The 132,423-nt window shown below is 41.2% G+C and overlaps 3 protein-coding genes and 2 long non-coding RNA genes across 14 annotated transcripts; 3 read left to right on the top strand and 2 right to left on the bottom strand.

The window, feature by feature from the left end:
- Window positions 1-6,107: 6,107 nt before the first annotated feature.
- Window positions 6,108-7,167, top strand: LOC120441291. The gene is made up of 3 exons (XR_005613961.1): window positions 6,108-6,571; window positions 6,688-6,790; window positions 6,895-7,167. It is a non-coding gene; the product is annotated as an uncharacterized LOC120441291 (long non-coding RNA).
- A 12,232-nt stretch (window positions 7,168-19,399) lies between these two features.
- On the top strand, window positions 19,400-21,773 carry LOC120441292. Of its 3 annotated transcripts, XR_005613963.1 has the most exons (5): window positions 19,400-19,734; window positions 19,927-20,034; window positions 21,301-21,417; window positions 21,534-21,637; window positions 21,735-21,773. It is a non-coding gene; the product is annotated as an uncharacterized LOC120441292 (long non-coding RNA). The 3 variants fall into 3 exon arrangements; XR_005613962.1 differs by lacking the exon at window positions 19,400-19,734 and having other exon boundaries at window positions 19,787-20,034; XR_005613964.1 differs by lacking the exons at window positions 19,400-19,734; window positions 19,927-20,034 and adding an exon at window positions 21,069-21,135.
- A 12,918-nt stretch (window positions 21,774-34,691) lies between these two features.
- Window positions 34,692-49,547, bottom strand: LOC116324942 (solute carrier family 13 member 1-like). 6 transcript variants are annotated; one of them, XM_039614382.1, is made up of 16 exons: window positions 49,444-49,547; window positions 46,467-46,610; window positions 43,449-43,577; window positions 41,807-41,943; window positions 41,532-41,698; window positions 41,365-41,404; window positions 41,159-41,240; window positions 40,872-41,029; window positions 40,583-40,702; window positions 39,193-39,291; window positions 38,318-38,419; window positions 38,047-38,138; window positions 37,441-37,535; window positions 36,646-36,807; window positions 35,683-35,820; window positions 34,692-35,556 (listed from the first exon to the last, which is right to left on the bottom strand). In XM_039614382.1, the coding sequence occupies exons 2-16, from the start codon at window positions 46,584-46,586 to the stop codon at window positions 35,422-35,424; spliced, it is 1,776 nt and encodes a 591-aa protein (XP_039470316.1). In that variant the 5' UTR covers window positions 46,587-46,610; window positions 49,444-49,547; the 3' UTR covers window positions 34,692-35,421. The 6 variants fall into 6 exon arrangements, with proteins under 6 accessions (XP_039470316.1, XP_039470313.1, XP_031601594.2 ...); XM_039614379.1 differs by having other exon boundaries at window positions 46,467-46,613; window positions 49,444-49,543; XM_031745734.2 differs by having other exon boundaries at window positions 46,467-46,718; window positions 49,444-49,542.
- Window positions 49,548-59,478: 9,931 nt separating this feature from the next.
- Window positions 59,479-87,567, bottom strand: LOC116324943 (solute carrier family 13 member 1-like). Of its 3 annotated transcripts, none has more exons than XM_039614372.1 (16): window positions 86,758-87,567; window positions 82,600-82,768; window positions 79,857-79,985; window positions 79,291-79,427; window positions 79,016-79,182; window positions 78,722-78,761; window positions 78,524-78,605; window positions 78,240-78,406; window positions 77,461-77,580; window positions 70,017-70,115; window positions 69,010-69,111; window positions 65,547-65,638; window positions 63,350-63,444; window positions 62,346-62,507; window positions 60,297-60,434; window positions 59,479-60,193 (listed from the first exon to the last, which is right to left on the bottom strand). In XM_039614372.1, exons 2-16 carry the CDS (start codon window positions 82,717-82,719, stop codon window positions 60,059-60,061), a joined length of 1,785 nt encoding a protein of 594 aa, XP_039470306.1. In that variant the 5' UTR covers window positions 82,720-82,768; window positions 86,758-87,567; the 3' UTR covers window positions 59,479-60,058. The 3 variants fall into 3 exon arrangements, with proteins under 3 accessions (XP_039470306.1, XP_039470307.1, XP_039470305.1); XM_039614373.1 differs by having other exon boundaries at window positions 82,600-82,754; XM_039614371.1 differs by lacking the exon at window positions 86,758-87,567 and having other exon boundaries at window positions 82,600-85,949.
- A 4,968-nt stretch (window positions 87,568-92,535) lies between these two features.
- LOC120440913 (putative nuclease HARBI1) lies at window positions 92,536-98,383 on the top strand. Its single transcript, XM_039614431.1, has 2 exons — window positions 92,536-93,402; window positions 98,180-98,383. The coding sequence occupies exon 1, from the start codon at window positions 92,573-92,575 to the stop codon at window positions 93,317-93,319; it is 747 nt and encodes a 248-aa protein (XP_039470365.1). The 5' UTR covers window positions 92,536-92,572; the 3' UTR covers window positions 93,320-93,402; window positions 98,180-98,383.
- The last annotated feature ends 34,040 nt before the right edge of the window (window positions 98,384-132,423 follow it).

Here is a 132,423-nt window from a genome sequence, read left to right as displayed (position 1 = left end):
ATGATTAAGAGGCTCCAAGATTCTTATGAATGGATGGAGATATCACCCTCTTGTACCTATGAACTGAAGCCTGTGCAGTTCTACAGTATGAGCACAGTCAACCTGAGTGATACTATCACAGACACAGTCTGCAGACCAACAGCTGCCGCTGCTGTGGCACCTACTCACTCTGATACAACTGTTGATGAAGCAAATTCCTCTACTCCAAGGAGAAACACAACCAGTGGTCTGACTGAGAACATCTTTTGTCAAATGTCCATTTGTATGTTACCGGTGAAACAAAAAGAAGTCCACATGACTCAGTTCACATCATATGAAGATCAGAATGAACCTCCTAATATACCAACTGAAGAACTATGCAGTGAATTAAGTTTCCTTCCATTGAATGATGCTTTTTCATGTCAATCAAATGCTGCAATAAAAATTGTTGCTGCCTGTGATGTTTCTGATATAATTTTACAAAAACTGAAAAAAGTTAATAAACAACAAAGGCAAAAAATGAGAAGAAGATTAATGGCATCAGAGAAACCCAGAAATCAGAGAAAAGAAAACCAAAAAAGGAAAGAACAACAAAAGTATGCTTCAAATAAAGAGTACAAAGAAAAGAAAAAATCTTGCACAAGCGAGGCATATAAAAACAATCCTGAAGTCAGACAGAAAAAACAACAGTATATGAAAAGACGTTACTGTGAAAATGATGAATTCAGACAGAAACAACAGAGATATATTAGAAGACGTTACTGTGAAAATGATGAATTCAGAAAGAAACAAAAACAATATGTTAAAAGACGTTTTTCTGAGAATGCTACAGTTACAAAGAAACAACAACAATATATTAAAAGACGCTATTGTGATGATGCTGAATTTAGAAAAAAACAAAAAAACTACATCACTAAAAGGTATCAAGAAAGCTCAGAATTCAGAGAGAGACAGAGATCTCAAGTTACTCAGCGGTATGCAGAGTAAGACACAAACAACTGATGAAACAACTAATGCGAGACAGGTATCAAAGTAATCTTGCATTCAGGATTATGCACAACATGAGATGTGCAATGAAAATAAAAAGGAAATACAGATGGGTGAACAGACAAACCCAAGAGAGTGACAACAGTGTGATCAACGAGGCCATATCTGTGTTCAATTCACAAATCAAAGCTGGACCATCATACCCATGTACTGTGTGTTTTAAGGCTTCATTTCCAAACCAAGTGCGACCCTGCACAAGGTCAAATTATGTGAAAAACCCACATGTGGTTGCAACATGTTTGACAGGAAGGTTTGTTCATGTTTGTGATGAAAACTGCAGAAATGAGCAGTGCAAAGTGCCTGATGAGAGAAAGAGAGTGGATTTGTCACACCTGCCACGATCATCTTAAACATGGATCCATGCCAGCACTTGCTGTTGCCAATAAACTGGATCTTGCTGATATTCCACCTGAACTGTCTGATCTTAACATACTGGAGAGACATCTCATAGCCAAGTGCATACCATTTGCCAAGATTATTCCTCTTCCCAAAGGCAGACAGAGAGCAATTAGAGGAAATGTGGTCTGTGTCCCATCAGAGGTACAGGAAACTGTTGAAGCACTACCTCGATTGAGAATTAATTCTCAGGTGATGAGAGTAAAACTGAAGAGACGCTTGTCTTACAAAGGTCACCAGCTGTTTCAGACTGTAAGCTGGTCTAAACTTGTGCAAGCACTGCATAAACTCAAGCAGATTCATCCACAGTATAAGGATGTGAGCATCAGAGATGATGCTGAGCTATGTGATCCAACACTTCCTTATGAAGATGAGGAGGATGATGATGATGAAAACATGAATGAGGACGATTATGATGAGGCTGATTTAATGGAAATTGACAGCTGTGAGAAAAATGCACTGAGTGAAGCACAAAATAAAATGAACAGGATATTGACTTGTTACCCTCTGATGGTGAACAACCACACGAACAGATGAGAGATGATTCAGAGCAAGCAGATGGACTGACTAATGGTGGTTTTGCACTTGAGTCCTGTTTGCAGCCCCTGATGTGGCTGAGGAGATATTATGTTTCAGTGAAGGAATCTACTCTGTTGCTCCTGCAGAGAAAACAATCCAATAAGTTTTTCAAAACACCTAAACTGGAGGCCATGGCCTTCCTGTGCAGTTTCCTACAGGCCAAAACACACTTGATGAAAGGCGGCTGATCAAAGTATCCCCAGTGGGTATTTCAAATCAAGACTTTTCTGCATTGATGATCGTTTTTTGCCAGAGACACAAACTATTTGTTCTTTGCACAGTTTGTGACTGAAATACACTTGGCTACTTCCAGCATGACGATACAGTTAAGAAAGGCAAAGCCTTTGACCAGAGATGGACGAAAAATAACCTCAGGCATGTTACAAGATAAACATGAGGTGGAGAAACTGGTGAGAAATAAAGATGCAGTGAGATTTATGCAGCCTCTGAGAGGAACCCCAGCCTACTGGGAGAAAACAACAAGAGATCTTTTGCCATGATCAGACAGTTGGGAACTCCCACGTTCTTTTGCACATTTTCAGCTGCTGAAATGCGCTGGCCTGAAGTGATTGAGGCAATAACAAGGCAGCAAGGTGAACAAGTCAATTTTGAAGGACTCGACTGGTCAGCAAAGTGTGACATCCTGAGAAGCAATCCTGTCACAACAATGCGCATGTTTGACAAGAGAGTTGAAGCATTATTCAGAGATTTACTCTTATCTCCTGCAGAGCCACTTGGCAAAGTCATTGACTACTTTTACAGAGTTGAGTTTCAGCACAGAGGAAGCCCACACATACACTGCCTCCTGTGGGTAGAAGGTGCTCCTGTGTTTGAGGAGGATGATGAGCAAACTGTTGTTGATTTTATAAACAAATACATCACAGCTCAGCTGCCTGATCCACATAAACAACCTGAACTGTACAAGAAAGTAACAGAAGTGCAAAAACACAGTAAGAACCACACAAAGACGTGCTTTAGGAGTTTAAGCTCTGGGTGCCGTTTTGGTTTCCTAAACCACCCTGCAATGAGACGATGATCACAAGACCCAGTCAGGATGATGAACTGGAGGTAGAAACAGCAAAGAACAAGCTCAGACCACTGAACCAGCTGCTGAATGAACCTGAAACTGCTTCCATGAGTTTAGAGCAGCTCTTGGCAAGATGCAAGTTGACACATGCAGAATATGAGCGATACCTGAATAAAATGAACACAAGGAGTACGATCATACTAAAGCGTGATCCAAAAGACTCTTGGATAAATGGCTATAATCCACATCTGCTTGAAGCCTGGAACAGTAATATCGACATAAGCTTTGTTTTAGATGCTTTCGGCGCTGCAAATTATTTAATGAAATATATATCAAAAAAGAGGCGGGCTATCTGAGTACCTGAAAACTGTCATTGATAACTCCCATAAGGACAGTGTAAATGAGTGCGATGAAATGAGAGCCGTCATGCAGGCATATTCAAAGAAGCGAGAGATCAGTGCACAGGAGTGTGTTGCTCGTGCATGTGGTCTTCACATGAAGCAATGTTCACGTGCTGTAATATTCATACCAACTGATGATAATCCTGTGAAAATGAGTCGTCCCCTGTCAGTTCTGGACAACACAACACCTGAGTCTTCCAATGTTTGGATGACATCTTTGAATGACAAATACAAAGCCAGACCTGAAACACCAGAGTATGAGGAGATGTGCATGGCAGACTTTGCTGCTACTTGCAGGATTGTCTATGGCCAACAGACAAAAGGTAAAGATGTTTTGCCCCTTCTCAATGAGATGGGATTTGTGCAAAGGCGCAAAAACAATAAGCCTGCTATCATCAGATTTCACCGCTGCTCACAAGAAAAACATCCAGAGCAATATTATGGAAGACTGCTTAAACTGTACCTTCCTCATCATTCAGACCATGAACTGAAAACACCATCGTTGCCAACCTATCAGGCTTTCTATGGTGCTGGTTGTGTACACAGCTACCAGGTACTGACCGTCTTGAGTACGTGCAACACATTGTCAAAAGAAACAGAGAAAAATATGAGAAAAACAGTGAGGAGATCGAGGCGCTGTTGAGGAATATGAGCAGAACAGAGGTGTGACTGACGAATGGTGTAATCTGGCACCTGAATCAGATCTCGTAAGGTTGCCACTTGTTGAACAAGAAAGAGAGCGAGACAATGAAAATGAACAGGAAGATGTGCCCGACTACAGCCGTCAGGCTGATGCTTCAACAGAAGTCAGAGCCATCAGGAACCCCCTGCTATTGATCCCACATTGTTCGTCAGATGTTTCAGAATCTGAATAAGAAGCAAGCCTGCATATTTTATGCAGTTAGAGACTGGTGCATTAAAAGAGTCTGTGCTCTAAATCCGAGCAGTTTTTCTTTTATATTAATGGTGGTGCTGGAACAGGAAAATCACATCTTATCAAATGCATCTACTCAGAAGCATCTAAGATACTGAGCAAAGTGCCCAGATATGCAGACGACGTTGACATATCAAAACCCACTGTCCTGTTAACTGCTTTCACTGGGACTGCAGCTTTTAACATTTCTGGAACAACACTGCATTCTCTTCTCAAGCTCCCTAGAAGCTTAAAACCTCCCATTCAGGGACTTGGCAATCAGCTGGATGAAGTCAGATCAGAACTTCCTACACAAACTTTCCCCAGATGGCAAACAGAAGTGGTGGTGGAGTTGCTGTTTATGTGAAAAGTGACATTCAAGTGCATGAAAAACAGTACATCCATAATGTAACTGACCTTGAATTTCTGGCTTTAAAGGTTGAAGCACCAGTCAGTGCTCTGATTGCAGTTGTGTACAGACCTCCAGACTACACTTTGAGGCCATTCCTGAAAAACCTGGTAAGCCTATTAGACTCATTAGAGATCATGGACTGTCATCCCATCATAGTGTGTGGTGATTTTAATGAGAATGTTTTATCCAGTGCAAACAAACCAATCCTGGAGCTGTTTGAGTCTAGGGGATACGCACAGGTCATCACTGCCCCTACCACAGAGAAGAACACACTGCTTGACCTTATTTTCATTTCTCAGCCAGAGCGATGTCTCCATTCTGGAGTCATGAAGACCTACCATAGTTACCATGACCCTGTATACTGTGTATTGTCCTGTGATGATTCATGATCTAGATCTTTGAATACAGTAAGTAATTTTTATATTTCTGAATGACTTAAGAAAGTAGAGCGATATTTAAAAATTCACTTAAGAAAAAATGCCCTGCATTGCAGTATAATGTTTGAATTTTTTAACCTAAAAATACAATTAAATGAATTAAGTAATGATATCAGTAAAATATGACAATTTTATGTATTACAGAAAATCTAAAAATCAATAATCTATGAATGTCAGAAAAATCAAATATAGCAGTTTAAAACGAACAGTGTAGGCATATCCTCTCTGCAGCCAGGCTTCAAAATCCTGCCAGGCTGCCCCAGTCTCACTGTGGCTGGGAGGGAGGGAGGGAGGGAGGGAGGAGGGAGGAGGGTGGACCAGAGGATTGCCCACACAACACATAAATGTTCAACAGCTTCTTCATTGTTTCTGAGAGAACAACACAGACTAACGGTTGCTTTTTAAAAAAAAAAAAAAAAAAAAAAAAAAAAGAAGACAAACCTAATTACAGCAATAATGACAGTTAAGCCAGTTTATCTGTGCCTCTATTTTGAAATACTATTTACAAAAATGTTATTGATTTCAGTTTGTTATAATCTTTAAACTTTTTCAAAAGTATATTATTATATTTTTGGACAAATCATTCGATGAAACATACATTTTTATGAGCTTTTATCATGTTTCAGCCGGTGCATTTATCAGGGTGGGTCTGGGTCTGGGTTGATAAATGCACTGGCTGATAACTTCACATTTCTGGCCAGAAATGTTTCAGCAGTGTCACATATGTACTACATATGTTACACTTGCTTTTTGTTACCAGCTGATACCCTACATTTGTATAGACATTGGATGGTGTGAGGCTGGGGAGTTGAGGGGAGGGGGGGTGGTTGAGTGGGCAGGTAGGGTGGGAGGTTGTTAGGTTTTTCTTTCTTTTTTTTTGTTAAGAGACACAGTCCTCCTGTGTCTTCTCCAAGCTTCACATGTAAAATCCAACAGTGTGAAGCACATAGCAGCCAGAAACTGTAATGCCACGGATCACAGAGGCTTCATCATCACCATCTTCGCCGTACGATCAGAGAGTGAGACTTCACATCTGGAGCACAGGAGAGATTCTGTGATAAGTCCTCCATCTAGGTTGTCCCACAAGCAGTCGGTGAGATTTACTCACAACAAAAAGGGTTAATGACATTATTTTCATGAAAACATGTATTAATTCTTTGTAAAGTGTTTTAATTGTGTTTTCACTTGACCTTAGGAGTGTTATTTTGAGTGTATTGTAATGTCTGTACTCAGGTGTTTCCCTCTGTTATCCATCCCCTTCAGAGCTGAGACACTCAGGACTGAACAGACTGCACAGTTTCTGTGACTGAGCCTTCAAAACACCTTCTTTGAAACCACACATGATAGAAGGGCTTTATATTTGCAGCAGCACTACTAAAGGTATTCAGTTTATTACAGGATGTGTTTGTTTCTTAGGACCAGCTCTAAGTGCACACTACCTAACATATACACCTTTCTGTTCATTACAAACCAACTACTCTGGATCATATGGCCAGTTGGCAGGACTGTTGCTGCAGGAAACATCCCTGGAGATCACCATCATTGTCAGACTGACTGTGCCTCCTCTGTGCAGTGTCAAGATCCTCCCTAAATGAGTGTGTAAGTTAACATTTTCATCATTTTATTCCCTTTGACAAGACAAGTATCACTGATATTTACATTTACAACTACATATGTTCGTGTTTTCTGCTCTTCTTTTAAAGTCCTCAGCTATTCTGCTTCTGTGCTGCTTGCCACACATCAAACACTGGCCGGATAACAGGGAGGATCCACTCTGAAGTCACTGGACATGATGAGGATCATATGGGACTTTATAGTTTCATTGTACTCTTTGATTACAGGTTTCAAATGGACATAATGACTGCCTCTCTCTGATCAACAGGCTAAAGGATTGTTTTCATTGTTAGTGCTCTGTACAGTGTATGCTTATTTAATATTTCATCACAGAGCAAACCTTTATTTATTTAACATATTTTTATTTTGTTTAAATGTTGAATTAACTGTGGGGATTTTTTTAACTGGGCACTCAGGATGTCATATGACCAGAAATGTGTAACTGGAATTCTACAGTGTGTAAAAAAAAATCTGCTAAGAACAAAACACACACAAAAACTCAAATTCATTCCATGTAATCCAATCTAAAACATTTTAAACTGCTGAACAGCAACACAAACAGTGTTAAAAAAACAGTGTTAACAGAATGATTATGATGAGTTTGTACCAAAGTTTCAGGTCACATGGCACACCTAGTGTGTAACGTGGGGTATCAGCTGGTAAGTATAGGTTTTTCATATTTGTGTCCTTAGAGTTCAGATAGATAAAGCCTTGTGTATAATAATTAGTCATAACCACAACTCAAAGTCAGGGACTAACTAAATTTGGGACTTTGTGCCTGAGCCCAGGTTAAAACACTGTGTAAAAAAGCATTTAGTGGCATGGCTGAACAATGCTGTAAACTAATGATACTTATTTATCAATGTTCACAAAAAGGACTAATGTGTTTATTTGATTATTTTGCATGTGTTAAACTGTGTCACCACCTTAGGCTTTCGTTTGAGTTTACTCAAAATCTCTATACAGTTCTCTTTTTACCACTGTGTGGACTCTGTTTACATTAAAACACAAAAAGAATGAGTAATAAAAGATGTGTAGACAGATCAGTAGATTAAGTAGACCGATAGAAACAGCTGTTCAGCCATGTTCTAAGAAACCAACACAATTTAAAGGTTCAGGATTGTGGTTTTAAAAGATGAATTTTCATGTATTTCATATGTTGCTTATTATTTTTATTTGGTTATTTAATTTAGTTATTTTTATTTATTCTCCTGTGAAGTGTTTAACAAAAAAAGGCTACTTTAATTTCAATTTTATTTGTTTATTATTTTGTAATGTGTTCTTTAAGAATGGAGTCTGTGCCAAAAACTAAAGTTGAACAGACACATGACAGGATCAGATTATTAACACCTTAAAACATTGCAACATCTCTTTTTAAAATGATTATTATTCTATTTTGAAAAAAAAAACATTTGTTGAATTAATTTAAGTCTTTTTCAGAAAGAATCTGTAAAATATGACTTAAGATTTTTATGTTATTTTCTATGACATACAAACCAAATTGATGTATCTAATACCATTAAACATGATATACACATGTGTATATGTCTGAAAAACATTATGCTGTATATTAAAGTTTGTATTTTCTCAGAATATTTGTTCATCTTTTCAGTTCAATTCAACAAATTTGTTTTTACATTTATTTTTATTATTTTTTTATGAATTAGAGATTTATAATACATAATTCCACTCTTTTAAGTGATGAGAAGAATATGAACTTTTAAAATTCATTCAGATGTTTTCTGACTCTAAAATGTATTTTCTCATTACTCAGATTTTTCTGATTTAAATTTAAAACTTTTCAGCTATTTTCCAACTTCTTCTGTGTGAGCATCAGCTTTCAAAAGTTCAGCACTTTTGTTTTCAGGTTAAAAATTCTGTATTTTCCAGCTCATTCAACATTTTTAGCTTAATATTCAGTAATTAATTCATTTCAGTGCATACATTCAGATTCAACCATTCACACTGCAGTTTCTTCAGAAAATGCACTTTCTAGTTATTCTATTTTATTCTTCCGTACGTTTTTTGTACTCTATCTCCTTCAAAACCGTTTAACTTAGAAAAACCATTCAAACACCGTTAGATTCCTCTTCTTTTGGACATGACTGCTTCTATTTTTCTCATTTCTAACATTTATATTTTTAATTTTATTCAACTTTTTCAACAAAAATTTCCCATGTATTTCAATGGAGAGACCCTTCAAATTCTCCTTCAAATTACTCCTCTTTAAACTGTATCTAATTTTACATACATTGACGTAGAACCACCATTCAAACTTTAAAACGAAGACAAGACATTCAACTATTCAACTTGTATTTATCTTTTCAATATCTATTATACTTTTTCTTCAGTTCCAGTTTAAGTTTCATGATGTTTTTTCACCCGTTTCAGAGTTTATAATGGGTGTGTATGGGACGGAATGTTGGGGCTAGAGTGAGACAGCTCAACTGCTAGAGTGAGAGGAGCAAAAAAATTAATCTTAAAATATTTTTTAAAACTGCTGCTGTGTCCGCAGCGTTTGCTCTACAAGTATGATTTTACCCTCAAAACGTAGCCATCGCTGTCCTCTTTCATCCAATGTGTTTACTATTGTACTAGGTGTTATGGTTCTTTCAGAAATGTCACCAATGCACAGCCTCCTCCTCCAACTCCTCCATAGACTCTAATGTTAAAATGGCTCAGAAGGTTCGTTTAATCAGAAGAGCATGGTGTCTTTCCACTGTCACCACGTCCATATAATAAACTCCACAAGCATGAAAATTGAGAATTCAGTAGACTGGACCTTGCTGCCACTCACGGTGAAAGAATTTTGTCAGTGCGACTTGTACTTTTTATTTGGGAAGGATTTGTTTCGGCCTGACTTTTCTGTTCATTTTAAGCAGCAAAAGTGAGGTGCATGTCTGTGTGTGTGTATGGAGCCATTGGGTGCAGTCACTATAGCAACCAGGCTCACACCTGCCTGCTTAACGAGCTCTGTCTCACTCTGCCAAGGTTAATTGTAAAAATGTCTGTTGATTCATCTTAAAAATTTCTGTTACAACAAAGCGGTTGGAGTTAGATTAAGTCAACAGGTTCAACAAGTCAGATTTGACAGGGTTTTGCCACAGATTAAAAGTATGTCAGCAGTTAGTATAAGCCGACTGAATAGAGCATTCTCCTTGGCCTTTTAAATTCAAGCTTATTGTGTATTGGTGGACTTGTCTTCTGCACACAGGTTTTTCAGATCTGGGCAGTTGGAGTCAGTTGATGACTTTTAAATACTCCTTTCTGTCTGGATAATTAAAGCTCACAGCATCTACCTGTCTGTAGTGGATTTTCCCACATTTTAAATGATGTAATCTCATTTAATGTCTCTGTTTTTAGTCTGTATAGTTTTTCTCCCTACGAATACACTCAAAGTAGTCTTAAAATAAAACCCACAAAACAATTCAAGATGAAATACTTTTTATTTTCTCGTTTAATGCCCGTTGCCCTCTTTCTCTGTATGTCACTCATTTGCTAATACTCAGGCAAAAAGTACCAATTTGTATGCTGATGTGTCTTGTGTATTTTTTTTTACCTCTGTCTCTCTATGACAGAGAAATGTATATGCTCAATATTGCTGTTCAAACTGATGCTCAAATTACCAAGCACTACCTGAACGCCTCATCGGTCTTTAACGAATCACTGCACCAACTGTCGTCATTCCGCTTTGCTCTCTGCTGTGGTAAGTACAATACGGTACTGCACTGTTTTATTTTTATGATGGTAAAAATACATGTTTGACATTTAAACTCACATATCAAGTCTTTTTAAAGTTCAATAGAGTTCAAAGAATAAAGAAAGCAAAAAAAGAATAACCTTCGCTATCATTTATATCGGTTTATGACGTTTTGCTGTTAGCAGCAGTGCTAATGCTAGCTTCAATGCTAATGCTAGCAACAATGCTAACGCTAGCGATAGTGCTAACACTAGCCTTAGCAGTTGTTAACTGACAAAAAGAATATTCCTGTGATATTTATTGGTGATCAGTGAGACAAAAGTAACGAATGAGCTTTATTATTACCATTGTGGCTCAGTTTTAACAGTAAGAGTACTAGCACTACCAGCAGTTCTAACACTAGCTGCAATGCTGACGCTAGCTGCAATGCTAACGCTAGCTGCAATGCTAACGCTAGCTGCAGTGCTAACACTAACTGAAGTGTTTATGCTAGCAGGAATGCTAGCGCTAGCAGCAATGCTAATGCTAGTAACAGTCTAACAGTAGCCTTACATAAGTGGAAATACTTCAGTTAATTAGTTTGAATTACAAAATGGTTGCTGTGTCAGCTGGTGTGCTATATTACTCTATAATTACCCTGCTGACTATAAGTTCAGTATATCATGTCGTGTGGGCTTTGTATTTCTGTAAGTCTGATAACACTGTACAGACAACTAACATATTATTTCTCGTCTTACACTTTCAGGAACTTGACTGACATCTGTGCTTTGCCTGGTAGGTGTGCACATACTGTAAGAGAAGTATACCAAAATAAAAAAATAATCTGACTTATATAAGCTGTAAAGTGATGGGTTCAATCTTTCATTCAAACTAGACCTTTTAAACACAATTTTATAATAAATACACATAAGTGCAGCTTAACAATTGGGCTAAAATATTTTTTTTCAGTACATTTTGTAGTCACACTACATGTGATTAGTTAATGATTCACTCAATCATATTTGTATTAAAAATATTATTGCTGAATTTAAATAAATATTTCTTATTTTAAAAAGTGCCCAATTATGCAACTTTTTGCACATGGCAGCCAACAACAGTTTAGCTTCAATATTTGTTTTGTCCTTTTCAGTAGTCACAATTAGTTCATACAATTACCATGTGATATAATTTTAATAAAATTATTATTTTTTTTCTTCTTTTTTTGTTCACAGTGTGCAGAAGAACAAGGACCAGATCTCCAGTCTTCTCTGTCACATCCCAACCCCACATCCCTCTATCCTCTGTCCTGCTCCACCTGTTGTCTCTGCCTTCTTTCCATCTGTATTTCACCCTGTGGTTTGTGAGAAATTTTGCCAAACCAAGAATCTTATTGCGGTTTGATTTCAAAGCCGTGTCTCTCCTGCTCTGTCTGTTCTCTCTGCTAAATTTTCTCTACCTGTTTTTCACTCTTTGGCTTGCTGCTGAGAAATGCACAAGCCAATAAAGCAATAAAGAGTGCATATTTTGCCTCAACCTTTGAACAAACTGAACAAACAAAGAAAACTCTACGGTTTGATTTCAAAACCGTGTCTTTCCTGCTCTCTCTGTTCTCTCTGCTAAATTTTCTCTCTACCTGTTTTTTCACTCTTTGGCTTGCTGCTGAGAAATGCACAAGCCAATAAAGCAATAAAGAGTGCATATTTTGCCTCAACCTTTGAACAAACTGAACAAAGAAAACTCTGCGGTTTGATTTCCAAGCCGTGTCTCTCCTGCTCTGCCTGTTCTCTCTCTGCTAAATTTTCTCTCTACCTGTTTTTCACTCTTGGCTTGCTGCTGAAAAATGCCAAGCCATTAAAGCAATAAAGAGTGCATATTGCCTCTACCTGAGAACAAACTGAACAAATAAAGAAAACTCTAATTCACGGTTTGATTGTCATTTCCCAGCCGCGTCTCTCCTGCTCTGTCTATTCTCTCTTCTAAATTTTCTCTCTACCTGTTTTTCATTCTGGGCTTGCTGCTAAGTTGTGCCAAGCCAATAAAGAGAGTACATAATATTCTCTCGACTGACAAACTGTCAAACAAACAAAGACATTGTTTCTGAGAAATAAAAGCTGAAATATAAAGACAAAGAAAACATCTCCTGCTGTGTGCCACTCTTGTTTTTTGAATACATTTTCTAAAGACTAACAGAAACACTTAAAGGTGTGTAAAATGCCAAAAAGCAGAAAAAGTCACAAGCTGCAAAACAACGCTGGAAGAAGTTCCATGAGTTTCACAAAGTACCAACATGTGAACAAACTGAGTGTGATTTTCCTCAGAGCTCTGCAGAAGACCGTGTGTCTGGAAAGACCAATGCTGATGGTGTCAAACAGGCAGGTCGACATGTTCCTGCACATGTACAACAGGTATCCTATGCAGATGCTGTAAAGACTGGATTGCAGCATGCATTTAATGAACATCAGGTAAACCATAGAGACCAACCTGAGGTGTCAAGTGCCCCACAGGTGGGTTATGCTGATATTGTGAAAAGAGGCCATCACAGTGATGTGGCAGGGCCATCTCATGCAGAAAGAGTGAACCTTGAAAACCAGCCCTCTGTAACACATGTCTGTGCATCTCACAGCCAGGCACATCCTAAATATGGAGACTCCAGAAACAGTCAGTGCACATGTAACTCACTCACATTTCTTGCTTTCCTTCATGAGAATGAAAACATGTCTACAGTTGACCTTAATCTGGTCTTGGATAAAGGTGATGTGATGTACAAAGAGGCCAAGAAAAGATTCCCCAAGAGTATTCATTTGGCAACCGATGAGCTGCCAGACAAAGTTGATGCTCACAGGTCTATGTATCATGTCGACATGACACAGCCTTCCCGGTATGGGACATTTGAAGAACCTCCAGAGGAAGCAGTAGATACCTTTCTCAGCTTAGAAGCAGGACTGAGCTGCCTGTTGTCAGATGTGCAGTATGCCTTACTGATTATGAGTGGATTGTGTATCGCAGTGTTCAGATCCACATCAGGAAAATATGGGTTCTTTGACCCACACCCCAGAACACCCAGTGGTCTTCCTCTAGCACTATGGTCACGTAATCGTGGTACAGCTGTGATGCTGAAATTCACACTCCTCAGTGACATGATTAAGAGGCTCCAAGATTCTTATGAAGAGATGGAGATATCACCCTCTTGTACCTATGAGCTGAAGCCTGTGCAGTTTTACAGTATGAGCACAATCAACCTGAGTGATACTATCACAGACACAGTCTGCAGACCAACAGCTGCCACTGCTGTGGCACCTACTCACTCTGATACAACTGTTGATGAAGCAAACCCCTTTACTCCAAGGAGAAACACAACCACTGATCTGACTGAGAACATCTTTTGTCAAATGTCCATTTGTACACCACTGGTGAAACAAAAAGAAGTCCACATGACTCAGTTCACATCACATGAAGATCAGAATGAACCTCCTAATATACCAACTGAAGAACTATGCAGTGAATTAAGTTTCCTTCCATCAAGGGATGGTTTTTCATGTCAATCAAATGCTGCAATAAAAAATGTTGCTGCCTGTGACCTTTCTGATATAGTTTTACAAAACTGAAAAAGTTAATAAACAACAAAGGCACAAAATGAAAAGAAGATTAATGGCATCAGAGAAACCCAGAAATCAGAGAAAAGAAAACCAAAAAAGGAAAGAACGACAAAAGTATGCTTCAAATAAAGAGTACAAAGAAAAGAAAAAATCTTGCACAAGCGAGGTATATAAAAACAATCCTGAAGTTAGACAGAAAAAACAACAGTATATTAAAAGAAACAACAGTATGTTACTGTGAGAATGCTGAATTCAGAAATAAACAACAACAGTATGTTAAAAGACGTTACTGTGAGAATGCTAAAGTTAGACAAAATCAAAAACAATATATTAAAAGACGTTACTATGAGAATACTGATTTCAGAGAGGAGAAAAAAAAAAAGCTATCACTAAAAGGTATCGAGAAAACTTAGAATTCAGAGAGAGACAGAGATGTCGAGTTACTCAGCGGTATGCAAATGACAACACCTTCAGAGTAAGACACAGACAACTGATGAAACAACTAATGCGAGACAGGTATCAAAGTAATCTTGCATTTAGGATTATGCACAACATGAGATGTGCCATGAAAATAAAAAGGAAATACAGATGGGTGAACAGACAAACCCAAGAGAGTGACAACAGTGTGATCAACGAGGCCATATCGGTGTTCAAATCACAAATCAAAGTTGGACCATCATACCCATGTACTGTATGTTTCAAGGCTTCATTTCCAAACCAAGTACGACCCTGCAGAAGGTCAAATTATGTCAAAAACCCACATGTGGTTGCAACATGTTTGACAGGAAAGTTTGTTCATGTTTGTGATGAAAACTGCAGAAATGAGCAGTGCAATGTGCCTGATGAGAGAAAGAGAGAGTGGATTTGTCACACCTGCCACAATCATCTTAAAAATGGATCCATGCCAGCACTTGCTGTTGCCAATAAACTGGATCTTGCTGATATTCCACCTGAATTGTCAGATCTCAACATACTGGAGAGACATCTCGTAGCCAAGTGCATACCATTTGCCAAGATTATTCCTCTTCCCAAAGGCAGACAAAGAGCAATTAGAGGAAATGTGGTCTGTGTCCCATCAGAGGTACAGGAAACTGTTGAAGCATTGCCTCGATTGAGAATTAATTCTCAGGTGATGAGAGTAAAACTGAAGAGACGCTTGTCTTACAAAGGTCATCAGCTGTTTCAGACTGTAAGCTGGTCTAAACTTGTGCAAGCACTGCATAAACTCAAGCAGATTCATCCACAGTATAAGGATGTGAGCATCAGAGATGATGCTGAGCTGTGTGATCCAACACTTCCTGATGAAGATGAGGAGGATGATGATGAAAACATGAATGAGGACGATTATGATGAGGCTGATTTAATGGAAATTGACAGCTGTGAGAAAAATGCACTGAGTGAAGCACAAAATAAAAATGAACAGGATATTGACATGTTACCCTGTGATGGTGAACAACCACATGAGCAGATGAGAGATGATTCAGAGCAAGCAGATGGACTGACTAATGGTGGTTTTGCACTCGAGTCCTGTTTGCAGCCCCTGATGTGGCTGAGGAAATATTATGTTTCAGTGAAGGAATCTACTCTGTTGCTCCTGCAGAGAGAAACAATCCAATAAGTTTTTCAAAACACCTAAACTGGAGGCCATGGCCTTCCTGTGCAGTTTCCTACAGGCCAAAACACACTGGATGAAAGAAGGCTGATCAAAGTATCCCCAGTGGGTATTTCAAATCAAGACTTTTCTGCATTGATGATCGTTTTGCCAAAGACACAAACTATTTGTTCTTTGCACAGTTTGTGACTGAAATACACTTGGCTACTTCCAGCATGACAATCCAGTTAAGGAAGGCAAAGCCTTTGACCAGAGATGGGAGAAAAATAACCTCAGGCATGTTACAAGATAAGCATGAGGTTGAGAAACTGGTGCGAAATAAAGATGCAGTGAGATTCATGCAGCCTCTGAGAGGAACCCCAGCCTATTGGGAGAAAACAACAAGAGATCTTTTGCCATGATCAGACAGTTGGGAACTCCCACGTTCTTTTTTTACATTTTCAGCTGCTGAAATGCGCTGGCCTGAAGTGATTGAAGCAATAACAAGGCAGCAAGGTGAACAAGTCAATTTTGAAGGACTCGACTGGTCAGCAAAGTGTGACATCCTGAGAAGCAATCCTGTCACAACAATGCGCATGTTTGACAAGAGAGTTGAAGCATTATTCAGAGATTTACTCTTATCTCCTGCAGAGCCACTTGGCAAAGTCATTGACTACTTTTACAGAGTTGAGTTTCAGCACAGAGGAAGCCCACACATACACTGTCTCCTGTGGGTAGAAGGTGCTCCTGTGTTTGAGGAGGATGATGAGCAAACTGTTGTTGATTTTATAAACAAATACATCACAGCTCAGCTGCCTGATCCACATAAACAACCTGAACTGTACAAGAAAGTAACAGAAGTGCAAAAACACAGTAAGAACCACACAAAGACGTGCTTTAGGAGTTTAAGCTCCGGGTGCCGTTTTGGTTTTCCCAAACCACCCTGCAATGAGACAATGATCACAAGACCCAGTGAGGATGATGAACTGGAAGTAGAAACAGCAAAGAACAAGCTCAGACCACTGAACCAGCTGCTGAATGAACCTGAAACTGCTTCCATGAGTTTAAGGCAGCTCTTGGCTCGATGCAAGTTGACACATGCAGAATATGAGAGATACCTGAATAAAATGAACACAAGGAGTACGATCATACTAAAGCGTGATCCAAAAGACTCTTGGATAAATGGCTATAATCCACATCTGCTTGAAGCCTGGAACAGTAATATCGACATAAGCTTTGTTTTAGATGCTTTCGGTAGCTGCAAACTATTTAATGAAATATATATCAAAAAAGAGGCGGGCTATCTGAGTACCTGAAAACTGTCATTGAAAACTCCCATAAAGACAGTGTAAATGAGTGCGATGAAATGAGAGCCGTCATGCAGGCATATTCAAAGAAGCGAGAGATCAGTGCACAGGAGTGTGTTGCTCGTGCATGTGTGTCTTCACATGAAGCAATGTTCACGTGCTGTAATATTCATACCAACTGATGATAATCCTGTGAAAATGAGTCGTCCCCTGTCAGTTCTGGACAACACAACACCTGAGTCTTCCAATGTTTGGATGACATCTTTGAATGACAAATACAAAGCCAGACCTGAAACACCAGAGTATGAGGAGATGTGCATGGCAGACTTTGCTGCTACTTGCAGGATTGTCTATGGCCAACAGACAAAAGGTAAAGATGTTTTGCCCTTCTCAATGAGATGGGATTTGTGCAAAGGCGCAAAAACGATAAGCCTGCTATCATCAGATTTCACCGCTGCTCACAAGAAAAACATCCAGAGCAATATTACGGAAGACTGCTTAAACTGTACCTTCCTCATCGTTCAGACCACGAACTGAAAACACCATCGTTGCCAACCTATCAGGCTTTCTATGGTGCTGGCTGTGTACAGCTACCAGGTACTGACTGTCTTGAGTACGTGCAACACATTGTCAAAAGAAACAGAGAAAATATGAGAAAAAAACAGCGAGGAGATTGAGAGCGCTGTTGAGGAATATGAGCAGAACAGAGGTGTGACTGACGAATGGTGTAATCTGGCACCTGAATCAGATCTCGTAAGGTTGCCACTTGTTGAACAAGAAAGAGAGCAAGACAATGAAAATGAACAGGAAGATGTGCCCGACTACAGCCGTCAGGCTGATGCTTCAACAGAAGTCAGAGCCATCAGGGAACCCCTGCTATTGATCCCACATTGTTACGTCAGATGTTTCAGAATCTGAATAAGAAGCAAGCCTGCATATTTTATGCAGTTAGAGACTGGTGCATTAAAAGAGTCTGTGCTCTAAATCCGGAGCAGTTTTTCTTTTATATTAATGGTGGTGCTGGAACAGGAAAATCACATCTTATCAAATGCATCTACTCAGAAGCATCTAAGATACTGAGCAAAGTGCCCAGATATGCAGACGACGTTGACATATCAAAACCCACTGTCCTGTTAACTGCTTTCACTGGGACTGCAGCATTTAACATTTCTGGAACAACTCTGCATTCTCTTCTCAAGCTCCCTAGAAGCTTAAAACCTCCCATTCAGGGACTTGGCAATCAGCTGGATGAAGTCAGATCAGAACTTTTGAATGCTGAAATAATCGTCATTGACGAAGTGTCTATGGTGTCAAGACATCTCTTTGCATATGTAGATGCAAGACTCAAACAGATCAAAGGGACTCGGAGACCCTTTGGAGGCATGTCAGTCATTGCTGTTGGAGACTTCTATCAGCTACCCCCAGTGCGACAGTCGAAACCTCTCTGTGTGCACGACCCGTCCGAGATCGACCTGTGGCGGGAGCATTTTCAGATGATCACTCTGACTGAGATTATCGTCAGGAAAGATGATGTTGTCTTTGCTGAGATGCTGAACAGAATCCGTGTGAAAGGAAAGTTGGATGTGCTTTGTGAAGCAGATAGAAATTTGTTGTCACAGGCCATAACTGAACCAGCCCATTGTCCGACTGATGCGTTGCACATTTTTGCAACTAACAAAGAAGTGGATGCACACAACTCTGCAACACTGGGTCTGCTCCATACTCATATCATTGACATCCATGCAGATGATTATAGAAAGGATCCTAGAACTGGCAGAATGGCATTACAAGACAGACCATTCAAAGGAGGTAAAAACGAGTTACCAGACACACTGAAAGTTGCAGAAGGAGCTCGTGTCATGCTCACCAGAAACATTGACATACAAAATGGTTTGGTTAATGGAGCTTTTGGAAAACTACTTAGAGTAGTTTACTCTGAAAATGACCAACACATCATCAAGCTTGGACTTAAAATGGATAATGAGACATCTGGAAAGAATAACCGCACACCAGCAGACGACATGGTGTACATTGAGAGAGCAGAGGAGAATCTGAAGCAGAAAGGAGTGGTACGAAGACAGTTCCCAGTGAAGCTGGCCTTTGCATGTACAATACATAAGGTACAGGGAATGACAACCACATCAGCTGTTGTCTCTCTTAAGAGCATTTTTGAGCCCGGCATGGCCTACGTAGCTGTCAGTAGAGTGACGTCTCTCAATGGACTCTATCTTCTTGATATGGAGGAGAAAAAAATATTCACCAATCCAGAAATCACTGCAGCACTTGAGAACATGAGACAAGCCAACCTTGATGACATGATGCCTCTTCTACATGTGAGACAAACACTGAGCAGGTCAGAGGTTTTCACCATTGTTCATCATAATACAGAGGGACTGCCAGCTCACATTAATGACATCAAGAGTCACCATGAATTGTGTCTAGCAGATGTTTTGTGCCTAACAGAAACACACCTGCGGGGCTCTTTTGTCGCAGAGAGTCTCCATTTGGAAAATTACAATTTGTTCAAACGCAACAGACACCTGTCCTACACAAACTTTCCCCAGATGGCAAACAGAAATGGTGGTGGAGTTGCTGTTTATGTGAAAAGTGACATTCAAGTGCATGAAAAACAGTACATCCATAATGTAACTGACCTTGAATTTCTGGCTTTAAAGGTTGAAGCACCAGTCAGTGCTCTAATTGCAGTTGTGTACAGACCTCCAGACTACACTCTGAGGCCATTCCTGAAAAACCTGGTAAGCCTATTAGACTCATTAGAGATCATGGACTGTCATCCCATCATAGTGTGTGGTGATTTTAATGAGAATGTTTTATCTATTGCAAACAAACCAATCCTGGAGCTGTTTGAGTCTAGGGGATACGCACAGGTCATCACTGCCCCTACCACAGAGAAGAACACACTGCTTGACCTTATTTTCATTTCTCAGCCAGAGCGATGTCTCCATTCTGGAGTCATGAAGACCTACTATAGTTACCATGACCCTGTATACTGTGTATTGTCCTGTGATGATTCATGATCTAGATCTTTGACTACAGTAAGTAATTTCTATATTTTTGAATGACTTAAGAAAGTAGAGCGATATTTAAAAGTTGACTTAAGAAAAAGCCCCTGCATTGCAATATAATGTTTCAATTGTCTACATAAAATACAATTAAATGAATTAAGTAATGATATCAGTAAAAGATGACAATTTTATGTATTACAGAAAATCTAAAAATCAGAAATCTATGAATGTCAGAAAAATCAAATATAGCAGTTTAAAACGAACAGTGTAGGCATATCCTCTCTGCAGCCAGGCTTCAAAATCCTGCCAGGCTGCCCCAGTCTCACTGTGGCTGGGAGGGAGGGAGGGTGGACCAGAGGATTGCCCACACAACACATAAATGTTCAACAGCTTCTTCATTGTTTCTGAGAGAACAACACAGACTAAAGGTTGCTTTTTTTAAAAAAAAAAAAAAAAAAAAAAAAAAATCTAATTACAGCAATAATGACAGTTAAGCCAGTTTATCTGTGCCTCTATTTTGAAATACTATTTACTAAAATGTTATTGATTTTGGTTTGTTATAATCTTTAAACTTTTTCAAAAGTATATTATTATATTTTTGGACAAATCTTTCAATGAAACATACATTTTTATGAGCTTTTATCATGTTTCAGCCAGTGCATTTATCAGGGTGGGTCTGGGATGATAAATGCACTGGCTGATAACTGCACATTTCTGGCCAGAAATGTTTCAGCAGTGTTACATATGCACTACATATGTTAAACTTGCTTTTTGTTACCAGTTGATACCCTACATTTGTATAGACATTGGGTGGTGTGAGGCTGGGGAGTTGAGTGGAGTGGGTAGGTGGGAGTTGAATGTGGGGGGTACGGTGGAGGAGGTTGTTAGGTTTCTTTTTTTTTTTTTTTTTTTTTTGTAAAGAGAGACACAGTCCTCCTGTGTCTTCTCCAAGCTTCACATGGTAAATCCAACAGTGTGAAGCACATAGCAGCCAGAAACTGTAATGCCACAGATCAGAGAGGCTTCATCATCACCATCTTCGCCGTGCGATCAGAGCATGAGACTTCACATCTGGAGCACAGGAGAGATTCTGTGATAAGTCCTCCTTCTAGCTTGTCCCACAAGCAGTCGGTGAGATTTACTCACAACAAAAGGGTTAATGACATTATTTTCATGGAAACGTATTAATTCTTTGTAAAGTGTTTAAATTGTGTTTTCACTTGACCTTAGGAGTGTTATTTTGAGTGTATTTTAATATCTGTACTCAGGTGTTTCCTCTGTGATCCATCCCTTCAGAGCTGAGACACTCAGGACTGAACAGACTGCACAGTTTCTGTGACCGAGCCTCCAAAACACCTTCTTTGAAACCACACATGATAGAAGGGCTTTATATTTGCAGCAGCACTACTAAAGGTATTCAGTTTATTACAGGATGTGTTTGTTTCTTAGGACCAGCTCTAAGTGCACACTACCTAACATATACACCTTTCTGTTCATTACAAACCAACTACTCTGGATCATATGGCCAGTCGGCAGGAATGTTGCTGCAGGAAAACATCCCTGAAGATCACCATCATTGTCAGACTGACTGTGCCTCCTCTGTGCAGTGTCAAGATCCTCCCTAAATGAGTGTGTTAAGTTCATTATTTTATTCCCTATGACAAGACAAGTATCACTGATATTTACATTTACAACTACATATGTTCCTGTTTTCTGCTCTTCTTTTAAAGTCCTCAGCTATCCTGCTTCTGTGCTGCTTGCCACACATCAAACACTGGCCGGATGACAGGGAGGATCCACTCTGAAGTCACTGGACATGATGAGGATCATATGGGACTTTATAGTTTCACAGAAATGTTGTGCTCTTTGATTACAGGTTTTAAATGGACATAATGACTGCCTCTCTCTGATCTGACAGGCTAAAGGATTGTTTTCATTGTTAGTGCTCTGTACAGTGTATGCTTATTTAATATTTCATCACAGAGCAAACCTTTATTTATTTAACATATTTTTATTTTGTTTTAATGTTGAATTAACTGTGGGGATTTTTTTAAGTGGGCACTCGGGATGTCATATGACCAGAAATGTGGTAACTGGAATTCAACAGTATGTAAAGAAAGAATCTGCTAAGAACATAACACACACAAAAACCCCCAAGAGAACTCAAATTCGTTCCATGTAATCCAATCTAAAACATTTTAAACTGCTGAACAGCAACACAAACAGTGTTAAAGAAACAGTGTTAACAGAATAATTATGATGAGTTTGTACCAAAGTTTCAGGTCACATGGCACACCTAGTGTGTAGTGTGGGGTATCAGCTGGTAAGTATAGGTTTTTTCATATTTGTGTCCTTAGAGTTTAGATAGATAAAGCCTTGTGTATAATAATTAGTCATAACCACAACTCAAAGTCAGGGATTAACTAAATTTGGGACTTTGTGTCTGAGCCCAGGTTAAAACACAGTGTAAAAAAGCATTTAGTGGCATGGCTGAACAATGCTGTAAACTAATGATACTTATTTATCCATGTTCACAAAAAGGACTAATGTGTTCATTTGATTATTTGTATGTGTTAAACTGTGTCACCACCTTAGGCTTTCGTTTGAGTTCACTCAAAAATCTCTATACAGTTCTCTTTTACCACTGTGTGGACACTGTTTACAATAAAACATAAAAAAGAATGAGTAATAAAAAGATGTGTAGACAGATCAGTAGATTCAGTAGACCAATATTAGCAGCTGTTCAGCCATGTTCTACGAAACAAACACAATTTAAAGGTTCAGGATTGTGGTTTTAAAAGTTGAATTTTCATGTATTTCATATGTTGCTTATTATTTTTATTTGGTTATTTAATTTAGTTATTTTTATTTATTCTCCTGTGAAGTGTTTAACAAAAAAAAGCAACTTTAATTTCAATTTTATTTGTTTATTATTTGGTAATTTGTTCTTTAAGAATCGAGTCTGTGCCAAAAACTAAAGTTGAACAGACACATGACAGGATCAGATTATTAACACCTTAAAACATTGCAAACGTCTCTTTTTAAAATGATTTTTATTTTTATTCTATTTCGAAAAAAAAAAAACATTTGTTGAATTAATTTAAGTCCTTTTCAGAAAGAAGCTGTACAATATGACTTAAGATTTTTATGTTATTTTCTATGATATACAAAACAAATTGATGTATGTAATACCATTAAACATGATATACACATATGTATATGTCTGAAAAACATTATGCTGTATATTAAAGCTTGTATTTTCTCCAGCATGTTTGTTCATCTTTTCAGTTCAATTCAACAAATTTGTTTTTACATTTATTTTTATTATTTTTTTATGAATTAGAGATTTATAATACATAATTCCACTCTTTAAGTGATTAGAAGAATATGAACTTTTGTTATTCATTCAGAGGTTTTCTGACTAAATTTTCTTTTGTCATTACTCATCTTTTTCTAATTTATATTTTAAACATGTTCAGCTGTTTTCCAACTTCTTCTGTGTGAAAATCAGCTTTCAAAAGTTCTGCACTTTTGTTTTCAGGTTAAAAATTCTGTATTTTCCAGCTAATTCAGCATTTTTAGCTTAATATTCAGTAATGATTTCATTTCAGTGCATACATTCAGATTCAAGCATTCACACTGCAGTTTCTTCAGAAAATGCACTTTCTAGTTATTATATCATATTCCGTACGTTTTTTGGCATCTATCTCCTTCAAAACCGTTCAACTTAGAAAAACCATTCAAACACCATTAGATTCCTCTTCTTTTGGACATGACTGCTTCTACTTTTCTCATTTATAACATTTATATTTTTAAAATTATTCAACTTTTTTCAACAAAAATTTCCCATGTATTTCAATGGGGAGACCCTTCAAATCCTCATTCAACTTACTCATTTTTCAAACTGTATCTACTTCAACATACGTTGACATAGAGCCACCATTCAAACTTTAAAACGAAGACAAGACATTCAACTATTCAACTTGTATTTATCTTTTCAATATCTGTTATTCTTTTTCTTCAGTTCCAGTTTAAGTTTCATGATGTTTTTCAGCCGTTTCAGAGTTTATAATGGGTGTGTATGGGACGGAATGTTGGGGCTAGAGTGAGACAGCTGAACTGCTAGAGTGAGAGGAGCGAAAAAATTAATCTTAAAATCTTTTTTAAAACTGCTGCTGTGTCCGCAGCGTTTGCTCTACAGGTATGATTTTACCCTCAAAACGTAGCCATCGCTGTCCTCTTTCATCCAATGTGTTTACTATTGTACTAGGTGTTATGGTTCTTTCATAAATGTCACCAAAGCACAGCCTCCTCCTCCAACTCCTCCATAGACTCTAATGTTAAAATGGCTCAGAAGGTTCGTTTGAAAATCAGAAGAGCATGGTGTTTTTACACTGTCACCACGTCCATATAATAAACTCCACAGGCATGAAAACTGAGAATTAGGTAGACTGGACATTGCTGCCGCTCACGGTGAAAGAATTTTGTCAATAGGACCTGTACTTTTCATTTGGGAGCGATTTGTTTCGGCCTGACTTTTCTGTTCATTTTAAGCAGCAAAAGTGAGGTGCATGTCTGTGTGCGTGTGTACTGAGCCATTGGGTGCAGTTACTATAGCAACCAGGCTCACACCTGCCTGCCTAACTAGCTCTCTCTCTCACTGTGCCAAGATTCATCTTAAACACTTCTCTTTCAACTGCTGCTGTGTCCACAGTGTTTGCTCTACAGCCATCATTTTACCCTCAAAAAGAAGCCATCGTTCTTCTCTTTCCAACAGCATGTCTTTCAAAGCTCAGAGATGTAAACCTTTAAAAGTGTGTGGATCCAAGTGTAGGGATTACACTTTACTCATTCAGTGATTCAAAGAATATGAACTTTTAATATTCATTCAGGTGTTTTCTGACTCTAAATTTTCTGTTCTCATTTCTTAGGTTTTCCAAATTTTAATTTAAAAACTTTTCAGCTATTTTCCAACTTCTTCTGTGTGTGAACATCAGCTTTCAAAAGTTCTGCACTTTTGTTTTCAGTTTAATAAATCTGCATTTTCCAGCTCATTCAACATTTTATTTTTAACTCAAAATTCAGCAATTAATTCATTTCAGTGCATACATTCAGATTCAAGCATTCACACTGCAGTTTCTTCAGAAAATGCACTTTCTAGTTCTATTTTATTATTATAGATTCCGTACGTTTTTTGTACTCTATCTCCTTCAAAACCGTTCAACTTAGAAAAACCATTCAAACACCGTTACATTCCTCTTCTTTTGGACATGACTGCTTCTATTTTTTTCATTTATAACATTTATATTTTTAAAATTATTCAACTTTTTTCAACAAAAATTTCCCATGTATTTCAATGGGGAGACCCTTCAAATTCTCCTTCAACTTACTCCTCTTTAAACTGTATCTACTTCCACATACATTGACGTAGAGCCACCATTCGAACTTTAAAACGAAGACAAGACATTCAACTATTCAACTTGTATTTATCTTTTCAATATCTATTATACTTTTCTTCAGCTCCAGTTTAAGTTTCATGATGATTTTTCAGCAGTTTCAGAGTTTATAATGGGTGTGTATGGGACGGAATGTTGGGGCTAGAGTGAGACAGCTCAACTGCCAGAGTGAGAGGAGCGAAAAAATTAATCTTAAAATATTTTTTAAAACTGCTGCTGTGTCCGCAGCGTTTGCTCTACAGGTCTGATTTTACCCTCAAAACGTAGCCATCGCTGTCCTGTTTCATCCAATGTGTTTACTATTGTACTAGGTGTTATGGTTCTTTCATAAATGTCACCAAAGCACAGCCTCCTCCTCCAACTCCTCCATAGACTCTAATGTTAAAATGGCTCAGAAGGTTCGTTTGAAAATCAGAAGAGCATGGTGTTTTACACTGTCACCACGTCCATATAATAAACTCCACAGGCATGAAAACTGAGAATTAGGTAGACTAGACATTGCTGCCACTCACGGTGAAAGAATTTCGTCAATAGGACCTGTACTTTTCATTTGGGAGCGATTTGTTTCGACGTGACTTTTCTGTTCATTTTAAGCAGCAAAAGTGAGGTGCATGTCTGTGAGCGTGTGTACTGAGCCATTGGGTGCAGTCACTATAGCAACCAGGCTCACACCTGCCTGCCTAACGAGCTCTGTCTCTCACTGTGCCAAGATTCATCTTAAACACTTCTCTTTAAACTGCTGCTGTGTCCACAGTGTTTGCTCTACAGCCATCATTTTACCCTCAAAATGTCGCCATCGTTGTTCTCTTTCCAACACCGTGTCTTTGAAAGCTCAGAGATGTAAACCTTTAAAAGTGTGTGGATCCAAGTGGAGGGATCACACTTTAGTCATTCAGTGATTCAAAGAATATGAACTTTTAATATTCATTCAGATGTTTTCTGACTCTAAATTTTCTGTTCTCATTTCTTAGGTTTTCCAAATTTTAATTTAAAAACTTTTCAGCTATTTTCCAACTTCTTCTGTGTGAACATCAGCTTTCAAAAGTTCTGCACTTTTGTTTTCAGGTTAAAAACTCTGTATTTTCAGGCTCATTCAACATTTTTATTTTTAACTTAAAATTCAGCAATTAATTCATTTCAGTGCATACATTCAGATTCAAGCATTCACACTGCAGTTTCTTCAGAAAATGCACTTTCTAGTTTATTATATATTCCGTACGTTTTTTGTACTGTATCTCCTTCAAAACCGTTCAACTTAGAAAAACCATTCAAACACCGTTAGATTCCACTTCTTTTGGACATGACTGCTTCTATTTTTCTCATTTTTAACATTTATATTTTTAATTTTATTCAACTTTTTCAACAAAATTTCCCATGTATTTCAATGGGGAGACCCTTCAAATCCTCATTCAACTTACTCCTCTTTAAACTGTATCTACTTCCACATACATTGACATAGAGCCACCATTCAAACTTTAAAACGAAGACAAGACATTCAACTATTCAACTTCTATTTATCTTTTCAATATCTATTATACTTTTTCTTCAGTTCCAGTTTAAGTTTCATGATGTTTTTTCAGCCGTTTCAGAGTTTATAATGGGTGCGTATGGGACGGAATGTTGGGGCTAGAGTGAGACAGCTCAACTGCTAGAGTGAGAGGAGCAAAAAAATTAATCTTAAAATATTTTTTAAAACTGCTGCTGTGTCCACGGTGTTTGGTCTACAGGTATGATTTTACCCTCAAAACGTAGCCATCGCTGTCCTCTTTCATCCAATGTGTTTACTATTGTACTAGGTGTTATGGTTCTTTCATAAATGTCACCAATGCACAGCCTCCTCCTCCAACTCCTCCATAGACTCTAATGTTAAAATGGCTCAGAAGGTTCGTTTGAAAACCAGAAGTACAGGCTGTCTTTACACTGTCACCACGTCCATATAATAAACTCCACAAGCATGAAAACTGAGAATTAGGTAGACTGGACATTGCTGCCGCTCACGGTGAAAGAATTTTGTCAATACGACCTGTACTTTTCATTTGGGAGCAATTTGTTTCGACCTGACTTTTCTATTCATTTTAAGCAGCAAAAGTGAGGTGCATGTCTGTGCGCGTGTGTATGGAGCCAGTGGGTGCAGTCACTATAGCAACCAGGCTCACACCTGCCTGCCTAATGAGCTCTGTCTCTCACTCTGCCAAGATTCATCTTAAACACTTCTCTTTCAACTGCTGCTGTGTCCACAGTGTTTGCTCTACAGCCATCATTTTACCCTCAAAATGTCACCATCGTTGTTCTCTTTCCAACAGAGTGTCTTTGAAAGCTCAGATATGTAAAGTTTTTAAACTGTGTGGATCCAAGTGGAGGGATCACATTTCAGTCATTCAGTGATTCAAAGAATATGAACTTTTAATATTCATTCAGATGTTTTCTGACTCTAAATAGTCTTTTGTCATTTCTTATGTTTTTCTAATTTACATTTAAAACATTTTCAGCTCTTTTCCAACTTCTTCTCTGTGGTTGTCAGCTTTTAGCAGTTCAGCTTTTTTGTTTTCAGGTACAAATTTCTGTATTTTTCATCTCATTCAACATTTTTAACTTAAATTCAGCAATTAATTCATTTCAGTGCATACATTCAAATTGAAGCATTCACACTGCAGTTTCTTCAGAAAATGCACTTTCTAGTTATCTATTATTCCATATTCCGTACGTTTTTTGGCATCTAACTCCTTCAAAACCGTTCAACTTAGAAAAACCATTCAAACACCGTTAGATTCCTCTTCTTTAGGACATGACTGCTTCTACTTTTCTCATTTATAACATTTATATTTTTAATTTTATTCAACTTTTTTCAACAAAAATTTCCCATGTATTTCAATGGGGAGAACCTTCAAATTCTCATTCAACTTACTCCTCTTCAAACTGTATCTACTTCCACATACGTTAACATAGAACCACCATTCAAACTTTAAAACGAAGACAAGACTTTCAATTATTCAACTTGTATTTATCTTTTCAATATCTGTTATACTTTTTCTTCAGTTCCAGTTTAAGTTTCATGATGTTTTTTAAGCCATTTCAGAGTTTATAATGGGTGTGTATGGGACGGAATGTTGGGGCTAGAGTGAGACAGCTCAACTGCTAGAGTGAGAGGAGAGAAAAAATTAATCTTAAAATATTTTTTAAAACTGCTGCTGTGTCCACGGTGTTTGCTCTACAGGTATGATTTTACCCTCAAAACGTAGCCATCGCTGTCCTCTTTCATCCAATGTGTTTACTATTGTACTAGGTGTTATGGTTCTTTCATAAATGTCACCAAAGCACAGCCTCCTCCCTCCAACTCCTCCATAGACTCTAATGTTAAAATGGCTCAGAAGGTTCGTTTGAAAATCAGAAGAGCATGGTGTTTTTACACTGTCACCACGTCCATATAATAAACTCCACAGGCATGAAAACTGAGAATTAGGTAGACTGGACATTGCTGCCACTCACGGTGAAAGAATTTCGTCAATAGGACATGTACTTTTCATTTGGGAAGGATTTGTTTGGGCCTGACTTTTCTGTTCATTTTAAGCAGCAAAAGTGAGGTGCATGTCTGTGCGTGTGTATGGAGCCACTGGGTGCAGTCACTATAGCAACCAGGCTCACAGCTACCTGCCTAACGAGCTCCGTCTCTCACTGTGCCAAGATTCATCTTAAACACTTCTCTTTCAACTGCTGCTGTGTCCACAGTGTTTGCTCTACAGCCATCATTTTACCCTCAAAACAAAGCCATCGTTGTTCTCTTTCCAACAGCGTGTCTTTCAAAGCTCATAGATACAAATGTTTTAAACTGTGTGCATCCAAGTGGAGGGATCACATTTTAGTCATTCAGTGATTCAAAGAATATGAACTTTTAATATTCATTCAGATGTTTTCTGACTCTAAATTTTCTGTTCTCATTTCTTAGGTTTTCCAAATTTTAATTTAAAAACTTTTCAGCTATTTTCCAACTTCTTCTTTGTGAACATCAGCTTTCAGGAGTTCTGCACTTTTGTTTTCAGGTTAAAAACTCTGTATTTTCCAGCTCATTCAACATTTTTAACTTATAATTCAGCAATTAATTCATTTCAGTGCATACATTCAGATTCAAGCATTCACACTGCAGTTTCTTCAGAAAATGCACTTTCTAGTTAGTGTGAATGCTTGTAAAAGCATTCACAGTATTGTTGTTGTAATCTTTATTATTATTATATATTCCGTACGTTTTTTGGCATCTATCTCCTTCAAAACCGTTCAACTTAGAAAAACCATTCAAACACCGTTAGATTCCTCTTCTTTTGGACATGACTGCTTCTACTTTTCTCATTTATAACATTTATATTTTTAAAATTATTCAACTTTTTTCAACAAAAATTTCCCATGTATTTCAATGGGGAGACCCTTCAAATTCTCCTTCAACTTACTCATTTTTAAACTCTTATTACTTCCACATACGTTGACATAGAGCCACCATTCAAACTTTAAAACGAAGACAAGACATTCAACTATTCAACTTGTATTTATCTTTTCAATATCTGTTATACTTTTTCTTCAGTTCCAGTTTAAGTTTCATGATGTTTTTTCAGCTGTTTCAGAGTTTATAATGGGTGTGTATGGGACGGAATGTTGGGGCTAGAGTGAGACAGCTGAACTGCTAGAGTGAGAGGAGCAAAAAATAAATCTTAAAATATTTTTAAAACTGCTGCTGTGTCCACGGTGTTTGGTCTACAGGTATGATTTTACCCTCAAAACGTAGCCATCGCTGTCCTCTTTCATCCAATGTGTTTACTATTGTACTAGGTGTTATGGTTCTTTCATAAATGTCACCAAAGCACAGCCTCCTTCCTCCAACTCCTCCATAGACTCTAATGTTAAAATGGCTCAGAAGGTTCGTTTGAAAACCAGAAGAGCATGGTGTTTTTACACTGTCACCACGTCCATATAATAAACTCCACAGGCATGAAAACTGAGAATTAGGTAGACTGGACATTGCTGCCGCTCACGGTGAAAGAATTTCGTCAATAGGACCTGTACTTTTCATTTGGGAAGGATTTGTTTGGGCCTGACTTTTCTGTTCATTTTAAGCAGCAAAAGTGAGGTGCATGTCTGTGCGTGTGTATGGAGCCATTGGGTGCAGTCACTATAGCAACCAGGCTCACACCTGCCTGCCTAACGAGCTCTCTCTCTCACTGTGCCAAGATTCATCTTAAACACTTCTCTTTGAACTGCTGCTGTGTCCACAGTGTTTGCTCTACAGCCATCATTTTACCCTCAAAACGTCGCCATCGTTCTTCTCTTTCCAACAGCGTGTCTTTCCAAGCTCAGAGATGTAAACCTTTAAAACTGTGTGGATCCAAGTGGAGGGATCACATTTTAGTCATTCAGTGATTCAAAGAATATGAACTTTTAATATTCATTCAGATGTTTTCTGACTCTAATTTTCTTTTCTCATTTCTTAGGTTTTTCTAATATACATTTAAAACATTTTCAGCTATTTTCCAGCTTCTTCTGTGTGAACATAAGCTTTCAAAAGTTCTGCACTTTTGTTTTCAGGTTAAAAACTCTGTATTTTCCAGCTCATTCAATATTTTTGGCTTAATATTCAGCAATTAATTCATTTCAGTGCATACATTCAGATTCAAGCATTCACACTGCAGTTTCTTCAGAAAATGCACTTTCTAGTTATTATATCATATTCCGTACGTTTTTGTGCATCTATCTCCTTCAAAACCGTTCAACTTAGAAAAACCATTCAAACACCATTAGATTCCTCTTCTTTTGGACATGACTGCTTGTATTTTTCTCATTTATAACATTTATATTTTTAATTTTATTCAACTTTTTTCAACAAAAATTTCCCATGTATTTCAATGGGGAGACCCTTCAAATTCTCATTCAACTCACTCCTCTTTAAACTGTATCTACTTCCACATACATTGACGTAGAGCCATCATTCAAACTTTAAAACGAAGACATGACATTCAACTATTCAACTTGTATTTATCTTTTCAATATCTATTATACTTTTTCTTCAGTTCCAGTTTAAGTTTCATGATGTTTTTTCAGCCGTTTCAGAGTTTATAATGGGTGTGTATGGGACGGAATGTTGGGGCTAGAGTGAGACAGCTCAACTGCTAGAGTGAGAGGAGCAAAAAAATTAATCTTAAAATCTTTTTTAAAACTGCTGCTGTGTCCACAGCATTTGGTCTACAGGTATGATTTTACCCTCAAAACGTAGCCATCGCTGTCCTCTTTCATCCAATGTGTTTACTATTGTCCTAGGTGTTATGGTTCTTTCATAAATGTCACCAATGCACAGCCTCCCCCCTCCAACTCTTCCATAGACTCTAATGTTAAAATGGCTCAGAAGGTTCGTTTGAAAATCAGAAGAGCATGGTGTCTTTCCACTGTCACCACGTCCATATAATAAACTCCACAGGCATGAAAACTGAGAATTATGTAGACTAGACATTGCTGCCGCTCACGGTGAAAGAATTTTGTCAATACGACTTGTACTTTTCATTTGGGAAGGATTTGTTTCGGCCTGACTTTTCTGTTCATTTTAAGCAGCTAAAGTGAGGTGCATGTCTGTGCGTGTGTATGGAGCCATTGGGTGCAGTCACTATAGCAACCAGGCTCACACCTGCCTGCTTAACGAGCTCTCTCTCTCTCACTGTGCCAAGATTCATCTTAAACACTTCTCTTTCAACTGCTGCTGTGTCCACAGTGTTTGCTCTACAGCCATCATTTTACCCTCAAAACGAAGCCATCGTTCTTCTCTTTCCAACAGCTTGTCTTTCAAAGCTCATAGATACAAATGTTTTAAACTGTGTGCATCCAAGTGGAGGGATCACATTTTAGTCATTCAGTTATTCAAAGAATATGAACTTTTAATATTCATTCAGATGTTTTCTGACACTAAATTTTCTTTTCTCATTTCTTATGTTTTTCTAATTTTAATTTAAAAACTTTTCAGCTATTTTCCAACTTCTTCTGTGTGAACATCAGCTTTCAAAAGTTCTGCACTTTTGTTTTCAGGTTAAAAACTCTGTATTTTCCAGCTCATTCAACATTTTTAACTTATAATTCAGCAATTAATTCATTTCAGTGCATACATTCAGATTCAAGCATTCACACTGCAGTTTCTTCAGAAAATGCACTTTCTAGTTTTTCTATTTTATTATTATATATTCCGTACGTTTTTTGTACTGCTTCTCCTTCAAAACCGTTCAACTTAGAAAAACCATTCAAACACCGTTAGATTCCTCTTCTTTTGGACATGACTGCTTGTATTTTTCTCATTTATAACATTTATATTTTTAATTTTATTCAACTTTTTTCAACAAAAATTTCCCATGTATTTCAATGGAGAGACCCTTCAAATTCTCATTCAACTCACTCCTCTTTAAACTGTATCTACTTCCACATACATTGACGTAGAGCCATCATTCAAACTTTAAAACGAAGACAAGACATTCAACTATTCAACTTGTATTTATCTTTTCAATATCTATTATACTTTTTCTTCAGTTCCAGTTTAAGTTTCATGATGATTTTTCAGCCGTTTCAGAGTTTATAATGGGTGTGTATGGGACGGAATGTTGGGGCTAGAGTGAGACAGCTCAACTGCCAGAGTGAGAGGAGCGGAAAAATTAATCTTAAAATATTTTTTAAAACTGCTGCTGTGTCCGCAGCGTTTGCTCTACAGGTCTGATTTTACCATCAAAACGTAGCCATCGCTGTCCTCTTTCATCCAATGTGTTTACTATTGTACTAGGTGTTATGGTTCTTTCATAAATGTCACCAAAGCACAGCCTCCTCCTCCAACTCCTCCATAGACTCTAATGTTAAAATGGCTCAGAAGGTTCGTTTGAAAATCAGAAGAGCATGGTGTTTTTACACTGTCACCACGTCCATATAATAAACTCCACAGGCATGAAAAATGAGAATTAGGTAGACTGGACATTGCTGGCGCTCACGGTGAAAGAATTTCGTCAATAGGACCTGTACTTTTCATTTGGGAGCGATTTGTTTCGACCTGACTTTTCTGTTCATTTTAAGCAGCAAAAGTGAGGTGCATGTCTGTGAGCGTGTGTACTGAGCCATTGGGTGCAGTCACTATAGCAACCAGGCTCACACCTGCCTGCCTAACGAGCTCTCTCTCTCACTGTGCCAAGATTCATCTTAAACACTTCTCTTTCAACTGCTGCTGTGTCCACAGTGTTTGCTCTACAGCCATCATTTTACCCTCAAAATGTCGCCATCGTTGTTCCCTTTCCAACACCGTGTCTTTCAAAGCTTAGAGATGTAAACCTTTAAAAGTGCGTGGATCCAAGTGGAGGGATCACATTTTAGTCATTCAGTGATTCAAAGAATTTGAACTTTTAATATTCATTCAGATGTTTTCTGACTCTAAATTTTCTGTTCTCATTTCTTAGGTTTTCCAAATTTTAATTTAAAAACTTTTCAGCTATTTTCCAACTTCTTCTGTGTGAACATCAGCTTTCAAAAGTTCTGCACTTTTGTTTTCAGTTTAAAAACTCTGTATTTTCCAGCTCATTCAATATTTTTATTTTTAACTTAAAATTCAGCAATTAATTCATTTCAGTGCATACATTCAGATTCAAGCATTCACACTGCAGTTTCTTCAGAAAATGCACTTTCTAGTTTTGATAGTCCTTGTCCTGTGTGCAGTGTATCTACTTTTGCTTCCCCTTGTCTCATTATGTCTGATTAGCCACAGCTGTGTTTCCCTCCTGTTTCCCATTCCCTCGTTACTCCCTTATTTAAGCCCTGTGTTATGTTGTACCACTCGATGTGCTATGTGTTACGTCCTGTAACTCCCCAGCTCTGTATTTACCAGTGTTCTAGTTTCCAGTTTAGGTTTTGTTTTTCCATTGTTTGTAATGTCCAAGTTTTTGCTACAGCGCAATAAAAGTTTTTTCTTTGAGTTCATCCTTCTGTGTCCATGAGTTTGGGTCCTCATCCTGCCTGCCACAGCACCAAACCTTGACATTATTAAGCTCTATCTTGGAGAAACACACTATTTGATTAACCTTTCATATGTGTTGGTGGAGGAGATATTTTGTTATCCCAGAGAGACTGACTTTTGCAAGCAGAGGAAGGGCACGAGACTTTTCCCTAGCTGTGTGTTTCCATATGAAGGCCATCCAAAAACAGTTCACTGAGGATCTCACAGGACAATCAAACTAGAAGTCAGAGAAACACAGTTTATTTAAAACATTAAAAAACTAAACACACACGCATATCCAAACTTCTCATGTTGGGTTTACACAAATCCCTGAGCCAGTCAAAAATGTGCCACTTCCAGTGTGGTGTCCCAGCTTTTGCCAGAGACAGGATTTAAGAACACAGAATTAAACCCTGAGTAGAAATCTATAGAAAAGGGTCGAACAGCAGAGACCCAATTAACAGCTAAAAGTGGAAACATATTAAGTAATCTAATTGCATAGATGCACGCTGAGTGGCATCAACCTTTTCTCCCTTCTGATGGGTTATGGCATTAGTGAAATGGGGTTGCTATACAAATTTTCCAGTGTGCAGATTTACTGTTGTGGAAATCATTATTAGAGTCTAACAATAAGTGTATACTAATATATACTAATATATACTGTATACTAATGCAAAACGACACCTTATGAGTAACTGGGAGAATCTGGTGGCATCTGACAAAACTGCATTACACTCCAGGATGACGTTTACCTTCTAGAAAAGCACGACTTTCCTCAGTGGTTTGCAGCTCCTGGCCCATTAACTCAAACTTAAGAGATAAATCTTTTAAACTAAACAAACATAAAGATCAATAATTTATTTTTAACAGCTTTTAACTTTAGTTTTTAGCCTGGCTAACATCACTCTAGCAAGAATCTCCTTGGAGTCTCTTTAAGGATTCTGACCACTGAAAACTACGTCCGGGGTCCACTCATCAAGGCGTTGTGGAGTTGAAGGTCGGTGCCCACTCAGGGTACGTATCCAGCGAGAACAAAGGAATTCCCCAAGTTGCTATGGCCAGCAGGAGGGCGAGGACTCCGATCATGTTGACGCCAAGCCCCGCCTTCACCTACAGCAGACATGATAAGACATGAGGCTTGCAGTCGAGGATGAATGTTATACAGATGTTTTTGTGAATTATGGCCAGCATACATTTAGTGAAAGAGTTATTCTCTTTTCTTATCACAGAACTCACCATATCCATGATAGTGATATGTCCATAGGCATACACCACAGCATTGGGCGGGTTGGACACTGGCAGGAGGAAGGAGAAGGATGTGCACAGGGTGGCGGGGATCAGGATATACAAAGGGTTGACATGTATGGCCTCGGCCTGAAACGAGAACAATCTCTCATAATATTTCATAAACTAGTGAAATAACAGTCTCTAGTGTTCCATACACAGTAGTGTCATTGATGGAAGTAAACCACTTGTTTTGTGGCAGGTCAGTGTGAGTACAAGAAAATAATTATTATAATATGATGTGTTAAATTTGTTTAGATCACAGGAATAAGGAAGGAGTTGTCTGTGTGTTTTAGTTTGGCTTAGCTGTAGGCTTGAGAGTGTGTAATTGTTTAGAGAGAAAGGAATTTGTGGACACTGGGGGTCTGCTGTCATAGAAGGAGACAGGAAGCTACAGTTGGGGGATGCTGATGCTTGTACCTTTAATAAAAACTCATAATTGTTATAACTTAGAAGTAGGTTTGCAGGAGACTCTCCACCTTAAATGTAAATGTAAGACAACAAGAGTCCAATGGCCCAGTGGATGCAGAGTGGGGTCTCAGTGCCTGTAATGTTTTGTATGTTGTCTAAAGGAATTTGGTGTAGCTTGGATGAGGAGATTACTTTTATGACCGGCAGGAAGTCACAGACACAGAGACACACACACACACACAGTGCTTTGACTGTTACGATGCAAAGTTTCAGTCAACAGGTCTGTACGATCGCAACGATGCTGCTTATCCCTCACGTGGTTTGTTTGTTAGCTGCAGTCAGTCAGAAGAAATTAGGCTTGAAGGGAGGGACCGTGAACTGAGGGACTCCTCAGTGTAAGATAAACAAAGATTATTTTCAACTGTGAATCATGCAAAGCTACTCTAGTAGACTCCAAGAATCAAATTTTCAGCAGATCTGTACAGTATAAAACACTGAACTAACCAGTGGGGAGAGAATGGGGAGGAAGATGGTGATAGTGGCAGCATTGCTGGTCACTTCTGTTAGCGTGGTGACAATGAGGCAGGCAATTGTGACTGTTGCTAAGACCGGGAGGTCGCCCAGAGGTGTCATCAGCCTGGCCACCCACAAAGAGAGACCTGACTCCTGCACACAAACAAACACACACATTAAGTGCACAGCAGATTTTATACCAGCTTTAATAAAACTAACAGTTTTTCTTTTTTGTAAAATGGAGGGTCAGGTCAGTTCTTTCAAGTTCTGAAGAGACAAGTTTCTTTGGTTCACTTTTCTATCCATCATGTTGGTGTAGACGCTATAAAAGATGGATGTAGGTACCTGTGGTGTGACTGAGACACGGTGGGTCCAGAGGTTGTTGTTTAGAGCCATCTTTATTATACACGTCTGCAGCTCTTGGCTCTCAGCCGCACATTCATCACACCACACTTACAACAACTTAAGGCCCATTTTGAAGGTTTGAGATGATGTTTGTGGACACATGACCAGATGCGATGAGGACGTGCTGGTCTGACAGTGAAACCATTTGCTCATTAGTTAATGATTTCAACTTTAGACAAATCATAGCCAATTAATTTCAAAAGGCTGATTCTGTTGATCTGGACGTGGCGTTTTCAGTGGGAGAAACATTTCATCACTCAGGGAGGACCTGAGATTTTTCTGTGTTAGCTGTGAAAACCTTGCAAGCATTTGCACTGAATTTCTTCTTGCTCTGTACAAGGAAACTGTTCTGGATGTACTGTGATTTGTATTTCAGCCTACCTCTGCACCTTTAGCCAGTGCAAAGCCTCCACCAACCAGCAGGGCAACTTGCCACGGCATGGAGGCCTGAAACTCTTTCCAGGAAATCATCGCCTCTGAATTGAGAGAAAAAAACATATTTACTGGGACTGATGGGACAGATGCTGAAAAACAGATGTGTTAAAAAAGTTAAATAATTGTTAAAACTTCACTGATTGTTGGTATTCACACATGTCTGTGCAGCCTCAAGTTTTTATATCTCTTTTATGTAAAAGCTTGATATGCATAGGAAGCAATAACCAAAGAAGTGAGATTAATGTAGTGTAGGAAAACTGCATGAAGAAGAATTAAGTACAAACAACCTGAGTAAATCTACAGTACTTAAACTCAACCCATTATGCTAATTTCCTGCTCCTTATTCTTGGAGCAGTTTTGCATGACTCACAGTTAATAATAATTCTTATTTATCTCATAGTGGTCTGTGGTGTAGCCCCTTGGTTTAAGGTTTGCCTGAAACAAGGTTTCAAATATAACTGATTGGTTGCCCTTCATAAACAAAAAGGTTGAGAGTACTTGTGTTAGCCTTCAACATCCGACTAAACAACAAGCCACATTTCATACATTTACCATATTTTCTGGAAGGTCCGTGAGCAGGTACAAAGAAGAGAAGGACGCCCAGCACCAGAGCCACAGTGGCATCTGTGATGTAGTTGGATTTACTGAAAAACAGAAAAAATGATCAGGTGGGTCATGGTTCATTGCTGCTGCGAAAAATCATAAAAATGCATGTTTCCCAAAGAATCTGGCCTGGTCTTTGTCATTGTATCATTTGTATCTTATTTTTTGTGGGAATAATTTTGAATAATTTCCAAGGCAATAAAAAAAGGTTGTGACTCACTGAGGGAAGAGGGAACCCCAGCCGGGTATAAAACCTGGAGATCTGGTCAACCACAACAAAATCATCACCACAAAAACCACCCCAGTGAAGATCTCCTGAGAACTGGGGAGAGGGAATGAATGAATGGGTGAATGCATAAATTATCATAGGAATGTTTTTCTGTCAATAACTGATCAACAAGTAAAATGAATGACAGCATTGGCATGACAACTGACCATCTAAGGTACTGTAAAACACTGTGGATAGTTAAATAAATGCATGAATAAAAATATAGCTCTTTAAATCAGTTATATTTTAACAGTTAGGTATATATATATGAGCTCCTCTGCTCTCGTGGCCATTGATCAATGGTCAAACAATTTGCATATTAATGGTCATGAAGCTGACCTCACAGCCCACTGTCAGTCCGTGGTGGCAGTTTTGATCATTATGCAAATGTATTGTTTATAAGGTTGGGGAAACCTGCAGTCAGCTGAAACTGAAGAATTCACTTGGATGACACTGAAAATGCTACGTCCAGATTCTGGGATTTCTTAGCTGGATGAGAGAGCATGCATTAAGATCCACTGTAAATCCCTAACCAACATCCTGTGTCACCAACACTGCATACATCACACCACAATTTAAATATTCATCCCAACAAGAAAGATGGAGAATAGGAGAAGTGGATTTTGGGGTAAACTTTGAAATATTAACGAACTGAATGAGAACACAGGGAAGATATTGTTTGTTTCTCAAAAGGAAATGAGCAAATGAATGGATGAATGGACATCTTAATGCCTGACAGCAGTAATGATCACACATGAATGAAAAAATGATCAAACTGATTACTTTGATGAATAAATGAGTGTGTAAATAAACAAATGAGAGATCACCTAATGGCTCCCAGCTTCTTGTACTCATCTTCCAGCACCTTTTTCACTGCCCTCTCTCTCTCAGACTGCTCTCCCCGACACTGCCACAGGAACTTGAAGCTGCATGAGACAGTTTGTGTGTGTGTGTGTGTGTGTGTGTGTGTGTGTGTGTGTGTGTGTGTGAGAGAGAGAGAGACAGATACATTTTATTTTAATCTTGGAAAATTTACTATTTAAGTCAAACTGATGATAAAATTCAGTCTTTGCTCTAAAATAATCTGGAGTAAGAGAAGCACTTTGTATGCAGGAGTTTTCCTGGATCTTCTTGGATTCTGGATACAGACACTGTGTCTACTTAAAGAGAGGCTTAAAAATGTTGTTTTTGTTAAATCTCTAGTTAGATCTTGACCAGGTGACCATGAACCAAGCTTTAGTTATGCTGCCAACTACTTCCCATACTTCCCATCATGCACTGAGGATTGTAGTTTGTGTTTGTCTATGTTCTCCAGTTTAGCCTTCTCCTCTCTTTTATCCTCACTTCCTAACCAGTCACAATAAATGGCTGCCCCTCCCTGAGTTCTTCCTGTTGTTAGTGATGCCTGCTCTGTAATGTCCTGAAGTCATACTACCAAGATTTTTGGAAAATGCTTTAGCATTGTTCTTTTTGGTGAGGATTGGACTTTTAAAATAAAAATCGTACCTTTAACCTATTTTAAATGGGGTAGCAAAACATAGTAAAAACTGTCAAACAGCATGTATATGTTCTTTTTTTTTTTCTTTTTTCTTTTTTTTTGCCTGTCCCATTTGGTTCTTTAGCGGTCAGAATTGTTGTCTGAAGACCAACAAGGATACCCAATGGATTTACAGTAGGCACCCCCGTCCTTCGGCACCCACCAAGGCAAGGGAGCCCAGGCCCATCCAGATCGGGGCCTACGGCAGCAGGACTGCCCAGCCCCACAGGACCCGGGGCAGCCCACCCGACCCCACCGCAGAGGAAACTGTACCCACCCTAACATTCAATCATCTCCCAGACTACACAAGACAGTAGACACCCAGGTTAAGTTTATTCTCCACCTCTCCTATGTCTCTCCTCCATGTATATGTTCTTTAGTTTTCTCTGAAAAGCTGCTGGCAACTTCTGTAAGTTTAAAACTAGTCAGACATTTCTGTTAAAGATGCCAACAACTGATTCATCATTAGAGCTTTGAACTATAATAAATCTTCACAACAATAAAACACATATATAATACATGTGATGATGCTTCCACTAATTGATTAATGCAAAGAAATCAGAATAGGATGATGAAACTGACAAAATAAAATAACTAATGGAGTGTGCACAAAGAGTAGTCGGAATAGAACAGCACTGATAGCAGGTGATTGGCTCTGCAGATGGTATGCTGACACTCACTCTGAGCCAATGAAGAGCCAGTACAGCCAGAACCATGTCAGCAGCAGCATGATAACACTGATGGGCAGGCACAACAGGAGCCAGTTCCCAAAATTGATGCTGTTGCAGTCTGGGTAAACCCTGAATGTAAAGACAGTGGATTCAAAAACATTATTTTTTAATGGAGTCTTTGAATCATTTAGTTCATTCTGGCTGTGCAGCAGACTGAATTAACCAAACACTGAAGGCAACATTAATCCCACCACTGCCAATATGTCTCATTAACATACACCTGATTCGAGACACTTACTGGTTGAGGTACTCAGAGAATATGAGGTTAGCAGAGGTTCCCGGCAGCGTTGTGATGCCGCCAATGCTGGAGGAGTAGGCGATGCCGATGCACATGGCTTTGCATAGCATCTGGCCCTGCCGACGCCTGCAGGAGGCCGTGGGTACATTTTCTGCAGCCTGTAAGACAAAATGCGGAGAAATCAAGACAGAGAAGCAGAAATAGTGGGAGTAGCAGAACATGTATGAGCACTGGAAAAATATCAAAAGAATAATTTTATTCTGTGTTTGTTTGGTGCTTTTTTGCACCTCGTCTGCTGCAGGCTGTGACTCTGCTGGTATTTGAACAGAAGTGAAGGTTTCTGTGGGGACATCTGGCTGTGTGCTGTCACTGAGAGAGGAATAAGGGATTCAATTGCTCTTCAAGCACGTCAGAAACAAGAACTAAGAACACCCTGAGGTACAGAACACAGAGGTACAGAGAGGGCAGCAGTGAATCCCCATGCTTCACATACCTCAGAGTTTCTTTATTTTTTGCAGTACAGTTGTTGATTTCTGGAAAAATGACAGATTATAGTCAGGGTCACAAGTTCCATCCTACTATAAGCTCAAAAACACACAGCTATCTCACACTTTTAATTATATTTTGTGCTTTTATAAAGTATACTGTCTGTGCAGGTACCGTCCAGCTCCAGGGTAGGGTTGTCTTCGCCAGAGTATCCCTCTTCATGCGCCTTTAGAATCTGTTGGAGAACAGCATCTACGATGGGCATCACCATGGTAACCGCTGATGTGTTTTGGACCCACATTGAGAGGAAGGCACAGCCGGACATGAAGCCAAGCAACAACCTGAAGGAGACAGCAGTGTTTTCAAAAAGGAACAAGGGAGCTTTCACACTTATATCTCAAAGAAAAATACAAAATTTAAATCCAACAGCAGAGAAAGAAGATGCTCACCAAGCAGGGTTGACCCCCACCAAGGTGACGAGCCTCAGGGCGACTCTGCGGTGGAGGCCCCACTTCTCGATGGACGTGGCGAGGCAGACAACACCCACAAGCAGGAAGTGGAAGTTATTAAAATACTCCTTTGCCACCTAGAGGAGAAAAGGGATTTTAGAACAGACAGCTGCTATAGAGTAATTGAGGAAGAAGTGTAAAAATTGAAGAGCATTTTCTATTTTGAATTTGTGGCCAATTAATATGTTATACAGGGAGTTAACAAGTAACAGATAAACCAATTAAAAATACAACTTTAAAAAACACACACATTCACTGGAAAATATTAAATAATTGGATGAGCATAAAGAAGAGTCCAAGAGTCCAAGAATAAAAATATTTATTTGCAAATGAGAAGAACAAGGCCTGCTCTGCTGTAGGCCCACAAGACGCAGGAGGTGCCATACTGGTCAGTTGCAATGTGTGTCAGGCATCAGTCAGGGGTGGAGACCCTTGCAGTCTGATCGTTGGCTATCAAGGTTGGTTATGGGGACATGGAACATGAGCTCTCTGGTGAGGAAGGAGTCTGAGATAGTGCATGAGGTTGAGAGACACTGGCTTGTTTAAGAGGCCAGGCTTCTGGGGTGAGATTCACTCTGTGTTCCTAAAAGCTTCAGATGTTGTAGAGCTCACTTGGTTGACATACCTTGGAACACTGGATGGAGATCTGGGGTGGTGCTTCTGGATTGGCAGACCAAACATGATGTGGCTCTGCTGGCTTTATCAGTTGTGGCCTCCAGCTCACACTGGTGCACTGGACCAGTTTGCAGCCAAGTGGCAGCAATGAGAATCCACATCTGAGGCCATGGTCCTCAGCCAGAAAGGGTGGAGTGCTCACCCTGGGTTAGGGGCGGGCTGCTGCCCCAGGTTGAAGAGTTTAACTATCACAGGGTCTTGTTAATGAGTGGGGCGAGAGGGGAGTGAGAGATTGACAGACGGATTGAGGGAGTGTCTGTAGTGATGCAGATGCTGTACTGGTCATTCGTAGTAAGGAGAGAGGTGAGTACACAAGCTACCTATGGTCACAAGTTCTGGGTAGTGACCAAACAAAGGAGACTGTGGATACAAATGACAAAATTAGCTCTCTCCGAAGAGTGGTTGGCATCTCCCTTAGAGATAGGGTGAGGAGTTCAGTCATTTTAAAGGGGCTCAGAGTAAAACTCCTAGTCCTCCATCTCAAAAGGAGCTACTTGAGGTGGTTTGGGCCTCTGATTAGAATGCATCCTGGGCCCCTACTGGGTGAGGTGTTCTAGGCGTGTAGCACCGGTAGGAGGCCCCAGGGCAGGCCCAGACCAAGCTGGAGAGATGATGTTGCTCAGCTTGCCTGGGAACATCCATCCATTCATCACATGGATGGATGGAAGAACAGGGCCGTTTTAAGATTTTTAAGATAACACGAGGGACAAGCAAATCGGAAAAGAAGCAGGAATATGCCGAAAATTTCAGGTGAGTGTCAAATGTGGAAGTCAGTGCTTCTTTTTCCATGTAGGCAGAACCAGAACCAGAGCAACACATCTGCTGCTGTGCATTCATAACGAAAAACAACTCTCAAAGCATCGACACTTTGTCCTGTGTTACTGTGATTGCTAACAGAAGGACTCACATTGGAGGATGACATGATGCCCAAGAGGGGGAAGAGGATGGCGGGGAGCATGGCGGTCATGGACAGTGGAATCACCTCTGTCACCCAGTATATCGCCATCAGCAGCATCACAAAGCCACATTCTGCCTCCTACAGGGAAAACACATAAAGATGATTACACACACACACACACACACACACACACACACACACACACACACACACACACACACACACACACACACACACACACACACACACACACACACACAGGTGTATTTGGGTCTGTACTGAAATTATCCAGAAAGAACCAGTTTTGTTTATTCAGTTTTTTTAAATTTAATATTTTTATGGATAAATTTCACAGAAGCATAAGTGTTTTATACTCCTTACATTTTCAAAAACAGGATCGTTACTTTTTGTAAAACACATTTGAGGGACGTTTTCATTTTCCATTACTGCTTGCCCTCACACATCAAAATGATTTAGCCTAAGCAGTAACTGATGAAAGGCAATGCTAATGGTGTATCAATCTTTCCTCAGGCACCGTTTCTTCTATATGTCCTGGAGGGAGGGAAGCTCATCTCCAATTATCCTTTCAGCACACCGCACCACTCTTTGGAGAGCTTTGCGGTTGTAAGCGGTGCTGTTGCCATACCACGTGGTGATGCATCCAGTGAGGATGCTTTCAAAGGTACGGCGGTAGAAGGCCCTGAGGATGCGAGGGCTCATGCCGAATCTTTTCAGTCTGCTGAAAAAGAAGAGGCGCTGCTGCACCTTCTTCACTGTTTGGTTTGTGTGTACTGACCGTGTCAGATCCTCCGCCAGATGTATACCTAGGAAACAGAGGCTGCTCACTCTCTCCACAGGAGTGCCATTGATGGTGATGGGGGTGTGTGCTTCCCTACATGTTCAGAAGTCCACTATCAACACCTTTGTCTTCGTGAAGTTGAGGGTGAGATGGTTCTCTTGACACCAGTGTGTCAGGGCGCTGACCTCCTCCCTGTAAGCCGTCTCATCACCTTTGGTGATAAGACCCACCACTGTTGTGTTGTCCACAAACTTTACAATGATGCTGGAGTTGCTAGTGGCCGTGCAGTCATAGGTGTAGAGTGAATACAGGAGAGGGCTCAGTACACACCCCTGTGGAGCACCAGTGTTTATTTTGACGTGGGATAAAGTGATGCTGCCCAGTCTGACCACCTGGTGTCTGTCAGACAGGAAGTCGTTCGAGGGAACGATGGTGTTGAATGCTGAGCTGTAATCTACAAACAACATTCTCACATACGTGTCTCTCTTCTCCAGGTGTGACAGGGTAGTATGTAGTGTCAGGGCTATGGCATCATCAGTGGACCTGTTGTGGCGGTATGCGAACTGTAGCGGGTCCAGTGAGTCGGGTAGTGCAGAGCAGATGAAGTCCCTGACCAGCCTCTCAAAGCATTTGCTCATGATGGGGGTCAGGGCTACAGGTCGCCAGTCGTTTAAGGAAGAGATGGTGGAGGATTTGGGTACAGGGACGATGGTGGCCATTTTGAAGCAGGCTGGGACTACAGACAGAGAGAGGGAAAGGTTGAAGATGTGTGTAAACACTCCAGCCAGCTGAGCCGCGCATGACTTGAGGACACAGCCGGGAATCCCGTCCGGACCAGTAGCTTTGCGTGCGTTCACCTTCCTGAAGCACCTCCGCACATCCTCCTCAGACACAGTGTTCATGCTGACATCATCCATGACGCACACTTTCCGGTCTCATGGTGTGTGCTGTGTCGAATTAGACGTAGAATACGTTTAAATCCTCACACAGAGAGGCCGTGTCAAGTCTGTGTCTCTGTGCTTGTCCTGCGTTTCCTGTTTCACTTTGATAGTCTCGTGTCCTCTGTTTAGTGTTTTGAGTTTTTCTTCCCCCTTGTCTCGTCATGTCAGATTAGTCCCAGCTCTGTTTCTCTCCTGGTTCCAATTCCCTCATGGTGTGTTTAAGCCCCGTGTTATCCTCTGTCCATTGTCATGTCATTAACCCTCATGTAACTTCTCCATGTGCTGTGTGTCTTTCCTCGTGTTCCCAGATTTCCTGCTCCAAGTTCCTTGTCCCTAGTTTCTTAGTGTTTGTCTTTCCTAGTTTCCCAGTTTTGGTTCCGTGTTTCTAGTTTCTAGTTTTGTTTTTGTATTCTATGCCAGAGTTTTTCTCCAGCAGATAAAGCTGCTGTTTTGAGTTTATGGGCCTTTTGTACAAGTTTAAACTTTTGTTTGAGTCCTGTGTTTGGGTCGTCATCCTGCCTGCCACACAGCGCTACATGACAGAAACTCTACTTGGAACTTTGTTAAGATCCGCCCATGCAGAATATGATATTTTGCCATTTTTAAAGGGGTCTTAAACGTTTAATCAGTACTGTAGTCTAAATTCAAATTTAGACTGAAATAAAGTTTATATTCCCATGTACTAATATAATTAGTGCAAGGTTCAGTTCGCCTTGCACAAGAAAAGCTGGTAGAAACATCTTCAAAAAAACGACCTTTTACTTTCTTTCTTCAAATTTGCAATCCTGTTATTTTTTAAACCTAAATCGTAAAAAATGACCATGAAGTATCATTTTATGTGTTTTCATTTTATATATAGTATATAAACTTTTATTTATGGCCATTATTACAAAAGGATCAAGGGTCAGCTGGCACTAAGCACAAATGTCTGTTAGTGGTATTTATAGTGAGGGGAAAAACTGTAAAAGAGTTTAGAGTGCTCAGAGTTAAAGAAAAGTGTATTAGTACAAATCCATGACTGGCTGATAGGAAAGCAAATAAAGAGCCAATGTAAACGTAACAAAGCACAGAGACTGTTCAAATCATCACACAAACTCTACAATAACTATTAACTACTGAGATCATATCATAAAGTTTATGTGCCATACAATTAAAACTAGCAGTGGCAACATTTTTCACAATATGCAAATAATGATAGGAGCCGTTTAAAAACACTGATTAGTGCAACTTCATTGAAATGAAATTGTAATGGAGGGGATACAGTTCCCATCATATTTGTGCACGCACCTTTGTTCCGATGACCAGAGGAAGAGGGATCAGCAGCAGTGGCGTGAGGATGATCAGGAGAAGGGTGTAATAGTTCCACAGTGCTTCGCTCAGCTTCTTCAGCATCCTCCTGTCTCCCATCGTTTTCGTCTCTCCTGCTGGTTCCTGCTGTGACCCCGCAGTTATTCGGCTGTGATACGTTAGCGAGGGTAATGATTGACCGAGACTGAGAGGCTGGAAACCAGATTCGGGAAGTCCTCAACCTATTGGAGGCTTCATTTTATATTTCCATATCAGTTTTCCTGAGCAAAAGCTCATTAGTAACCGCTGGTTATCTCTCCACTAAGACAAAGGTCAGATGTTAATGTGACAAGGCTTTTCATTTATTGCAAGCGTGGTGCTGGAAAGGGACAATGTTAGTAGTTTCTCTGACATAAAAACCAAAATATAAAGCATGTAAATATACTTATCGAGAATAATTTTTATTAAAATGCACATAGCAAATATACATACACAGACCTAATAAGTTGCTTCCAGCGTGCAATATGATGCTGTATCTGTACATGGTTTGGTGAGCTCTAAGGTTTTCCTCCTTCTTCAGTTAATAGGGAATACTCTTTCATTTACCCTGATTTTTAAGGATTAATGTTGAATTAATGTTGAATAGTCAGCAACATTTAAAAGCAGGCACCAAAAGTATGTATGATAGGTGAGTATATGCCTAAGTCACGAAAGTTACTACCTTATTGTGTAAAGGTGAGTCTTTATCTATACTCCAAAGAACATGCATCAGCGTGACATGACACCTGCTGACAGTAGTATATTTGTCTTGTGTCTGGCTATAAGTGTGTGAATTCCAAGAACTTTGGCTATCTTTTAACTTGTTAACTTGAAAACCTCAGAGATCCATTAAAGTTTAGCTGAGTTTATGTCTGTTGCTTTTGACCCACGACTAATAACTAAACAAAATTCAAAAAAATATTTTTTTAAAAACCTTTCCAGATGGAATGTGCTGACAGCACCCAAACCACTTCACTTTATGAGTTAGACTTTAATTTTATTAAGACATTTTTGTGCAAAATTCTTGAGTCACCCTCATTTCTTTCTATTTTGCTTTTACATTTCAAAGCTTTTCTTTGGACAGTGGCTGCTGTTTCACTCAGTCCAGTCCTTGTACCTCACTATTTTCAGAGGAATGTTTGCTTTGCTTGTTAAGCCACGCTGACCTATTACAGACTGAACACTGACCTATGAATCATTCAACCATTAAAAAAAGCCACCTAACTCAAGGAATGAACCTTGAGTTAGGCTGTTTGGCCTGCTGTTCACCGAAGGCTCATCAGAACAGGAGGAATACGGGTAAAAATAAAAATCTAAGGTATGGTATATTATAAAAGAACTGGACTCAACTGCAAATATAACAATTCTGGTTGAAATTGCTGTTAGCATACATGTAGGAGGTCAGGAAAGAGATACAGCACTGAGTATCTGCTTTCATCCATAAAAGGTGGAGGCTCTATCATAGTTTGTATTGCATTTCAGCCAGTGGTGTTGGAGATCTTGTCCAAATAATTGGAATAATGAAAACATACTGTAAGATGTACACTGTGGTCATATGCAGACAGTTTGCTTTAACTATTCATTGATTTAGTTAGAAATTGAATGAAGTCGTCTTTGATTACCAAGCACAGGAACCTGTGTGATAAATCTGTCCAGGAAACAGAATTCTCCTAAAGGTTATACTATTTAGATAAAAGAGTCAAATCAGTGGAGCTGTTAAACATATACAGTGAAAGCAGTTCACCTGTAGCAGGAAGGGTTATCTTTGTTTCTTTAATGTAACCACAATGACGTCACTGTAGATGCACACTTAAGACATCAAATATATGAAGCAAGTTATATGGAATCATGTAGCAGTGAAAAAATTTACAAATAACTCTAAATATGTTTTATACTTTAGATTCTGCCCTTTGCTTTGTTGATAGTGCTGCAAACCCTTGGACTTCTCTCAGTGAGCTTCATGATGTCGTCACCTGAAATGGTTTCACTCCACAGGTGTGCCATGTCTGGGTTTATTTGTGGAATTTCTTGCCTTCTTAATGGGGTTGGGACCCTCAGTTGTGTTGTATAGAAGTCAGGTTGGTACATAGCTGACAGCTCTATTTGACAACTGATAGAATTCATATTATCGCAAGAACCAATCAGCAAAGAGAAATGACAGGCCATCATTATTTTAAGAACTGAGGGTCAGTCAGTCTGGAAAATTGCCAAAATTTTGAACGTGTCCCCAAGTGCAGTCACATAAACCATCAAGCGCTACGATGAAACTGGCTCACATGAGGACCGCCCAAGTAAAGGAAGACCAAGAGTCACCTCTGCTGCTGAGGATAAATTCATCCAACTCCCCAGTCTCAGAAATAGCAAGTTAACAGCAGCTCAGATTAGAGCCCAGATAAATGCCACACAGAGTTCCAGTAGTAGACACATCTGTACATCAACAGGACAATGAGCCCAAACACACCTCCAGGCTGTGCCAGGGCTATTTGACCAAGAAGGAGAGTGATGGAGCGCTACGCCAGATGGCCTGGCCTCCACAGTCACGTGACCTAAACCCAACTGAGAGGTTTGGGATGAGATGGACCACAGAGTGAAAGGGCCAACAATTGCTCAGCATCTCTGGGAACTCCTTTGAGACTGTTGGAAAACCATTTCAGGCGATGACCTCGTGAAGCTCATCGAAAGAAGGCCAAGAGTGAGCAAAGCAGTAATCAAAGCAAAGGGCGGCTATTTGGAAGAATCTAAAATATAAAACATGCTTTGAGTTATTTCACATATTTTGTTTACTACATAATTCCATATGTGCTCATTCATAGTTTTGATGCCCTCATTTAGAATCTACAATGTTAATAGTCATGAAAAAAAAGAAAAACCATTAAATGAGAAGGGTGTTCCAACTTTTGACTGGTAGTGTATGAGTTTAAGAGTGCTGTTTGCTCACCTCTAGCAGCTTGGCCACATCAGGATTGAAAGGTGCTGTTTTGATGTAATGAAGGAAATGGGGAAGTGAAGCCTCTGCTCCTGGCTGACCGTAATCTTGATGGTCTTGAAGGTCTCACTCACATAAAATCCCGAGCACCACTTTAAATCACTCCACAGTCACCTGAACCTGTTGAACATTAACACTGAAACCAGAGACTGTTTATGAAAGATGGACATCATGACATCACCCATTCTTTTTTGTGAAGCAGTACTGGGGTTCACATTGGCCGCCCACTGTAGTCCGTGTGGGTCTGTCTACAGAGATGCTACATGAGTTCCCCCCAAAAAAGCCTCAAAATCAGAGAGCATACTCGAGTTTACCACCCTAAACATGTTGCAGCTGTTTAGCTCACAACACCTGAATATTTGTGGGGAAGAAACTGCTTATTAAAATTATTGTATTAAAATTATGGTGACCAGATTTCACGACTGAAATGTCCTTACATACAACAGTGCAGTCCGGAAATTATATAATGGAGGTCATAAGTCAAAGACCTTGTTATAAAAATGTTTCATAATAGGTTATACAACATTATACCTGAATTAATTGTACCTCATTATGGTTTAGTGAGGTTATGCAAAACCAATACTTTGTTGGGAAGATACCTCTCCAGGAGCTCCGAGTGTTTAGTACATAATGCTGAACACTTGAGAGAGGATTTGATTTTTGGCAAGAATTCTTGGTTTGAGTAAAGATCTCCATTCCTGGCATTCAGAAATGTTTCTGATGGAGTTGCACGTTTTAAAATAGAAGTTCATAGAGGTCTATGTTCCTGGAAGTGGGTTTACTCAGTTATTTGGTAAACTTTCCCGAGAACAAGTTGCGTATTCCTGAAATCATAAGCACAGTCTTCCAAGATCTTTTTCAGGTTTGTTATTGGATAACTTGCTTGCTTGTGTCTCTGCTGGCAAAGTATTTAAAGAAGTTGTGAAATGTGTATTTGAACCTTGACTGTCTTATTTCCTGGAAAGCTGTGGATATTCATTGGAAGAAATTAGACAAAATGTTCCTCAGACCTAATTTATTCATTTTTGAAAAGTTGAACAAATTTTAAATGTGGGCAAAAGTGAAGACATTTAGAACCAGGCAGAGGCATTTCTCCTTGTCTCCATGTCATTAGTGGAGTTAAACAGTAGGAACTGACATTCCAAACTCTACTTCTAAATATTTAGCATTGTTTAGGATTTATGAGATTGCGTGTATGAGTGTAAACCAGGGGTGGGCAATCTCAGTCCACGAGGGCCGGTGTCCCTGCAGGTTTTAGATGTGTCCTCGAACCAACACAGCTGATTTAAATGGCTAAATTAGCTCCTCAACATGTCCTGAAGTTCTCCAGAGGCCTGGTAACGAACTAATCATGTGATTCAGGTGTGCTGACCCAGGGTGAGATCTAAAACCTGCAGGGACACCGGCCCTCGTGGACTGAGATTGCCCACCCCTGGTGTAAACACTTATTCAAGAAAAAATCCCCAGGGCCATGTAAAATATGCTAAAACCTAACAAAATGTATTTACTTAGATTTTATTCAAATTTAGACATTTATGGAATTTAGATTTTAAAATAAATACATGTACAAGCAATGTGGACACACAAATTGAAATTTTAAAATTTCAAATCCTAAAATTATTGTATGATTCTTGAAAACAATGATCAGGGAGTTGTGCTACAGTGTAGCTACAACATCCCTCGTAGAGGTCGACTGATTTTAGACTTTTAACAGCCATGTGAAGATCAGCTGGCGATTGGTGAAAAACCCAGTATTATGCAGATTTTTTTTTTCTTCCAGGGACACAACCTATGAACACATTTCCCCAACGTGTGTTATACATTATTTATTCCTTTTATTTAATTTAATGTATTTATTATTATTAATAATTATTTATTTATTTAATTTATTTACTTTGCTCAGATCAATGCTACAATGTTCTCTGCCTTCTCGCTTCTTTACTTTTTTAATGTTCACCTATCAGCCATCATAAATCCTGATACTGATTATCAAGTAGCCAATATCAGCTGATAACACTGATGACTCAGTAGAGCACTAATACCCTGGTAGTGCCCTGTTTTCGGATCTGATATTTAGGCTCATAAGACAATAAAAATGTTTGTCAATCACCTGCAGAGAACAGGGGGGAAAACAGATTGAATTTGAATCTGTATTTCTTACTGATGCTCATCAGGTAAAGACAAAATCATTAAAAGCTTTACTTTAGACCCTCCTACTAGCCATCCACTGAGGTCCGGGGGATATTCCAGGAAACATGACAATATTTTTCAAAGAACTGGTCAGCAAATTCTGCTTTTGCACCTGTTGTTCTCTTATCAGGAGCATAACTTGTTCCAGAAAAGGACACGTCAGCAGCAAATGTTTCCATGACGATGCATTTTGGTAAGAAGTACAAACCCTTCTAACAGTGAAAACCCACTTCCATTAACCCTGAACTTGCTAAGCCCCAAATTCTGCTTCACTGTGCAAGTTTTCTTTTTTCTTTGTTAGTTTTGATTATAAAAAGGGCTTTTTGTTGTTGAGAAAATCCAAAAAATAGCACACTCTTTTGTGCAAGGACTTTTAATTGACAGTCAACTTCTGAATGGCTACAGCTCTTCAATTGTGTAATATCATTAAAGTTTGATTTGGTTTTGACTGGAACAGCAACTTGAACTGTTCAATTCAAACTGAAAGATGTAAGAAATGAAAGCAGAGTAAAGATCAGCTGAAAGGAAAGTAATTGAGATGGAGAAGATCAGCATGTCATGATATGCTGGGAGAAAGTACCTAAAAGCAGACACCACAGGCACACTGATGCGAACAGAAGAGCAAACCTTTATTTTTGGTCAAAGACAAATTCCACAAACACAGAAATCCATGAGAACGAAACAGCACATCTTTAACTTACAGAGAAAACAAAATGTAGAAACCAACACACTGTGGACTGAAGCAATAAATACACAAAGGCTGATAAGGGGAATGGGGAACAGGTGGGTAAATAAAAAACACAAGACAAAGGAAGTAAAACTAAATCCAACACACGAAACACAAAAAATACTAGCAAATTAAAATGGGAAGTAACGTAACACAGAGACAGAGGGTGCATTCCAAATGTTTCTCCTATCTCCTATTCTGAACCTCTTCCCTCGCAATGACCTGGATGAAAATGTCGTCTCTCCTTCTACAGCGTGACATCTGTTATGTTGTAACGACAATGTGCAGAAGATGGACCACAAAGCTCTCATCGTACTTCACCACAGCGCTCTCTGACCCCGTTGTTTTATAGAGGTCATATAAATGAGAACCGCCTGTGGAAAAATATCGCTTCAGTGCAAAGGTTGGAATTGTAAACAAGAAGGAACATGTAGGTCCAGATTTACTGAAACCTGCAGCAGCTGAATTCCTTCTTTTGAGCTTAAAAAGCTGCTGGATTTATTACAGAGGCTCTGTGTTGTTGGTGTTGTGACTGAAAGCTGTTAACAGGAATATTTTGGCAGCTGGCCTTGTAGCACATGTATTTGTAAAAATTTCACTTTTAGGTGGAGAATGTTTAAACGAGTCACAGAAATGAGAATTAAAAGGTCTGTGACACAGAATTTACTGCAAATTGCATGAGGAAAAAAATGCAGTGTTAAAACTAGGAGAGTTTATTTTTAGGAGGAGGAGATGTTATCAGAGTCCACAATTGGTACTTTGCATGGATGAACTTTGGCTCTATCCTAAAATTCTTGGCTCCTCACTGACACAGTTTTGATGAAACAAAGCAGAAATACACTGAAATGAGCTTCTTTTTCTCAGCAGTGTGCACGCAGCAAGTGATTCTGCTGAATCTGTAACAAATAAAGGAGTCATTGTGTTAGGTTAATGCCTCAATGCTGCAATGTGCTATGAAAATTAAAAACACGTGTGCATACAGGCACGTGGCGCAGTGGCATAGTAAAGGGGACGGTTCGTAATTTGATGGTGAACAATGTTTTGTGTTGTTCTGCACGTCGCACAGGTCACCTTTTCACACAGATTTCAGGTTTATAGGGTGGAACAGTTTATAATGATGCAGCCCTTGAGTAAGCCAACACCTCTGGTCCAACCTAACATCAGCGCCTGTGCTGATTGGTCCGACAAACTCAACAAGGTTCAGCAGTTGGCACCTGTCTCAGATACAAAGTCAGGTTGGTGAATCACAGGCTGTCAGTGCTTCCAAAGTGCTTCCTAGAATGACAACATTTCTTTAAGTTATTGGGAAGATCAGTGCAAACAGGAAATCATGCAGCTGCTCAGAGTGATGTCAGGCTGCAGAATGGTTGCTCTCTTTTTTCCCTCTGAAATGGTGTATGTGTGGCGGTGAGTAACCATGGTTACAGGTTGATGCTGTAAAACTCTCATGATCCCCAGTAAAAGATCTCAGATTATTATATCCATGCAAAACCAAGACTGCACTCTGATACTGAGACCTTCTTTAGAAAAAGGAAACAGTATGTATTACTGTTCCAACCTTAATAATTAGTGAATCCATCAAAGATAATATCTGCTTGTGTCACTAATGTTATGAATCTTTCATTTGAGTGCATGCTGTGTAATTTCCCTGTTTACATTTTGTTGTGCTGTTTAAAAATATGCATGTCTGTGTATTCAATGCATGCCATAAGAAGAAGATGATGACAGAGGTTCCATGTTCACTGAGGATCAGTGAAGTCCAGTGGATGTTTGAAGACACTAAACAGAATGTGTATGTGAATACAATGCAATCACAAAAACAGAATTAAAATGCTCAAAAAACAAAGTACTGCAAAATAAAATATAAATGACCAATAATCTAAATAAAAAATAGATAAATAATAATCTATCTGTCTGTGTATATATATATATATATATATATATATAAAACACCCAGCACGCCCCTGCGGGCGGTTTATCCTTCAAGCTCGGGTCCTCTACCAGAGGCCTGGGAGCTTGAGGGTCCTGCGCAGTATCTTAGCTGTTCCCAGGACTGCGCTCTTCTGGACAGAGATCTCCGATGTTGTTCCCGGGATCTGCTGGAGCCACTCGCCTAGCTTGGGAGTCACCGCACCTAGTGCTCCGATTACCACGGGGACCACCGTTACCTTCACCCTCCACATCCTCTCGAGCTCTTCTCTGAGCCCTTGGTATTTCTCCAGCTTCTCGTGTTCCTTCTTCCTGATATTGCTGTCATTCGAACCGCTACATCTATCACTACGGCCGTCTTCTTCTGTTTGTCTACCACCACTATGTCCGGTTGGTTAGCCACCACCATTTGTCCGTCTGCATCTGGAAGTCCCACAGGATCTTAGCTCGGTCATTCTCCATCACCCTTGGGGCGTCTCCCATTTTGACCTCGGGACTTCCAGGTTATACTCGGCACAGATGTTCCTGTACACTATGCCGGCCACTTGGTTATGGCGTTCCATGTATGCCTTGCCTGCTAGCATCTTGCACCCTGCTGTTATGTGCTGGATTGTCTCTGGGGCATCTTTACACAGCCTGCACCTGGGGTCTTGCCTGGTGTGATAGACCCCAGCCTCTATGGATCTTGTACTCAGAGCTTGTTCTTGTGCTGCCATCATTAGTGCCTCTGTGCTGTCTTTCAGTCCAGCTTTGTCCAGCCACTGGTAGGATTTCTGGATATCAGCCACCTCCTCTATCTGCCGGTGGTACATACCGTGCAGGGGCCTGTCCTTCCATGATGGTTCCTCGCCTTCCTCCTCTTTCTTGGGTTTCTGCTGCCTGAGGTATTCACTGAGCACGCTGTCAGTTGGGGCCATCTTCGTGATGTATTCGTGGATGTTTCTTGTCTCATCCTGGACTGTGGTGCTGACACTCACCAGTCCCCGGCCCCCTTCCTTCTGCTTAGCGTACAACCTCAGGGTGCTGGACTTGGGGTGAAACCCTCCATGCATGGTAAGGAGCTTTCTTGTCTTTATGTCAGTGGCTTCTATCTCCTCCTTTGGCCAGCCTATTACCCCAGCAGGGTACCTGATCACGGGCAGGGCGTAGGTGTTGATGGCCCGGATCTTGTTCTTACCGTTCAGCTGACTCCTCAGGACTTGCCTGACCCTCTGCAGGTACTTGGTGGTTGCAGCTTTCCTAGCGGCCTCTTCATGGTTCCCATTCACCTGGGGATCCCACAGGCGAATGGGAACCATGAAGAGGCCGGACACTTCTCCAGTCCGAATGACATTCCAATGTCATTGCTGTATAGCCTGGTAGTGTGGATCAGTGAATCGATGTCTCGTTCACTCTTGGCATACAGCTTGATGTCATCCATGTACAGGAGGTGGCTGACAACCGCTTCGTTCCGTGTCGGTATCCGTAGCCAGTCTTGTTAATGATCTCACTGAGGGGTTCAGGCCTATGCAGAACAGCAGTGGGGACAGAGCATCTCCTTGGTAGATCCCGCACTTGATGGTGACTTGTGCTATGGGCTTGGGTTGGCCTCTAGTGTTGTACGCCACATCCCCATTGAGTTCCTGATGAAGGCTCTTAGGGTCCTGTTGATCTTGTACAATTCTAGGCATTCCAGTATCCAGCTGTGGGGCATTGAGTCATAGGCCTTCTTGTAATCAATCCAGGCTGTGCACAGGTTGGTCAGTCTGGTCTTGCAGTCTCGGCTGACCGTTCTGTCTACCAGTAGCTGGTGTTTTGCGCCTCTGGTATTCTTGCCAATCCCTTTCTGTGCCCCGCTCATGTATTGACCCATGTGCCCGTTCATCTTAGCCGATATGATGCCTGACAGGAGCTTCCATGTAGTACTGAGGCAGGTTATTGGTCGGTAGTTGGATGGGACCGGTCCCTTCTTGGGGTCCTTGGGGATCAGGACTGTCCGACCTTCGGTTAGCCATTCCGGGTGTCTCTCGTTAACTAGCAGCTGGTTCATTTGTGCTGCCAGACGCTCGTGGAGTGCAGTCAGCTTCTTCAGCCAGTAGGCGTGAACCATGTCGGGGCCTGGTGCTGTCCAACTCTTCATACTGGAGACCCTTTCTTGGATGTCTGCCACTGTGATGATTACTGGACCCTGTTCAGGGAGGTCGCTATGGTCTGCCCTCAGATCCACTAGCCACTGAGCATTGCCGTTATATATATACAGTGTTGGGGAGTAACGGAATACATGTACCGCCGTTACGTATTCAGAATACAAAATATGAGTAACTGTATTCCGTTACAGTTACCGTTTAAAAAGGTGGTATTCAGAATACAGTTACTTTGGTGAAATAAATGGAATACACGGCGGTACTTCCCTGTTTCATATTGTCGCGGGTCAGGATTGTTTGGGTTTGTTTGACAGCTACGTTCTGTTGTTCCAGGCGGCAGCGTTACGGTTGCCATGGTTACAGGGTGACGCTCTCTCTCTGCGTGTTTCCTGGGTGAGAGAGCGCCTTTGTGTTGTTGTTGTTGTGCTAAGCTAAAAGGCAGACTGCTACAGGCATAGCTCTAAAGAATGTAGCATCATGGGCAGTGTAGTCCGTGCTGCAGGGAGAATGGACTACCATACCCGTTATGTGTCTGTGAGCGAGGGAGGGAGAGAAAGGAAAAGTCCGAGCTGTCACGGAGCAAAAACGGGAGCTGGAAGCATGTAAATATAATAATAACCACCGCAGCCAAGAAGAGTGCCTGACGAGCCCATTTGTAAGTAAGCTATTAAGACTCAACTGTACACTGTGTTCGTGTTTTCCTCCGGGAAAAATAAGTTCCGTTGGAGAAGCCTTTCAACGCCTCTCTCTCTCCATAAGCAAAGTTGACCCAGACAACAAAGTAAAGCTAGTTTTCGGCTACCAGCTCGACACGAACCCGACGTATTAGCCGAGGTCCCGTTTCGACCTTCAGTAACAGTAATAAATCACAGCAATAGTACATTCACGTAGTTGTAAACAGCATGATAATATATTAAGTATTCCAAAGTATTCAGAATACGTTACTGTCATTGAGTAACGTAACGGAATACGTTACAGAATACATTTTGGGGCATGTATTCAGTATTCTGTAGTGGAATACATTTTAAAAGTAACCTTCCCAACACTGTATATATATATTGTGAGATTATTATATTATCTTATGCCATGTTATACCCCTGATTAATGATTGTGAAATTATTATGTAGTTTTAGTTTGCTTTGTTCTTCTGAAGAGGTGATAACTATTAGATTTATTAAACTGATTTGTATTAGATTAGACTGCTGATTTATTGTGAATGAATGATATTGTTTTATGATGCATTATACTGCTGAGTTATAAGAAATACCGTTTTCAGAGAGTCATGGCCTTATTTGTCTGATTAGAAGAGAACAGAACATACCAGAGAGGTTTTCTGCCCCATCTCATCAGGAGGAGATAAAACAAGGAGCCGAGGTCATAACTTAGGCGCCGTGTGAGAGGAAGAATGTGAATGTTTAGGCTTTTACGACTAGGTGGGGGCCACTAGAGGCTATAAGAGGCTGAGTAACCCTCCACCAGTTTGAGATTTGCTGTGACCCTCTTCATGCATTTCTCCCCATTCGGATGGTTTGTGCTCATAAGTGTTAAATTGTATGGAAATAAATAATTGTTGATTGAGCATTTATACACCGAGTATTGTCCTTCCTTCAGCCCAAAGATTAAAAGAATTGGGAGATTTTAACAATATATATATATACTATTATACATATATATGTATGTATGTATATATATTTATCTATATATTGTCACTATGCCTTCCCTTCGTTCCATGTGTGTCCTTTAGTTACTCTTGTCTCTGTGATCCATGTTCCCTTTCTGTTTCCCCATTCGCCTCTGTTCCCATGTCTGTTTCTTCCCTGGTCCAATGGGGGTGTGTCCAAATTCATAGGCTGCTTACTCCTGAAGACCCGGCCTTTGTGGCCGGGTAGGTCGGAAGTGAGAAATTAAACGGTCTAGCGTTCATACCTGCGTCACCAGCTGTCTGGGTGGAGTTGAATAAACTCAGCCGTCTGCTCCTTGCTATCTAAAATATAACAGGACACTGGCGTAAACTCTCGATCATCTCACACTTCTGTTTAATCAGCTTTCTGTTTGACGTTTATTCAGCTCTAATCTCAGCCAAACTGATTTACTCACGAACAAATAAAACACTGAAAAAAGCCAAGCAATAAAATTTTTAAGTTATCTAAGTGACTTATATATCATGTTTAACCTGAGTAGTTTGAAAACAATGTGCAGGGAGTTCGCTGTTCTCGCCGGCTCTAGAGAGCCTTGAACCCCGGCTGGCTATGGAGGTGGTGGGTAACAGACGTCTCTGAAAACATTGGAGCACTTCTACAAATATGTGATGTCTTGATAAACCGAGCAGACATTTGAAGTTTACACAGCTACATTCTCGCTTAAAAATATCTTAAAAGTTTATTTTGTGACCCAGAAAGAGGAATAAGAGTAATATTAAAACTAAGTAGCTCCCGCCATTGTTGGAAACTGGAATTGGCTTGGCCGCGCTATGAATTCTGGGATATGGTGGGCCACGAAGGATACACCCGACCCATCCTTCGAATCTGGGGAAAAGGAGGACGCATTTGTCGGCTGCATTTGGAGGAGTCTACGAATTTGGACAGCCTTCGTCGCGTCGCTGTGACGTAATCAGCCTACAAATGTGGCCTCAGGAGGATGCAGCCTATGAATTTGGACGCCCCCCAGTGTCTAACCCGCGTCTCAGTGCATCTCATGTTTCCTGTTTTATTTTTATAGTTCCTTGTACTGCGTTCAGGGTATTCAGTTTTGCTTATTCCCTGTCTCGTTATGCTTGATCTCTCCCAGCTGTGTTCCCCGTGTTCTTCCACTTGTTTCTGGTTTACACTTGTTCCTAGCTCCCTAGTTTTTTTTAGGTTCCCTTTCAGGTTTTCTTTTCTGTGTTTGTAAAGCTTAGGTTTTGCTACAGTGCAATAAGCTGCTTCCTTCAGTTTACCTTATTGTTTCGAGGTCCTCATCCTGCCTGCCACAGCACTCAGCATAATGGTAACAAACTAGAAAAACTCAAATTGCTTTTATTGTTTATTCCAGTAACATTCTGTGACATCAACCTTCAGTTGGCAAATTTGTTTTATATTAATTTACCTATAAAGTACAGTAAATAACTTTAAAAAGGTGCAATGAAGAAGTGCAAATCCAAAGGTTTTCAGGGCTGGGCTACGCGTCCATCGTTGAATGCAAAATTACTCTAGACGGCAGCAAAGAGCTCATTCTCTTCTCTGCTAAGCTGCAGTGTGTGGGAGTATTTGGGGGGGATTTTTAGGAGGATGTCTCATCCTGACTTTTGAAAAACAGTGGAGTTATGATAGAGCACATGGGTCTGCACATGAGATTTGCTGACAAAATGACTTCTTTAAATGTTTTTTGTTGGCAACCAGGTTTACGGCGACTGCAGCACCGAAACAGGGGCTCCTAAATGTTTACCTGTTGGTGGAGAGGAAGCAGTAACACCACTAAAGAGCAATGAATACACTCTTTCAACTTTGGGTTAGTTAAAGCACATTAATCTATTTCTTAAGAGTCAAACTCGGGAGCCTTTTTTGAGTCTCTTTCAGGATTCAGAGTCTGACCACTGAAAACTAAGCCCCAAGTCCACTCATCAAGGCGTTGTGGAGTTGAAGGTCGGTGCCCAGTTGGGGTACGTATCCAGCGAGAACAAAGGAATTCCCCAAGTTGCTATGGCCAGCAGGACGGCGAGGACTCCAATCGTGTTGACGCCAAGCCCCGCCTTAACCTGCAGCAGACATGATCAGATTTTTCTTGTGAATTATGGCCAGCATACATTTAGTGAGAGTTATTTCTAGTTGCTGCCTCTCTTTTCTTATGACAGAACTCACCATATCTAGGGTGGTAAAGTGTCCATAGCCATACACCACAGCACCTGGTGGGTTGGACACTGGCAGGAGGAAGGAGAAGGATGTGCACAGGGTGGCGGGGATCAGGATGTACAAAGGGTTGACATGTATGGCCTCAGCCTGAAGCGAGAACAATCTCTCATAAATATTTCACACATTAGTGAAATTAAATGACAATCATTAGTTTTTCTTTTATTCACATTCATTCAAAGGATTAAGAGGGGCCAATATGTATTTAGATTTGAATGTAACGTCTGTTTAAACGCATTCCTGTGATTATTTTCATGTTGGCCTGAAGTGAAATATCGCCCTCTGCTGTTACTGCAGCTTACTGTACCTTTTGCATGCATATCCATTTCACGCTTTGGAGATGCAAAGCTTGGGATGGACATGGTGGACGGGCATGTCTATTGCCTGCTTTGCAGTGATCCTGGTTGAAAAGATGAACTTGCCAACATGACATCACCCCCCCCTATAACTTGGTCAGGATGCTATGTTCACAAACTGCCTCCGTTTGTACCTGTTCTTTTTGTATTTTTTAAACAAGAGTCATTGTGGCAATTCAGGGTATGATTATGTGTGTCTGTAGCCTATAAGTTTATATGGTTAAACGGTAATTTTGCGAAAAGTAAAACACAAGAACCAACAATCCATTAAAAGAAATTAATGAAAAACGATGTGAAGAAAGTAATGTGTAATGAATTACTTCACCCTGTTAGTAATTAATTAATGTGCTACATTACTTGATGAAAAGTGTTCTAATATGTGCATTTTTTTAGTAATGACCCCAACACTGATCACAACAAAGAGGGGAATTATCTCCAACATGCACCAACATTTGACCACATAGCATGCAATTAGTTTGCACAAATGTAATTTCTTTGATTTACTGCCTGGGTGTGAAACTCTGTGATGGACCACCTGCGTGGGATCCAGACTGCTGTTATTTCAAGAATTGTGCTCCACCAAAAAAACAAGTATACAAATGAGTGGTTTGAATTGACCAGAGGAACGTGCTCAAGGCCAACATACAGAGGCACCATCTTCTTCTGGAGGTCAGCAATGAGGGTTGAATCTCTCAGCCAACCCAGAGATCTGTCCCTTAAAAAAGCTAAATGAGTAAGTTCTGCACACTTCCTGGAGAAACCCCTCCCTGCTTATGGGGGGTCAGAAGGACTTGAGACAGAACTGTGAAAAGAGTTGTTAGCCTTGATGTGGTGGTCTCTTTTGTTGTAAGTTCCATATGCTCTGTTTTATGTGGAAACAAAATCTTAAAGCTCATAAACAGTACAAACTGCAGCTAAAGCAAAACACTGAAACAGCAGAACGACTCAGATGTCACAGCGGTTTCTTTTTAAGGATCAAAAAAGCTGAATTTATCAGACTGAAAGCACTGATGAGGTCAGGACTGAGGAGACATGAGAGGAATCTTGAAGACAGGTCTCTGCATAGTCTTAGCACTCGAGTACGTAAATTAATGCTTGAACTGGAGGCCGACCTCACGCTAAGTTGATGCTAATGAAGAAGTTAAAGAATTTACAGGCATCAAATAACATTTAGGCTCAACAAATGAAAAAGCAGATTCTGAAGAAAATGAATCAAATGGAAGCTGTAACCACACAGTTTTACTTATTTTTCAGAGTTATTTTTCACTCATTTGGCTCTAGTGCTGGATTTGATGGTGAAACAGGGAACAACACGCAGGAAAGGCCCAGACCAACTGATTTCTAAAGAGCTCATTAATGCAACATGAGTATAAAATTGCTGCTTATCCCTTCCGTGTTGTATTTGTCGGGAGAAGCCAATCAGAAGAAAGTAGACTAAAAGGGAGTGGATTTAAACGGTTTGTTTCAACCAGACCATAAACGGAGGGACTACTCCACAGCCCAGTGTAAGATAAATAATGATTATTTTAAGTACTGCAGTAAAGTCCAAGAATAAAATACTGAGCTGAAAATGAGCTGAACAGGTTATCTAACAGTAATTCTCAGCATTTCGTCGGATCTGTACAGTATAACACACTGAACTAACCAGAGGAGAGAGAATGGGGAGGAAGATGGTGATGGTGGCAGCGTTGCTGGCCACTTCTGTCAGTGTGGTGGTAAGGAGGCAGGCCACTGTGACTGTGGCTAAGACCGGGAGGTCACCCAGAGGTGTCATCAGCCTGGCCAGCCATAAAGAGAGACCTGACTCCTGCACACACAAACAAACACACATGTTAAGTGTACAGCAGATTTTATACAAGCTTTATGTACCATTATATCAACCACTGGTTTCTGAAGGGCCAGTTTGAAGATTTGAGATGACGTTTGTGGACATATGACCAGATGCAATGAAGACAGGCTGGTCTGACTGTGAAACCATTTGTTCATTAATTAATGATTTCAATGTAGACAAATTGCCAGTGGACAATGCACAATTAGCCATACCATGGCTAATTGTGCATTCTAAAATTCAAAAATTCACAAAAAAGACTTTTTTGTTCAGTTTCAGTCTAAATGAGTGACTGAGCCCATAAACTGAGCGGCAAAGTGCTTACAGAGGGCAATTCAAAGAGAAGGTTTTTCCACTGACTTCTGAAGGTCCTAAAGTCTTTTTACAACCACAATCGGTTGGCCTATATCTTTATCTATCTCTATATCTGTCGCTGTTTATCTCTAGAGATAGAGATAGACAGAGATATAATTGAAGTACACTCAAAACTATATTTGGTTTTGGTTTATTTGAGTGTACTTATGGTTTAACTCTAAGCTAAACAATCTTCTGATCCTTTTTTTATTTCCCGCTTTTCAATAAGTTTTACTATAATCTTCCTGATTGTGAGCACTGACTGAAAACAATGTTGACACAATCAGGGGAGTAGTCCAGTTAAGTTGATAGAAGGTAAAGTTGTTGTAATCCCCAATGATCTACACCAGAGAGCTGTTTTTTGTCTGGACCTGAGATTTTTTTGTGTTAACTGTGAAAACCAAATTTCTTCTTGGTCGGTAGGAGGAAACTGTTCTGAATGTATTGTGATTTGTATTTCAGCATACCTCTGCACCTTTAGCCAGGGCAAAGCCTCCACTAACCATCAGGGCAACTTGCCACGGCATGGAGGCCTGAAACTCTTTCCAGGAAATCATGGACTCTGAATTGAGAGAGAAAAACATTTACTGGGACTGATGGGACAGATGCTGAAAAACAGACAAGGTGTTCAGAACCTCTGAGATTTAAATGAGTGTTAATACTTTTCTGATTTTAGGTATTCACACATTTCTGTGCTGCTTAAAGTTTATTTTTTTATGTAAAAGCTTGATATGCATAGGACGCAATAACCAAAGAAGTGAGAATAATGTAGTGTAGGAAAAGTGCATTAAGAAGAACTAAGAAAAACAAAAGCTGAGTAAATCTACACTACTCAACCATCCATCCATCCATCCATCCATCCATCCATCCATCTTCATCCGCTTTATCCGAGGCCGGGTCGCGGGGGCAGCAGCCTAAGCAGAGAAGCCCAGACCTCCTTCTCTCTAGCCACCTCCTCCAGCTTATCCGGGGGAACACCAAAACGTTCCCAGGACAGCCGAGAGATATAATCTCTCCAGCTCTCCACCTCACCCAGGAGGCGCCCAGGAGGCATCCTTGTCAGATGCCTGAACCACTTCAGCTGGCTCCTTTCGATGTGGAGGAGCAGCGGCTCTACTCTGAGCCCCTCCCGGATGGCTGAACCTCTCACCCTATCTCTAAGGGAGAGGCCAGCCACCCTTCGGAGGAAGCTCATTTCCGCCGCTTGTATCTGCGATCTCGTTCTTTCGGTCACTACCCACAGCTCGTGGCCATAGGTGAGGGTAGGGACGTAGATCGACGGGTACACTGAGAGCTTCACTTTTACACTCAGCTCCCTCTTCACCACGATGGACCGGTGCAGCATCCGCATCACTGCAGCCGCAGCACCAATCCGTCTTTCGATCTCCGGCTCCCTTCTCCCATCACTCGCGAACAAGACCCCGAGATACTTGAACTCCTCCACTTGGGGCAGGAACTCATCCCCGACCCGGAGTGGGCACTCCACCCTTTTCCGGCTGAGAACCATGGCCTCAGATTTGGAGGTGCTGATCCTCATTCCCGCTGCTTCACACTCGGCTGCGAACCGTTCCAGTGCGAGCTGGAGGCCATCACTCGATGAAGCTAACAGAACCACATCATCCGCGAAAAGCAGAGATGAGATTCTGAGGCCACCGAAGTGAAAGCCCTATGCCACTTGGCTATGCCTAGAAATCCTGTCCATAAAAATTATGAACAGAACCAGTGACAAAGGGCACCCCTGGCGGAGCCCATCACCCACCGGGAACGAGTCCGACTTATTGCCGGCAATGCTAACCAAGCTCTTGCAACGGTTGTATAGGGTTGTATAGCAATGGGCAAGACACCCCATACTCCCGCAGCACCTCCCACAGGACACCCCGAGGGACATGGTCGAATGCCTTCTCCAAGTCCACAAAACACATGTAGACTGGTTGGGCAAACTCCCATGCACCCTCAAGTATCCTTGAGAAGATAAAGAGCTGGTCTAGTGTTCCGCGACCAGGACGAAAACCGCATTGTTCCTCCTGTATCCGAGGTTCGACTAGTGGACGAACTCTCCTTTCCAGCACCCTGGCGTAGACTTTCCCAGGGAGGCTGAGGAGTGTGATGCCCCTATAGTTGGAACACACCCTCCGGTCCCCCTTCTTAAAGATGGGGACCACCACCCCGGTCTGCCAGTCCAGGGGTACTGCCTCTGATCTCCACACAACATTGTAGAGGCGTGTCAACCAGGACAGCCCTACAACGTCCAGAGCCGTCAGGAACTCGGGGCGGACCTCATCAACACCAGGGGCTCTGCCACCAAGGAGTTGTTTAACTGCCTCAGTGACCTCGCCTCCGGAAATTGGCGGGTCATTCCCCTCATCCCCAGACTCTGCTTCCTCCTCGGAAGACGTGTCAGTGGGATTAAGGAGGTCCTCGAAGTATTCCTTCCACAGCCTGACAATTTTCTCAGTCGAAGTCAGCAGCGCTCCGCCAGCACTATACACAGTGCAGGTAGAGCACCGCTTTCCCCTCCTGAGACGCCTGACGGTTTGCCAGAATCTCTTCGAGGCAGTGGCAGTACTCAACCAATTATGCTAATTTCCTGCTCTGGTGCCCTTTGAGTACTTGTGTTAGCCTTCAACATCTGACTAACCAACACGCCACATTCCATACATTTACCGTATTTTTTGGACGGTCCGTTAGCAGGTACGATGAAGAGGAGGACACCCAGCACCAGAGCCACAGTGGCATCTGTGATGTAGTACGATTTACTGAAAAACAGAAAAAGAGATCAGGTGGGTCATGGTTCATTGCTGCTGCAGTGAATCATAAATATGTGTGTTTCCCAAAGAATCTGGTCTGGTCTTTGTCATTCTATCAAGAAACTATGTGGAAAGACCAAAACCAACAATAAGTCTGTTGGTTTCTACTGAAACTGACTCCCAGATAAACTTCTCTTGATTAAAAAAGTTATTTCGTAAAACAGCTGGTAACTCTGGTTCTTTGCATGCATTACAACAAGAGGAAACAATACATATTTTTAACAGTGTACGACTTCTCATATTGCTCTTGGAAGAGGTGGAATTTTTCAAAATGATACTACAGGGTGGGCCATTTATATGGATACACCGTAATAAAATGGGAATGGTTGGTGATATTAAAGTCCTGTTTGTGGCACATTAGTATATGTGAGGGGGCAAACTCCTCAAGATGGGTGGTGACCATGGTGGCCATTTAGAAGTCGGCCATCTTGGATACAACTTTTGTTTTTTCAATAGGAAGAGGGCCATGTGACACATCAAACTTATTGGTAATGTCACAAGAAAAACAATGGTGTGCTTGGTTTCAACGTAACTTTATTCTTTCATGAGTTATTTACAAGTTTCTGACCACTTATAAAATGTGTTCAATGTGCTGCCCATTGTGTTGGATTGTCAGTGCAACCCTCTTCTCCCACTCTTCACACACTGATAGCAACACCGCAGGAGAAATGCCAGCACAGGCATCCAGTATCCGTAGTTTCAGGTGCTGCACATCTCGTATCTTCACACCATAGACAATTGCCTTCAGATGACCCCAAAGATAAAAGTCTAAGGGGTCAGATCGGGAGACCTTAGGGCCATACAACCTGCCCACGACGACCAATCCACTTTCCAGGAAACTGTTCATCTAGGAATGCTCGGACCTGGCACCCATAATGTGGTGGTGCACCATCTTGCTGGAAAAACTCAGGGAACGTGCCAGCTTCAGTGCATAAAGAGGGAAACACATCATCATGTAACAATTTCAAATATCCAGTGGCCTTGAGGTTTCCATTGATGAAGAATGGACCCACTATCGTTGTACCCCATATACCACACCAAACCATCACTTTTGTTGTTCCAACAGTCTTGGAGGGATCCATCCAATGTGGGTTAGTGTCAGACCAATAGCAGTGGTTTTGTTTGTTAACTTCACCATTCACATAAAAGTTTGCCTCATCACTGAACAAAATCTTCAGTGTGAACTGAGGGTCCTGTTCCAATTTTTGTTTTGCCCATTCTGCAAATTCTGTGCGCCGATCTGGGTCATCCTCGTTGAGATGCTGCAGTAGCTGGAGTTTGTAAGGGTGCCATTTGTGAGTAGCTAATATCCGCCCGAAGGATGTTCGACTAATGCCACTCTCCAGTGACATGCAGCGAGTGCTACGCTGTGGGCTCTTGCTGAATGAAGCTAGGACAGCCACTGATGTTTCTTCATTAGTGACAGTTTTCTTGCGTCCACATTTTGGCAAATCCAACACTGAACCAGTTTCACGAAACTTAGCAAGCAGTTAGCCAACTGTAGCATGGGAGATGGGTGGTCTCGTAGGGTGTCTTGCATTGAAATCTGCTGCAATGACCCGGTTACTGCGTTCACCAGATATCAACACAATTTCGATCCGCTCCTCACGTGTTAACCTCTTCGACATGTCAATGGCTGTGAACAAAGAGAAACTTGTAAATAACTCATGAAAGAATAAAGTTACGTTGAAACCAAGCACACCATTGTTTTTCTTGTGACATTACCAATAAGTTTGATGTGTCACATGGCCCTCTTCCTATTGAAAAACAAAAGTTGTATCCAAGATGGCCGACTTCTAAATGGCCACCGTGGTCACCACCATCTTGAGGAGTTTGCCCCTCACATATACTAATGTGCCACAAACAGGACTTTAATATCACCAACCATTCCCATTTTATTACGGTGTATCCATATAAATGGCCCACCCTGTACATTTAAGAGTCTGTTTGCTTCAAGGTTGTCTCCACAAGCCTCTCTGGATGCTTTAGCGCTGCTGTTTATTTTTTTCCCGAGAAACCTGTTCTGGCTGTTGAACAGACAGCAGTTTTAGCAGAGAGCCTGCAGCACATTCAGATACACGAATGTGCATCTGAACCACGATTTTTTTTCTTGACATTCATGGGGTTGTGCACCAATTTTCAAGCATCAGACTGTTGGAGGAGAGCTCTACTCTCCAGAAACACCTGAAGAGAACATACAGCTGAAACATTCAGGGTGCATATTATTGCCTGCAGGCATTATAGCTTCCATATCTCCATTTCAAGTTCAAGTTTGAGTTGACACAGCGGCAGAGATGCAGAAGAAATAGTAAGATTATGACCTCTACAGAATGATCTATCACAGGAGTGCTGCCAAAGGACACTGGGCAAAATTAAACTATGGGTTGTTGTTGTTTTAATGGAAAAAAAATAGAGGGCTTTAAGATCACACCTTGTAATAATAATAATAATAATAATAAATTTTTATTTATATAGCACCTTTCAAGACAGAATCACAAAGTGCTGCACATAAGATTAAAAGTCATAAAAAGATTTAAAAGGGGAAAATAAAACAGGCAAAAAAATTCACCAAAAGCAGTTTTAAAAAGGTAAGTTTTGAGTTGTTTTTTAAAAACAGTTACTGAGTCCACAGTTCTTAATGCTTGGGGGAGATAGTTCCACAGTCTAGGGGCCACATTGGCAAAAGCTCTATCACCCTTAGTCCTCCTCTTAGTATTTTTTATAGCAAGTAAGCCCTGATCAGATGACCTCAAAGACCTGCTAGGAACATAGGGCTGTAGCAGATCAAAGATCTAGGCAGGTGCCAGTCCATGCACAGCTCTGTAGGTCAAGACCAGAATCTTAAAATCGACTCTAAATTTAACAGGAAGCCAGTGTAGCTGAGATAACAACGGTGTCACATGTGAGTACTTGGAGGATCTTGTCAAAAGCCTAGCTGCAGCGTTTTGCACAACCTGCAGACGATCCAGAGAACCTTTGCTTAGACACATAAACAGCGAATTACAATAATCCAAGCGTGACGAAATAAATGCATGTATAGCAATCTCCAGTTCAGAGTGAGATAAAATCGGGCCTAACTTAGCCACATTTCTTAAATGATAAAAACAAGACTGAACCAGAGATTTAACATGCCCATCCAATGTAAGACTCGAGTCAAAGGTGACACCTAAATTCCTGATAGAGGATTTAACAGAGAGTGAGAGAGGACCAAGGGCTTTCACTATCTGCGATAGAAATCTATCAGGGGCGCATACGAGGACTTCGGTTTGGAAATAAGTCTGAATAATTTCCCCAAAAAATAAAAGAAGGTTGTGACTCACTGAGGGAAGAGGGAAGCCCAGCCGGGTATAAAACCTGGAGATCTGGTCAACCACAACAAAACCATCACCACAAAAACCACCCCAGTGAAGATCTCCTGAGAACTGGAGAGAGGGAATGAATGAATGTGTGAATGCATAAATTATAATAGGAATGTCTTTCTGTCAATAACTGATCAACAAGTAAATGAATGATGGCAATGCATGAAAACTGGCAATCTAAGGTAATGTAAAACCCTCTGTATAATTAAATAAATTCATGAATGAAAATATAGCTCTTTAAAAGAGTTATATTGTAAGTTATATATGTGCTGACAGAGAGACAGTTCACCAAACATCCGGTCTATAGACCTCTTTATCCATCTCATTTGGCCTGAGTTGGTCAGTTTGTGAGATAAATGTCTGCTCTCTCATGAATATAAAACCATTCTGAATTAATCCCCAAAATGAAAAGAAAAACAATGAAAAATGCAAAAGTAATCTCTCTTTGTAGAAATCATGACCTGTCTGTCCAAAAAAGCAAATAAAAACTTTGCTGTGAAGGTTGTTCTACGGAAGAACGCTTCAGGCAACCTTCTGGAGACCCGGATTAGGCTGGTTTTCCCAATAAAAGTCCAAATAAGCGGTAAGAAAAGGGGGTAAACATTTATATTCTGATGATTTTTGCCAGGTCTCTCTTGGAAATGAGATTTCTAATCTCAATGAGATTTTTTACCTGGATAAATAAAGGACTAATAAATAAAATTTTTAACATGTGTATTAATATAAGTGTTTTAGACAAAACATATATAGTTCAATTTTTATGTTTTTTTTTAATTCAGAACAATGAAAACACTGATGAATGACCATTTAACTGCCTGTTTCTAATATTTGAGGTCAGTGAATGGATGAATAGATAAATGGACATATTAATGCCTGACAGCAGTAATGATCACACATGAATGAATAAATGATCAAACTGATTACTTTGAAAAATAAACGAGTGTGTAAATGAACGAATGAGAGATCACCTAATGGCTCCCAGCTTCTTGTACTCGTCTTCCAGCACCTTTTTCACTGCCCTCTCTCTCTCAGACTGCTCTCCCCGACACTGCCACAGGAACTTGAAGCTGCGTAAGAGAGAAAGAGAGAGAGAGAGAGGAAGTGCCCACAATGAATTTAATGACTGACTGTGTTTGGTTAAAAGCACAGATAGACAATGAAGAAATAACTATATATTTACATGGTTGTGAAAATATATAAATTATAACCAAGTTATTCAAATACTTAGTACGTCTGAATTTTACTTTAACTAGCTGGGACCACATCCTCAGTTACGATGAACGATGATGGATGAGAGACTGTGGACTGATGCTGTGGTTTGGGGAGGGCTTTGGAGGGGGCTGGCAGCAGCTCTTGGGTGGGGCAGATCCCCAAAGAAGGCATCCTCTAGCAGAAGCGAAGATTAGGCATTGCGACGGTCTTGGAGATTGTTGCGAATGTATAACTGATAGGCTTGTGATGACCATTGGACTGTGAGCTTGTTTAAGTGGTCCGGAATTCCTTTGCAGGAGGCATAAGTTGCTGCACCAATGCGGAAGGAATGGCCAAAGAAGAGATTAGGAGAAATCCTGGACGACCAGAGAACTTGCCAAAAATGTGAAAGAAACCATGATCTGGTGGGATGTGGCTGGATTTGTTGATGAACTGAAGGTCTGAAGGTAAGGTATGCTGGGATTTTCTGAGGTAGAGGTAATGGGTCAGCAATTCAAAGGGGCTTAAAGGTGAGTTTATTTTGAAGTAAAATATCAAAAAGCGGCTGCACAGTTGGTTGGTTTTGCTTTGTTTGAGGAAAAAGACGAGGCAGTTTTCGGAGACTGGGTGGCGGTCGCTTAAGCAGGGATGAAGATCCCGATGGAATTTTGTCGATAAGGAGGTCAATTCTGAACAGCGTAGAAACCCGAAGAAGGCAAGCAGCAACATAGTGTGCGCGCCAGTAAGTAGTCACTGTACTTCAGCCGGAGCATGGAAATGCAGTGATGAAGAAGACCTGAAGTTAGGGGCAAACAGCATGGAGTTGCAGTGGGAGCCTGACAGTGGAGACATTTGATTAGCAGCAAGCTGAGATGATGTAGAGGTCAAGCAAGGCCCCCTGTGAGTATTTTGGCAAAAAAATTGACGCCTCTGAGTTACGTCTTTATCGTGGGAATTTTAATGCCCAGGAATCGGAATGCAAAAGATACAAAACTGATCTGTCTTCAGGAGGGGAAAGTTGTGCAATCACAATAAAAGCCCCCTCCCTGGGCCTGGTTTTATTGGAGGTTTCTTCCTGTTAATAAGGAGTTCTTCCTCCACACAATCTCCAAATATTTATTGAAGAAGGACCACCTCGGCATTGGGACCCTCTTTACATTATATTATAATCTCATCTCACTGGCAGCAAACATCAGCTGATGGTTCAACCTTTCATCACATCTAATATAGTGAACTATTAAAGATACTTTACCCCCACAGTTTGCTACAGAACTGCAGAGGGCTTTAAAATTCACCTCCATCCCTGCTCTTCCTTTTTCTGTTCTTCCTGCTGTCATCTGCTCTGTTATTTCCTGAAGTATGACTACTGCCATATTTCTTAAGTATCAATGACTGCAAATGCAAATAACACACTTTTGGGGAAATATTGCAGACTTTTGGAGGATGGTTTGGAGTGTCCCCTCTGCAAATCGTTACCTTATCCCCTGGTAGGGTCTCCCATGGCATGCATGCTGCGGTGGGTATCCTATTATCCCCTCGGCTTGCTGCCTGTACTTTGGGGTTTCTCCCGGTAGACGGGTGGGTTTGTTCCCTGTGCCTTCGGGTCAGTGAACAGGTCCTCCTGATTGTTGTCTTATGTGCCGACTGACGGTTCAGACTACCCAGCCTTCTTGGAGTCCCTGGGTGGGGTGCTTGAAGGTACTTCACCTGGGGACTCTGTTGTCCTACTGGGAGACTTCAACGCTCATGTGGGCAACGTTAGTGAGACCTGTTCAAACATAAGAGTGTCCATACATGCAGGTGACGCCAGGACACCCTAGTCTGCAAGTCAATGATCGATTTTATAATCATGTCACCAGACCTGCGGCCATATGTTCTGGACACTTGGGTAAAGAGAGGGGCTGAGCTGTCAACTGATCACCACTGGGTGGTGAGTTGGATCAGGTGGCAGGGGAGAATGCTGGACACACCTGGCGCACCCAAACGTATATTGAATTTGTGCTGGGAACACCTGGCAGAGGCCAGAGGTCTGCGAGATCTTCAACGCACACCTCCGGCAGAGCTTCAACAGCATTCAGAAGGTGAATGGTGACATTGAGGCCTAATGGACCATGTTCAGCACCTCAGTTGCCAAAGCTGCTGCATTGAGCTGCAGCCACAAGATGGTTAGTGCCTGTCGTGTCGTTAAACGCCAAACCAAATGTTGGACACCAGAGGTGAAGGGAGCCACAAAGCTGAAGAAGGAGGTCAATCTGGGTTGTTTAGCTTGTGGGACTTCGGAGGCAGTTGATAGGACCGACAGATAGAGTTGGATGTCTCGAGACCGGTCTTGGTCTCGAGCCCAGTCTCGAGCCCACTTTTACGTGGTCTTGGTCTTGTCTTAGTCTCAGATCCTTTGGTCTTGTCTTGGTCTCGCTGTCTCGGTCTTGCTATCTCAGATAGACATAGTGGTCGGGAGATTTGGAATCAACCATCGGCGGAGCGGGGGGGTGGCTTACTGGGCTTAAGCCCAGGTCATTTTTTCAGAAGCCCGGGGTCTTTTGGAGTGTAATTTGTTTCATAGTTAGATGCCTGACTGACAACTGTATTAAACAAACACTACACACAATATTCGAAGCGCATAGCGCACAGTCGTAAATTCCCCCTGATTTTGGTATGATCTGAGCTCAGGCACTAGACAACTGAGGACAGCACTTACGCCTGTGAGCGAGGGGGGAGAAGCTGCTGCCTGCAAGTTTGCTGCTGGAGAAGTGCAGACAGAGGAGAGCTTAAGTTTGACCAGGTACCAAAGCAAATCATTCGTACTGTACAAATAATGTAAATATGACGGTGTATCACAAAAGATTGATATCAAACTGATCACCTGACCCATATTACGTTACTTGCTCTTCGAGTGAATCAACAAATGGTGAAATGAAAAGCCGAACAACAATGCTGTTTTTTTTAGAGAGTCTTAGCTTACATGTGTGTTTATTTCATATTTTCAGTTGTTACCCTCCACGGCTAAATAAAGCACTCTAAACTTTCAGTTATGTACTGATGAACACAACAATGGACATAAGGAGCTTCTTTCAAAGAAAAAACTCAGGTAGATGTTATTTTATATATTATGCTTTGTATGTTGGTCAGTATATTTCTATGCAAAACAAGAGGAATTTCAATACACAGCAGTATATTCACAGTTGAAACCAGATATTTACATACACTTTATGGAGAAAACATAAAAACATTTTTTTTTTACTGTTAAACATGAATTTAGAGTAAACTTGTTTTGTTTCAGATAAATAAATATTGAAATATCTTTTGAATTAGTGAAATGTCAGAATAAAGAGAGAGAAAGCTGTCTATTGTTTTAGCACTTTCATCAAATTTAGGAGTACATATACAGTTTATTGTTAATTAATAAGAAAATTCCAGACGATTTCATTCTGAGCTTAAGAAGCTTCTGATAGGTTAGTATAGTCCATGTGAGTAAATTGGTGGCACACCTGTGGATCAATATAAGGCACCCCCAAAACACAGAGCCTGTTTCTTTGACATGGGAAAATCAAGAGATGTCAACCAAAAGACCAGGAAAAGAATTGTGGAGCTCCATAAGTGTGGCTCAACTTTGAATACAATTTGGGTGCCATTTGCAATTAGGAAATACAGATAGTTTCTCTCTTTACTCTTAAATTTAACAAATATGTTTATATTTATCAATCTAAAAAAATAATAAAGATTTAGTCTGATTTGATGTTAAAATTAAAAAAGTGTTTGTGTTTTTATCTGAAGAGTATGTAAATATCTGGTTTCAACTGTATATTTGATGATGTTGGTATTTGGCTTGATTGTTAGCACAAAGAGGGAGAGAGAGGAACAGAGAGGGAGAGAGAGGAACAGAGAGGGAGAGAGAGAGTGAGGACAGAACAGAGATGGAACAAGAGCAGGTGAGACAGACATGTTAGTCAAATGGTTATTTGCCAAAACTCATCAGAACATGTATCTAGTACCTAGTGTATCTTTTTAGATAACATTTGTTACTTTTCAAATTCTGTATTTATTAAGTTATGCAGGCTTGTTTGCACAACAAGGCTAAATAATTATCTAAACTTTTCTGAATCTAAATAGTGGACTTTGGTAGAATTAAAAAATAAGTGTAGTGCAGGTCTATGATGATTTTTAGTGCTACTATCATCTAGTTTTGATTCTGGTTCTTTTTTGGTTAAGTCCTCAGTAGTCCTGATTTTGAACTGTTGTAGTCCTGTTTTAAATCCAGATCGGTTCTGGGTCTGGTTGAATTGGGGTTTAGTCGGCGTGTCTTGATACAGCCCTGGTTTTGTTCTGCTTTGCTGCTTAATTAAAAAACTAGTTTAAGGTGTCCTGCATATGTGATATATATTTTTTTCCTATATGAAGTCATTGTTTTTTGAACAAAGCTCAAAACACAGCCAAATAAATCTTTCAGTCATCCCCCCCCCCGCTACTGACTTCGACTGAGAACATCTCTGGATCTCGTTTACAAGTGACAAGAGAAGGGAGAGGGCGATCGACAGATGGATTGGTGCTGTGGCTGCAGTGATGCGGACGCTGTACCGGTCCGTCGTGGTGAAGAGAGAGCTGAGATTAAAAGTGAAGCTCTCATTTTACCAGTCAATCGACGTCTCTAGTTCCACCTATGGTCACGAGCTGTTGATAGTGACGGAAAGGACGAGATTGCTGATCCGAGTGATGGAAATGGGCTTCCTATGAAGGGTAGCTGGCCTTTTCCTTAGAGATGGGCTGAGAAGTCCAGCCATCTGAGTGGGGTTCAGATTAGAGCTGCTGCTTCTACACATCGAAAGGAGCCAGTCAAGGTGGTTCGGGCATCTGATAAGGATGCCTCCTGGGCGCCTTGTGGGTGAGGTGTTCCGGGCATGTCCCACCATGAGGAGGCAATGGGGCAGACCCAGGACATGCTGGAGAGAATATATCTCTCGGCGGGCCTGGGAACGCCTTGGTGTTCCCCAGACAAGCTGGAGGTGGTGTCCAGGCAGAGGGAATTCTGGGCTTCTCTGCTTAGGCTGCTGCCCCCGTGACCCGGCCCCGGATTACTGGAAGATGGATGGATGTAAGGATGGATGGATGGATTGATGGTTTCGAGTGTTTTTATGGGGGTGGTTTTTGGCTCTGTTTAAAGGGTACTACAGTATATGCGTTGTATTTTAAAAGTTCAGTTAAAAGTTTAGCTGATCTTCCAGCCGCTTCACCAGCTACCTGTAGGTGTGTGGTGAACTGGCCAACAGTAAACCTTTAGAATAAAAAACATGAATGCAGCACATTTAAGCTGCTTTAAATAGGCCCACAAAACATAATTAAAACTGTCAAACAGCATTTATGTTCTTTAGTTCCTTTTTAAATAACTTCAACTCTTGACTTGGCTCTTGACGGAGGCGGTCGCACTTTTCTCCTTCTCCCTCTCCCTTATCTTTCCTGCTTGGCTTCTCATGTATTTTGTATAGTCTCGCTTTCTAACCGTCAAAGAGTTTCTCAGTCTTGTTCTCTAAAACCTAAAGAATTATGGATTTGATCAACTGGTCCCGCAACGGAATTGACACCTTCCTGGGCTTGGGAGAGCCCGATTGTCCTGCGGAGACATTTGCTGCTGGATACTCGATGGTCGGTTGTGTCATGTGTCTGGCGACACTCTCGATGGAGGACATTGAATGAGAACTACCAATTCGGAACCATGATAACAGAGTTCTGGCTGATTGGAGCTGGCTCGGACCTGGCTTATCGAAGTAAAATGGTAAATGGTAAATGTATTTGTATAGCGCTTTACTAGTCCCTAAGGACCCCAAAGCGCTTTACACATCCAGTCATCCACACATTCACACACACTGGTGATGGCAAGCTACATTGTAGCCACAGCCACCCTGGGGAGCACTGACAGAGGTGAGGCTGCCGAACACTGGTGCCACTGGGCCCTCTGACAGTAGGCAACAGGTGAAGTGTCTTGCCCAAGGACACAACGACCGAGACTGTCCAAGTCGGGGCTCGAATCGGCAACCTTCCGATTTCAAGGCGAACTCCCAAATCTTGAGCCACGATCGAAGTACAAGAAGCAGCAACAGCTGTTCAAAATCCCATAAGGCTGGCCGACATGATAGATGATTGGCAGGGCTGTGAGTACTCAGACTGTGTTTTGAATGCAATATGGATAAGATCTTGGAGAAGCTCATGGTTCTGCAATATGGATAACATCTTGGAGAAGAACAATGGGAATTGAGAGAATTGGTGACCAGTGATGGACATTAGACCAACTGTAAAAATGGAGGCAGTTGTTCGCACTAAACCTAAACATTCACCATCTTCACTCATGGGGCTATCCCACTGGTACCAGCTGAAGGCCTGCCAAGGTGGAAGCTGACTGGAACAACAAAAATTCTTCCATGATAACAGGATTGTTGTCAGAACTCTTTGTCCCTCCTTCAAGGCCATCCGCGCTGATCGAAGATTGTTGACTTTTGCTTAACCGGGTGAAGAGACACTTTCTCTCGGTTGAACACGGAACACACACGCACACATACACATGTACACTGTCACAGACCTACACTCACCCCCCCACCCCCTCCAAACGCCTTCAAAGCTTATGTCTTCTGTGTTGTGAGATGTGATGATTCATGTGCTGAGGTGTTTTTTTCTGTTCTCAAACTGATCTCCCTGTTGGAGCTCAGTCTGGGGGGAGTTCTTTTTTCTCTTCGTCTTTCCTCATGTTGTGCATTTTCCATTGTATGCCTCTCTGACCTGTGTTCCCCATGTGATGTTTGTGTAATGTATGTATGGTCGGGAGGGTAAGATGGCACTGGCAAAGGTTGGCGGCCTTAACCCAATTTCCTTCGGGGTCAACCTTCAGGATCAATAAAGTTTTATTTAATTGAATTGAAGTTCGAGAGCAACCCAGCCGTGTTGAATGACACTGTTTTATGTAGTCTCTGTTGATGGCATTATTAACAAAGCACAAAAGCATAAATATGAAAACAAATGGTTCATCATCATCAAAACTCTAATAAATCTTCACAACAATAAAGACATAAATGTGATGTGATGATACTTTCACTAATTAATCAATGCAAAGAAATCAGAATAGGATGATGAAACTGATAAAACAGAAAAAATAATGGAGTGTGCACAAAGAGTAATCAGAATAGAACAGCACTGATAGCAGGTGATTGGCTCTGCAGATGATATGCTGACACTCACTCTGAGCCAATGAAGATCCAATACAGCCACAACCATGTCAGCAGCAGCATGATAACACTGATGGGCAGGCACAACAGGAGCCAGTTCCCAAAATTGATGCTGTTGCAGTCTGGGTAAACCCTGAATGTAAAGACAGTGTTTGGAGAGCATTTAAAAACATTGTTTTTAATGGAGTCTTTCAATCATTTAGTTCATTCTAGCTGTGCAGGAGACTGAATTAACCAAACATAAACGGCAAGCCTTCATTTGTACCTGTTCAGTTTTCTAAAGTAGAATCACTTTAAAGTCTCTTTGTGCTGTTTTTTATCGACTTTATGTTCCTACCTGAAGACTAAAAGAAAGATAGTATGTGTGTTTTCATTAGGTAGGGATTTGTGTTGGTGTGTCGGGCTGTAATTTGAGGTTTCTTATGTTAAATGGTAATTATGAGACAATATTTTCAAGTAATTTTACAGAGAAACTTGAAAGTAATGAGTAGAGAAAACAAGTTATTTTTTCTGTGGAGTAATTAAGTAACATACTGGATTAATTTTAGCTGTGTTCTGTGTATTAACAGTAAAACATTAATTTTTTTGAATAACAATCCTGAGTAAAACTTCATTACAACACAGAGGGGATATACCTCCAGCATGAGCAAACATTTGACCACACAGCGTGCAATTCATTTGCATGAACGTAATGTCTTTGATGTCCTGCCTTGTGATGGTGACTCTCAAAGTGCAGCCAATGAGAATCGATAAATTTTTATGAGTTCCTATCCCTACTTGTGAGACACTCACCGGTTGAGGTGCTCAGCGAATATGAGGTTAGGAGAGGTTCCGGGCAGCGTGGTGATGCCGCCAATGTTGGAGGAGTAGGCGATGCCGATGCACATGGCTTTGCATAGCATCTGGCCCTGTCGACATCCTGTGTCCCTGTGGGAGGCCGTGGGTACGTTCTCTGCAGCCTGTAAGGCAAAATGGAGAGAGAAGCAGATTTAGTGGGAGTAGCAGAACATGTATGAGCACTGGAAAAATATCAAAAGAATAATTTTATTCTGTGTTTGTTTGGTGCTTTTTTGCACCTCGTCTGCTGCAGGCTGTGACTCTGCTGGTATTTGAACAGAAGTGAAGGTTTCTGTGGGGACATCTGGCTGTGTGCTGTCACTGAGAGAGGAATAAGGGATTCAATTGCTCTTCAAGCACGTCAGAAACAAAAACTTAGAACACCCTGAACCCAGAGATACAGAGAGGGCAGCAGTGAATCCCCATGCTTTACATACCTCAGAGTTTCTTTATTTTTTGCAGTACAGTTGTTGATTTCTGAAAAAATGACAGATTATAGTCAGGGTCACAAGTTCTATGCTACTTTTTTCAATATGTATTTTGTTTTTAGTACTTATATTTTTATTCTATTAATTACACGCAGCAATTTGGTCAGTGCTCAATGGTTTTAAAATAGCTTTATAAATAAGGTTGGCTTGGATTGCCTTGGCTATAAGCTCAAAAACACACAGCTATCTCGCACTTTTAATTATATTTTGTGCTTTTATAAAGTATACTGTCTGTGCAGGTACCGTCCAGCTCCAGGGTAGGGTTGTCTTCACCAGAGTATCCCTCTTCATTCGCCTTTAGAATCTGTTTGAGAACAGCATCTACGATGGGCATCACCATGGTAACCGCTGATGTGTTTTGGACCCACATTGAGAGGAAGGCACAGCCGGACATGAATCCAAGCATCAACCTGAAGGAGACAGCAGTGTTTTCGAAAAGGAACAAGGGAGCTTTCACACTTATATCTCAAAGAAAAATACAAAATTTAAATCCAACAGCAGAGAAAGAAGATGCTCACCAAGCAGGGTTGACCCCCACCAAGGTGACGAGCCTCAGGGCGACTCTGCGGTGGAGGCCCCACTTCTCGATGGACGTGGCGAGGCAGATAACACCCACAAGCAGGAAGTGGAAGTTATTAAAATACTCCTTTGCCACCTAGAGGAGAAAAGGGATTTTAGAACAGAGAGTGCATCTACAGGGTAATTGAGGAAGAAAAGTTAAAATTTAAGCCCATTTTCAAATTTGAGTTTGTGGCCAAAGAAAACATTATACAGGGAGTTAAAAAGTAACAGATAAACCAATTAAAAATACAGCTTTAAAAAACACACAGATTCACTGGAAAATATTAAATAATTGGATCAGTACAAAGAATTGTTCTGAGCTGTACATCATACAGAGCAAGAAATTAGGAAAAGAGGGCTCTTTTTTATTTGTCAAAAAAAAAAGAAACATTTCATGTTGAAGTCAGTGCTTCTTTTTCCACACGTAGGCACACAAGCAGCACATGTGCTGCTGTGCATTCATAAAGAATAACAATCCTTAAGATAAAGAACATTTTGTCCTCGCTAACTCTGATTGACTCACATTGGAGGACGACATGATGCCACACAGGGGGAAGAGGATGGCGGGGAGCATGGCGGTCATGGACAGTGGAATCACCTCTGTTATCCAGTATATCGCCATCAGCAACAACACAAAGCCACATTCTGCCTCCTACAGGGATACAGGGAAAACACGATTACACACACACACACACACACACACACACACACACACACACACACACACACACACACACACACACACACACACACACACACACACACACACACACACACACACACACAAGCCTGTTCAGCTAGGTTTCCCTAGCCCCTTACGCTAACCCTAACAGTTAACTAACCCTGACCCTTATCCTAAACCTAACCATAATCTAATTGTAACCCTGACACTAAAACCACATTTTGAGTGTCAAAAAGGCCTTCAAACTTGTGAGGACCGGCGTGTGTGTCCTCACAAGCGACTGTTGGTTCTCAGAAGTATAGTAGAATGCAGATTTCGGTCCTTACAAAGATAGCTAGACAGGAACACACACACACACACATCGATGACTGTAATTATAGCTAAAGGTCATTTTTAAATAAACGGAATGCAAAAATTAGATGCAGCAGCTCGTCCACTAAGCCAGAGTCTCTCTCGTCATTCAGCAGCTACCTTCAAACACCTTCAGGTAGTTATTTGGACTGAAGCATTGTCTAATTTAACCTTCATTCCAGCGATTATCTTTCTATTATCTTTGCTTTTGCAGTTGAAAATTCAAAGCAAAGTAAGGAATCCACATATTTACTGAAATTAACCAGACACAACCAGATATGCGTTTTAAGATTTTTTTATTTTTTTTTTTTACTGATTTTTCTTTTTTTCTTTTCTTTTTTGAACCATCCGGTTGTGGATCTGCATGAACATTTCCACCACCAGGCTTTACAGTCACGGCCCAGCATTATGGGTGTCACATTATCAAGTTCTGCTTCATAGTACGGTAATGTTTTCCGTTTTGATTGTTAGTTTGTCTGTTGATCTTGTCAGTCTTGAATTCTTGAAGTTACTTTCCATATCGGAAGTTATTGGTTCCCTTCACTTCACATTCTTTTCCTTTTGTGTCCTTTCCTTATGTAGAGTTTACTTTTCTGTTGGAGTTTCCTTGTTTGGTAATTAGTTGTTGTTTGTGTCTAGTATTTATTGTTACTTCCTCACCCATGATTGCTTCGATCTCATGCAGCCATGTCTCTTTTCCTCACTGATGTGTCGACCTGAATGCTCCCCATTTTAAAAAAAATAGTGCTGTCTCCCCTTTGTACTTTGTCTCAGGTATTCTCTCATGTGCTCCGTGTCAGTTTATGCTGTACACTTGATTTGCTGCTTCATGGACTTTATGCTTTTTGAACTCTCACATCATCCTCAGTCCTTAACTACAATTCTAGGTTCACCTGAAATAATCTTGTTCTGATCTGTACTAAATATTAGACTTGTAGTCAAGACTGCCTAAACCAAGACAATACCAAGACCAGAGGGTATCGAGACCAAGACAAGACCAAGACCAAGTCGAGATGAGACCAAGATCGAGACCGAGACAAAAAAGTCTTTAAACTGCAGCCAGATGCTGCTTCGTTTACGGGTGTCAGCCCACCTCACCGCTGTCTACTGTCTCACTCACTTACTGAGAGGACAGACGCATGCTCCACTTGACTGTTGCGTCTCTCACCCTCTCTGTTTTTCACATAATGATATTATCCAATATCCTCGCATGTGATTGGCCACAATATGGAGGGATTGGAGCATAGCTGAGCCACTGTGTGAGAGCTGAGCAGCGAAAGGAAATTAAGTGAGGAGCCGGCTTTCACTCAATAGGAGTCGACTCTTCTGATTCACTACAAAGCACTCTCTAAGCACGGCTCTTAGAACTGATGCTTTTGCGCATGACACATTATCGAACGTTACGTTGTGTGTTGTGGATACTGTTGACTCCAAATCTCCCTACCACTATGTCGATCTGAGACAGCAAGACCGAAACAGCAAGACCAAGACAAGACCGAGGGATCCAAGACCAAGACCACGTAAAAGTGGTCTTGAGACCAAGACCGGTCTCGATACATCCAACTTTGCTAAATATACTAAATCTTATTATAGCCTGAAAAACAAGATCCCACTGGCAAGCTGTACTTTTAAAGTAATTTTGTTTTTGCACTGCAAAGGGTTTTCTTTGACCTATTTCCAGTGTAGGTCAAACTTTCTGTAATCGGATATTGGGCTTTATTTGCAATCCCGGACAAGTCATTTGTTAACTGAATTTGTAAAAACTGGCCATGAGGTCTCATTTTATGTTTTCATTTTATGAGTATATAGACTTTTATATGCAGACAGTTTTAGAAAAGGATCTAGGGTCAGCTGGCAAGTACAAAGGTATGTTAGCAGTATTTATAGTGAGGGGAAAAACTGTAAAATAGCTCAGAGTGCTCGGAGTAGAAAAAAGTATATTAGTACAAATTAATGACTGGCTGATAGGAAAGCAAATAGAGAGCCAATGTAAGCTTAATAAAGCACAGAGATTGTTCAAATCATCACAAAACCGCTACAATAACTACAACCTACTACCTACCTAGATCATATCATAAAGTTTGTGTGCTATACAATTAAAACTAGCAGTAGCAACATCTTTCAAAATTTGCAATTAATGATAGGAGCCGTTTACAAACATTGATCAGTGCAACTTCAATTAAATGAAACTGTTATGGAGGGGATACATTTCCCATCATATTTGTGCACGCACCTTTGTTCCGATGACCAGAGGAAGAGGGAGCAGCAGCAGCGGCGTGAGGATGATCAGGAGAAGGGTGTAATAGTTCCACAATGCTTCGCTCAGCTTCGTCAGCATCCTCCTGTCTCCCATCGTTTTCGTCTCTTCTGCAGGATCCTGCTGTGACCCTGCAGTTATTTGGCTGTGATATGTTAGAGAGGGTAATGATTGACCAAGACTGAGAGGCTGGAAACTAGTTTGGGGAAGTCCTCCAACTATTGGAAGCTTCATTTTACATTTCCATATCAGTTTTCTTGAGCAAGATACAAAAGCTCATTAGTAACTGTTGGTTATCTCTCCACTAAGACAAAGGTCAGATGTTAATGTGACAAGGCTTTTCATTTATTGCAAGCGTGGTGCTGGAAAGGGACAATGTTAGTAGTTTCGTTGGAACTATAAATGTGTTTAACACTGAAATCATTTTTCACACATAATGGAAGTACACCGATTCACAAAACATTTATATGTATCTGTGGTGTGTACTCCATTGTGTGTTATTAATGATAAACAGACTTAATAAGTTGCTTCTAGTGGGCAATAAGATACTGTTTCTGTACTTGTTTCGGGTCCTGATTTTTAAGGGTTTATTTTTTGTTTGATCCTGTTGTGAAATATTTTAAACACAATATTTATTTGCTAGAATGCCACCCTGCATCATTTAAAATCATCACTAGATTAAAAAACATGATAAGGACTGTTATGTGATTACATGTTGAGTAGTCAGGAGTAATAAGACACATGTTGAAACCCCCAGAGGTCCATTAAAGTTTAGCTGAGTTTATAGCCTGTTGCCTTTTACCCTTGACTAATGACTAAACCAAATTCATGAAAATATTTTCACAAACAAACTTTCCAGATGGAACGTGCACCGAGCTGACAGCATCCAAACCACTTAAATTTATGAGTTAGACTTTAATCAAGAAAATGTCATTAAGGGATTAACAGATAAGAGTTTTACAGTACTGTGTAATCTCTTTGAGTCACTCCTGATTTCTTTATATTTTGCCTCTGAGGAGCCACTTTCTTTTTTTAAAGAGCTCTTTCAGTCCAGTCCTTGTAGCTTACAATTTTCAGAGGAATGTTTGCTTTTGTTTGTTAAGTCACTCAACACTGACCTATGAATCATTCAACCATAGAAAAGACACCAAACTCAAGGAATGAATCATTATTTTGTCTACACATAACACATAACTTAGCAAAACAACAAATTTAAATTCTATATTTAAGTACTTTCTTACACATACCCTGTCACAAAAAAAGACCCTATTTGTTCCTATTTCTCTCCTCCGCGAATTGCTACCTTATCGTGGTGGAGGGGTTTGTCTGTGTGTTGTCCGGGGGCTTCTGCCCGTTGGTAGGGTTTCCCATGGAAAATTTGTCCTGGGTGAGGGACCAGACAAAAGCGATTCAGAAGGACCCTATGAGTAGAACACCAAGGGAACAGTTCACCCCGCCCAGCATAGGGTTACTGGGGCCAAACCCTGGAGCCAGGCCAGCCTGTGCCTGGCAAGGGCCTGTGCTGTTGTCTGCGGGCTCAGTGGGGGTTTATAGTACCCAGCCTTCTTGGAGTCCCTGGGTGGGATGCTGGAGGGTGCTCCGCCTGGGGTCTCTGTTGTCCTACTGGGAGACTTTAACGCTCATGTGGGCAATGATAGTGAGACCTGGAGGGGTGTGGTTGGGTGGAACAGCCTCCGGGATCTGAACCCGAGCAGTGTTTCGTTGTTGGACTTCTGTGCAAACCACAGTTTGGCCATAACGAACACCATGTTCGAACATAAAAGTGTCCATACATGCACGTGATGCTTGGACACCCTAGTCTGCGAGTCAATGATTGGTTTTATAATCGTATCACCAGACATCTGGACACTTGGGTAAAGAGAGGGGTTGAGCTGTCAACTGATCACCACCAGGTGGTGAGTTAGATCAGGTGGTGGGGGAGGACACTGGATAGACCTGGTGTGCCTAAACATATAGTGAGGGTGCGCTAGGAATGCCTGGCAGAGGCCCCGGTCCAGACCATGTTGAGCACCTCCATTACCAAAGCCTCTGCACTGAGCTGTGGCCGCAAGGTGGTTGGTGCCTGTCGGGGTGGTAACCACCAGCCACCAGACTGAAGAAAGATTCCTATCCAGCTTGGTTAGCCTGTCGGACTTCGGAGATAGCTGATAGGTATCGACAGGCCAAGTGGAATGCGACTGAAGGAAAAACTTGGGTGTGGGAGGAGTTCGGAGAGGCCATTGAAGAAGATTTTTGGACTGCCTTGAAGAGATTCTGGCAAACTGTCAGGCGACTCAGGAGGGGAAAGGGGTCCTCTAGCTGCACTGTGTATAGTGCCGGTGGAGTGCTGCTGACTTGACTGAGAAAATTGTCGGGCAGTGGAAGGAATACTGAGTGATGAGCTCCACCAGGGCTGCCCTTTGTCACCGATTCTGTTTGTAATTTTTATGAACTAGTGGACCTTACGCTCACTGCCATAGAATACCAGAATTGGCAGGTCCACGACTGGCACCCTGTGATTATCACACATTATACAGATTAACCCTGAGCACAGGGTGCACATCTGTGACAGATATAAAAACGTCTGGAGTAGCCGTGGAGAATGCTATGCTGCCTGTAACATTGTTTAGTGTAACTGAACAAACAAATCTTAGGCCAATCTCTAAACTCCCCTTCCTTTCCAAAATCCTGGGAAAAATTGTCTTCCTTCAGCTTCAGGCTTTTGTCAAATTAATGCCATCTCAGAAACATTTTATTCTGGTTTCAAAGCGCTACATATCACTGAAACTGTGCTTTTTATTGTTTTCAATGATCTTTTATTAATTGCTGACTCTGGTAACTCTGCCATTTTAGTGCTTTTAGATCTGAGTGCAGCATGGGATTCTCTTATCAAGACTGGAGAGCTGTGTGGGCATTAATGGAACTGTACTTGAATGGTTCAGATCCTCTTTGACTGATAGAAGTTTTACTGTCAGGTTTGGTGGCTCTTCATCCACATCCACCCCCCCTTACATGTGGGGTCCCTCAAGGATCTATCCTGGGCCCAGTACCCTTTTCCCTTTACATGCTCCCATTAGGCTCTATTTTCAGGAAACATGGAATCTCATTTCACTGTTATGCCGATGATTCTCAAATCTACGTTCCTCTTAAAATGAATTCTACAGACTCTCTAAAAGTGTGGGAGGAGTTCAGAGATGCCATGGAAGAAGACTTTTAGACGGCCTCAAAGAGATTCTGGCAAACTGTCGGGCGACTCAGGAGGGGAAAGCCGTGCTCTACCTGCACTGTGTATAGTGCGGGTGGAGTGCTGCTGACTTCGAGTGAGAAAATTGTCGGGCGGTGGAAGGAATATTTCGAGGACCTCCTTAACCTCCTAGGACCTGCCGTCCACATATGTGGACATCACATTTTGGGTTATTTAGACCAAAATACTCAATTTTGCTCTTCAAGGGCCTGATATCCATTTACGAGGACATTATACTGCTACTGTTCTATCAAAATTTTTAAGGATATCCTCACATGTGGCTCTGATTTTTCATAAAAACAAAAATAAGGTAAAAAAAAAAATCTGGTAATTCTTTGTTTTTACATTTATCGGGCCCCAATCAGCCCAAATATCAAAGAGAAATTAAAAATGCATGTCGTGGAAGAGTTCGGGTCTTAGGAGGTTAATCCCACTGGCACGTCTTCTGTGGAGGAAGCAGAGTCTGGGGACCAAGAGGATGACCCAGCAGTCTTTGGGGGCTCTTAGTAGCGGAAGCCTTTTACTTGTGTGGTATCAGAATCTCATCTCTGCTTTTCGCAGATGATGCGGTTCTGTTGGCTTCATCGGGTGATGGCTTTCAGCTTACCTTGGAATGGTTCGTAGCCGAGTGTGAAGCGGTGGGAATGAGAATCAGCACCTCCAAATCTTTGGCCATGGCCCTCAGCCGTAAAACGGTGGAATGCCCACGAGTTCTTGCCCCAAGTGGAAGATTTTAAGTATCTCTGTGTCTTGGTCACGAGTAATGAGAGAAGGGAGATCGACAGACGGATTGGTGCTGCAGCTGCAGTGAGGTGGACGCTGTACCGGTCTCAGAGATAGCTGAGTGTAAAAGCAAAGATCTCAATTTACCGGTCAATCTACATTCCTACCCTCATCCGAGTCCGTGCTCCTTCACATCGAAAGGAGCCAGTCGAGGTGGTTCGGGCATCTGACAAGGATGCCAAGGCAGACCCAGGCCTTGGAGCGCCTTGGTTTTCCCCTGGACAAGCTGGAGGATGGCTGGGGAGAGGGGAGGTCTAGGTTTCTCTGCTTGGGCTGCTGCCCCCGCGACCCAGACCCGGATTACTGGAAAAAGATGGATGGATGGATGTTCTTTTATAGCAGTTTTTCATTTGAGAAACAAATAAATTCTGTTGTAAAAGACAGCTTCTTCCAGTTCAGGGCCCTTACAAAAACTAAGAACATTTTGTCATTTTCAGACTTTGAGAAAGTGATCCATGCATTTTTTTCATCCAGGCTTAATGACTGTAATAGTCTTTTTTTTGGTATCAGCCAGGCTCTGCTCTCTCATCTTAAGCTAGTTCAGAATGCTGCAGTTCGACTCTTGACAGGGACTCGTAAACACGACCATATTTCCCTAGCCTTGGCTCGTTTACACTTGTAAACTAGTTGTTTTAAGATTTTAGTGCTTGTTTTTAAGTCTGCATCGATTAGCTCCGTCATACCTCTCTGATCTTTTAACTAAAAATACTCCAAATAGAACTCTAAGGTCAGCTTAAAGTTGCTTCTAGTGTTCCCTAGAAGAAGGCTAAAAGACAGAGGAGACCGGGCCTTTGTGATTGCTGCACACAAACTTTGGAACAGTCTGCCTCTTCAAATTAGGATCTCTCCAACACTTGACATTTTTAAGACCCGTCTGAAAACACATTTTCACTCTCTGGCTTTTAATTGTGACTGAGTTTTTGTTTTGTTCTTTGTTTGTGTTTGTTTCTACTTTTTACTTTGTTACTATGTATAGCACTTTGGTCAACCTGTGTTGTTTTTAAATGCGCTTATAGATTGATTGATTGATTGATTGATTGATTGATTGATTGAACTGGATTGGTGGTGGGTCGGTAATGGTCTAATGAGGCGCCATTACATTAACAGGCATACAACCCTTGCATACAAGCAGCTGGGAGCCACAAAAACTCAATACCATTTTGAGCTGGTGCAATGAAATTTTGGCAAAATGGAAGCATTTTCAATTTTAACTTTCATAATGTAGAAATAGAAAACAGCATTAATATGTTTTTAGAGATAAAAGTAAAGATTATCCTCTGCTTTTAAAATCAAAGCACCCAAAGCCAAATGAACTTACAAGAGTCAGAACCAGGAGTGAAACGAATACAAGCTTTGTTTTAGATTTAAAATGCTTCAGTGAGTTACATGAAATATGAACAACAGAAGAAATAAAATTACACAGGCTGTTCATTAATGATTCGAGGTCCGTGTGGTGTCACTGGAAACCTGTCACTGTCACGGCGAATGAGATGAGCCTTGTGGGAAAAATAAAGGAGGATCGAAGTGCAGACACTCGCTGAGATGTGGAGGTGGTTTATTGAAAATAAAGCACAAGGTGAAAAATGGTGTCAATAGAAAATTGTAGTCAGTATAATCTTTTAATAATATAAGTTTGCATATGATAGAATACTGCATGATGACCTCTTTATAACTCAGACTGTTTTGATTCACTGTGACCCGTTATCATGCAGGGAAGAAGCAGTACCTGCTAGATAAGAGCTTAATGAGCAGTTTCACTTTGTACCAGGTAGAGGAGCCTCTCCTGGCACACACACACACACATATCCGCACATGCTCACGCATCAACATTCCACTGAACAAACGTATTACTCTTCTTGTGTATAAATAAAGACCAGGGCAGTGGCAGAGCGCGAGTCTCGGAGCCCTCACTCCAAGTGTGAGTGCTCTGTGGCTGCCCTTGCATGCAAGTAAAACTGTGTGTTTCTCCTCTCTGATTCTCAGCTGAAGAAGTGTCTTAGAGTACATCTCTTGACAAATGGCAAAACCGAACAAAAGGGGCACAAGTATTTAGAAGATGCCGCCTAAAAGAAGTAATATCAATGAGGAGGAACTGGAGGACATAAAGAAATCTTTGAACTTTATGTCAGAAGTAATAACAACCATTGCAAAACAACAAAAACTGATAATCAACTTAATTGCGTTATGACAAATGCAGATGGACCCAGGAAGCAGAACGCACGGAGGCAGAGTTGCAGTGAAGACAGTTTATTTACAGTGAGGGGGGGATGGGGGGTATTTACAAGGACAACATATATACAACGGTGTATGAATGGGGACGCGGAGCCAGGACGTGTTGGTGACGAAAACACACATAGGTAGTGCACTCGATCTAAAAAAGGAGAGGGACGAGAATTAGGAGGGTCTTGCCTGTTAACCGAGAAAAGCTTAAAACTTTACAGAGAGTTGGAGAGCTTACTTGGCACTGTTTAAAGCCCAAAACCTCCAGTCGAGGCAAAATCCTAGGGAGGAAACAAAACTCCTTACAGTCACCAAAAGTAATCCAAGGGCTCCAACAGGCAGGGGCAAAATTTCAACTCTCCAAAAATGCCAATACTCCGACACTAGTCTTCTGTCAGGTAGCTCCTAAAGAACACTTCTGAAGAAAGCATCTGATGAGTAACAGGTGTGCCAGGTTCAGTGACTCACTGCCCTGCCTACCTATACAAAAAGGGAGGCACCAAAAAACACATACAGACAAAAACACCACATAACCAATTGAGGATATTAAAGAATTAAGAAGGCAAAGTGAGGAAAAGGAAAAGAAGATTGCTATGTTGGAAGTACGAGTGGCAGAGTTGGAACAATATTCGAGAATAACAGATGTAATAGTAACGGGTCTGGAAACCAAGCACCAGACATATGCACGAACAGCAGCAGAAGAGAGAGGGGAGCCGCCTGAGCAAGAGTTGCGCTCCCTGGAAGAACAGGTAATGGCGTTTTTCAGTAGTAAAGGCATTGAAATGGATAGTAAGGACACTGAGGGGTGCCATACTCTTCCAAGGAAAAACAAGAATCAAAAACCTGCCATTATTATAAGATTTGTTAATAGGAAGCAGAAAAAAGAGCTACTGAAGCAAGGAAGAAAGTTGAAAGGAACGAATGTGTATGTTAATGAACACCTAATCAAGAAAAACGCAGATATTGCAAGACAAGCATCATAAGGCCTGTTGGAAATCACACATCACTTATGTGAGAGGAAAGTTAGCTCGGGGCATTGCTGTCTTGGGGAAAGTAAAACAATTTCTGTATAGGAAAATATTGTATATGTTATATTGTGCATTACTATTACCATACATGAGTTATTGTGTAGAGGTTTGGGGAAATACTATAAAAGTAATATTCAGACTGTAATCATAATGCAGAAAAGGGCTATTAGACTAATAAATCAGGAGGGGTATAGGGCTAACACAAACGCACTATTTATTAAGACGCAAGACTAACTCGACATGATGCTGGGTGGGTTCTCCAGAACCCCCAGCTAATGTAGCTTGAGGCTGGATGGGCTGCTCGGGCCCTCCAGCTGACGTGGCATGATGCTGGCTGAGTTCTCCTGAACCTCAGAGGGCTGAAAGTGTTTGCCAACACACCCAGCAGAGGACGGAGGCGGATGGGTGAACTCACTGGAGCTCTTAGCTGGTGATGACTGCTGAGACTGCTCAGTAGAGTTTTCTGGAGAAGCAGCTGGTGCTGGCAACTTAACCTGTAGGGGTCCAGAGTCGGCTGGTGGCTGACACCCAGCCTCTGGGAAGGCCCTGGAGGGAATTACTGTCTCAGTAAATGTTGTTGTGAAGTGTGTTCCCTGCTTACGATGAGACGGTGAGGATGGTGACTGAATCAAAGAGTGGGCTGACAGCTGAGCTAGTGGCAACTGAACAGGGGACTGAGCTAGCGGCAACTGGACAGGGGACTGAGCTAGCGGCAACTGGACAGGGGACTGAGCTGGTGGTGACATGGGAGGCTGAACTGAGGGCGACTGAAGTAATGGTTGAGGTGAAAATGGTGGTGGAGTTGGCGGCTGAGCTACAGGCCGGGCAGCTAACTGAGCTACAGGCCGGGCAGCTAACTGAGCTACAGGCCGGGCAGCTAACTGAGCTACAGGCCGGGCGGCTAACTGGGCTACAGGCCGGACGGCTAACTGGGCTACAGGCCGGACGGCTACAGATGGAGCTACAGGTAGCGGGGCTGAAGACTGAGCTACAGGGAGCGGAGATGATTGTGGTGGAGGTGTAACAGGTGGTTGTGTGGCAGACTGAAGTGAGGGCTCCTGGGCGACTAACTGAAGAAAACCAGTCTCATTTACAGCAGTCGTGGGTGAGCCAGGAAAAACACCATTTCCCTCACTTGCTGCACAGAGAATAAATCCAGAAAAAAATAGTCCTATTGTTTGAGTCAGAGTTCTTTTCACTCACCACAACCAGTTGTTTACATGTCCCGACATCCGGCTGTGGGGTGATGCGCCGGCGGCGCGAAAGTTGTTCCCTTCTCGGAGATGGCTCCGACAGGCAGGGTAATTCCACGTCCGGTGGTTCGGACAGCTCGTCCTCCGTTGAGGCGAGCGGTAGCGGCGGGGGTTGATGGTGAAGTTCATGGAGAATGAAATCCTGTACAAGCGGGTGCAGTGAGTCCAATAGCCAGGGGTGACCGGAAATAAGCTGCTGTAGCCTGGCTTCCACAGAGCTGAGAAATCCCTGTCCCTCATGCTCCAGCCATAGGTTGACTAACCTGGAAGCTGAGTCAATTATGACCTCCTTAACCTCCTTGGGAGGGGTGAATGCCGCTGGATCCATAATAGTGGCTGGTCTGTGTTGCGCTCTATAAGTAATTATAAAACTTAGATTTTCTGAATTGTTGGGAAAATCTCTAAAGACTATTCTTATTTAATTGTGTTTTATTTTTGGAAACATTTCTAGTTAATTTTTGTAGTTCACTAGCTCCAGGAGGTTAGAGTTCAGACAAGTGATGTCATCAGTAAGCGCAGAAAAAAAAAGGAAAAAAAAAACAGTTGCTGTGTCTGAATTCAGGGGAAGGATGCTCATAAGGACACTACCTACCTACGTCACAAGGCGGTGTCCTCAGACGGACGGGTAGTGAGGAAGTGAGTGGCTGTGGACAGCCCCCTTTTTTTTCTCCGTCAAAACTTTATTCAAAAAAAAACAATGAGTCGCAAAATATAAACAGCTGTGGACAACCTGCCGTCGTTCGAGTCTGCCCTCAATTCAACTTTTTTGCCAATTGCTAACGCCACGTGCGAAGACTGGAAAAATGGACTGGGAAATGTTGCTCTGTGCCCTGTGCACTGTTCTAATCCAAGAGGAACTACAAAACCAGCACCAACGTTGCCGGCATGTGTGGTACCTTAGGCTCATCAGTCATCCCAGCCAGGCAAACCAGCAGTCAGCTGAGACTGAAGAAGTCACTTGGATGAGTGATCAAAACGTGTCCCCCACTGAAAACGCAACGTCCAAATGAACAGTATCAACTGTTAAGTCCAATGGATAATGTCAATAACTGAATAATAGCCAGTCATGCGTACACAGTCACCATATCTTAAAGAAATACATAAAGTAAATGTCCCTGAAGCTGATATGACAACATGCAGTATGCATTTACGACCATGAATTGGATCCTGTAACTCATGTGTGTGCCTGTAATGGCAGTAAAAATGTCACAAAGCTGAAAACAGGGTACCTTAGAGTACAGAAACATGCTTAGTTACACAGATGAAGTGTATATGTATGAAAGCACAAGTATTGTCACAGTGCAGTAGTACATGTCACATAAGCATAATAATCAGAATAATGCTTGGATCCCTCAAAATAAATGAAACCATACCCTTCCACCATAACTGTTCATGTTGTATTCCACCTTTCCTCCAAGCAGATGAGAACCATATACTGCAGGATCAACCTGAGTGTTCCCGTTCTGGACCGTTTCTTTAACCAGGAGGACACGAGGCCCGATTTTTGGCTTAGCAGGGAGTCCCTGGCAGTGTTGCTAAATCTCCTGAACCAGGATTGGCACCATGGTTGGGGTGCCACAATTGAGCTCCTGGTGTTCATTTCCTGGTTGTCAAGTGGAGCATCCTACAGGGTGGTGTCAAGAGTGTTTGGGATGCCTCATTCTACTGTCCACACCATTGTCCACCGTGTCACAGAAGAAGTGGTGGCCATTCGCCACCAGGTCATCCACCTCCCAAAGACACCAGAGGACCTGGAGGCAGTGTCCCGTGGGTTTGCAGGGCTGGCACGCCACAGAGCCTTCCTGAAAGCGGTGGGTGCAATCGACGGCTGCCACATCCGCATCAAGTGTCCAAGTGGCCCTGATGGTCAGTGCTACAGAAACAGGAAACTGTTTCCATCTATCATCTTGCAGGCAGTTTGTGACCATCAGGGCTGCTTCATTGACACCTACGTGGGCTGCCCTGGGTCAGTGCATGATTTCAGGGTGCTCCGCCACAGCCCACTGTACAGTCAGTCTACCCTCCTCCAGGACATTTCATCCTTGCAGATGGAGGGTACCCATGCCTCCAACATCCACTCCCCCTCATCACACCCTACAAGAGGCCAGTCCGAGGTGTGGGAGCCCAGCGCTTCAACAGCCACCATTCCAGGGCACGCTCAATCATAGAGCGTGCGTTTTGAATGATGAAAACGAGGATCAGGGCCATCTTCCTGCAAGCGCTGGAGGTGCACCACACCTTTGTACCCCACGTAAGTGACCACCCAATGACATCTGAATATTGCAATATATAATGTTTGTGCGCAAATAGTGTGTGTGTATTACACACATATATGTGCATATATAGGTGTGTTTGTGTGCATATACATATACATATATATATATATTAGGGGTGCAACGATACACAAAATTCACGGTTCGGTTCGATACTTTGGTGTCACGGTTCAATATTTTTTTGATACAAAAAAATGTTCATGCATTTTTAATTTGTCATTTATTAAAATTCTAAATATATATTTTAACTCAAAAGTACGGTGGCCCTGAGAGGCAAACGGACTGCAACTTCAGAAAACACTTGCAAAAAGAAAAACGCTGCAAAAAGAAAAACACCTGCAAAAAGAAAAACGCTGCAAAAAGAAAAACACTTGCAAAAAGAAAAACGCTGCAAAAAGAAAAACGCTGCAAAAAGAAAAACACTTGCAAAAAGAAAAACACTTGCAAAAAGAAAAACACCTGCAAAAAGAAAAACGCTGCAAAAAGAAAAACGCTGCAAAAAGAAAAACACCTGCAAAAAGAAAAACGCTGCAAAAAGAAAAACGCTGCAAAAGCACACGAGACACAACGGAAATGTTTCTGGGGAGACAATAACCTGACGGACCAGGTGCACGAACCAAAACATGTATGTATGGCTGTATCCCAATTCAGGGGCCGTTTATCAATGCCCAAGTACGCGAGTACGTACTCGCGTGCTCGGTGAGTACGTACTCGCCGAGAACGCACGGGAGTACGTACCCGCCGAGAACGCGAGCACGGACTCGTGGGCGTTTCTCAATTCTCAAGCACGCGAGCACGGACTCGTGATATGTACAGTCGGAACACCAGCGTACGTGATGATGTCACAGGTCCGGAGTTTTTACTGCCGTCCCCTCCTAATTTAACTGTGAGTAACATGTTATGAAGCTTAACTTTAATCACAGCCAAACCGGTTTACTCAGGAACAAATAAAACACTGAAATGAACCAAACATTAACATTTAGAAGTGATCTACGTGACTTATATATCATTTTTAACCTCAGTAGTGAAACCTCTATTAATAAAAATAGTGTACATGTACATACGTGTACATACCTTAATAAAAACAAGCAGGTGAGATGTTAGAACGCTTTTATTTCTATTTTAGTGGACACTCAATACTATAGACAGCTGCTGGGGTTTCTTTAACCTGAGTAGTGAGAAGACCGCGAGCGGGGGCGATGTGCCGGGAGTCCGCTGTTGAGTTTTGGACGAAATGCATTCTGGGATATATAGCTGTCCCAAGTCTACACCGATGCATGCTCGATAAAATGGGCGGATCGAGAACACATCCGGGACTTTTTCGCGTTCTCGGCGTGATGCGTGCCAATTGAACAGTACTTGGTCTCCGACTGATGACGTATCACGAGTACACGAGAACGCAAGTACGCACAAGTACGCATATTGATAAACGCCCAGGGTCTGCAGCCTTAAAGTACGCAGCCTCAACGGTCCTCAAGGGCCGCGTACTCAAAGACTGCTAAGGCCGGAAGTGCGAGGCTTGTGAAATGGGACAGTCTAGCCTCTGTCGCGCTGCCCAGGTTGCCTAGCAACCATGATAGCTGGAAACGTGTGGTTGACAGAAATGAAGGAGAACATATTTTGTTCATTTGTTTGTTTGTTTCTACACGAGCTTTGTGTGAGTTAATAAGTATCTGAGGCTGAGACCACAGGACTGTAAAACATGATTGTTGGGCTTCATATCTGTACTGAACATTTTAAGATAGTAAATAACAATTAGTCAATGTTGTTCATGAGACTAAAGTCAGTGTAAATATGATATGGCCAATATTATAGTTATTAAATTAATCATTATTAGTTGTTACAGCAGTGAGTTTGAAGTCTCAAATCAAATCACTTTTATTGTCACATCACATGTGCAGGTACACTGGTACAGCACATGTGAGTGAAATTCATGTGAGTGAACTCTGTGTCTAATACTGAGCTTCAGTAAAGATTCAAGTTGCAGTTATTTATATTTCCTATCACCTTAAATCTTCACTCAAAGACAAGTATCTTTGACAGTGTATATACAGATGTATTATATATAAGAGACAAATATTGTCCGTTTAATATGTTGGCATTACTAAATTTGGCTCAATGCTTACATATATGTGTAAAAAGAAAATGTACAAGCTGTGATAACTGTTTCTGATAGAATGAAGAGTAGAGGATATATGAAATATTCCTTTATTGGGTGAGAAAATCAGACCATGTCATAACTGCTTTAAGTCATACAGAATAGATATCAGAGCCTGAAACAGGCTGACTTCTGCTAAATGGGTCAAACTGGGCAGAAAGTATACAAACACATAACATCCTTATAGAATATGATGTAACACTATAGATCAACTTACCTCAGAATATATAAAGCATATAAACAATTACAGCAATGTGATGCAACAAACACAGCAGTGCTACTAATCCAAAATACTCAAAGCTTCATAGAACTGAAACAAACATTTATTTTTAGCTCCATTCTGCTGCTGATACATACTTTAGGTTTCTGAATATTAAACTTGTTGCTGCCTTTCATAGTGTGTAACTTGAAGACCCTGAGTACTTTCTCCCACACTGAAAACACTGGGATGATAACATTATTTGAACATTACCTAATAAGACTGATTCAGGACAGACAATTAGTTATTTTAAACTTTCCTAGCAGTCCTTCACAAACAGGGAACAGTCTGTCTATTCTCTCCATCTGTCAGCTGCTGCTGGCTCTTCCTCCTCCTCTTCCTCACACACTGCTGAGTTTGTCCTGGTGGATCATCAGGGGTGCAAAGCCTCACAGATGATGTGCAGCAGTGGGTCCCTCAGTCTGTCCTCACTCTGGACACTTGCAGTCGTCACACATGGAAATCAAATATGTGATAAACTGCAGGATTCAAACACAAGTGTAACTTATAAATACATGTTCATACTTTTATTCCACAATCAGAGAGAAAGAAACAGAGAGAGAGTGCAGGACAGACAGACAGGTGACAGTCTCAGGTGTACACACTGCTACAAAACAGCACAAGAGAAGGAGGATTTAGTGTTTGTGTTATTACGAGTGCTAAACAAGAAGAGTTCCAGATGGTACAGTGGACACATGTGTGACTCCTGTGATTAAAGCATCTTTCTTTCAGCTTAACGAGTGAACCGTCAGCTCGTTCAAACACACGTTAAAGTCCGTTTGGCTCGACACCACCGAACAGAGGCAGCAATATAACATAGCTAACATTAACAGTGCAGTGAATCCTGCTTGTGCCGTCATATTCAGGACTGCAAACCGAGCAGCATCACTGACTTTCAGCTTGTTGTGTTTGTGGATATATGACTAACTTTAATTATCCACAAAATCATCAGATTCTCTGTAAGATTAAGGTCAACTATCGAACGGCGTATAAAGTAAAGGCTTTAAAACCAAGTAAACGCTGAAAGTACAAACATCGCTAATGTCACATAACTTTGCCGGCATGTGGCCAACAGTAATGTTTTAATGTTCTTCATTACTAAACATTTACACATAAATAAGTGACATCATATTCAGTACTTACTTTTGAAAGTTTACTCTTTGGCCCCCCCACTTCCACTTCTTTGAAGTGTCTCCCAGTGCACTTGTTAGCATGTTTTGGTTCGTGCAACTGGTCCGTCGGGTTATTGTCTCCCCAGAAACATTTCCGTTGTGTCTTGTGTGCTTTTGCAGCGTTTTTCTTTTTGCAGCGTTTTTCTTTTTGCAAGTGTTTTTCTTTTTGCAGCGTTTTTCTTTTTGCAAGTGTTTTCTGAAGTTGCAGTCCGTTTGCCTCTCAGGGCCACCGTACAAAAGTACAGTTTTTAAATTTAATGTTGCTGAAACAACAAAATAATAAAAAAATAAATAAATCTATCAGACCGAGAAATCACTCATCTTTGGAAAAGAGAGTTTATTACAGAGAAAGCTAGAAAAATAAAAGCTATACTATACGCTTCTTCTGGGGTATATTCTCAGCAGCATATTAAACATATCAGGTCCCCATAAGGAGAATCATGTGCTAACAGCCGTCTAAATGACTCAGGTAAAATTTGTAGCATGCGTGCTTGTTGTTTTTGTCTGCTTCCACTTGTCTTTGCACTAGGATGATGTCGGCGTAAATGTGCAGTCATATTTGTTGTGTTCCCACTAGTGCCGTCAGCGTTAATCTCGTTGAAATGACACTAACATTACAGCAGATCGCCCCGTGCATGAGGCTGGATGGCGTCAACACGTTAACGAGCTAACTGCGCTAACGCACTAGTTCCCACCAATGTAATTGAGCATTGCGTGGCACATCCGACATACTGTTTTACTTTTGTCCATGACGCACTTACCATCAGGGTCATGCTTCACATGAAAACCAAAATAGTTCCAAACGCCGGATCTGAATGAGGGTGGGGGAGGTTCAATTTCGGGTAGCGTTGAGGCAGTTGCCATGTTGTAACGAGCTTAACTTATGTCTTGCTAGCTTGCGCTGCACTCAGTGGATCTGCACTCGACAGTGCAGCCTAGGCGGAGTAGTCAAACGCAGATCCACTGAGCGCTGAGAAGAAAAGTTGATAAAATAAATTAAAAATTTTGTATTGTTCGATACATATGTGAACCGAACCGAAAGCACTGTATCGAACGGTTCAATATCGATACGAGTGTTGTTGCACCCCTAATATATATATACACATATATATACATATGTACATATATACACGCACACACACCCGTGTGTGTTGTAACCACTACAGGTTGTGACAGCCTGTGCCATCCTCCACAACATCTGCCTCAGTGCCGGTGACATTGTGGCCCCAGTGGATGAGCCTGAGGAAGATGGAGCAGAGGATGAGGAGGGGGAGGCTGGGTTGGAGGCAGTCAGTGGTGCTCCTTGGCGGGACCAACTGTCATCTGAGGCGTCAGCCCTGGAGGAGGTACCACGAGACCACGACTACTGTTAACAGGCAAGTGCAAATTTGTCTAGGAACCTGTTCTCCGGTGGCATATGGCACTTTGTCAAAACTGTTGTCTGCTACACAGTCACGAGTAGTATACTAGCTGTAATACAGCATCCACCATTTCCTGCTTGCATATCTCTGACATCTTAGTGGTGCGGCAGCCGTCGATAGAGCCAGCCCTGCAAACCTGTGGATGGACGTTGCAGTGGACAGTGGGAGGAAGCATCCTTAAGCTCTCTTTGCAGACCACCCTGTGTGATTCTCCACTCGCTGACCAGACGAGACAAACCGCAGGTCACACTTGCAGCACCCCATCCATGTCTGATCTGTCTTCAGCAGATCCAGCAACACTGCCAGGGACTTCCTGGCATGTATTGGAGTTGGGAAAGAAATGGTCCGGGAACAGGTCACTCAGGTTAAGCTGCAAATATTGTAGTCTTCAAATGCTGCTTATGCCTTGCACATTTGTTTTTTTGTTGTTGTTCCTGATATGTACTCTGTTTTTGAGTGAATGTTCATTTGTAATTATGACTTGGCATCATGTCAATACCTGTTGATAAAATGGATTCAGTGACTATTACTGTTTGATTCCATTTAATACGCACAAGACTTGTAATGTCCAAAACAAAGGGCATAATGTAACAAAATAATTTAAAGGAAAGCATCTGCAATGCAGGAAATAGAAGGTGTCTGGTTCCTGGACAATCATCTCAACACACAAATGTCACAGAACTGTCAAAGGAAATTAGAGGGGCGCAGCAGTCATTTTGGGATCAGATGTTCCAGAATTGAAAAAAGTCTGTCCATTCGCTCCCTGCTCTCCTGCGCCCTTCTCTCCTCAGCCTCCCTTTGTTGCTGCATGTCCTCCCTGATGAGGTTGAGCAGCTCGTCATCCTGATCCCGTTTCCTCTTCCTTGCTTTTGTCGGTGGCTGTCTCCCTCATCAGCTTTGGTCACCCACTGCTGAACTTGGCCCTGGGGTGTCCTCAGGGAGGGTGGACAGTAGGACAGGGGGCCTCATGGACGGCCTCTGTCCTATTACCTCGTCCATGAGGGCAAACCAGGGCCAAGTGGCAGCAGTGGGCTTTCCACTTACACCCTCTCCTGACCCTGGATACTTGCACTCCTAAAGGCAGGGGAAATATAAACAAGACAGTTAACACATGATAACACCACAACAATTCTTAGTAGGTGTACATTTACTAACTTGTGTCCTCATGACTTATCTGCTTGAGAACAACATACTTTGTATTTTGCCTTGAGGTTATCCCACTTTTTTCTTGCCTGCAAGGGGGTGACTGTCCCCTGCAAGCCCATCTTCTCCAGGATAGTCCTGATCACACCCGAAAAATAAGAGCAGACAGAAACCTTGGCAACTATGTTGATCCCCACATCAGAACGTTTGCACAGCAGAACGCCAGAGGAATACCGTCTGGACATCACAGGTTCTGTGCAGCATGAGGGTTAATGAAACTAAACTCATATATGGGTGTGAATTGATTTGTTCTTGTACCTCCATGCCACAGTGGCAGAATTCTTCACCCCAGTGAAGAGGTGGTCGTTTTCGCCTCACAATCTGATGAGGAGAGTTGTTTGCTCTTTGTTCTCTGCAACGTATCACAAAGCAACTAATTGGCAAGATATAACGTAGCTGTATGTGAGTGGCAATGCATGACAAACTGCTGGGGCCACCATACTAGTTCACGTGCAATCTATCACAGGGATTCTATGGATTATAAGCTAAACACAGGCATATGCCCAGAGACTACCAACAGAACCGCTACGGGGATTTAACTTTTGTAACACCAGATGTTCAAGTACTTACATTTGAATGCGAATTCCTCTCCCACTGTCACGCCCGGTTCGCCCACCATTGTTCCGCTCCAAAATCCTTCTAGTGGTTCGGAATTTATGTGGCAGGTGGCCCGCAATGAATCCTGGGATATAGTAGGACACGAAGGATACATTGGACCCATCCTTAAAATTCGGGGCAAAGTAGGACGCATTTATCGCCACATTTTGAGTACTCTTTGAATTCGGACAGCCTTCGTCGTGTCTCCGTAACGTCATTGCCTCCAAATATGGCATTGGCGCATCCTTCCCCTGAATTCGGACACAGCTAGTGTCTGAGACGTGAGAGCAATGTTTTGCTGATGATACGCTATGCTGCTTGTAAACTCCAAACCTGAACTGAGGAGAATAAAGTTGCAAAAAGGAGAATGGAGTCATGTCTCTCTGAGGGTGCAACATAATCTTGGTGTTTCCGCCCGGTTTGGAGTTTATATCGCAAAGAAGGACGAGCTACAGGTGACTAGCCTCGCTCACTATCTCCCACCTGAACTCGTACGGCAGTGCCATTCCTCCAAGAAAAGGCAGTGAAGGTAAAAGTTTTTCGCCATGTCTAAAGTACAGCAGATGTCTCCTGATTGGGAGCAACTGCTTGAGGAGATAGAGAAAAAGTTACTTACACTGCTAGCATCGGATCTGAATGAGATTTGTGCTGCCCTCAGTTTAGCCGTGGATGAAAGTGAAAAAGACTTGCCTCGTAAACTGAGGCGGCGTATTCTCCAGTACTTAGAGGGAGAGGATGTTACTGCACGAGAAGATGAAGGAATGTCTTTGTTGTTGGAACTAGATGACAAAATTAACTAGAAAAATTTGCATTTCCTGCGAAAATGCTGTGTGGATGCCTTAACGCTGAAGTTGCCTGCTGAAAAAGCTGAAAAAGTTGAAAACTCACAAAAAGTTATATGGCGGTGAAGAAACTGAAAATTCTGCTGAAAACAGGTGAAGAAGCAGAAAATGTTTGCTGAAAAGTGGTGAAAAGCCAAAAACTTCTACTGAAAGGGGTAAAGACAGAGAAATTTTTGCTAAAAAAAAAAAACATTGCCCTAAGCAGAATTCAAACCTGGCCCTCCAGGTCCTAAGGCAGCAACTCATCTCACTAAGCCAAAGTCATTCTGACAAAGAAGAGGTGGAGAGACTGACAATTCTGCTTAAATGAGCAGAAGCTGCTGAGAATTGTGCTGATAAGAGGTAAAGAAGCAAAAAGTTGCGCTGAAAAGAGATGAATCAGCAGAATTTCTGCTCAAAAGAGTTTTTTTCTGAAAAAAGCTGAGATTTGTGCTGATAATAGGGGAAAAGGCTGAAAATTTTGCAGAAGAGGTGAATAAGCAGAATTTGGGCTGAAAAGGGGTGAAAATTCTGCTGAAAAGAGTTCAATCAGCAGAATTTCTGCTGAAAAGAGTTCTGCAGAACTCTTTTCAGAATTCTGCTGAAAAGAGGTTTTTGCTGAAAACAGCTGAAAAAGCTGGGATTTGTGCTGAAAAGTGGTGAAAAAGCTTAAATTTGTGTTGAAAAGAGTTAAAAAAGTTTAACTGTTAACTGAAAGAAATGTTGCCATAAGCGGGATTTGAACTCGGGCCTCCCAGTCTGAGAACGGCTGCTCATCTCACTGAGCTAAAACACAGGTCTTCCCGGCAAAGAAAATCAGTGAGGCCACTGATAATATGGCAGAAATGGGCAAAAAATATTGCAAAAAAAATTCAATATCTCAAAAAGTATAGAAGTTATGAGCACCAAAAGTCATAGCCGGCATTAGCAGAAAGAGCAGAATTTTTTAAAGTTTGAATGGCGAGGCTCGCCCTCTCTTTCTCTCTCTCTCTGTCACACACACACACACACACACACACTAGCAGCAGCAGCAGCCAAACAGCCTGGGAGCAGTGTTGCCAACTCCTCAGTAAGGAAAATCGCTATTGGCTGTCCTAAAAGTCGCTAGAAGTCGCTAAATGACGTCATCACCTAATTTGCATAATTGGTCATGCTAATATAATTGTAACCTATGTTGTTGGAGAGAGAAATAACATTGTGGAAGAGACATAAAGTGAGTAAAAAACGTCCTAAATGCATTTAGAGTTTATTTAGAACTACAAATTAAATTTTTTTTAGCAATTATTGGTTTTTTTAATGTCACAATTCCAACCCTGCTCCTTTACCCAGGCTTGGACCGGCAAAAGTGATCCGAAATAGGCACTGTGGTGGAGTTACTTTGTGTGTGTGTGTTTATAAGTAGTTTTAAACCTTGTGATCCACAAAACAGCATAAGAGTAAAAGAGTAAAGAAGAACTGACTGTGTTACAGCACCGCTGCTTGTTGAGAGTAAAAGCGATACGCTTTCATCGTTTTTTTAGCGACTTTTTAAGAAAAAAAGTCGCTAGGGGGTCTGAAAACTCGCTAAATATAGCGACAAAGTCGCTAAGTTGGCAACACTGCCTGGGAGCTGCTGAATTTGAATCCACCAATCAGAGAGGCTGTGTACTTTTTCCCGCCAAAACAGGTGCACCTGTTTTTACACACATGCAGCACAGAGACAGGATTTGTGCTGTCTATTTTTCATAGTGAGGATTCCCCTCAAACAAATGGCTATAATTTCCTAACCGTAGGGGCTAGAACAGTCATTCTTACACCGTTTTGTTCAGAAGAGATGGGGGAATCTTAAGGTGTTGACAATTTATCTTGAAAATATGAATTATTGAAGATATTTGACTTCTAATGCACCATAACTGAGTAGAGGCAAAGCGAAAACTGTCTTGACTTGCCCTCAAATAATGCTTTCTAACTCTAAATCTATTTGGAGCATCGATATCATTCTTTCACCGTAAGAGACAGCAGGCTTTGGTGAACAGTCATGGAAATTTTCAGGTCTGTGTGGAAATCCATCAAAAAGATATGACGAGAGAAAAAAGTGCCTCATTTCCAGAGTTGGAAATCTGAAGAAATCTGAGCGAGGGACGAATTCCCTACCCTCAAACAAACCCAATTCATGGCCAAATGGTAATAGGTGAGAAAAAAAATCGTACACTGTGAGCGTCAGGAGTGTCTGAAGATATATTGGCACAAGCCTCATGTCTTAACTTCGCTGCGTTAAGGAGATATGACGATTTGAAAATGCCTCTCATTAGAGAAATCCAGCGGTGATTTTGAACAAGCTCTCCATTGACTTTCTATGCAGAGTTTCCAGACTTTGTGTTGGTCTGAGGAGATTTGCCAAAATTCTATTATACAGAAATACTGTAATCAGCACATATACTGTAACATGACAGAAATTCCTCCACTTAGTAGTAATACTATAACATAACACAAATATTATGATTTGGCACAAAAACCATGATTTGGCAAAATACTATGATTGAGCAGAAGTACTAAGATGTAGTAAAAGTACTTTGATTTAACAGAAATACAATTATAGAGGAGTAATACTTTAAAATGGGAGAAATATTGATACACACACACATACACAGAGCCTAAAGGGAACAGTATTTGTGCCATGGAGTGTTAACAAGAATCTGAGGTCAATATTAGAAAAGCTGCTGAAATCATAAAAGTTTGCAGAATTGTAATAAATGATCAATATGAATTAGTGGTCTGTGACAGTGTATTAATTTGTAGGGAAAAAAACATGTTGACCAAGGTGGAATTGAACCCACGACCTTTGGGTTGCAGACCTGTGTCATTACAAACTGTGCCACTGGGAAAGAGAATGAGGGCCTGGAAAAAAAAAAATGGGACAAATTAAAGGAAAAAAGTGTAATATTTTAAAAAGTATAAGAGTAATAAACACCAAAAGTCATAGCTGCAATAAGCAGAAAGAGCAGAACAGTTTAGAGTTTGAACGGAGAAAATCGGATAAAAACTGCGGAAGTAGTTCAGTGCCGAAAAACGTACGGAAGCAACTTGAAGATGAAGAAAAGATAAAGAACTAGAAAAATTTGCATTTCCTGCGAAAATGCTGTGTGGATGCCTTAACGCTGAAGCTGTCTGCTGAAAAAGATGAAAAGATGCAAAAAGTTGTATGGTGGTGAAAAGAACATGTTGCCCTGAGCAGGATTCGAACCTGGCCCTTCTGGTCTCAAGGAAGCTACTCATCTCACTGAGCTAAACTCACTCTGACAAAGAAGAAGTGGAGAGACGGAGAATTCTGCTGAAATGAGCAGAAGCTGCTGAGAATTGTGCTGATAAGAGGAGAAAAGGCTGAAAATTTTGCAGAAAAGAGGTGAATCAGCAGAATTTCTGCTGAAAAGAGGTAAAGAAGCAGAACGTTGCGCTGAAAAGACATGAATCAGCAGAATTTTTTGCTCAAAAGTGTTTTTTCTGAAAACAGCTGAGATTTGTGCTAATAAGAGGTGAAAAGGCTGAAAATTTTGCAGAAGAGGTGAATAAGCAGAATTTGGGCTGAAAAGAAGTGAAAATTCTGCTGAAAAGAGTTCTGCAGAACTCTTTTCAGAATTCTGCTGAAAAGAGGTTTTTGCTGAAAACAGCAGAAAAAGCTGGGATTTGTGCTGAAAAGTGGTGAAAAAACTGAAATATTTTACTGAAAAGGGGTGAAAAAGCTGAAATTGAGTTAAAGAAGTTTAACTGTTAACTGAAAGAAATGTTGCCATAAGAGGGATTTGAACACAGGCCTCCCAGTCTGAGAACGGATGCTCATCTCACTGAGCTAAAACACAGGTCATCCCGGCAAGGAAAATCAGTGACGCCACTGATGATATGGCAGAAATGGGCAAAAAATATTGCAAAAAAAAATTCAATATCTCAAAAGTATAGAAGTTATGAGCACCAAAAGTCACCAAAAGTCATAGCAGGCATATGTTTCAGTACAAATACGCTGATTTGTACTGAAACATAGTACTGATTTGTACTGATTTAAATACTATGTTTCTTCATAAATTCTATCTTTTGGCAAAAATTTTTGATAAAAGGTACTATTTCTGCTTTTTAGCAGAAATACTGTAATTTGGCATAAATACTATGATTTGGGATAAATACTGTGATTTGGCACATGTACTATATTCAGCAGATGTATTATAACATAACAGAAATTCTACGACTTACTAGTAATACTATAACATAACAGAAATATTAATTGGGCACAAATACTATAATTTGGCACAAATACCATGTTTTGGGAAAATCCCATGATTTGGAACAAATACTATGATATAGCAGAAATACTATGATTGGGTAAAAATACTATGATTGGGCAGAAATACTATGATTGAGTACAAATACTATGATTGGGCAGAAATACTATGTTTCAGTACAAATGACAGGAATACTATGATTTAGCAGAAATACTGTGTTTTCACATAAGTACTATTTTTTGGGTACTATTTCTGCCTTTTGGCAAAAATACTGTAATTTGGCATAAATACTATGATTTGGGGTAAGTACTATGATTTGTCAGATATACTATATTCAGCATATATACTATAACATAACAGACATTCCTCCACTTAGTTTTAATACTGTAACATAACAGAAAAATTATGATTTGGCCCCAAAACCATGATTTGGCACAAATGCCATTATTTCGCAATAATACTATGATTTAGCAGAATTACTAAGATGTAGTAGAAGTACTTTGATTTAGCAGAAATACTGTGATTGAGGAGTAATACTTTAACATAGGAGAAATATTGATACACATATACTATATTCAGCACATATACTTTAACAAATGATTTAAAAGAAATACTATGACTCCATACAAATACAATGGTTTGGCACAAATACTATGATTTGCTATAAATACTATGATTTGGCACAAATACTATATTCAGCAGATATACTATAAAAGAACAGAACGTCTACGACTTAGTAGTTATGCTATAACATAACAGAAATGTTAACTGGGCACAAATACTATAATTTGGAACAAATACCATGTTTTGTCACAAATACCATGATTTGGCAAAAATACCATGATTTGGCACAAATACGATGATATGGCAGAAATACAATGGTTTGGCACAAATACTATGATTTGCTATAAATACTATGATTTGGCACATATACTACATTCAGCAGATATAATATAACAGAACGGAACGTCATTTAACTTAGTAGTTATGCTATAACATAACAGAAATATTAATTGGGCACTACTATAATTTCAAACAAATACCATGTTTTGTCACAAATACCATGGTTTGGCACAAATACAATGATATGGCAGAAATACTATGATTGGGTACAAATACTATGATTTGGCAGAAAAACTGCGTTTTAGCACAACTACTGAGATTTGATTGAAATACTATGATTTAGAAGAAATACTATGACTTCGTACAAATACGATGCTTTGGTACAAATACTGTTTTGGTTTGAATACTATGATTTGCAACAAATACTATGATTTGGCACAAGTAATGTGATTTAGTACAAATACTACGAATTGGCAGAAATACTGTGCCTTAGTAGTAATACTAAAACATTACAGAAATACTGTGATTTTGCAGACATAGTACGTTGTTGCAAATATAGTACGATTTTGCTCAAATACTATGAAATTGCAGTAATACTATGATTTTGAAGGAATACTATGATTTGGCAGAAATACTATGCCTTAGTAGTAATACTATGATTTCTTTGTTTTTGCACAAATACCACAATATGGCAGAAATACTATGTTTTAGCACAAATACTATAATTTGGCACAAATACCATGATTTGGCAAAACCCATGATTTGGTACAAATACGATGATATGGCAGAAATACTATGATTGGGTACACATACTATGATTTGTGAGAAATACTGCGTTTTACCACAACTTGTGAGATTTGATTGAAATACTATTATTTAGAAGAAATACTATGACTCCATACAGATACGAAGCTTTGACACAAATACTATGATTTAGTACAAATACTATGATTGGGCAGGAATACTATGATTGAGCAGAAGTACTAAGATGTAATAGAAGTACTTTGATTTAGCAGAAATACTATAATTGAGGAGTAATACTTTAACATAGGAGAAATATTGATACACATATACACAGAGTGTACAAATCAGTACAAATACTATGATTTAGCAGGAATACTATGTTTTAAAATAAATACTATTGTTTGGCAGAAATTTCTGCTAAAAGGTACTATTTCTGCTTTTTAGCAGAAATACTGTAATTTGGCATAAATACTTTGATTTGGGATGAATACTATTATTTGGCAGATATACTATATTCAGCACATACACTATAACATAACAGAAATTCCTCCACCTAGTAGTAATACTATAACATAACAGAAATATTCTGATTTGGCACAAAAGCCATGAGTTGGCACAAATACCATGATTTGGCACAAATAGTATGATTGAGCAGAAGTACTAAGATGTAGTAGATGTACTTTGAAGTACTATGATTGAGAAGCAATACTTTAACATAGGAGAAATATTGATACACACACACATACACAGAGGCTAAAGTGAACAGTGGCTGTTAAGAGTCTGGGCTTGGTATATCTAGGTCAGTTAAATTAGCTGCACCTGCTGTAATCAGCCCTTACACACGCAGACACAGAGAGAGGTATGAGTTTTCTTCAGTGTATTTCTGACATTCAGGATTCCCCTTGCACAAATGGCCATAATTTTCTAACCATAGGGGCTAGAACAGTCATTCTGACACTGTTTTGTTCAGAAGAGATGGGGGAATCTTCAGGTCTTCATAATTCAAAGATAAAATATAGATTATTGAAGATATTTGACTTGTAACACACTGTAACTGAGTAGAGGCGAAGCAAAACTGCCTTGACTTAGCCTCAAACAATGTTTTGTAACTCTAAATCTATATGGAGCATCAAAATCATTCTTTCACCGTAAGAAACAGCAGGCTTTGGTGAACAGTCATGGAAATTTTCAGGGCTCTGTTGCAATCCATCAAAAAGATATGACGAGAGAAAAAAGTGTCTCATTTCCAGAGTTTGAAATCTGAAGAGATCTGAGCGAGGGACAAATTTCCTGCTCTCAAACATATGCAATTCATGGCCAAACGGTAATAGGTGAGAAAAAAATTCTTGAATTGTGAGCATCAGGACTGTCTGAAGATATACTGGCACAAGCCTCATGTCTCAACTCTGTTTTGTTAAGGAGATATGACGATTTGAAAATGCCTCTCATTAGAGAATTCCAGCGGTGATTTTGAACAAGCTCTCCATTGACTTTCTATGGAGAGTTTCCAGACTTTGTGTTGGTCTGAGGAGATTTGCCAAAATTCTATAAATCCCACAACAATGATAGTGACATTTTCTGAAAGCCTGCAAAAATACCTACATTTTGATGTATAATTTGTGGGAGTTGAGTGGAAATTGAGCGAGTAGCAAGAAGTTGTTCGGACATGAAGAGAAAATTCAGAATGGACGAGTGTACACTCTGAGTTAATTGCATAGCAACCATAACAACGCATGTATTTTCTGAAAAATCACAATTTTGCAACTCAAAATTTAAAGAGGGATAAGATTAAAATGGTAGAAGATCTGAAAAAGCTGAATCAGACCGGAATAGTCCAATAATTTGAGAACATTTTAAAGTTTGAATGGAGTTCCTAGGTGAAAGTATAAGAAAGTAGTTAAGTTTCAAAAACAGGCAAGTTTTAGCAGAATTGTGGAAGTTTTCCATTCATTTCAATGGGACAAATTAAAGGAAAAAAGTGTAATATTTTAAAAAGTATAAGAGTAATAAACACCAAAAGTCATAGCTGCAATAAGCAGAAAGAGCAGAACAGTTTAGAGTTTGAACGGAGAAAATCGGATAAAAACTGCGGAAGTAGTTCAGTGCCGAAAAACGTACGGAAGCAACTTGAAGATGAAGAAAAGATAAAGAATAAAGAGAAACAGGAACTCAATAGTGTGGAAGCCCTTGAGGGCATCCACACAATAAAGAGAAACAGGAACTCAATAGTGTGGAAGCCCTTGAGGGCATCCACACAATGAAGTGAAGCAAAAGAGATGCGAAAGTAATGCCCCGTTGTCTCAACAAATGGTACAAGAGCACCACCCTGTGGCTGAAAATGTGCTAGCACCCAGTAATTCAGACGAGCAGAGAGAAAGTATTTCTCATCTGAATGCTACACGAGTCACCCCTGTCGCTACTCCTGTTGTATACCCACTGTACCGACGGGATCTGAAAATAATGGGACAAATTGGAGAACCAAACCAAAAGGACAAATTAACATACACTAGCTTGGAAAGACAAATTCAGAGGGCATTGTAGAGGGGATATGATGAAGGAGAAATTGTTGAAGCCATCATTCAAGCTATCTTGAGAGTAGAGTAGATTTGACTTTGCAAGCTCTCAGGCAAATATAGGGCTTTGGAGTGTGATGTCACGGGGGTGGGCGTGGAAAGGATTTTGGCCTGATGCGCCATTTTCCGGGTCCAAACAAAGTGCAAGTGAAAAAGGAGCGAAGGCACACACAACAGCCATGGTTCGTACTTGCTGTGTGGTCAGCTGCAATGTTCGATCGCACAACCGGCAAGAGAATACGCTTAAAAAGGGTTTGTCTTTTTATTCTTTCCCAACCTGGAAGCAACATCAGGGAGCTCATGTATCGGGTGTTACTAAATGAAGGCGTCTATCGTGGATAGCAGCCGTGAGACGAGCTGATATCCAGTTCGCTTCCATCTCCAGATATCTGTTGGTGTGCTCAAGACATTTTCACTCTGGTAAGTTCTATATATGTGCATATCACTCTTTATAGCTTAATAATATTAACGTTGTGGCTCTCGGAGGTTATAGAAATTGTGAACAAACACAGAATTGAGTGACTGTGCAGACATACGTGCTATGTAACGATTCGCTAATTCTTTTGCACAACTGTAGGGAAGCCTGCCTATGAAATGGATCAAACAAATCCAGACTGGGTACCAACGTTACACATGGGGCACTCCGAAATCCGAATGTCACATTCAGACTGTCACAGATGGCGAACGCAACGGCAACAACAAAAAGCACTAGTTGGAGGTAAACAACAACCCCACCTCCAACCCCAACCACGATCCCTCATTTTAAAAGTTGCTCTTAGTGTCCGGCAATCAACACATGCATTTTGAAGGATTCATACGGCCTTAATGTGTAAAATGTTTAAAGATACCCTTGTGTGTTTGCACTCTTTGCGTTGGACAGGCTTTCATGATGGAGCAGAAGAGTATGAAGGTGAGGTCTCAGCAGTTACGGCACAAGAGCAGCCAGAGATGGACACGACAGAAGAGCAACACCATAACAACCCTGTGATTTTGGCTGAGGGCCAGATTTGTGTTGGACATGTAGAGGCAGAGGTAGTGGGTGCAAATGTAGAAAATGGTGATCTGAGAGATACAGACAGAAGATCAAAGACCGACAAATGATTGTGTGCACTGTGTACAGAGCAGAGCAGAAATAAACCGGCTGCTGGAGGAGAACAGAAAGCTTAAATCACTGTTGGACAAGGCAGAGATGAATGAAAACTTTTTAAAGGGTGACACAGAAAAAGTGAAATATTACACTGGTCTTACTTGTTTCGCTATTTTTATGTCCGTGCTCGACAATGTAAAAGCTTTCCTACCAGCATCAAAGAAACTGTCGCATTTCCAAATGCTTACTCACACTTATGCGTCTTAGACTTGATCTTCCTGTCCAGCATCTTAGTTATCTATTCGATGTCTCCCACAAAATTTTGTCTTCTGTCTTTGCTGATACAATTGACGTTTTGTATGCTCGCTTAGGAGTATTGGTACACTGGCCAGAGAGGCACTGTTTGCAAGCAACAATGCCTCCACAATTTACGGAAACTTTTGGAAATCGGGTAGCCATCATTGTTGACTGTTTTGAAATTTGTACAGAACGACCATCTAATTTAAAGGCTCGTGCTCAAATGTACTCGCACTACAAGGGTACACACACCATGAAATACCTGATCGGGATTACTCCACAAGGTGCAATTTCATTCATTTCTAAGGGGTGGGGGGGCCGTGCATCAGATAAACACATCACAGAGCAATGTGGCATACTTAACAAGCTGTTACCAGGGGATGTAGTTTTGACTGACAGAGGCTTTGACATCAGAGATGCGGTGGGAATGATGTGTGCGGAGGTTAAGATCCCAGCATTTACAAGGGGCTTCTGTCAACTAGATGCCAAGGACATTGAAAATACACGAGCCATTGCACACCTAAGAATCCATGTCGAGCGAGTAATTGGCAGTTTGCGCAACAAGTTCAAAATGCTACATACCACTATGCCAATCCGTTCTCTTCTTCCATATCAGGGTGAAGACGTTACCTTTCTTGATAAAATTGTGCAGGTGTGTTGTGTTTTGGTGAACATGTGCCCCAGTGTGGTAGTGAAACCAGACACACATGAGACTTGTTCTTGTTAATTAATGATTGTGAAAACTTTGAGTATGTCTCTGAAGACATACTACTAGGAAAACCGTTTTTTTTATGTGTAATTGTATGAACACACTGACATTACGTTATGTAACCATTTCTGTATCTGTATACTATAATCAACAGTTTATCATCATTTGAACTCTTTGTTTGACTAAAATGACGTTATAATAAAAGCCAGATAACGACAAATAACTGCATTTTACTCTTTATTTTACACTTTGACAATTGTTACATGGTAAGTGCTGCAGTGTTGAAATCAAGTTATACACATTTCAATGCACTTCTGACAAAAAACTAGACACCAGAAAGAAAAACTTTGTGACCACTCGCGGCTGCATTTCATATAGAGAAATGTTTTTCTACTAGTTCAGGAAGGCACACCTTCTGAAAGAACTCCTGAGCTTTCTTTAAACGCGATTCCCAGAAGTGTACATCAGGGAAGATGTGTACAACTGCCATGTCTTTTTGTGTCCATACCACGAGGTCACAGTGCTTTGCGTTGGCCACAAAGACCTGTGTTTGCACTTCTTAGTAAAAGTGGTGAGTCTTCTTCAAGTTAAGTCCATTTGCTGTCAACTTGAGGCGGAAGTCTTTGTCATGCGCATCCAATGCTTTCTGAATGCTGTTAGATCTGTATTTAAATGGACATTTAATTTCCAGGCACCCCTTCCCACAACATTCACACGTGGTTAGTCCGTCAGGAGATGCACCTACTTCAGGAAAAGCTGTGTTAACAAGAAAACCACACATACGGACCTGTAGGTTTTTGTGACATGCTGACATTGTCTGGGTGTAGGCGTGTCGAGCGTCCTGTTCATGCTCCAGTCCCCAAGTTGTTTGCACATTATAGACAGAGTTAACAGAGTAGCAAACACGATTAACCACAGTAATGGCGGGTTTCTCTACAGTGGTGGCAAACACAGCGTGCATCATTGAAGCTGCGATTCTCCCAGCACGCCAAACATACCATTGAGGGCTCTTGTGTTGTAGTCTTGTGTGTACCTCAATAGCTTCTGCCTGTTCTTCAGTAACTTTTGCTGCGTTTACGTACTTTACACAGTGCAGTTGTAGCTCGGTAAGGCCAAGGGACTGTGCACCTGTGTTGTGCAAACACGCCAGAGACAGTGGTAATATGGATGACTGTACAGTGTGTGATGTGTAGTATTTCTCCAATCCAGACAAACACACTGCTTTATTGTGTTTTTGAAGTGTGTCTAACACTGGTGACAACTCCTCAAACGTAGCAGAAGGAATCTTTCTTTTTGAAGGACGGCTTCTTCTGCCTTTCACCACAGATGGTCCCTTTATATTCTTATCAAGAGTCTTTTTTTGTGCTGCTGAAGATGTAAAGTCAATGTTACCTCTGGCTGTATCTTGGTTGTGTTCCCTGGCAAAACCCAGTAGGCTGGTTCATCTGTGACAGTCTTTGTGCCACGGATCCACACTGTTGCCTCCACTTTAAACAGAAGTGCAGCGACATGGGTGCAGGTCTCTGCAACTCCGGCCATACAGGTGCAGTGTGTGGCTTCGACCTTCCCCGTGGTGCTTACAATTACCCATGGCCGTAATGCAGGTTAATTCAATCTTTGGGATTGCAGTACCTGGAACATACAAGGACAAGGTTGATGTAAAGACAATAAATGAAATGAGACAGGGAGGACACAAATTGGCGTTAAGTAATAATTTGCCCGATTATCAATGTGTTAGTTTGCATCTACTTTACAATTATAGGCACATAATATGCCAACGATATTTTAGCAGTTCAATGATAAATGTACAACATTAATTGTGGTGGGGGGGTGGGCAATGGCTATTTCACTCGATGCACTCCAGCTGACTTACCTTGGTATGAATGACGACGTACTCACAGTTTGGCGGCTTGAAAATAGCCAAATCTTTCACCCAGCCGTTTGTAAGTTGGATGTGTGCCTCCAGTGACTTGTAATTACGAAACTGGTTCGCAGTGTACGCGTTTACTCCACAAACAAGATACGTGAAGATATCGGGGTAGGACAGTGGCGGTAAGTCGTCTGGGTCTTTACTCCACTGCCGTATTTCATATGGGTCCAGATTTGAGATGCACTCTATTTTTTTCAAGTACCGCTGCTTCGCCTCTGGACGCAATCGGTCTCTATACAGTCCTTTTTCTTTTGAGCTGCTTTTAAGCATGTGTCTTGTCGTCGTCATTTCAACACGGTGTATTTGTTTTGATTTGTGGACCCGGAAAATGGCGCTGCACTCCCACAATACATTGCGGCGTGACGTCAACTCCAAAGCCCTATTACAGCAACAACAACAAACTTTATTTATATAGCACATTTAAAAACCAGTGGTGTACCAAAGTGCTTAACATTCAAGAGGGTGAGATGAAGTAACAGGGAAGGATGAGGGCTATGGCAAGGTACCAAAACATGCTAGCAGGTTGAATGGCATTAAAATACACGAAAGCAAAAGAATTGCATATAAAAGCATAAAAGAAAGCTAAGCGTAGAGGATAAAACAGTCAAAAAATTAAAAATGAATTAAAAGTAATTAAGAATAAGCCGAAGATAAGAATAAGCGTTAAGCTAACTATCAAGCAGGCGTTAACTGGTAGAAAAGGCAAGGCTAAATAAGTGGGTTTTTAACCGCGATTTGAAGGAATGGATGGAATCAGACTCGCGTATAGCGATGGGGAGGTTATTCCATAAATCGGGTGCAGCCAAGGCAAACGCACAGTCACCTCTAGTCTTCAGCCGAGATCTCGGCAGTACCAAGAGTGACTGAGAAGATGATCTTAATGCTCTAGTAGGGGTGTATGATCTAAGTAGCTCAATGAGGTAGCTTGGCGCTATATCGTTAATAATTCGGAAGGTAAACAGCAAGATTTTGAATTGAATGCGGTACTTAACGGGAAGCCAATGCAGATCAGCAAGGACAGGGGTAATAGAGACACGCCGCCCACTACCAGTAAGGAGACGAGCAGCTGCATTCTGAACAATTTGGAGTCTATGGAGGGAGGAGAGTAGAGTTAAGACCGAGGTAAAGTGAGTTGCAATAATCCAACCTAGATGTCACAAAGGCGTGGATAAGCTTTCCAAGGTCCCTATGTGGAACATAATGTCTGACCTTGCTAATAAGACGCAATTGATGGAAACAAGATTTAACAACAGAAGACACTTGTTTATCGAACTTAAAAGAGCTATCCAAAAATACACCCAGGTCACTAACAGTGTCGGTGAGGAAACTGTTAAAGGAACCGAGGGCGTCACGGAGTTGGCCACGGGGGACTCTACTGTCAGACACTATCATTTCCGTTTTCCTGTTGTTTAGAATAAGAAAGTTACCTGCGAGCCAATTTTTGACCTCACGCATGCACTCGCGAAAGCCGTACAAAGACATAGAGGGATCATCAGTTAGCTCGAATTACATCTGTATGTCGTCGGCATAACAATGATGTGCGATGTTATACTTCTCAAAGATTGCGCCTAAGGGGAGCATATACAGTGAGAAGAGCAAGGGGCCAAGGACAGATCCTTGAGGCACGCCGCAGGAGACAGGTGCAGCAGAGGAGAAATAAGGGCCAAAATTGATCGAGAAGGACCTATTAGAGAGGTATGACTTAAACCAATCTAGGGCGGCACCTCCAATGCCAACTGTGTGTTCAAGCCTCGCTAATAGGATGTTATGATCTACCATATCAAAGGCCGAGGATAGATCTAGTAGGACCAAGACTGAAGAGCGTCCGGAGTCAGCAATCAGAAGGAGAGGACTCTGAGCAAGGCCGTTTCAGTACTATAACAGGGTTTGTAAGCAGACTGAAATTTATCATAGATGGCATTCGTATCCAAATACGGCTGGAGTTGTGAAAGAACGATCCTCTCCAGTATTTTGGACAGGAATGAAAGCTTAGAAATCGGCCTATAGTTCCCAAGATCGTTATGATCAAGGTTCCTTTTTTTAAGAACGGGCTGGACAACAGCATGTTTGAAGGCTAAAGGAACAGAGCCTGCAAGTAGAGATATATTCATTAGAGATAGGATGCTGGGTCCAATTACACTGAAGCAATCCTTAACTAAACTAGATGGAAGGATATCATGAGCAGGAGAGGTGTTCTTTGATTGGTCAATAAATCGCTTGAGAGTATGGAGTGACACCGGCTCAAACTGTTGAAATGATGATGAACAACCAGGGGTGGGAGTAAAACTCGACACTGAAGGGAGCGAGGACTTAAAATGTGAAACTTTATGAATAAAATGAGTTAAAAAAATTTCACAGAGAGAAGGAGAGCACGCAAGTGGCATTTCAGGACAGGGGTTAACCAATGAATTGAAAACATTAAAGAAAGATCGGGGGTTGTGACCATGAGTAAGAATAATTTTAGATAGGAAGGCAGCTTTGGCCATTTTAGCAGCAAGTTGAAATTGCAACCGGCTGGCACGCAAGATATCATAAGAAACCTGGAGTCCATCTTTCTTCCATCTTCTCTCATCCCGGCGGCACACACGTCGCAAGGCACGTGTAGAATCGTTTAGCCAGCATCGGGAAAAGGATCTAGGGTGCTTCATTTTAACAGGGGCAACAGTATTGAGGATGGAGGAGCATGTAGAAAAAAAGGTGCTAGCAAAGTCATCAATCGTGGAAGCCAGGGATCAGTCAGGAATGGAAGAGGCAAGTTTCAAAAAAGACATTGAAAAATTCTCCACAGTTCCAGAATTAATTATACGTGTAGGGCGTAGGAGAGCATCAGGGTGAAGTTCAGAAGTACATAAGTTAACATCAAAGATAACAGGAAAGTGATCAGAAATCCCAACATTGCTTATATCCTTAATGCTAATGTCCAAGCCATATGAAAAAACCAGGTCAAGGGTGTGGCCCCTAGCGTGGGTTGGTTGGTTAACCCACTGGGCAAGATTAAAAGAGTCCGTTAATGCAAGGAAGTCTTTGGCTAACAGATCTTCATTACAGCAGATATGAATGTTAAAATCACCCATAATAAGCACACAGTCATATTTAAAAATAATTGAACCAAGAAGGTCAGCAAATTCGTGAATAAAAGTCTTATTATATTTAGGTGGCCGGTAAACCAAGACAATCGGAGAAGTTCGCGAGGCAGTCATCTCCAGAAGTTGAGCCTTGTAACTGATGTAGGAAGAACAGGGTAGCTGTCGGACTTTGTATTTACATTTAGAGACCGAGGCTAAGCCGCCGCCTCTACCGGTAAGCCTCGGAGAGCTAAAAAAGACACAGTCCGGGGGGAGAAGCTCAGAAAAAGGAAGCGACTCACCAGGGCGAATCCAGGTCTCTGTCAGAAAGAGAGCATCGAGGCTCGTGGTGGAGAAAACGTCGTTTAACACAAAGGTCTTATTTACCAGCGACCTGACGTTGAAAAGAGCCATCCGTGTCCAGGGCGCAGCATCGTCGCAGGGCTCTGAGGTTGCTGTGGTTGACACCACGTCTGTACGAGGCGATCCAGGTCCGGGCAGGGAGGCATGCCGCTGGAAGGGCTGGGTAAGCTTGCTGTGAGACGGAGCAAATCCACCGGTGGCCAAGCAGTTTAGCGACGGGGCGATCACTGGAGACTGCACGGAGAGAGCGTAGCGAGTCCCCAGAGGCATATGGGTAAACCGTAGCCTGTGCTTCAAGGTAAGCTTTCATAAGCACACGGAAGCCACTCCTTTTACCGCGTCTCCTGTATAGTTTCTTATACAGATTAAAAGGGGGTAGGCAGGGAAAGCTAGTGGGGGGGTCTGGTTGTAGTGGTGGGGCGGCAAGTCCCAAAGTCCAGTGTGGATCGAAGCGATGTGAATAGGAGAAACGGAGGTCTAGGAGTGTTTGCCGGTCGTATGTTAATAATGCACAGCCACCTGATGAGCATAATATAAAGAAAATAAAAAGTACTATGCCAAAATCCAGAAGCCGGGATAGAGAGGGTAATGAGCAAAGGGGCAGATGCAGGCGGGAGCGAGAGTAAAGACGGCCAGCCATAGACACCGGCGCCATCTTGGATTACTATTACGGACTCATTACATTGAGAAAGATGCCACACAGTGCAGGAGCCAAAAGAAACTCCAATCCAGTTTTTGATGCAAGCAATGGATTTGAGACAACAACTTGTTCTTGCTTCAGAGAGAGTTCAGTCTGGTTTAAAGTACAGTTCGGAGCTCATCCAAAATCAGTTTCTCCAGACAGTACTCACTGGCCTCCATGATGACACCATCCGAGCTGATGTGAAGCTATACCTGTAAAATCCTAAGACCAGAGATGAGGTTCTTCTGGAAAAAAATGACTGCGGCGTACAGTCTGGAAATGGAAAGGAAGAATAAGCTGTCAGCTGCATCAAGAGCAAAGATGATCAAAGTTGTAGCAGTAAGTGGGGAAGATCAAGAGGTGGAGAAAGAAAGCAGTATGCACACATCAAACAGTAAGAACAAGCAAGGTGGAGTGGTCAAACGAGACACAATGGATAAAGTTGATCAAGGCAACAAAGCTATATGTGAAGCTCTGCAGAACCTCACCACTCACATTGCCAGCCTCCAGCAGACTGTTAAGCCTCAGCACATGAGAATGGCCGAACCACCTGACCGGAAATACCAATCACAGCCTAGGAGCAAAAATGTTAGATAGTGCCAGCAGTGTCAATCATCTAATACAGGAGGCAAATGCGACCACTGTTACAAATGTGGCAGTACGGAATACTGGGCAGCAGGTTGTCGTAGGAAAAAGCACTCAGCTAATTCAAGTAAGATCAAAATCATACTTAACCCTGAAGGGGAGAAGCACCAAACCGACCCATTCAGCCTCAAAGCACCCCTCACTGGTAAACAACAACAAATGGCGAAGTGGGTAGGCAAAAGATGCCAGGTCCGTGGCTTCTTAGGAGGTGTGGACCCCACAATGTTGTGGGACACCGGCTCACAAGTATCGATAGTGAGGACAAACTGGAGAAAGAAACACCTGCCTGATGCTGAAGTGAGGTCAGTGGAAGAGCTGCTCGAAGAGGGAGCTTTAGAGCTCTCAGCTGCTAATAGGCCCAGTATTCCATATGAAGGATGGATAGAGACTGAGTTCAGCCTGTCCAAAAATGCTGTGGTTGGGATGACCAACAGGCCGTCCAAGTTCCAATCCTAGTCGCCAGTGGTGACATTGAATGTCCCATCATCGGCTTTAATGTGATAGAAGAATTAGCTTGGAGAAATGACACCAGCGAAGACTGTATCCCCCCAGGGCATATGTTGGACAGATTGTGCTCAGCACTCGAGGTGGGGTGCAAAACTGCAAGAGCTGTCCTGTCTGTCCTAAAGAAACAAACGCCTGACAGCCATCCCCACATAGCCCGAGTTGGAAGGCAACCTGTGACCATCCCAAAGCGTAACATGATGACAGTGCAATGTGGTTAGTTAAATAAGAGTGTGTTGAGTGGGTCACATGCAGTGTTGGAGCCGAACTGTGAGACACCATGGCCAGCAGGCCTAGTTGTTAGAGAACAGCTAATCCAGCTCCCCTCAGAAGATAATGCTAAAGTTGCAGTGACTGTGGAAAATATGACTGACCATGATATCACCCTCTGTGGTCACACTACACTGGGGTGGCTGCACAATGTTAATGCCATCTACATGCCGCAGGTAAAATGTATGGAGGGTGAGCTTTCTAAAACATCAGACAGTGCTTCCTCACCCACAGCACAGTCCAGTCAGACAACACAAACTGAGTCCTGGGACCCACCAGTGGATTTGAGCCATCTGACAAGTGACCAACAGCAGCAGGTAAAACGGATGCTGAGGGAGGAATACAATGTTTTTGCAAAAGATGACTTGGACACAGGATGTATTAGCTGGAGATACAGCTAAAAGACAATGTGCCTGTGCAAAAGACATATAATGCAATCCCCAGACATCTTTATCAGGAGGTAAAAGCACACATACAAGACTTACTCAATCGGGGCTGGATCCACAAGTCTTGTTCTTCATATTCTTCACCTGCTCTCAGAAAAATTATGGTTCTTAAATAATTCTTCAGATGTCTTCATGGTTCTTTAAAGAACCATCATACATCAAAGAACCTTTTTATTTTGTAGATGGTTCTTTAGGTATTACAAATGGTTCTTTAAAGAACAAAAGGTTCTTCATCCTTAGCTATCTAAGTTTGATGGTGTAAAATGGCATAAATATTTATTCACTATAATGAGGGTGTGAATTATAGTGTGTGTTTTGTTTGTGTGCATGTGTGTGCGAAGGGGGAGGGCGGGTTACCTGGCAATTACCCTTTAAGAGCAGATGGTAGGAAACTGAATATTCAAATAAAAGTTAGAAATACTTGCTTAAAAATATACTGGTGGCAGGGGTGGGGGCCAAAGCCTAAAGACCCTACCCCCAGCACCCCCAACCCCGCAAACCCATTGATCACAAATAATGTGGTAATAGACAGTGTTGGGACTAACGCGTTATTAAGTAACGCGTTACAGTAATTACGTTATTATTGTGGTAACGAGCACGGTAACTAGTTATTATGCCAAAACCAGGAACGCGTTACTCGTTACTGGGATTTAGATAGGCTCGTTATTCGTTACTTCGTGTGGTGGCTATCGCGGAGCTTCCACAGATTCAGTAACATTAGCAAGTGGTGGAAGCCAGCAGGTGGATGAAGGAAAAGGGAGGCAAGAGGAGAGACCCGAAGCGGCCGCCGGTCCGCGTGTCAGGTGAACTGAACTTCAGGTAAGAAGTTATGACCTGCAGTCTATCAGTCAGATATAAACCAAGTTTAGGTGGAGTTTATTTTTGTTATGCTGACTTTTTCATACTGCGTGCTAGCTAGCATGGAGTTTCTATACAGCTGGGTGGGTGCTATGTTACTGATGTTAAACTTTATTTTGTTCATAAGGTTAATTATTAGAGTTGCCAACCGTCCTGTAAAAAACAGAATTGTCTCGTATTCAGAGAAAATATTACGCGTTTCGTATTGAAGTGAAATGGAACACAGTTTGTCCCGGACTTCAGCTACAATGAAAAAGACACAAAGGAGCTGCACAGCTGCCTCTTCTCTCATTCTCTCTTCTCCTGTTTCTACTTTAATTATGAAACTGATCAATGATCAGCTGATCGGCTTTTCTCTCTTTGCGCCAGAAAGAAGAAACCAGCGGATGTCGCGCTAAACAGCAGCACGTTTAAGCTTGATTAGCTGTTGTTAGAATTTATTTAATATTAATTTCTAGTATCAGCTGATGTTTGCTGGAGCCACAGCTGTAAAGCTGCTGGTCATGATATCGGTTTGGTTATCTGATGAGAGGGAAACATGAAGATGAAACCAGGAGATGTCCTTACTGAATCATCAGAGCTGAACAGCTGATGGAGAAACAGGTTTACCTGTTAGGTGACATGAATGAGTTGAAGGGAAGTTATGAGCTGTTTCTGAGAGACAAATAACACCAGCATCCTTTTCTACTTAGCTGACAGCTGGTAACTGTGCAGGGGCGGGTCTAGCAAAGTGATGCCAGGGGGCCAGGTAGGGCATTAACAGGGAAAGGGGGGCACAAGGAAATAGTTTTCTTTATTATTCTCATTTAAAATGTCTTGCTTTTAAAAAAATAATTATCTGAGTCTTACAACAAACAATTGATAGATTGATACATATATACCATCAGAACAGTGTACATCACTGTCACAACAGTGTTTATTTTCATTCAAAGGCTTTATGATTTTTCCTATAATGGTGGGCCGGTCTCTAGTCAAAATGCCCGGGACGATTGTTTTGTCCCAGTCCAGCTCTGTATGCAGCTCATCTGCAGTCTGGTGTTACCTACATCTTCCTATTCAGAAGGCAGAATTTCCAAGTTCTGAGTACAATCAAAAGCACCACGACTGCAGTTTTTGTGCTGGATGTAAAAAGCAGGCTAGAATCATGGCGGCAGTCAACGACGGTCCAGGCGTGGGATTTCTCTCGTGGAAATGTGCACATTATTTTTTCCTTTCTATTGGTAGGTGGCACAGTGCACTTGTGGCAAGTAAGCAAGCTAGAAGACTGGCAATCTTGCTGGGTATCCAGTTACGGAAGCAACACATTAACAAGAGAATTCTGAGTAAAACCAAAGTTACTTTCCCTAGTAACTAGTTACTTTGAAAGTAACGAGTAACTTGAAGTAACTGAGTTACTTTTTAGAGAAGTAACTAGTAATGTAACTAAGTTACTAATTTAAAATAACTTACCCAACACTGGTAATAGAATATGGAATTTATTATTAAGACGTTTATGAATATGATGAGTTAACAAACAGTAGACACAATGCACACATCCAAATAGTGTACTGTTTTAAATTTTGATAAAGTATTACTATTTTCTGCTTCAAGGCATTACTTTTGAGATTATTCTATATATTAGAAAATATAGCATAATGATAATACTAGTTATTGTAAACTTTACAAACCACCCAGCAGTATGTAAAGTCAAATTATAAAATACAAGTAAATAACAGTTGCACAACAGAATGTCAATGTAATGAACACATTACCGACACACTTACTTAGTTTTGACAAAGCACACTGCTTAGGTAAATGATCTCAGTAGTTGTTTATCACTGAGCAATTTGTTAATACGTGTTTCGAGCCAAATACATGACAGAGAGAGAGAGTGCCGTTAGAACACGTCGTACTATGGAAACCTCACAAAAGAGAGGGGAGAGGGAGGGGGGTCAGTCGTTGAGATGCGCATGCGCAGACAGACTGCGCGACCGGCGGGCCTTGAACTTTCTAAGGGAAAAAACACTTTCTCACGGACAGTGACAGCGAAGCGGATAACAGTCTTCAGTACCTGCTGGTCTTTGAAGCTCTGGATTCTGGGACTGTTGGAAAAGGTAAAACATTTTCATTAAAACATTTTCACTCTTTTGTTTTTGTTACTCGTCATTGTAGCTTGCTGTTAATGTTGTGCTAACAATAACGGTTAGCTATGTTAGATACGTTAGCCGTTGACGTTAACGCAATTTAGTATCGGTATACAGAACTGCTTTCCTAACAAAACCACTGTTATAATTAAGTGAAGGTGCTCCCAACTAATTTGAACCTTTGGCTTTTAAAATATGTGGTTCTATTGTGTGCTGCGTACATAACCTAATGTCAGCTAGACCGATATTAAAATTTATAATATTGTTAAAGTCACTAAAATGGCGCCTGAAGCCTGTTGTGACGTGAGCTCTGTGTCTGCTCTAGAAACTCAGAAATTCAGTAGATCTGAGCCATACATCGGTTCTTTAAAGAACCATTTCAAAAAAGGTTCTTTAAAATGGTTTTTTAAAGAACCTTTTGAAGGACCTTTTTAAAAATGGTTCTTTAAGAACCGATTTTAAAAAGGTTCTTTGAAAAACCATTAAAGGTGCCCCTAAGAACCATTTCTTGATGGTTCTTTGAGGCACCTTTAAAAGTTCTTCAATGAACCACTGAAAGAAATGGTTCTTCAAAGAACCATTGTTTGAAAGGTTCTTTGTGGCACCAAAAAAGGTTCTTCTATGGCATCAGTCTAAAGAACCACTTTTGGTTCCAGTTGGCATCTTTATTTTTCTGAGTGTGTGGTATGCGTCAGGAAGAAAGATGGTGGCCTTCGCTTGTGTGTAGACTATAGGCTCCTTGAATGCAAACACACTGCCCCACAGACATCCCATCCCTAGAATACAGGAGATCCTGGAAAACCTTGGGGGCAACTCCTGGTTCACAGTATTGGACCAGGGAAAGGCTTATCACCAGGGTTTTATGAGTGAGAACAGCAAACCCTGTACCGCATTTATAACACCATGGGGATTCTATGAGTGGGTGAGGGTCCCATTCGGCCTTACTAATGCCCCAGCAGCATTCCAGCGCTACATGGAGGGATGCCTGGGAGACCTCAGGGATGAAGTGTGTGTCCCATGGTTGGATGATGTACTCATCTTTAGCTCAAGCTTCGAGCAACACATCCAAAATGTGAGGAGAGTGCTACAGCGACAAAGAGAATGTGGTATCAAATTAAGGCCACAGAAGTGTGACTTTTTCAAACGTGAAGTCTGCTATGTGGGGCGAGTAGTTTCAGCAGAGGGATACAAGATGAACCCCAAGGAAGTCGAAGCAGTGCAAGAACTGAAACAGGAAAAACCATTGACCGTGAGAGAGGTGAGAAAGTTGATGGGTTTCCTTAGCTACTACAGACCCTATATACAAAACTTCTCGAGGACAGCCAAACCCCTCTATGAACTCTTAGCAAAGCCTAAGTCTGAATACAAGCAGCGTGGAAAGAGTAAGGAGTGCCACCGCAAATCTGCCCAGCTGCCACCATCCGATCCAATCGAGTGGATGACTGTTCACCAAGAGACATTGGACAAAATAGTAAACCAGCTGACAAACCCACCAATCATGGCATATCCAGACCTAGGGAAACCATTTGTTCTTCATGTAGATGCCTCTGAGGATGGTTTGGGTGCAGTCTTGTACCAGCGTCAAGGGACTGCCCTGAGAGGATCTGCAACATCTGTACTGTCACAGCGAAGGGAGTGTCATGGTCCTGGGTCGTTTGACCCAGCGTTTTGTGTTTAGTATGATTATTGTCTTCTGTTGTAGTTTTTTCTGATTTTGGTATCTTGTATCCTCCCCTTGTGCTAGGGTGACCAAATTTTGATTTCCAAAAAAGAGGACACTTAGCTCAGTCATGAAGAACTTGCTTAAAGAAGCATATTTAACATATTTAAACGATGCCTTCTCTGTGCAGTTAATGAATTATGAAATAAAATATGTCATATAGGCTTTTAAAGTCCACAAGTGCAAAGAAAATAACTTAAAAACTTCTGGAATTAAATAATGGTACAGGAATAATGCCTCATCTGCATAAGAAAAATTACCAGTACTGGGTCGGTATGAGGGCTGGACTGGGACAAAAAATTGACCAGGGCATTTTGACTAGAGACCCACCGGCCCACCAGGTATTATAGGAAAAGCCATAAAGCCTTTGAATGAAAACAAACGCTGTTGTGACAGTGATGTACACTGTCTTGTTGGTACATGTATGATTTCTATACATTTTACATCAGATGAAAACTTTGGTTGTAAGATTCAATCAATCAATCAATCAATCAATCAAAGCTTTATTCGTCACATGCAGGTTGCCCTGCAGTGAAATGGGACCCCCCCCCCGACCTTACACACACAACACAGACATTACATGGGGATACAAGTCGGAGATCGGTAGCGTTACAGAAAAACACTGAAATGTACACGACAATGGGAAAGTACAAGAGGAAAAAAGAGACCTCTACTCATGCTGTCCTCCCATGGGAGGACAGCATGAGAACAGGAAACAAAAAAAACCTCCTCTGCACAAAAGCACATAAATGTCCACAGCACAACATTGTGAAAGACATGGCAAGCCACAGGGTTGGGTGGGGGGTGAGGAGTAATCCAAAGCGAACACAGCAGCCGCCCTGCACAGCGCTACTATTCCAGCGCGGCACACAGACCCGCCATGTTCCCCCGCAGGAAACAAGCATCGAAAGCATTTGGAAAGGGAGGGGGGATGAGTGTGTGCATATCAGTATGTGTGTATGTGTATGTGTATGCGTGTCCAGAGTTAAGCTGAGACAGTGTCCTTCGCCCTGCCAGGCTAAGGCAAGGCAAGGCAAGGCAAGTTTATTTATATAACACAATTCAACAACAAGGTGATTCAAAGTGCTTTACAGAGATATTAAAAACAAAAACAAATAAAAAGCATGATTTAAAATTGATTAAAACAAACAAACAAACAAACAAAACAGTATATAAAATCAAAAATCAGAACAGTAGATAAAATCAGAACAGTAGATAAAATCAGTAGTTAAAATGTAGGTTTTGAAATTTAAGCTTAAGTGCGGATTTGGTGCTTTATTCAAATGCAGCTGAGAATAAGTGAGTCTTCAACCTGGATTTAAATAAACTGAGTGTTTCAGCTGATCTGAGGCTTTCTGGGAGTTTGTTCCAGATATATGGAGCATAAAAGCTGAATGCAGCTTCTCCGTGTCTGGTTCTGACTCTGGGAATTGATAAAAGACCGGATCCAGATGACCTGAGGGATCTGGAAGGTTCATACTGGGTCAGGAGGTCACTGATGTATTTTGGTCCAAAACCATTCAGAGCTTTATAGACCAGCATCAGAACTTTAAAGTCTATCCTCTGACGGACAGGCAGCCAGTGTAAAGACCTCAGAGCTGGACTGATGTGGTCCACTTTTTTGGTCTTAGTGAGGACTCGAGCAGCAGAGTTCTGAATGAGCTGTAGTTATCTGACTGATTTTTTAGGTAGACCTGTAAAGATGCTGTTACGGTAATCAAGCCTACTAAAGATGAATGCATGGACTAGTTTTTCCAGGTCCTGTTGAGACATCAGATCTTTTATCCTTGAAATATTCTTGAGGTGATAGTAAGCTGATTTTGTTATTGTTTTAATGTGTTTTTCTAAGTTTAGGTCTGCATCCATCACTACACCCAAATTTCTCGCCTGGTTTGTGGTTTTTAGGTGTATAGATTGAAGTTCTCTGGTGACCTGTAATCGTTTTTCTTTGGCACCAAAGACTATTACTTCAGTTTTGTTTTTGTTTAGCTGGAGGAAATTGTGGCACAACCAGTCATTACTTAATGCATTTACCAAGAGCCTGTACAGGGCCTCGGTCTCCTGGTGACATTGTGATATATATTTGTGTGTCATCTGCATAGCTGTGATAGTTTATTTTGTTGTTCTTTATAATCTGTGCCAGTGGGAGCATGTAAATGTTAAACAGAAGGGGTCCCAAGATGGAACCTTGGGGAACTCCACATGTGATACTTGTCTGCTCAGATGTGAAGTTACCTATTGATACAAAGTACTTCCTGTTTTCTAAGTATGTTTTGAACCAGTTTAGTACAGTTCCTGCCCAGTTCTCCAGTCGTTTGAGTAATATGCTGTGGTCAGCTGTATCAAATGCTGCACTGAGATCCAGTAAAACTAAGACTGACATTTTTCCACTGTCTGTATTCAGACATATGTCATTAAACACTTTGGTCAGAGCGGTTTCAGTGCTGTGGTTCTGTCTAAAACCAGACTGGAAGGCATCATAGCAGTTATTCTGTTTTAAGAAGTAATTGAGCTGTTGAGAAACTGCTTTTTCAATGATCTTACTTAAAAATGGGAGATTTGAGATCGGCCTGTAGTTGTTCATTTGTGTCTTATCAAGATTGTCCTTTTTCAGTATAGGTTTAATTACAGCAGTTTTTAGTGGTTCTGGAAACACACCTGACATTAAAGAAAAGTTGACGATCTGTAACAGGTCTGACTCCAAAGTCTTTGAGACCTTTTTGAAAAAACTTGTTGGCGGGACATCTAAACAGCAAGAGGAGGAGTTCAGTTGACCTAAGATGTCCTCCAGGTCTTTGCTGTTAATAGGGTGAAACTGTTTGATGGTGTTTAAACAGTTTTTCGGTGGACACAGTACATATCCTGGATCTGCTGTTGATGTACCAATTGCTTGTCTAATCTTTTGGATTTTGTCTGTGAAGAATTTGGCAAAGTCAGGCTAAGTAAACAGTCTTCCAGCCAACCCAGGTGACCTTGCATAGAATAGGAAGAACAGTCTAAACACAGTCCGTAATCAGGGTGTTGTTGTTCAGCTCCAGCCTTGAGACCGCAGCTGGCGCCGATGGGGTCTCCACATGAAATGATGGTGGTTTTAACTTTAGTGCGAACAACTCATAAGAATTTCAAAGCTGTTCTAACAGTCCGGCACTGGTCTCTCAATCTCCCGTTGGAGAGCTGTGAGCTTCCAATGATGTTATCCAAACTTGCGTTCCGTGGTGTTGTCATTTCTTGTGATCAAAGAGCAGGTTCTGAGAACTCCCGACTGCGGTGCGCTTTCCAAGATGTGATCAATTTGCGCCCAGGGGTGTTATTCCGAGCGAGCTGGCCATCGGCATACCGACTGGCCATCGGTATGCCCAATGGCCAGTCCAGCTATGGTCGGTATGAGGGAAATTTCTATTGCAGTTCGTCTGAAAAAATGCACCTGGCTTTGGGATATTTTAAACATTAGGCGCGTTGCTGCATGCTGTCAGTCCTGTCTGTGAGCGCAGAACAAGCCCTAACAAAGCAGCAGATGACGTATCAAACATGGGTCCTCTGTCGGAATATAGGAAAACCTGGTCATTTTTATCAATCTCAAAAATCCCCCCGGACGCCCCGGACAGAACGTGAAAAGTGGACATGTCCAGGGAAAAGAGGACGGTTGGTCACCCTACCTTGTGCCCTGTTCGTGTCCCTCAGTTCGTGTTGTGAATTTCCTGTTTTATTTTGAAGGTCTGTGTCTGTTGTCACTGTGTTCAGCTTGTATCCTCCGGCCGTCTTGTGTATTAGGATCAGCTGTGTTTCCCACCTGTGTGTCATTACCTTTTCTCCTTGTGTGTTTATATATAGTGGGTGTCGGTCTGTGCTCTTTGTCGGCTCGTCTGCGTTTCATGATGTTCTGTTCCTTAGTCTGCGTCTCTCTGCCCCTCACCCTGTTTCGTATGATCTCAGGTTTGCTATTTAGTTTCCCCAGTTTAGGTTTGTTCAGTAGCTTCTCTCTTCTCAATTCCTGTTTTTGTCACTCTGCCACTTGTAAATAAACTCTCACTCATATCATCAGTCATTGCCTGCATTTTGGGTCCTTTTCCTCCAACACCACACGGCCCGCCCCGGCAGCCGTGACAGGGAGTGAGTGGGGGGAAATAAATGATGATCCACGCGCAGGCACTGCTGAGATGTGAAGGTGGTTTATTGTAACATAAAACACAAGGGGAAAATGGCAAAACACAGCTAAAGCTAAACTATACTGGGACAAAACTAAACTACAAAACAGCAAACAGAACACGAACATGAAGGAGAGTCAGCTGAGGCATATGGAGGTTGATAGCAGGGAGAACACACGGAATGCAACACGGTAGATTCACAGGAGATTAATAGACGGACCAGTGACTAGAACACGAGAAGACACGACTTAAATACACTCAGAAGAACACAGGCTTTCACAATAAAACAGGAAACAAAAAACCACTACACAAAGACCCTGGCTCTGTCCCAATTAAGAGACCGCACGCTTAAAGTACGCGCACTGCGCATACTACGTACGGTGCGTACTGTAACTTGGTCACTTGTCACTTGGTGTTCGCTCGCTTTGTGGTAGAGTATCACTTCCTGTTCCTGCTCAAACACAGTGGTGTTTCTGAGTAGCTTTTCTGCTTAGCAATTTAATTTAAATCTTTTGATACATCCCTTTTTCATAGTATAATCTTAACGTGCTTCATCTGAATCACCCTTTCTGTGTACTCACTACCGAATTTATAGCCAAAGTATTCACTCACTGTCTCTTTACTGTTTCGCTAGCTTAGCTTAGCTCGTAGCCGACTCGTTAGCACCATGGCTACTTCACCTGTCCCTCCTGCACTTTCCTGCTCATTGTGTCAGATGTTTAGTTACTCCTCGGGCTCCTTTAGCAGTAATGATACCTGTAACAAATGTAGCATATTTGCAGCTCTGGAGGCCAGGATTACTGAATTGGAGACTCGGCCAGCACCCTTCATTCACCCGTAGCTAGCCAGGCCCCTGTAGCTGGTGCAGCCGAAGATAGCGTAGGCCCGCTAGCTGTTCCCCGGCAGACCCCAAGCAGCTGGGGAAAGAGGGCGGCTGGGTGACGGTGAGGAGGAAGCATAGTCTTAAACAGAAGCCCCAGGTACACCACCAACCTGTTCGTGTGTCTAACGGTTTTTCCCCACTCGGCGACACACCCGCGGGGTCAAACTCTGGTAATTGGTGATTCTGTTCTCAGACATGTGAAGCTAGAGACACCGGCAACCATAGTCAATTGTCTTCCAGGGGCCAGAGCAGGCGACATTGAAGGAAATTTAAAACTGCTGGCTAAGGGTAAACGTAAATACAGTAAGATCATAATTCACGTCGGCAGTAATGACACCCGTTTACGCCAATCGGAGGTCACTAAAATCAATATTGAATCGGTGTGTAACTTTGCCAAAACAATGTCGGACTCTGTAGTTTTCTCTGGTCCCCTCCCAATCAGACCAGGAGTGACATGTTTAGCCGCATGTTCTCCTTAAATTGCTGGCTGTCTGAGTGGTGTCCCAGAAACGATGTGGGCTTCATAGATAATTGGCAAACCTTCTGGAGGAAACCTGGTCTTGTTAGGAGAGACGGCATCCATCCCACTTTGGATGGAGCAGCTCTCATTTCTAGAAATATGGACCAATTTATTAAACCCCCAAAATATGACTATCCAGAGTTGGGACCAGGAAGCAGAGTTGCAGTCTTACACGCCTCTCTGCAGCTTCTCTCCTCCTGCTACCCCCAAAAACCCATCTCCATTGAGACTGTGTCAGCTCCCAAACAGACAAAAACAAACTAAAACCAGCAATAAACAACTTAAACATAAAAATCACAAAGAAAGAACAATACAGTATCCACATTTGAACCAAAGAGTAAAACAGTGAAATGTGGATTATTAAATATTAGGTCTCTCTCCTCCAAGTCTCTGTTAGTACATGACTTAATAATTGATCAACAAATCGATTTACTCTGCCTTACAGAAACCTGGTTGCAGCAGGATGAGTATGTTAGTTTAAATGAATCAACACCCCAAGTCATTCTAACTACCAGAAACCTCGAAGCACAGGCCGAGGGGCGGTGTGGCAGCAATTTTTCACACCAGTCTATTAATTAACGAAAGACCAAGACAGACTTTTAATTCATTTGAAAGCCTGATGCTTAGCCTCGTCCACCCCAGCTGTAAAACTCAGAAACCAGTCTTACTTGTTATCATCTATCGTCCACCTGGGCCTTACACAGAGTTTCTCTCTGATTTCTCAGACTTTTATCTGATTTAGTGCTCAGCTCAGATAAAATAATTATTGTGGGTGATTTTAACATCCATGTAGATGCTAAAAATGACAGCCTCAACATGGCATTTAATCTGTTATTAGACTCAACTGGCTTCTCTCAAAATGTAAAAGAACCCACCCACCACTTTAATCACACTCTAGATCTTGTTTTAACATATGGCATAGAAACTGAACATTTAACAGTGTTTCCTGAAAACCCTCTGCTGTCTGATCATTTCCTGATAACATTTACATTTACAATAATTGATTACACAGCAGTGGAGAGTAGACTTTATCAAAGTAGATGTCTTTCTGAAAGTGCTGTAACTAAGTTTAAGAATATAATCCACCCACTGTTATCATCTTCAATGCCCTGTACCAACATAGAGCAGAGCAGCTATCTGAACGCTACTCCAACAGAGGTCGATTATCTTGTTAATAATTTTACCTCCTCACTACGTGCACGACTCTGGATACTGTAGCTCCTGTGAAAACTAAGGCCTCAAATCCAAGTACCTGACTCCGTGGTATAATTCTCAAACACGTAGCCTAAAGCAGATAACTCGTAAGCTGGAGAGGAAATGGCGTGTCACAAATTTAGAGGATCATCATTTAGCCTGGAGAAATAGTTTGCTGCTTTATAAGAAAGCCCTCCGCAAGCCAGAACATCTTACTATTCGTCACTGATTGAAGAAAATAAGAACAACCCCAGGTTTCTCTTCAGCACTGTAGCCAGGCTGACAAAAGTCAGAGCTCTACTGAGCCAACAATCCCTTTAACGTTAACTAGTAATGACTTCATGAACTTCTTCACAAATAAAATTTTTATCATTAGAGAAAAAATTACCAATAATCATCCCACAGATGTAATATCGTCTACAGCTACTTTTAGTACCATCGATGTTAAGTTTAACTCTTTTTCTCCAATTGATCTTTCTGAGTTAACTTCAATAATTAATTCCTCCAAACCATCAACGTGTCTTTTAGACCCCATTCCTACAAAACTGCTCAAAGAAGTCCTGCCATTAATTAATTCTTCGATCTTAAATATGATCAACCTATCTCTAATAATCGGCTATGTACCACAGGCCTTCAAGGTGGCTGTAGTTAAACCTTTACTTAAAAAGCCATCTCTAGACCCAGCTGTCTTAGCTAATTATAGGCCAATCTCCAACCTTCCTTTCATATCAAACATCCTTGAAAGAGTAGTTGTCAAACAGCTAACAGATCATCTGCAGAGGAATGGCTTATTTGAAGAGTTTCAGTCAGGTTTCAGAGCTCATCACAGCACAGAAACAGCTTTAGTGAAGGTTACAAATGATCTTCTTATGGCCTCTGACAGTGGACTCATCTCTGTGCTTGTCCTGCTAGACCTCAGTGCTGCGTTCGATACTGTTGATCATAATATCCTATTAGAGCGATTAGAACATGCTGTAGGTATTACAGGTACTGCACTGCAGTGGTTTGTATCATATCTATCTAATAGACTCCAATTTGTTCAAGTAAATGGAGAGTCCTCTTCACCCACTAAGGTCAATTATGGTGTTCCACAGGGTTCGGTGCTAGGACCAATTCTGTTTACATTATACATGCTTCCCTTAGGCAGCATCATTAGAAGACATAGCATAAATTTTCACTGCTATGCTGATGACACGCAGCTCTATCTATCCATGAAGCCAGGTAACACACACCAATTAGTGAAACTGCAGGAATGTCTTAAAGACATAAAGACCTGGATGGCCGCTAACTTTCTGCTTCTTAATTCAGATCAAACTGAGGTTATTGTACTCGGCCCTGAAAATCTTAGAAATATGGTATCTAAGCAGATTCTTACTCTGGATGGCATTACCTTGGCCTCCAGTAATGCTGTGAGGAACCTTGAGTCATTTTTGACCAGGACATGTCCTTCAATGCACATATTAAACAAATATGTAAGACTGCTTTCTTCCATTTGCGCAACATCTCTAAAATTAGAA

This window comes from Oreochromis aureus, linkage group 7, assembly GCF_013358895.1.
Source record: "Oreochromis aureus strain Israel breed Guangdong linkage group 7, ZZ_aureus, whole genome shotgun sequence".
In the NCBI taxonomy this organism is placed as follows: Eukaryota; Metazoa; Chordata; class Actinopteri; order Cichliformes; family Cichlidae; genus Oreochromis; species Oreochromis aureus.
The sequence above is the reverse complement of the archived record's forward strand: the minus strand, read 5'-3'. Positions and strand labels throughout refer to the sequence as shown.

What these genes read in the sequence shown, in the direction of transcription:
- LOC116324942 (XM_039614382.1), bottom strand. Translation starts at nt 46,586, where the DNA reads ATGGGAGACAGGAGGATGCTGAAGAAGCTGAGCGAAGCACTGTGGAAC. An exon ending in AAAAATAAAGAAACTCTGAG is followed by an intron (nt 41,241 to 41,364) that starts GTATGTGAAGCA and finishes TTCCTCTCTCAG; the next exon opens with TGACAGCACACAGCCAGATG. An exon ending in TGGGGTTCCCTCTTCCCTCA is followed by an intron (nt 38,139 to 38,317) that starts GTGAGTCACAAC and finishes TCTGTTTTTCAG; the next exon opens with TAAATCCAACTACATCACAG.
- LOC116324943 (XM_039614371.1), bottom strand. Translation starts at nt 82,857, where the DNA reads ATGAAGCTTCCAATAGTTGGAGGACTTCCCCAAACTAGTTTCCAGCCT. An exon ending in GCATCATGTCGTCCTCCAAT is followed by an intron (nt 79,428 to 79,856) that starts GTGAGTCAATCA and finishes TTTCTCCTCTAG; the next exon opens with GTGGCAAAGGAGTATTTTAA. An exon ending in ACTTTACCACCCTAGATATG is followed by an intron (nt 60,194 to 60,296) that starts GTGAGTTCTGTC and finishes TGTCTGCTGCAG; the next exon opens with GTTAAGGCGGGGCTTGGCGT.
- LOC120440913 (XM_039614431.1), top strand. Translation starts at nt 92,573, where the DNA reads ATGAGAACCATATACTGCAGGATCAACCTGAGTGTTCCCGTTCTGGAC.